This window comes from Diadema antillarum, unplaced genomic scaffold (assembly GCF_040938485.1).
Source record: "Diadema antillarum isolate AM-2024a unplaced genomic scaffold, OU_Dant_1.0 seq00000678_RagTag, whole genome shotgun sequence".
Classification (NCBI taxonomy): domain Eukaryota; kingdom Metazoa; phylum Echinodermata; class Echinoidea; order Diadematoida; family Diadematidae; genus Diadema; species Diadema antillarum.
The window spans coordinates 1-135,000 of NW_027271583.1; the positions used below are offsets into that span (position 1 = coordinate 1).

The 135,000-nt window shown below is 37.9% G+C and overlaps 2 protein-coding genes across 3 annotated transcripts in view; both read right to left on the bottom strand.

The window, feature by feature from the left end:
• Positions 1-26,151: 26,151 nt before the first annotated feature.
• On the bottom strand, positions 26,152-91,450 carry LOC139737051 (A-kinase anchor protein 13-like). Its single transcript, XM_071647729.1, has 6 exons — positions 90,814-91,450; positions 58,972-59,220; positions 57,506-57,543; positions 55,967-56,117; positions 29,629-29,759; positions 26,152-26,613 (listed from the first exon to the last, which is right to left on the bottom strand). The coding sequence occupies exons 1-6, from the start codon at positions 90,860-90,862 to the stop codon at positions 26,386-26,388; spliced, it is 846 nt and encodes a 281-aa protein (XP_071503830.1). The 5' UTR covers positions 90,863-91,450; the 3' UTR covers positions 26,152-26,385.
• A 27,807-nt stretch (positions 91,451-119,257) lies between these two features.
• The window catches only part of LOC139737052 (BLOC-1-related complex subunit 8-like), a 17,590-nt gene continuing 1,847 nt past the window's right edge, over positions 119,258-135,000 (bottom strand). Inside the window, exons 2-8 of one of the 2 annotated variants that reach the window (XM_071647730.1) lie at positions 134,658-134,770; positions 133,936-133,983; positions 132,626-132,738; positions 131,966-132,030; positions 131,221-131,328; positions 128,768-128,854; positions 119,275-119,341 (exon numbers count right to left, since the gene is read on the bottom strand). In XM_071647730.1, the coding sequence (XP_071503831.1) occupies positions 128,794-128,854; positions 131,221-131,328; positions 131,966-132,030; positions 132,626-132,738; positions 133,936-133,983; positions 134,658-134,739 (477 nt within the window). In that variant the 5' untranslated portion in view covers positions 134,740-134,770 and the 3' untranslated portion in view covers positions 119,275-119,341; positions 128,768-128,793. Of the gene's footprint in view, positions 119,342-128,767; positions 128,855-131,220; positions 131,329-131,965; positions 132,031-132,625; positions 132,739-133,935; positions 133,984-134,657; positions 134,771-135,000 lie in introns of both variants that reach the window. The other variant, XM_071647731.1, reaches the window with a different exon arrangement.

A 135,000-nucleotide genomic window follows, 5' to 3' on the forward strand; every position in this document is an offset into this window, starting at 1 on the left:
TATTTGCATCAATGAGACTACCCCCCCCCCCCCCCCCCGCCCCAGTCATCAAACTAAATAGGACAGTCAATTCATAGCACGTCTCATGAGTACACATGGAAGAAATATCCGGTAAAATGATACAAATCATACAGTGGCTATTACAGGATTAAAAATCAAAGAATCTGGGTCACACAAGACTCTTCCATTTTCTAGCCCCTCCCTGCTCTCCTGCCCCCCCCCCTCCCCTCTTGAAAACAATGCCTTCCCAGATTCAGTGAGCATCTTCCACAGGTCTCGGGTAACAATGTGCCAGTGCAGTGATGCTTTTAAGAAATTGACATCAGGATCGAGATGGAGTCACTTAATCCCATCACAACACCGCCAGGGGCGATGGGATCACTTTGTGAATTAAGTTCGGCCCGACTTTCCCCGGTTCACAGCCAATTGGCTCCCGCGCATCTCACGTCATGCACAGAATGCCATTATGACGGGAATCTCGGACCCACTCGGGCAAACACACAGCAACATTCAGAGTGGAAAATCATGCAACCTTGACAATATTCCTTCACGTATGTTCAGGTCAGCTGCTTACATGAATACCTCCTGCCCCATATTAGACACGCAGTCTATTCACATCACCTTTCATATCAAAAGCAGTCAATCAAACCACCAGCATACACAGCAGATTAAGAAGGCGGGAAAGCTTTTGAAATCTGAATTAACATTATATGTACTTGAATGTGTCTGGTCTCCTCATTCACAAATCCAAGACTACAGTTTTACATGTACATTGCACAGCATATTTTGCTGTGTTTTAATTTTGACAAATTTTTGTGAGCAGACCGATATTCGTGAAATAAAAGATTCACAAAAATATGCTCCCCCATATCCACCACAAATTCTCTGTATATCGTTGCCAAGATGGGAAATCCAGAATTTTCCTCCCATTATTATTGAAAGGGATAATACTTATTCTCATTCCATCATGGCACTTCCCAATCATGGACACAAACACACATGAAAATAGCCTAATAAGTCCAAATTCACATAATGTTATACTCAGATGATCTAACATATATGCAAGATACAATATTAATAGTTATGGATCAAACGATCAATACTTCCTGATCCCCTGCAAGATATCAACCCATTGACGACAAGTCCCGAGTATACTTGGGCAGGTGTCTATGGGAAATGCGTGTTGTAACAAAATCAGCCCATCCGCAACGGGTGAAGTGGGCGAAAAAAATGTTTGACTGCTATCTCAACGTTCTACATTTTAAGGACTGGACAGGGGTGGGGGATGCTGCCAACATGAAAGTACTCTTCAGGTGATACATTTTCTCTTCATCCATGGTAAGCATCCTCAATTCAACAGACTTTAAGCTCACGTTGTTATCATTTTCATGGATACACACGGACACACAGACACACACAAAAAAAAATCCCACTTCACGTCCTTTTCACAATTTACTCCTGAAAATTGTGTTGGCACAGCCCCGCAACGATACGGTCGTACTATCCTCCGGGATCTATTCACGTTTAAAGGTCAGGCGGGATTGACTGTTACTAAGCCAACACGAGCAGACAATGGGGGCGGTTTTAATGTTCACGACATCCAGAAGAGCCAATAAAGACCAACAAGTATATATGTGGATTCAGTCAGACGGGATGATTTTCTGAACTAACAAACTGCTGCCCTTTTTAGCTACAATTTCATGAGTCTATACTTGCAGAAAAAAAGAAAAATGTCAGATGTAAAGCATCACCTGCAGTTATGTACAGGCAGCACATCAATGATAGCATCCACAGAAGAAGAATAAATGGAATTATGAAGCCTACCTCACCAATATTCTGACTTTTCCACAAAACCTTGAACTCAATACTGTAAAAGTGGTTTCTTTCGCGGTGGTTTTATTTTCGCGCTTTTCGCGCTTTGAGGTTGAACCGTGAATTTAACATCACGCAAAAATGTTTTGAAAAGTCGCGCGAAATTAACCACGCAAAGAAATGTTTTGAACTCGCCATTTGTAACAACGCTATAGCGCACATGCACACACAGAGATTCCGTGCATTGAGTGTATTGATGGTCAACACTACAACTTTACAAGCATGTTGTAACGTACTCGAGAGACTTGATTTTAGGTAAGCCTGCATTAAATCTTAATTTCTATTTAAAAAATAAAAGAATAACTGGATTATAGTTCGGGTTTTCATGTGCAAAATAAAACAGTTTTTAACAACTGTGAATGCACAGATTTTGCCGACCGCGAATTTAAACACACGCGAAAAAGTTGACACCAATGGAAACCGCGAAAGTATCTGTAGGCGAAAGAAACCACTTTTACAGTATTTAGCCGAGAAGACAGAAAAGCAGAATCAAGACATAGCGGAACTGTCAGAGTACAAGTTCAAAGCTTACACTGAGATTCACACTGCAGATTTAACAGAAAACTGGTACAGGTAAATATTCCATTTGAGATGGATTCCTTGGAAAAAAAAAAGAATCTCATCCATTTGGTGGGGAAAAAAATAACTGGGGTGGACTTGTATGAAATAGCTTGCTGCATGAAATTTCAATATCAAATTAAAAAGCTGTTAACTTTTACACTGGACCTCATGATTCACACTTGATTAGTTCACTTCATTTGGTAAAAGTGGTCTTACACAACTTGTATGTATATATTCATTGACCCTCCTTAAATCACTTCACCATGTCGATGAGGTTAACTAGAAAAGTCACCCCTTGATGGATAGACAAACACGAAAACTGTCACGAACGTGATAATGAGATTTAGGATGGATGGAAGGACAGATATCTCCAACACAAACATGCCTCCAGCACCTTCACACTACAGACTGAGGCATAGAAACAACTCAGCATCCAATGCATATCAGAGGCTGCAAATCACCTGACAAAATTAATGCACATGCAAAAAAAAAAAAAAAAGAAAGAAAAAATCTGTCACAGCTCCCTTCAAAAAGTAACAAAAAAAAAAAGGAAAAGAAAAAATGCAGTGGAATAAATGCCAACAATATACTCGTAAAATGTAGTCTTGTAGCAATGTTCCTTTCACATGACATTTGTAATCTCAAGTTTTAAACTTCGATGATATTAGCTTGCAGTTTTAAACTATGACAAGCTTCCACATGACACATAATCTTAAAGATTGAATTTTCAAGGGAGAGTTCCACTCAATGATTAAACGACAGGACCGCAAAAAATACATACACGCAGAGCTAGTGACAAACTCTATAACATGCAATGACACGGTAGCGCACAATATACACTGACCCGGTCGGTACCTGAAGGGGAATAGGATTCGAGTAATGGTCACGCTACAAATGTAACTTTCAAGTTCACTGATAAACATGTCCACAAGATGCAAAACTACGATTGGGGACCCCCCTGCAGCTCATGGACAGAATATAAACCCTCAAATGTCTTGTGGTTCTCATCATCACCTAATCTTCAAGACTGCTAAGTTTCCAGCACATCTACATGAGACTAAACTACGAGCTTATCACTGAAGACTGAAACTTCAAGCTAATCTTTCAGTTTAGGAATAATGTGTGAACGTAACTAATGGTGACAATGATGTAATGCATCCTGGCAATCTTATGCCTCACTCCACACATAATCCTGACATGGGAAGCGAGTGACCGAGATTTGCCAGGAGTGACAAGGGTAGGCGATGGAGATTTACAGGGGATTTCTCAGGGACGTGTTGATTTGGGGGGGGGGGGGGGGGTGAAACCCTGCAGGCAAACCAAACCAAACTCTCTCCCGCTTCATCCTCCTCATGTAACTACAATGCTCTCATCCAGCCATATTCTGGGACGAAACTAATCCTTCCTGATGAGTGGGCATCCGAAGCACCCCATGATATCACAAAACCAAAAAGGTACAGGCAGGGATGAATGGCTGTGACTTTCACTCATGGGGTTTCTTCCCAGACTGATATCGCAACAAAAAAATATCACGGCAATGTCCACATTTTACCAGCATGTAAAACTTATTCTTAATCTCCAATCTCTTCAAAATCTTTGAAGTCATGGAGGACAGTATGAATGAGAACATCTACATCTTCGGGCAGAACATTTGAACCTCATAAAATTTTCATCACGCGCTTTACACGACAGCTAGTATACTCCAGGCACAACAGTTATATACCCAATGGCAGGAAACCTAGTCGATTTGATCGAAACCTTATCTTTCAAAGTGCTGCAGGCTGAGTAACACGCAATGTGTCTAAAATCTCACCATGCAAGCTTAAAGGGGATGGCTAGTAACCGATCAGTGGGAATCAGTGGGAATGCTGAGGGATGATTGTTCCAATCCTTGTGGGATTCATTCAAGAGTACATTATATATCTACTGTTGTGTGAAAATTATTTGCTTCAGAACGGTCTCATATTCAAGTAATGTGCAGATTAATGCCCCGTCACTGACCAGGGACGCTTACCTGGAAACATTAAACTGCACATTACTTGAATATGAGACCATTCTGAAGCAAATAATTTTCACACAACAGTAGATATATAATGTACTCTTAAGTGAATCCCACAAGGATTAGAACAATCATCCCTCAGCATTCCCACTGATTCCCACTGATCAGTTACTAGCCATCCCCTTTAAGATTTGGATAGAGAATAGGGGTATAGAACAAAGATGCTCACATACTTGTAACGTCATCATCACAATACAGTACTACACATGAGTGCAGAGCATTTTGTCTGATCCACAACCAAAGAGCATGTCCCATTCATTTTTGAAGTGTTTTGGAAGCATTTGCTGTACCCAAACCTGCAATTCTTGACAAGACACTGATCTTCAGAACAACAGATCTGCAATGATAATGTCGGTGTCTTATTAGAAATTTCACAACAAATATCTATCCTCTTGCTGAATAACTTGATTTATCACCATACCTTGATTATTATGGAATTGGCAATAATACAGAGAATTCATATTTGGAGCTTTAGAAGATGAGGTACACTAGATATTAAATAAATTCATATTGCTATGAATGCACAAAAATTCATGATAATATAACATGTAAAGGTAAAAGCATATTGGTAAAAGGAAATTATTGAAACAGGTGGCATCAGAAATGATAAGTGGTGTCAAATATGATTGGACTGTTCTGTTAATCATATTAAAGAGTATTCAAGGAGACAAATCAGATATATTCTCATTTTCCTGTTTCCTTTTCTTTTTTCAATTCTCAATTGGGTAAAATCAAGATGATGAGCATGAACCTCAGTATATCAAAGCAACCACCATATCCCACAGACATCTGCTTTCAGAGTGCTATCACTCTTTCACTGGCAACTTTTCTTCCCATTTACTGTATATTTTTTACATGAAATGATTCTGTAATTCGAGAGGTAAGATCTTTTACAGTACTTTCCTTTCATTATTCCTTCAAATTAGTTTGGAAATTCAAATCTTTCCTCTTTCTACTGCCTTCTTTAAACAATTCTTCAGACAAATCTTCAAATAAATTAATTGATGGTTGTTTCTTAAATTCTTGGTTGTATGAATTTGCTGCACTAAATTAGATGTACATATCAAAGCACAGAAGATTTGCAGCTGCTTGTGTATGGCAGTCCCTCGGCACATTCATGTACCTATTGATTATACAGCATCTACGCTACCCTTAGCTACGTGGTAGCAGTGTACTAGATGATGAAGTAGCAGTAGCTAGCATTCGAGTTGACACCATTGTCTACTGCTGTGCTATGCTGATAGAGGATACCACTCAATTGCAGAATCAGCAAGTGAAGATGCAGCTATGGGCTTCAGATAATTAAAAAGTGTCACATGCACAATTATGTCAATAGTTATTGTACAAGTGCACCTCTCACTACAGGCAAATGCTAAAGTAATGCTTTTTTGTACTGACATTTCTCAGGTGTCTCTGGAGGAGGGATTCAACAGGTGAAGTAAATGCTGGAGAAGCATGATATTGCAAAAATGCACTATTAAACCTTTTAGCCCTGTGGGCAAATACTTACATTGTAGATACATGTACAATGCTAATATAGATTTAGCTTGGTGGTGGTGGTGGTGAGAGAACTTTCTACAGGTAATACTATAGGTCCTCGCTTGAAAATACTTATGAGAATGTGTGTGTGTGTGTGTGTGTGTGTGTGTGTATATGTGTGTGTTGGTGTAGTCTCTGCTCCCACGGGCCTTTTCAGCTCACTAGTCACAGATGAAACACACAAAAAGTCAAAACTAGAGCAATTTGATCGCTGCACACAGTTGCCTGGGATGCCCCTGTTTTATGTAAGCACCCTGTTAAATTGTCGTATCTACATAAATGGCCCTTCACTAACATTTTGATGAAGCCTAATATCTTGATCACAGACCAAGGATCAACCTCTGACTGTCTCTTGGAATGAGTTTTCATTACTGCACCATACAGCATCATTTGGTGACCTTTGACCTTGACCTTTGACCTTTCATCTATCATTTCAAACTACTGATTGTTTATTCATTCTATCCTTGTCCATCAGTAACTTTTGATACAACTTGATATTCCAAGCTGAAGTTACAGCTGGAAAATGACATTTTTAAGTAAGTACAGTGACCTTTGCACTTGAATTTTACATATTCACTAAAATTTTGGCCAACATATTCTTCACAATAATTGTTGATTCTTATCTACCCTGTCAACCAGCTAAATTTGTAGCAATATCATTGAACATTTCTAGCTGATGGATGACCTTTGACCTTGATCTTTGGCCATTAACCATTCTCATGTAATAGTTTCACTTTTTCTTCCCACCTAATGATATCACAACTGGACAGCACTTATGCTCAACTTTACGGAACCATAATCAGCATTTTGAAATGAAATAAGTGCAAGACCCGGTTGCATCCTGACTCACTTTGATTGCATCCAGACTCCCTTTAATATAAAAAGTATTTCAAAATACTGTCAATTCAATATGCAATTCTATCAAATCAAGTTTGCAGGGGAAGCATAAATGCAAAACACATAAATAAAGATGTTTATACTGCCATTATCTCAACACCTTTCCAGTTCACATGGAATGACGCACACCCGTTTTTTTCTTATATCGCATTGATAAGGTCTTTGCGAGATGGACTGATGAAAGGACAGATGGGCAAGCCAAGAATATGCCACTTTGGGCCTGAGGCATAAGCTGTTTTTGTCTTCAACACAGCAAAATAAAACTGTAACGCTGATGACACGTTTTTCATGAATTAAATGGAAATTTCACTTGAAAAAGCCTTGTTCGACATAACCCATACTTATTTTTATCTTCTAACGATTTTTTTTTGAAGTTTGGCTTACCAAGTGGTTTGTCAAGCTTATGATAAAAGCATACAATCATACAAATATACTGTATACGCCATATATTTCGTGAGTCTAAATTTTCGTGAATAAGGAATTCCCGACAATTTCGCGAGTGGTTGAATTCGCAATGGTGGAGTCCTGTACTGAATGGAGAAGTGTACCTGCGTACGCCACATTCACATCGAGATCAGAGTCAATATTTTTGTGTGTCTTCAATTTCGCGAATAGCACCTGACTCGCGAAATTTGCGAAAATAAAAACCTCGCGAAATATTCGGCGTATACAGTAATTCAAAACTACCATATTGAGGCTTTTAAGATGATTGAATAAAGCACACATCCCTGCAGCCAACAGGTAGACCAGAGTTTAATGTTGGTAAAAGGTACAACAGTTATCATATCTAATCTCCAAACTTCACATATTTCACAAACTTAACTCAACTGGCCCAAAATGACATGCTCTAAACTACAATGTGGATAGCACTTCTTCGAACAATAAATTACCGTTTGCATAGTACATATCATGTAACATACCAGTATATAGCACACCACAAAATGCAATGAATGTGTGGCTGCACATGCAAAAAGATTTCTGTCTCTTACTTCCTACATATCAATAACTTAAAATGAGAAAAAAAATGATACATAGTATCATATACATTTCTGCTAATGTGCTACAGTTGTTGTTTTAGTTTGACATTGACTCCTGACCTTGTTCAGTAATGATACAGGGTAGGCATCATATACTGCCATATCCAGAGATAAGCCTTTGGGGAAGTGATACACAGCATACTTTTGCATACAAATTGCTGGTAAAGAATGCCACATATTAAAGGGATGGTACAGTATTGGTGGAGATGAGAATTGGGCTTTTAATTTTTTGCGAGATACCAAGAAAACACTTATGGTATAGTACAGAACATACCATTTAAGAGGAATTCAAAGTTTATTTGATGAAAATCGGGTTTGGAATGACTGAAACATCCAAAAACAAAGTAAAACTAAGCGATCGTAATAAAGTGTGAGTCCCACACTTTATTAGAATCGCTCTTTTTTGGATATCTCAGCCATTTCAAAACCAATTTTCGTCAAATAAATGTTGAATTCCTCATAGAATTACATGCTTTTTCATATTTCATAAGAGGTTTCTCATTATCTCACCAAAAAATGTTAGAAACCTGAAATTAGGTCTCAACCAAAACTATACGATCCCTTTAAACTGCAATCTTTAGTAGAAGTGTTTGGCATGCCTTCTATTAGGATCAGTACAACAAAGTTTTGGTTTTAAAACTAGATTGCAGATTGACAAATCCAAATAGCTTAGGTTAGACTTGGTTTGAGTCTTTAGAAACTTCCTTGACTAACTTGACTGCTGCACTGATACAGTTGGTAACTTTAACCTGTAATGAATGAAACAGTTTGCAACAAAACTCTTCATTCAAGGCTAAGCATGCTGGTATTTAAACAAAGTTGTGATAACACAACTCTACTTATAGCTGTTTCTACTAGCCTGCTAGTGCCAGTTTAAGACAGTAACAAATTTTGAGTAAAGAAGAAATAGTATCATATACATTTCTGCTAATGTGCTACAGTTGTTGTTTTAGTTTGACATTGACTCCTGACCTTGTTCAGTAATGATACAGGGTAGGCATCATATACTGCCATATCCAGAGATAAGCCTTTGGGGAAGTGATACACAGCATACTTTTGCATACAAATTGCTGGTAAAGAATGCCACATATTAAAGGGATGGTACAGTATTGGTGGAGATGAGAATTGGGCTTTTAATTTTTTGCGAGATACCAAGAAAACACTTATGGTATAGTACAGAACATACCATTTAAGAGGAATTCAAAGTTTATTTGATGAAAATCGGGTTTGGAATGACTGAAACATCCAAAAACAAAGTAAAACTAAGCGATCGTAATAAAGTGTGAGTCCCACACTTTATTAGAATCGCTCTTTTTTGGATATCTCAGCCATTTCAAAACCAATTTTCGTCAAATAAATGTTGAATTCCTCATAGAATTACATGCTTTTTCATATTTCATAAGAGGTTTCTCATTATCTCACCAAAAAATGTTAGAAACCTGAAATTAGGTCTCAACCAAAACTATACGATCCCTTTAAACTGCAATCTTTAGTAGAAGTGTTTGGCATGCCTTCTATTAGGATCAGTACAACAAAGTTTTGGTTTTAAAACTAGATTGCAGATTGACAAATCCAAATAGCTTAGGTTAGACTTGGTTTGAGTCTTTAGAAACTTCCTTGACTAACTTGACTGCTGCACTGATACAGTTGGTGACTTTAACCTGTAATGAATGAAACAGTTTGCAACAAAACTCTTCATTCAAGGCTAAGCATGCTGGTATTTAAACAAAGTTGTGATAACACAACTCTACTTATAGCTGTTTCTACTAGCCTGCTAGTGCCAGTTTAAGACAGTAACAAATTTTGAGTAAAGAAGAAAATAACTCTGAAATTTCACACAAGAAATATGATATACAGCCATAATCATTTTGTTGAAATAGCTTTAGAAACCCAGCAATACTGAGCGTACAATATGACCATTGCACTGCCGAGTGCATAGACTATAATGTTACATACGTCAGCCTCGCCGCGGTACAAATGATTTGAAATTGAATTACGATCCAAATCCAAATTCAATATTGGCCATGAATTTGTCTCTCGCTGGATTACATATGGAATTCCATCATATGTCATAATGTCACGTCTGACAAACCCTGCGCTTGCCACCCAGCATGCTCACATATCATTACAGGGACGACAGAAAATAAGGATAAAACTGCCACTCCGCACAGGTCTGTTTTTTCATTACAGTTACTCTCTGGGTGTGATTCTTCTTCTGCCATACCGGCCTAACACTTCCCCTTCTCTGATTGATCACCACGCGAAATCAACACACATTTGTCAGCTGCTTTACCAGCAAAGAAACTAGAGAGAAATATAACCAACAACAAGCTCCCCACAATCTGACAAAAATATCGATAAACTGGCGTGCTACTTACAAAGAGCTTGTCGCTGCAAAGACGCAAAGGACAACATAGAGATTTCAGAACTCCATAGCAACTGAAGCAAGCATGTGCATGTCACCGAGTCTTTTGATGACATAACACGATTAAAGGCATTATTTGCCGTTTGCAGATGAAACAAAAACCCAGCTTTAGTGCTTCAAAATAGTTCTGAAATGTGAGTTACATGTAGGGATAGAAACAACCAGTGTAAAAAATTTACTCAGTATAATGTTGAGTGTTGAAAAATATACAAAATGTGAATGATACAGTAGTTATAATAAAATTGTTTGTAGACTTAAACGTTTGCAGTTAAGGTTTAATGAGAAAAACAGTGATATCTCCATATATTTCAGGTTTTATTACAATATTTTTATATGGCAGGATGTTTTGTGATACAACTGACCTACACATATGCATCAAATGTGATAACTCAAACATTTTTTAAATCACTGCTCCCAAAGGTAAACAGTGCCTTTAACTGTTGCTGGAGGGTATCACTATCGGTACTCAAATTCTATGACAAACATGCCTTATTGTATTATAAAAACATTTAATTCCTTTCTCTATCTCTCTCTGTTTTTGTTTTGTACTTTGTTGCTTGTTTGGTTTTTGTTTGTTTTGTTTTGCATCTGGAATATTGCTGCATTTGTATCTCACCATACAGCCTTGACAAGGCATAACTTTCATCCCCCCAAAATGGAATCTGCATAGCAGTATTGGGGGCAAGTTGCTACTGTATATAGGGCAACTAACTTTAAATACAGTAGCCCCTATATAAGCTATAAAAATTTGGGTGTGTACTACAGGAAAGCTCTTTTTTGGCTTAGAATAATGAATTATGTCATAGACATATTATTACAATGGACTGATTTTATGTAATGTGGTAGAGGCCTATCAATAAAAATATCGACTTTTTTAATTTGGACAAAACAGTAAGATATATTTTGTGAATGGTTGACCTATGGCAGTGATAAGCATTAAATATAATTACAATGTAGAATGAACATTTTTTTTTCTTAAATTTTGCTTGCTTTATAAGAGTAAGGAGGTGATGTCAGGTCAACACATTTTTTGTTGCTGTAAATTTCAAATTTTGTCAAGAATACTCTCATCAGCAAAAATTACAAACAAAGTTCCCTTAAACTGATCCATTGAAAAACAATGACCACACAAAAGTTTCTGCTATTAGATAGTGTGTCATCAATTCTTCTTTGTGACATAGTATTGATTATGCATCACCTTCTTCAAGCAATCATTTTTTCCCTGTTTTATTTCATACATTTCTAGGACATCATATTTGACAGAAGTCAATATCACTGTGCATAGTTAAAATGTGTCTCATAGCATTATTGAGGAAATCATATTTTGGGTGATCTGGTATGCAATGCAAATGACCAATCTGAAAAAAAAAAAGAATAAAAGCACAGTCACTCAACCAAATCACTCAATCACTAAGTCAAAGATCATTGGGCACAATATTTGATGTGGAGCTAGACATTTTGACATTATAATCTTCAATTTTTTTTTTTTTTTACCATTAGCCCAATTTTACAAGGATTTTCAATGATTTTCCTCTGTATCATCACCTTTAACAAAAGAAGAGATAATCATAGAACCATGACAAGAAATGTACTAAATGAAAAATATCAAACTCATGGAGAACCACGATGTTCGAATCAGGCGGTTTTACTAGAAACTATTCAGCTTGATGTAATATCAGTAGCCCTTCTTTGTATCTAGTGGAGGTCAGGGCTAAGAGAGACACAAAACTGTATAAAACCATCAGATACAAACAAGTTGCTCTTCAAACAGCCAAAATGACATCGCAGCATAGTAACATTTATCACTGAAAACTAAACTTTTCACGTCTGATACATATCTGTACATGACAATAACAGTGGTACCCTTTCACACAAACACTCAAAATTTTTGTTTACATATTGATCTTTTTGTCATTCATTCAAAGCAAGATAGGAATAAGTTTTATCAAATCATCTTAATGTTTGGTACTGGTTAAGATATGAATAGGCTATATTCAATCACCTCATTGCTTAGTATTGGTTTGTTTGTTCTGTTTTGTTTTGTTTTGTTGTGGGGGTTTTTTGTGTGGGGGGGGGGGTAGTGCTCAGAACACTACTTGCCACTCATTCAAAGCAAGATATGTACCACGTCAAATCATCTTCAAGCTTTATTAGATAGCCTCAGCATAGTTCAATCACATCACACTGACAAGGTTCACTTGATCAACATACACACTGTGAGATATCTACCAAAGCTGTCACTTTTGCATTAATAACAGGACATCCTGTCTCTTCAAAATTCCCTTTGCACAAATCCTAAAAATTGTAAAGGTCTAACACTCAATTCACACATTGTATGTTTCTTGCAAGTGCTGATTTTGACAGAATGAGCTTACGATTCGACACTAGTTGCCATTAACAAACAAATTTGACAAAAACGTGAGACACATAACTGAATCCCCTTCCTCTATTAAAGGCATTATTTACCATTTGCAGATGAAACAAAAACCCAGCTTTAGTGCTTCAAAATAGTTCTAAAATGTGAGTTAGGGATATAAACAACCAATGAAAAAAAAATGAATCAGTAGATCATTGCTAAGTATTGTTAAATATACAAAATGTGACCAATAGTTATAATAAAAATGCCTGTAGACTAAACCATCTACAGTTATGGTTTATTGAGAAAAATAGTGGTACCTCCTTATATTTCAGGCTTTACTGCAAAAATTTTTATATGGTAGGATGTTTTGTGATACAACTGACTGACACATATGCATCAAATGTGATATCTCAGACATTTTTTTAAAATTACAGCTCCCAATGGTAAACAGTATCTTTAACATGTTGGGACATTCCCTTTAAATTTGCCACCATACCTCACAGCTGCTGTAAATATGGATTATTCCACTCCTGTCAGATCAGTAGCATACAAGCACAGTGCATATATCCAGAAGAGTTAGTATCCATGTGATATCCCTTGAGTGGAAACTATAGAGAGTATGTCAAGCAAGTCTGACTCTGTAGATCTCTTTGCACAATAGGAGAACAAAAAGTGAATGGATGATTCAATCAGCGGTTGCGCAATACAATGTTCTCTTTACTGTCCGTGAAATGACTTCCTCGTCCCCTGGCCAGATCAAACAAACACCCCTCCGAGTAACAATCAGCACATATGGGGGGCCATCAATGTTCCAGCCTCGTCCATCAAACTTGCACACATGTACAAAGAAAAAACACTGGCCAGTCGTCTAATCGAAGCCCAGCTGCATTGCAGCAGCATGCAAGCACAAGACTACACATAGCGGAGATATCTCCAGGCTGTATGTGCCGGCACGAATGGTTCCTCCAACAGTTCACAGTTGGGTGGTAGCCGCACCTCGCAGCACTTCTAAAGACCGGTCCCCAAATTCCTCCTTTTCCCTCACACAAAGCCGGTGTCCAATGCCATGGTGCTACATTCTTTTCAGCAATAACACCCAATAAAAGGGAATGACCGAACCCCAAACAAATGAAGAAGCCTCACCCCTCAGACCAAATGGCTGTAATCTGCTTTGGACAGATTGGGGGGGGGGGGTATGGCTATCAGTCAGTGGTCAGACAAACAAATGCTGCAGAATGTAACCAAGTAGAACCCTAGGCATTCACCTGTACACATGAACAATGTGATAACACGATAACCTCTTGGGAGCTGAGCTACAGCCAGATCATTATCCGCTAGAGACCCCACTGATTTGCACTCTCCACGTACTTGTAATCAATCCCGCTTACTCTGGTGTAGGTATGTACCAGGTGACTCGACTGCTGACACACACACAGATGCACACACCCACATATACGACTGCTGCTCTGTGTAATACTGAGATGGAGAAACTATTGCTCGGAAATGTGAATTGGAAATCTCTAGAAAATAAAGAATGAAAGCGTTTATCAATTATGCAACATATGAAATTTAGAGGTTATGCAGTAGGCTCTGATTTAGGGCTTTGATTTTTTTTTTCCTCTCCTTTTACAATCCCCCCTGACTGCAGCTTTATCTAATCTCATTTCTCTGTAAATCTGCAGTAACATCTGATTAGTACTGGACAAAGCATACTGAAGAATTACATTATACCATTGCATAGGGCCTATACACATATTCGTAGGACATGACATCCAACTACAGTACAAGATTAAACCCTGTTTCAAGACAGTAATCCAGCAAATACTAGGATATATGCAACATTTGGGCACACTGCTTGCTATGCATTTCCTTGTTGATGTGCCTAGCTGCGACCCAAAAGATGCAACTTCTCAAGAAGGCTAGATGATAAGAAGTTGTGACGTAGGCATGGCCAGCCACGAGAAGGAGTGCAGCGGAATACCAGGAAAATGGGTTTGGAATGTCTCGTCTTCCTGGTCTCAGGTTCTTTTAGTCCCGACTTTGTAAGATGTACATAGACAAATCCTTTGACAATTCTTACCACATTCTAGGAATTTATAAAAGAACATTAGACCAAAGTAACTGGCACACGCAGCTCTTCATAAATTCAGTTAGGAGTAAAATATGCAGACTTGAAGTAAAGTTGTCTTACATGCACACATTACAGATAACAATAATCAAGATATCACTAGTAATACAAAAACACTACGATGAACATTCGTTGATGAGGGTGATACTAATTATGAAGATGATGACAATGATGATGATGATGATCATGACAATAATGATGATAATAATAATAATAATAATAATAATAATAATAATAATAATAATAATAATAATAATGACAAGGATACTTAAATTCACACATCAAAATCTAGAAGGCTTTTATATTCTTTTGTCAGAACATGAAGTAGTACACTTTTTTGACAGCCTCTTGCTGATTCAGGGAGACATGGCGGGCCTCTTATCATTTCAATGATGTTTTATTTACCTAGAGTACCCTCTTCAGCACTAGCACTACTCCCTAAGCAGACCCTGCCACTGTAGTGCCCCAGCTTGCCAGCACCCTTTTGTCTAAAAACCGAGGTCAGAAGGAACATTGTGTGGAGTGAAACAACTTGTCTTAGAATGTATGTGTCAGGTGGGATTCAAACCTACAATCTCCAATCGGAAGGTCCAGAGCCTCAACCTCTGTGCTACAGCAATGCTGGCTTGCCTGAGAGCCAGCTCCCATTTTAATGATGTTTCTACTAGCCAGTTTTAGTCAAAGATCATAAATACATAAAATAGACAAATATATGAAAAATATACCAAAAGATAGATCAATTCTTGAAAATAGACAAATATATGAAGGATAAACGAGTAGATTCATTAATACTTAACAATGAATACATAAAAAAAGAAAACAAATAGCTCAGGAGCATCACTCTGAATATAGCCTGTCACACTTCCTGTTTTATATTTTCTTTCTTTCTTTCTTTCTTTTGTGGAGACTATGACATAATTAGCATGGCTCTTCCATCACAGGCACAAAGTACATGGACCCCTTTAAGTGCAGGTGTCTGATTTATCTATTGACAAGTTCCCTCATAAACTCCCACGCGCAGTACCCTGTGTAAGGATAGCATAGCTGGTGCTATTCAAGAAAGGAGACACAATAGCTCAAGACCAAATGGATCCACAGGCATTGCAACATATGACTGGAGGGGAGGAACTACACAGAATGCCCCACCTGACGAGTTAGAAATGCTTTTGAGGGACTTATTACTTCTCCGTGCTAGCGTTTCAGCTCTCCGAGGTTAGAACATTGTCTATGGTACCAACAGCAAAAGTCCTCATCTCTTATCATCGCGTAGGTTTTGAAAGTCACAGTCCTTTGGTAATACACAAAACCAATGTGATTTTCTGTGGAAGCCATTTCTTGTTGTATCACCATGAGTACAGCTCAGATTTGGCAAACATACACCTCATGCATGCAGTTTCAAATTTCACTGTGTGCTACTTCTTACACCTGTGCTGTATATTTCTTATGTGTCACTACAATTATCAATTGCTGTTTTCAGCATTGCAGAAAATGAAAATTACTATGACCATGGTACATTCCATTATTTTTTGTCCTTTTGCCATTTGTTTCTAAAAAAAAAAAAAATGTCTACCCCATGTGCCCCATGGTAGAATGATTACACAAATAGTATGTATAACATGATCATGTCTATCTTAATGCTAACATAACATATTTGACAATATGTTGACGGTCCATGGACTAACATTCTATACTGCATTTGACCCCATCAAATTTGAGTGTCTACTATATAGTACTCACATGATGCATGAAATATGATCAGTCAGCTGTTTTGAGATATGATTTCGATATTCCATGTCTAAGAAAATGTTATAACATCAAATACATTTATTGTTATTGATCTCATCCCATCAATGGGCAAGGTTGAACCTTAGTTCTGACTTACATCAGAGTAATCCACTCAGATCTTTTTAAAAAAGATCAAAATATTTCATATAATGATGTCAGCTATAACAGCTATTTTCAGACCATAACTTTTCCAGTATTGCAGATTGCCTCTCCATGAAAGTACATTTTCCTTTAATTATCAATTTAACAAAATCATGATGCAGCAATGGTGAACATTTCCAAATAATTACATTGAGTTGAATTTTACAAACTGTAATAAATCTCAAGTTCAGTATGTTGGCTTCTACTTAGCTAAATGACTAAAATCAATAACGATACTCGATTTCAGATCATTAGCAGACCATGAAAATGGATAGAACTAAAGACCTCATCAATCTAACACCTCATCAAGAGTGCGCTACTCATCCTGTCATGCTGGCACACTGCTGACGTCTTTTGATTGATCAACATGGGCCACAGCACGAGGACACCAGTCTACAATGCAGACGAGAGTCAAAATGCATTCGAGTGATCTGCAAATCTCACCTTGTGCATGCTACAAAATCTGCATATTTAAAGGGAAGATAAACCCTAAGAACAATGTGGATTGAGTAAAAGCAGCTACATTAGTAGAACACATCAGTGAAAGTTTGAAGAAAATCAGACAATTGATGCAGAAGTTATGAATTTTTAAAGTTTTGGTGTTGGAACCGCTGGAAGAGGAGACTACGAGTAGTTATGACGTATGAGTGGACAACAATACAAAGGAAATATAAAGAAAATTCTACAACAATCCATTTTTCATGAAAATTACAAATTCTGTCAACTTGATACTGACATATGTTAAGGGTAGCAATGATTCCCCCTGCTTCCTGAAAGCGGTTAGTCAAGTGATCTTTCATAATGCCAGAAAAATGAATTTTTGTTGAATTTCCTTTATATTCTCTTTGTATTGTTGTCCTCTCATACGTCATAACCTCTAGTAGTCTCCTCATCCAGCGGTTCCAACACCAAAACTTTAACAAGAGACCCGCGGGTCTAGCGCTCACCTGAGTATCGCAAGTTCACCTTTCACGCAATCACTAATCTAAATTATTCACAGCTCTACCAAAATTTGACCAGGCATTCTCAAGTAGAAGATGAAAATGTACAACAAGGGCCCAAATTTTTACAGATTCCTTAATTTGGGGGGATTGGAGCCCCCTGGGGCCCTCTGGGTGGGGCATGGTGCTCATTTTGATAAATTGAGATCCTGACCCCCTCGGGATGCTACCTGCCAAGTTTGATGAAAATCCGTCACGAGGTGTTCAGGAAGAGAAGATGAAAATGTACAATTCAGGCCCCCATTTGGACCTTCCCAACCACCCCCCCCCCCCACCCCTGCCCCCAAGAGGGGCACCCCTGGATCTCCTATGAACAAACTTGAAACTACAGTCATTAATGTACTCACTCGTAGTATTATCTTAGCTCTATAACTTCTGATTCTAGAGAAGATTTTTAAAGATTCCTTCATTTTGGGGGTGTGGGCCCCCCTGGGGCCCCCTGGGTGGGGCATGGTGCCCATTTTAACAAATTGAGATCCTAACCCCTTAGGGATGCTACCTGCCAAGTTTGGTGAAAATGGGTCATGGGGTTCTCAAGAAGAAGATAAAAATGTACAATTTAGGCCCCATTAGGACCCCTCCTCACCCCCCTCCCCTGGGTCCCAGGGGGGGGGGGGGCACCCCTGATTCTGCCATGAACAAACTTGAAACTACAGTCATTAATGTACTCACTCATAGTATTAACTTAGCTCTATCACTTCTGGTTCTAGAGAAGAAGATTTTTACAGATTCCTTAATTTTGGGGGGTTTGGGCCCCATGGGGGCCCCCTGGGTGGGGCATGGTGCCCATTTTAAGAAATTGAGTTCCTAACCCCCTACAGATGCTACCTGCCAAGTTTGGCGAAAATGGGTCATGGGGTTCTTAAGAAGAAGATGAAAATGTACAATTTAGGCCCCATTAGAACCCCTCCCCACCCCCCTCCCCTGGGTCCCAAGGGGGGCACCCCTGATTCTGCCATGAACAAACTTGAAACTACAGTCATCAATGTACTAACCCATAGTATTAACTTAGCTCTATCACTTCTGGTTCTAGAGAAGAAGATTTTTACAGATTCCTTAATTTTGGGGGTTTGGGCCCCATGGGGGCCCCCTGGGTGGGGCATGGCACCCATTTTAACAAATTGAGATCCTAACCCCTTAGGGATGCTACCTGCCAAGTTTGGTGAAAATGGGTCATGGGGTTCTCAAGAAGAAGATAAAAATGTACAATTTAGGCCCCATTAGGACCCCTCCTCACCCCCCTCCCCTGGGTCCCAGGGGGGGGGGGGGCACCCCTGATTCTGCCATGAACAAACTTGAAACTACAGTCATTAATGTACTCACTCATAGTATTAACTTAGCTCTATCACTTCTGGTTCTAGAGAAGAAGATTTTTACAGATTCCTTAATTTTGGGGGGTTTGGGCCCCATGGGGGCCCCCAGGGTGGGGCATGGTGCCCATTTTAAGAAATTGAGTTCCTAACCCCCTACAGATGCTACCTGCCAAGTTTGGTGAAAATGGGTCATGGGGTTCTTAAGAAGAAGATGAGAAAATGTACAATTTAGGCCCCATTAGAACCCCTCCCCACCCCCCTCCCCTGGGTCCCAAGGGGGGCACCCCTGATTCTGCCATGAACAAACTTGAAACTACAGTCATCAATGTACTAACCCATAGTATTAACTTAGCTCTATCACTTCTGGTTCTAGAGAAGAAGATTTTTACAGATTCCTTAATTTTGGGGGGTTTAGGCCCCCTGGGGGCCCCCTGGGTGGGGCATGGTGCCCATTTTAACAAATTGAGTTCCTAACCCCCTAGGGATGCTACCTGCCAAGTTTGATGAAAATCGGTCTTGGGGTTTTCAAGAAGAAGATGAAAATGTAAAAAGTTTACGCACGACGCACGACGGACGACGGACGACGGACGACGGACGACGGACGACGGACGACGGACGACGGACGACGCACGACGCACGACGCACGACGGACGCCGGATGAAGGGCGATCGCAATAGCTCACTTGAGCCTTTGGCTCAGGTGAGCTAAAAATTCATAACTTTTGCATCGATTGTCCGATTTTTCTCAAACTTTCACTGATGTTTTCTACTTATGTTGCTGGTTTTACTCAATCCACATTGCTCTTTGGGTTTACCTTCCCTTTAAGTGTCGGTATAACGTTGTAGTGGTAGGCAACATTTGCTGCACACTGGCACTGGTCTGACAGTCTAGGACCAGTAAAAAATCACTGTCGGACCAGTAAATAATGGAGAAACTGGGTACCTACTGGTCCAACAGACAGGTCAGACTGGTAGAAAAAAATGGTTAGTGTGCAGCCCTGTGGTAGGCCTACACTGTATAATCAGAAAAATGACTTAATAGATGAATATTTTCTAAAGCATATAAAACAAATAATGACTACGAAATCACTGAAAATTACCTTTTTGCAGGGAAAATGCACTATGACCCTTACAGGAATCCTTGATTCTAGATCCCCTTGACTCCTCATCCTGACCTTTTCTTAATATCTATAGATAATCAATTATATGTCCAGTCACACCACCACATCTGATTGTAATCTGCTTTAGGCTTTCTAGGCTGCCACATAAAGATTATAACATCTCAACTGACAAAAAAAGAAAAAGAAAAAAAGATGAAAACCTACAAACATAATGCCTCTGACAACCACTTCACTGCTCTGGTTTAAGCTTACTGCATGCTTCACGCATGATGTGACATGAACAATGCACAGACTTTGATATGTGACAAGAAAAGCTCCAAAGGACTATTAGTATTCATATTAACTCATCTACCTCATCTGACCATTTACTGCTTTTCCAATACATACCACTCTTGTAGTACATTTTAATGCTTTAAACAGTATCATTTCCTGCATGACAACATATCCTAATGGACCATGCTTGAGCGAATAGAGATATGCACTCAAAAGTAGATATAAATGCCTACTACAGTGAATATGCAAAGATAGCATAGATTTGCATCTAAAATCCGTTAATTTAAAAAAAAAACTGTTTAAATTTCAGTTTGCTTGCACTGGAGTAAATGATATCCCACACGTAATATTCTTATTGTTAGGTATTTTATAGGTTTTTTTCACCACACATTTAGAAGAGAATTTATATCAAATCACTCACTTCCTTATGAAGATGACACTGTATGACACCAATGTGTTGCCTAGCAACACTACTCCTGCGCGGATCCTGTCTAAACCCACATCCAGTTTGTCGCATCATCAGCACACTATATGCAGTAACATCAATCAATGCTAATCATCTTGGCGATTCCCGGAGAAACAAACTCAGCAGGTTGGAAGGACACAAATTTAGAGAGAGAAAAAAAATGATAAGTGGACGCGCATCCTCCCGACATCTCCAAGGACAAGTGATGCTATCATCCTTGTCGGAAGAGGGAAGGAGAGAGGTTGGGGGGGGGGGGGGGAGGGGATGTGAAGACCATCCTCCTACTGCCCCACTTTGGTCCGAGAAGGAAGCCAGGGACATCTGGTTGTTGCTCTTTACGAGCAAATCACAGACTCTTATACGAGCAAAGCACAACTGTGGGGCTGCCAACATTCACACATGAAAATCAAGGAGATTCTGAAGAGCAATCAGGCAGATACTAGTGTTAAGACATTTAATTCCATGCTCCTTTAAAGGGATGGTACAACTTTGGTTGAGATGCAAATTCAGATTTTAACTTTTGTGAAATAATTCAATACTACTTATATTCATGAAGTAAGAGCAAATAAGTCTAAGAGATATTAAAAGTTTATTTGATTAAGATTGGTTTTGAAATGGCTGAAATATACCAAAATGAAGTGGTCCTAATAAAAGATGGGCCGAACCTTTTATTAGGACCACTTTGTTTTACTTTCTTTGTTGATATCTCAGTCATTTCAAAGCTGATCTTCATCAAATAAACTTTTAATTTCTCTGAGAATTATATGCTATTTAATACTTCATACGAGCAGTAAATTTCCAATTATCTCCCAAAAACTTAAAATCTGAATCTCCATCTCAACAAAACTATACCATCCCTCATAGTCACATAGTAAGCAAATCAACAACGTTGGTGAAGGTGATGGACAAACTATCACTTCTGAGGCGATCTGGATGTAGCTATCTTTCTGAAGCGCAGCTGAGGAAAGATAGCGTACACATTCAGATCGCCGAGGAAGTGATAGTTTGTCTCATTGCCTGAAACTAAAAGTTGATAATTTGCTTTATATTCCACATCTAGGGGCCTAGATATTCCCATTTTATTCCACATCTGAAACCGTTTTAGCTGTCTTAGGGTATCCTCAGGGCTTAGGCTACGTAGTTACTTCATGACGTATGCGCGTAGATGACAAAACAAATAAAAATTTGTTCCGCGCCCCGCGGGTGGCACTGAAATAAAAGTGCGTTGCACTGTGGTCTATCACTTGACCCAGGTCAAATGATATACTAATGATGCACAGGATAGAGTGTGTTAGTGAAGGTGCGGCGCGCTCGAGAGTATTGACAATGGTGCGACATGCACGAGGCGCAGCCGAGTGCATGTTTGCAACCGTTGTCAATACTCGAGAGTGAGCCGCACCTTCACTAACGCCACGAAATAATCCTGTGCATCATTAGTTTTATAAAATGGGTCGAAAACTAACAGCATTATTCACGTACCTTTGTGGGTCAATACCAGTCAGCTACATGTAGCACTCGCTCAAAAGTCAAGATGTCCGAAGATGTTCGTCCCAAACATTTACGCACGTCGCACTCGAAATCCCGCACACTCACCTAGTACTGTACGTACGTATAAGAGTATACGTACGCCACGTACTGTTATGCACAAGAAAGGCCGCCGGCTGTTGTGGCAGCCCGCGGCCCGAACTAGAAGTTGTTTACAGGATTGACAGCGCGTATAGTAGCGCGTGACGCACTTGTAACAACTGATTGAGTGCGCACTGCTAGTGTAAAACATTGTGACGTACGTCAGGCCAGGGAGGTGGAAGAGAGACTCTTCTTGTGCTTACCTGAAGAAAATAATGCACGCACACGTGACTCATTTCAGCGCTTCCAATTGGCTACATTCTTGAACCCATTTTATAATAGACCATAGTGCAATGCACTTTAATTTCGCGCGTACTCAAAATCGTAAGTTATATCACGCGTTAGGACTGTGTGGACTAAGAGATCAGCGAAACAAAGTGACTATCATCATAGAGTGTAACGAACTTTTCTTCTCAGGTGATGTAATGGGCAAAACTACGCTTTATCACGTGATCAGCTCTTGGCCAATCCTATAGCAAGATTCTTAGTATGTGGAATATAATCTCTCATATTCTCTTCTGTAGACATAAAGATATATAATTTTTTGGAAGCCTCCTGAAAAATGAGGGAGTTTTGGCAGCTCTGCAAATGACACGATACATATCCTTTCACTTGCAAACTGACAGGATCCAAGTGCTTGTAAGTGCTCATATAGTGCTCATAAAAATGACTACTACCATTTCAAGGACCATTGTTGGTGGGTGGTAAGGGGGGGGGGGGGGGTAATCATGAGTAACAAGGCCAAACAAAATTGCAAAAACATATTTAAAAATAACAAACAAACAAACTGATAATTCAGTATATCTGGGATCCTTTCAGATTTACATTTACAGGAGATATTAAATAACAAATACTAGTAAGATATGAATGAATAAGATCACAATCATGCCTAATTTATGTAATGCATGACAATTTTAAGAGCAAAAACACACACACGCAAAAAACTGTAATTGTATTTGCACAACCTTTTACGGTTTCTATTTCGTGGTAATTTTCATGAACTGTCCACAGCAATTTATCTCCCCTCCATCTGGCTCAGAGGTCCATCAGCGAACGCTGCACTCCGTTTCATCTTTGCGACCTGGCAGAATTCATCTTTCTCAAAAATTTTCGCTGCAATGCAGACGGCTGCTTATCCTCGGTATCCACCAGTGGCATAATTATGCCCTCAGAAATCTGCCTCCACTACCAAGCACTACTCTAATGCATTTTGCCACTGGAAAGTACAGACCTAATGCATCTCATCATCCCTCAACTAGGGAGCGATGAAGATTATTTTGAGATTAGGGACCGGAGGATAATAACTTAAAAAGGGAGCCCCCCTCACTTTTCCCAAAATGGGTTGATTTCCTCACAATTTTCTCAACAGGCTGGTCTAATGCAACAGTTCACTGTGTGGCATTACACTGAACACTACAATCTCACAAGCATAGCTTTCAATATCGACATGTGTGTACATATATATAAATCTCAAGTATCAATATGGAAAAATGCAAATTTCATTCCCCTTCAAATAATGGCTTTAATACCGGCATTAAATGTTTTAATTTCAACTTAAGCTCCACAATTATCAGTGAAAATGAATACTCTAGTTTTAGGATCATATTTGAATCAGTGAAATCTACTCTTAGCTATGCCCTTTTCTACACCGGGAGAAAAAGCTTTTAGAACACACTTCTGATAAAGGACATGTAAGCAGAATTGAACCTATTGAGGACGAGTCCCGAGTATACTTGGGCAAATGTCTATTGGAAATGCATGTTGAAGCAAAATCAGTCCGTCTTCAATGGGAGAAAGCATAAATGTGGGTATATGTATGTGTGTGCGTGATCAAAAACCGTCACTAAAAGATTGCTCCAATCATATTCTTCCAATGAATCTCAGAACAATAAATCTCAGGTAAAAAAGAATCCAAGAAAACTAACTAATCATTCACCAACTGAGAATTGATATACATAAAATAATCAATGTTGGATTATTCATATTTTTAAGACACATAGGGCCTAAGTCACGAAGGTGGTACAAATGTAACCATGGTTTAAACCATGAACAAAAACCATGGAGTGCCAAGTGTCGCAAACGAAATAAGTAATTTCGTCGATGAAATGATTGTTATGTTGTAACGAAATGACAACATTTTGTAACTAAATGAAAAATTCATCCACGAAATAATAATCTCGTTAACGAAACGGTCATTTTGTCGACGAATGACCCATTTCATTACAAAATATTCCGTGCAAGGTACTTCATGGTTTTTGTCCATGGTTTAAACCATGGTTTCATTTGTACCACCTTCGTGAATTTGGGCCAGAATGACAGCATGAGCTGGTGCGGACATGGGCATCTTCTGTTCTCAATGAATGAGGATGATCTAGTATCAGTCTGATTACTTGAACATATCAACTTTATGCTTTGCTGACATGCAGATGCTAACCTAATACTCTGACAATATCATTACTTTCTACAAATCTACATTTTTTTTTCCACCATGCTATCATTTACTATCTAGAAGAGCTGAGTTATGAATGAAGAGTAAAATAGAAAAACTGAAAAACCTCTCAGATATAAGCCAAATGGAATCCTGTTCTATCCCTTGAAAATATGCATTTTGAGCTTTGAAATACGGCTTACAAGCACAGAACAGACAATTTAAATCACTGAATACTATGATACAGAAAGGCCTGATGTATGGATGGAGTTATCCCGAGTGGTTTTGGTCTTTCTAACTTTCTTCTACATGGCCTAAGTAAGGAATAGGAATTTTGCCGCCTTCTTTTCTGGCTATGGAAGCAGACAAATCAACCACCTGAAATTCAAATGTATGATGAATGCCAATTTGCACGATGATCCAGCAATATTTGCTTTTGGTAACCAGGCGTAGTCCCCACAGATCTCTCAATTAAGGCTGTCACTATTCACACTCGAGATGCGCGGTGATTGATTTCCAATACACGCATGGGGTAATCTTAGACACAACACATCTACTCTCGCCGCCGGTTGACAAAATGAAGATGTCCCGTGCCCCTAATGGAGGACGCTCGTGCGAGAGCTGCATGGCAGATGGCGGGTAATTGCCGGCGCGTCACGGTAGGCTGCACGTATCACCATCAATGCTCACTTAGGGAGCACGACATGTCGAGGTATGCAGACAGGAGAGGTGAATTGGGACCTCCCAACACATATCGTGTTGAGGTTATGGGATATCAGAAACATCATTTTTCTGCGAGATGGGGGCAACCCACAGCTAAACATACAGCACACGAGGGGAGAGATAGGCATGTCCTAAAAATATGCTATAGCCATGTCATTTGGACGCCATACCACACAAATATAAAAGAAAATGTGTCATTACAGAACCAGTAAAATTGCACATGACCACAAGATTACTGCACTCTCTTATCACAAGATTGTCAAATGAAATAATTCAATGTGGTTTGGTAGGAACTATTTAAAGAAAACTTAAAAGAAAAGAAGTGTCTGCAGATAATCATAAACCAAAATATCCACACATTACATGACTTTTATGTCTGATCATATTGTCAACAGCTGACTACACTTGAATGATGAATAATGGAAAGAAATCATATTTACTATACCCTCCAGTTTGAACAGGCCCACATGACTTTTTACACAGCCATGATGATAAGATGAAATCAGACACTCGAATCAAAGTCATAGGTTCGCCACTCATTTCTCACCCAATCGGATCGGCCTTTTAAAAATGGTGCTCAAAATTCCACTCCTCATTCACTAAGTGGGCAAATCGAGTGAGCCATCAATCAATTAGTCACTGCCACACACACACGCCCCCGCCATCCACCACTTACTCTGGTCAATTCGCGGCGACTCGGTCACGATCTTCCAGGAAGGGGGGCGCTCTATATGCTTGAATGCACACGTGAGGCGGTGGTCCAAGCTGGAGAGATCTTCCTCGCACAAGTTGAAATTCTCCCCCTTGATCCTGGCCGGGCTGTCGAGTGAGTCGGGGTCCCACACGCTACTGATTAGATACTGAAACCAGAGGGAGTAATCAATAAATTTGCATGATTACACTGGATATTGGATCACTTTGTGCAGGGTGGGGTGGGGATGGAAAAGAGGAAAAATGTTAAAGGTGACATGCAAATCCACAGGGAGCTTACATGGATTGAGGCGAGGTTCACAAAAGGTTTACAAATCTGTAGCATGTCCAATGTTCTCCAATTGATTTGTTATACTACAGAGAACAATCGAGTGCAAGTTCAATTCATCATAAGGATGCACCAATCCTGCTGCTGAGTATGTGCATTTCAGAGAGAGCAAATTTGAGATCATTCTTTGTGGCTGCATCTATTCTTCCTTGTTCCATCATTACACACAAGTTGACATCAATTATATGACTGAAGAAAGCAGGTGGAATGATAATACTTAAGATCAATTATGTGAGACCATTGGTCATTGAGCTTTTGCTCACTTTGCTTCAAGTGCAAGAAAAGTTTATTACATTGAACCAGGAAAGCACTTTGATAATACATTGTACCTTAGTAACATCTTTATTAGCACATAGCATCAAATTTCTAAGAGAGACAATAAAAAAAATCACTTCAGAGAATACAGATTGCATTTAATTCATCCTTCTGTTATGCTATGTTTATACTAAGTTCCCTTCAGCCATGGCAGTCACATTTGAACAAAATGTAGTGCGCCTTGGGATTTCAGCATTATTTTTTTTTCTGTATTCATATTTGTATGTCTCAGCTTTTTCAATGGTGTTGGCCTTCTCTCTTTGTATTGCAGATTGAGCAGAGTGATATTTAAAGGAAACAACAACCCAAAGAGAAATGTGGATTGAGTGAAAGCATCAACATAATAGTAGAACGCATCAGTGAAAGTTTGAGGAAAGTCGGACAATCGATGCAAAAGTTATGAATTTTTACAGTTTTGGTGTTGGAACCCCTGGATGAGGAGACTACTAAAGGTTATGATGTCATGTGTGGACAACAATATGTGACCCGCGACAACGGTTTCAGGCAAAAGTCGCAAGAGCAAATTTCCTCCTAGGCGGGGTACAAAGATCTTTACCATTATTTTTGTCGATTTGGGTTTTCTGCAGAAATCAAATCTTTGATATGTTTTCTACATCTACACTAAATTTCATAGCATAAGATTACGTTTTTCCTATCGAAAATGGAATTTTAAGCACCCTATGTTGGATCGCACTCGTCAGTTTCGAGCTTCTTTCGAACACCGCGCCAATATCCCCAGCGTTGCTACGGCGCAAGGTCTCGCATGCGATTGGCTGGTGCGTCGCACACATTTACATAATTCGGCTTTCGGAGACACCAGTTGCAGCGTTTGGGGAATGCTTTGTCCACGCGTGCATGATTACATGCTCCATTGTTCTTGCTATAGTGGTTTATACGCTGTAGTGCGTGCTCTTCGTTTGGCTTTCTATCCAAACTATTCTACCGCAATGTTCGACAACGGAAGTGAAACAAATATCATTTAGCACGACGTAATCGTGTGAAAAGAAAAAACAATAGTCTACTTGTACATGTAGTAAAAATTATGACAGCAGACTGACTCAAGGGAAGGTAGATGAGAGGAAAGGAGAAGTCACATGAAACCAGTTATATTCAAATACTACACATCAAGATCGCACGAAACTAACTAGTCGTGTTTGTTTGTTTGTTTTGATATAATTAACACCACCGAACAAGGCAACATATGCACGGCTTGTATAAGCAAAACAAACAGGAAGCGTGACCTTTGCCAGCACTGGCATTTTTCTGCCTACAAAAGGGTCGCCAATGATAAAGTCAAATCAACAACAATGAAAACGCGATTTGTAAATGTGTGGATTCGCCACCCGCTCCTGATACATGCACATGGTCATGGCGTGTGGATGCCATTGCGTAATGCGTGCACCCATACACATGTACACCATGTTCGTGCAATTATCGTATCCGCCATCTTGAAAGACGTAATGGTAAAACAAACCCGAGCGAAGCGCATTGTGTTTCGGCTTCATACGCTGAGCTCCTAGGAAGGGTGCCCGGGAAATTTGACTCTCTCAGTGAGCCAATCAGAAGGCGATGTGGTTGCTAGAGGCGGAGCTTAACATCGATTGGCACCATCGTACGGATGGGTGATTCTCACCTCCCATCGCCGCTCGGACATTGTCTTTGAGAAAGAGGTGAATCTTCAAAGCCCGTTTTCTCGCAATTTTGTCAGGCTACCAACTTTAAAAAGTGCATTTTATTTCGCTTTCCATGCCCACTTATGGTGCCAAAAAATGCAAGTGTTTTATATCAATGCAAAGCTTAGGAAATGGGCAATGTGATTCAGTGAAAAAATGAATTTTCATAATGCCCGACTTTTGCCTGAAACCGTTGTCGCCGGTCACATATATAGAAAATATAAAGGGAATTCAACAAAAATTCACTTTTCTGGCATAACGAAAGAGCACTTGACTTACTGCTTTCAGAAAGCAGGGGGAATAACTGCTACCCGTAACATGTCAGTATCTAGGTTGATGGAATGTGTAATTTTCAAGAAAAATGAATTTTTGTGGAATTCCCTTTATATTTTCTTTATATTGTTGTCCACACATAAGTCATTACCTCTAGCAGTCTCCTCATCCAGCCGTTCCAACACTAAAACTTTAAAAATTCATAATTTTTCCATCGATTGTCCAACTTTCCTCAAACTTTCACTGATGTGTTCTACTATTATATTGCTGCTTTCACTCAATCCACATTTCTCTTTGGGTTTTGGTTTCCTTTAAATGCTCAGACTTAAATGAAGCTCCCTGCCTGACACAGCGTCATTCCTTTCCAGACCGCATTAGCCACGCCAGACAGGAATAAAACGCAATGCGCCATAGCGTGCTGGGCCCATAAACCGTCACATACAGACACAACGTGATTGAACGTGAAGAAATGGCCACCATACTCCCCAGCCTGAAACGTGGCCTGAAAAGTGATTGCCATGGCCACTGGGAATAGAGTTTAAACATAGCATCAAAAACGCATGACCATACATTACCTTAGCAAGATAGAATGTACTGTCGGCTGTGAATAGAAAAGTTCCATCAAATAATGCTCTGAGCTGAGTAACGGTGCAATCGACAGGCAGTGTGCATACAGTTAGCGAGACCTCCTCAAACTCATCATGACCTGTAATAAAAATTAAATAAACAGTGATAAGACTCATCAGAAGTGGAACAGTATAAAATGTCAAGCAGACAATACAGTGCACTCCCATTATAACGAACACAGTTATAACAAAATTCCGGTTATAATGGAGTAAAAATTTGGGCCGTAACGTTATCCACTTTATGTATTTTTATTGTTTATTTGTTCGGTTATAACGAAATTTCGAAATAACGAAAGAAAGCTGGTGGTCCCCAAGAACGGGAGTCCACTGTATAGAATTACCACAAACACAAAATGCAGCTACATAATGTAGTTACATTATGAGAATTTCTACTCAGATTTGACTATGCGGTATTCACATGATCACTTCCGCTAGCACAACAAATAAAACACCATATACATGTACTCACTGAAAAACTAATACTTTCAGTAAAATTGCACAAAATGTCAGGTGTAGGGGTATCAGAGGACACTTTGCAAATGACTAGAACTCTGTTTAGCAGTCACATTTTGTACAAAGAGTAATGCCACATGCTATTTATTCCTTCATGGGTTTCTACAATGTATGGCCTCATCTGCAGCTAAAAATATGAAATGGATTTCTGAGAAGTTGACATATTGATTCCTCTTGATGAACTGGTCTCTTTGCAAAAGGATACTGTGTAGGTGGCATATCGCAAGGTGTGTTTATTTGTGCAAATATAGCAAGTCGACCGTTATTTTGAAAAAAAGAATGCCTCCTGTAACACAATGCATTGCATTCTCCGATGGTGGGAAGCAGCCAACTTTTCTCTCAAAAAGGGTTTGCCTTTCTTTCTCATTCCATCATTGCTGTTCCCTATCGTGTATTCCTCAACTTGCTACATTGTCTTACAAGTCCAAATTCACACAATATTATGACTGTAACATACATGGCAAATAGAGTGTACTCTACTTTCTCTGTGTAATTCGTATCTCTCAATCACACAGGAATATATTCGTTTGATGGTACGTTTGCTGAAACCATGCAACCTGTAAACCCCCGCTTCTCAACCTGTCGGCCGCGAAACTCTCTCAGGTGGGCCGCAATATCGGGCAAAAAAATTTAAAAAAATAACAGAGAGCACTTGTATTCTCTGTCACTGTGCCTCTAATACCCCTTTCAGGTAATCGTGGATGCGGATAATAGGAGCAATAAGTTGTAAAATTTTGATTACATGAACGGGAGAGGAGTAAAAAAGTGCGCATTATTTTGATGCTGCTATTATGCGCATTATTGCAGCATGAGGAGTTGATCAAGAATACATGAACGCGTTTTACGACTTATGCGCACTAACATTCCACAATTCGGTCAAAGGTCACTCGATTTCCCGCCACAACCGCTGATTGCTGAGCTTGAGCGAGAGTTGTGCATACACGTGAGTATATATCACCGGAAACATTACGTCATTATAGAGGCGTGCGCAGTTACCATGACAAATACTCCCGTCTTTCGCACCGTTATATGAACGGGCCCTCGTAAAAGTAGTGCGCACTTCATGGGATATATGAACGCGATTTTGATTACTTCATCCGCATTATTTGGATGCGGATAATTGAACTCCGATTACCTGAAAGGGGTATAAAAAACTTATTGGTGCCAAAGTAGGCCTCAGGTTAAAAAAGGGTTGAGAAGCATTGATGTAAACCACAACAAAGGTACGAGAACACATGAATAGTACCTGTACATGATGTAATGCTAAATTTTACAGGTTTTGCCTCAAATGAGTGATCCTACAGAATGATTTGACCTGTTGATGCTGAACAGATAATTAGAATGTACCGTTGTCTGATGTGATTTTAAAAAAAAAAATATGCTTTCAGGTATTTAAACTATTCAATGAAATACCCTTCTGCCAGCTGTATTAGGAAAAAGTCCAATCTAAAAGCAATATTTCTCTGATTTTGAGTGCCTTCTTCACCACTACACAGACACAAACAAGGCAGATGACATAAGACATTATGGATGTGAATCTGATTCCCTCAGCAGTTTAAGAACCCCATTTAACAAAGCATAAAAAGTCAGCTTTCCCTCTGAGCCCTTTTTTTCATTTTCTTTAATGATATTGGATTTTATAATATTTCACATAATGATTCACAAAGCACAGAAATAGTAAGAGGCTGAATCTTTAAAGGTGAATAAGTGACACTTTCATTTTACCAAAATGATACAGCATCATGAAAAACATCACTAATACTCTTGATATGCCTTGATACCACAAGAGGTTCTTTTAACACGTCATCCCAGTCACCTCACAACTAATGTGGAGAAAAAAAAAAACAAAGAGCGGTGAGCTTTGGCCCCAATTCATCACCATCCCTGGAGGAGGAGCACTTGTTACAAGGAGATAAGTCTTTCCATCTCTGTCAGTACTCGTTAGTGAAGAGGCGTGCAAACAGATGCCAACTTGAAGACATGTACCCTTGTTTGATGATTGGCATCACTCAATTGTTTTTGTGCCATCTTTATGGCCCATCCGTTCTGCCATTCAACCCACCGTAAAGACTGGTATTGATAACGCCTTCCTTAGCAACAGAAGATAATACTCCCTAGTAACAGCTTCTTTGAGGTTTCGTTGAAGGATATCTCCGGGCTAAGCGAGACTTCATCTTCTGCTTTACAAAACACATGCCAATGACACCTCTATAGCATGGCTATTATTTGTGTAAAGAGAGGGATTTAAAAAAACATTATAGAGATCTACTGTATGATAAAAGCAATATATAGCTCCATGTTGCATCCCCTGGATCAAGTAATGTATCTTTACAGAGCATCAACCCTGCAAAAGATAGCACAACTGTTGCCTTTTGGGGGAGTATGTACGATTTTTTTTAAAGATGAAAACAGTTGTGATATATGTTTATTAGTGGTGCATCTGTTATATAGTGTGGCAAAAACAAAGGTTTTGCCAAGCAGTACCCTTTAAAGGGCACCTAGAATTATCTTCATACATAATCTAAACACTTCTGATTATTCCCTAAAAAAGCAAATCCTCTGCAAGGGCTATCACTTATCACTTTTCTCTATAGTTCCATTTATCAAATTTTCTATTCAATCACACACCACAGTTTGAGCAAATTATAGCATTTGCTCGTAATATGTCATGTTTCAATACTGCCTCTCCCAAAGTCATACACTATGGCCCACCTGTACACTGTAGACACAGAGAAAATCAATCAAATAATTGTCCAGTGAAACCAACACAACCATGATTAGACATCCTGACATCTGATTGGTTGCTCCATTGTACTAAGGTCAGTGTCATTATGCTGCAATAATGTACAATTTGTACATTACCTACACATGTATGGAAGTCTATCATCCTCCATGGACAGTAATTCTGTTGAAGTTCTGGCTGCCAAAATGACAGTTGAACAAAAGTATAATGACCTTTGACCTTTTACCTATTATCATTACCCTGTTCATGCTAATGAACTGTGCTGAAATCCACCAGAAAGGTTTCTTTGCAAAAAGATTAAATGAAATCTGTTAATAAGAAATTTTAACATTTGATTTTTCTTTTTTTAGTCATTTTCTTCTTTAATGCTTCATGTGCCTGGAGATTTAACCATTAATGCGCCAAGCTTTTTCATTGCCATTCAGTTAATCTTTTCCAACTTGACATAATCATATTATTGGCTGTTTCACTCATGAACCAAATATTTTTTATGGGGGGGGGGGGGGGGGAGAAGGTTTGAGAAATTATTAGCAGAATCTCCAATATAGCACTTCTCTTCCAAGGATTTATTTTAAAGGTATTGTTTACCATTGGGAGCAGTGATTTAGGTATTGTTTACCATTGGGAGCAGTGATTTAAAAAATATTCGAGTTATCACATTTGCTGTATGTGTTGTCACTTGTATCACAAAACATGCTGCCATATAAAGATTTTGCAATAAAGCCTAAAATATGGACAGATAGCACTATTTTTCTCAATAAACCATAACTGTAAAAAAATCAATTCTAGAAACAATCTTATTATAACTATGGTTTATATTTTGTATATTTAGCAATACTTAACATTGACTATAATGATTAATATTTTTACACTGGTTGTTTCTATCCTATTACAACTCACAATTTAGAACTATTTCGAAGAACTAAAGCTGCGTTTTATGTCATCTGCAAATGGCAAATAATGCCTTTAGCTGAGCTGAAGGCTTGAGAAAGCTACTGCGCCTGCGTTTTGTACATTTTTAATCATTAGTCCTAAATGACCTTTTACATTTTCATCTTCATTCTGTATACATTAGTCAAAGAATAAACAAACCTAGTAAAATCATTGTTAGGGGTATAGGATTCAAAATTGCTAAACTGATACAATTTCCAAGGTGGCCTTAGAGCAGGGACGCAAACATAAAAATCGGTTGAGTTTCAAAGATTTTCTTCTTTCTAGAACTGTTCAGGTCAAGTTGCATTGCGTGTATATATATAGTTATGGATGAAGAATTATTTGATTTTGTGCTGTTTTATAGTGTTGTGATCCCATTCAGTCCCTAGGAAGGGCAACATTTTATATCTATTGATTAATTCTTATTAGGGGACTAGTCAATCAAATTGAAAGATTATACTACAGTTATATCATCTTTGAAATGCACTGATAGATTTTAATCAAATTAAGCAGGATACCATCCTTAGGGAATGTGAATCCAAAGTTGGTGAAGTGAGACATTTGGCCCCTAAATCTATTTTAAAAAAATGAAACAGATTACAAGAAAAAAAGGAAAAGAAAAAACAAAACAACAAAGATACTGATGTTAAGTTGGATACATCACAGTCAAAGTCTGATGGCTACAGCATGGAAGATGATTATTCTCTTGTCACCTTTAAATCAAAACTGAAAGATTTGACTTCAAATGGTTCCTTCTAAAATTTCCAATTTGTTAACTAAACAATGAAAGTGTAACTTAAATCACATCAGTTCAGCATCTTTAAAGTCAATCTATAACTACATCTGTCTTAATCTTGGTTAATGTTAATTACTAAATTTTCTAATGATTAATTAAACCATCAATTTTCATTTAAATTATAAATCAGTAGATATGCTAATAACAGAGCAGAGTGAGTTAGTAACAGCTGACCAGCAGCACCCTGATTTGCAAAGGGGATACCAGGGCACATGTAACAAGTACAACACACTGCTGCATTTTAAAATTCATCCTGGATCTTGTACAATCTACAAGTCTCCATTGTGAACAGAGACAAAGTGATCACTTTATTTGCAGATGATCTGACAGCAACCTTCCATCTTTCATGAGGCATAACAAACCAGGCAGAACAATGAGCTTTTGAGAATACACATGCAGATCACATAGGATGTACAGTTCAAAGTGGTAGTACCTCAACACAAAGGCAAGCTCCTGTACAGGGTGACAGTTCTTGCACTGCCCCAACACCAGGGCAAGTTCCTCTACATAGAGACAAGCCTTTCTCTGTCTCAACACCAACCCAGAGTTTTCTGCAAGGTGATAATCACTTACCTGCCCCATCACCAAAACAAACTCTTCTAACAGGCAATGGTTTACCTACTGCCTCATCACCAGGAGAAGCCCCTCAAAATGGTGACAGTCCCTTTACTGCCTCAGCACCACAGCAACCTGCTCTACAAGGTGATGGTTTATTCTCTGTCCCAATACCAAGGCAATCTCCTCTACAGCATAAGGTCAATTAATTTCTTCAACACCACGACAAAGATCTGCAACATAGTGGCAATCCCACTACTGTCTCAACACCAGAGTAAGAGCTCTCCTCTACAGAATGAAGCTCTGTTTTCTGCCTCAACACCAGAGCAACATCCTCTACAAGATAGTGTTTCATTCTCTGCCCATCACCAGGGACAAGCTCCCCTACAGGGTACACGTACAGTCAGTTCTCTAAACTCATCACCTCATGGGACACAGCAGTCACATTTCATGTCTTATATTCCCTTGCTCATTCCAATGAGCATCTGATGCCTTCACACACATTCTGGATCACAAAGATACAAGTGACACTAAAATGATGGACACAACGAGTGACATTTGCATTACAGGGACTATCCAAGGATGAGTATACTGTAACATTTCAATGGAAAATCCTTTGGATGCTGAAGAATCTTCATCTAAACAGAACTCCCAGTTATCTCCACGCAGTTTTCAAGTAGACGATGCCCTGGCCCTGGATGCTACAACCACAGCAAGACAGTGTAAAAGCACGGACTTTCTTGTCAAACAGAAAAGGAACGTAGGTGAAAGTTATGCATCTGAGAAATTCAACAAAGTAAAACCAGCAAGAAGATTGGCACCTTATCATGATGACTGTAAAATCTGAAAGATACAAATGCATGACTGCACTGGGTACACATATGTCAACATGAATGTGAATCAATCAGAAAGGCATACCATGAACTTGGGTCACTCCAGCGACAAAGGGGACTGGATAGATGGGTCATTCCATGGGGTTGGGTCTTCTCTAGATTTTCATGTTGTGCAGGGAATAAAAGTCATATTCTGAGAAATTTATCAAATAATTGTCTGTGGTTTGCAGTTATTCTTGAAGAGAAATGTGTGAAGAATTATTTGATGGAAAAAAAACAAGCCTGTGTACAAATGTATTTTGTCTATGACTGTTTCATTAATGATGTCCCATGGTTTTTTGTGGTTTATGTTGTGACATAAATATATGCCATTTTCATGGCAATGTAAAACAGGAATATACAACCTTTCAGCATTATGCCTATCATAATTAAGAGAGGCAAGGTGACTTCTACAAAGACTATAAGGCACATAAACATTTGTAACAAAATAAGAACACCAGAGCATCTTCAAGCAACCTCATACCTATGTTACAAACGATGTCCATGGCAATTTTTGTTGTAACATAGGTATAGCATGGTTTTACATACACTTCCAATCATAATATGATCAGAAACTTTATTTCTATAATGAGATTTATATTTCAGAAGTATTCTTATCCAAAAATTAGCCTCAAAATCCTCCAAATAAACGAGAAAATACGGAACATATCACTGTACTTCAGTGCGATGTCCGGCCTCTTCGTGTAACGTAGGTAAGGAAAGACACGTCTCGCGATAAAAAGAAGAGCTACTAACTTCAGCAATCGTATTCATGTCACTGGCAGTCCTCCCCCAATGGCAGAAAAACTACTCACAGCCAATATACACCTACCTGGACAGCGCAAGATCTGTTTTTCTGCCGTTGTCCATGTAACGTAGGTACAGGAGTTTTAATGTTTCTGATGTCAATTGGTAAGCTTTTACGCTATTTTACGAAAATAATAACATTTGTCATATTCTGTAACTCTATTAGAGAAAAAAAACGACATCTAAACCTCTGAACTGGCCAAAAATACTGTGGACGATGATACTGTAGTCCCACATACTGAGATATTTGTTACAGGTTCATGTTCATAATTTTGATCGCCAAATTTTCCGTCCATGCCGGTCTCTGCAAAAGGAGCATATAATTCCTCTCTTAGAAAACCATACAAAAGTATATCAGTGTATCTTCACTGCAATATAAATTTGTTTTACCTCCCGATTATTGTGAATTTTTGGACCCTTTTGTCATGGTATCTACCAAGGTAGACGTGCTAGAGTTAGTATTAATCACTATATACTAGTTGGAAAATGTAGATGTCCAGACTGCATCTGAACTAGAGAAATAGAGTTTGCCTTATTTTGCTGGTGATATTGAGGGAACTAGGAGCTGTGAAATTCTTTCTCTTTAACAGCTTTACTTCGAAAATGTAACTGTTTTCCTTCCAAGATTTCATTGACCTGTTAGATGCTCTGATGAAGTTGTTAACATTTCACAAGGATTCACCATTTCCATTCCATGTTCACCCACTGTGAAGTCTCAAAGCTAAAATGCCAGTGTCCTATTCAGTTTGGGTGGGTAGTGGGTAGGAAAGGCTTCAATAAGATTATGAACCCCAATCAAAATTGGACTATTATTGCTCTCACTATCATTCAAAAAGAGGGCGACAATTTCGATGGGGGATGAATATAAAATAGGGCCTAGTATTATTTTGGGAGTCTATTAAGGACCATAACCGTAATCGTAACCCTGACCCTAGCCCTAACCTTAGCTAGGACACTGGGAGCAGCGACCTGCCCTTCCTAGCTTACATCAAAACAAGTTTTTAGCATAGAGTATGAAAATGATATTTTCCTATGTTTTACATGCTATATTATTATTATTATTATTAATAATGTTTACATCATTTTAAGCATAACCCATTTTTTTTTCAAATTTTGGTGGGAGGTACACATGGAACTCTAGCTATTGGGTATGCCAAGAGGTAGAAATGTAAGCAAAATTGTTGAAATTATTTAATTCCAAAATCATAAACACACAGATACATCAACAGGAATATATAGTCAATCCTGACAAAAACTTTCTTTTAATTTTTTTTATTCTATTTCTCTTTACACCTTTTGTTCAGTTTATTGATGAATCTGCCATGGCTCCTCCTCTGCCACCGCTACATTTTAAACTACATGAAAGAGTGAAAAGGACACATCCACAGCACTCCACAAACAGAGAGGAAGCCGACAAAGCAACACCCAAGAAGAGCGAATGTAATAAACTAGACAAGAAGAAAACTGCACAGAGGGAAAATGGACAGAAGAAAAACAAAAATCGAGGGCTAAATGGACATTGGACAAAAGAGCAGAAATTAATTTCAAACAAAGAACATGGAGAAGACAAGAAGACTTGTCTGATTTCTCTTTATTAGTTTTCTTAGTTAGTTAACAACTAGTTGATGATGCTGTTAGTGTATATAAGGTCAAATTGTGTAAAGCTTCACTTTCTTCTTCTTCTTCTGATTAAGTCTGCCTTCTTTCATACCACAGTTACAAAGAATTGAAGTCTGTGTAACATAGGTATTGTTCCACAGGTGTGCAGTAGATATAATTCCAAAGAACTGTTACAATAGTGTTATTTGTGGGAACATACATAAAGTCTATATGTGTAGGTTTTAACATCTCACACCACAATAAAGGAAATCAGTTGATATGTCGTAGTGTACCTATGTTACAAAGACATACTGTCCGTGTAACATAGGTAGTACACTGTGGGCAAGGTTGTTGACTGAAAACCCCTGATTATAACAATAAAATCATGTTTTCACTTGAATACCCATACAAATCACTTGCTTCAATTGTGATGCTTTTAAGAATATTGCCATTGTGTCACTCTTGATGAAAAAGTTAAACCTTTGATTGAAATTGTTAATGGTTTGTAGGAAAAAAACATGTTAATAAAAGTGGCTTGCAGTTGACATCAGAACATACAATCTTACTAATAATGATCTCATGCGCCTCTTAAATAACATGTTGATGTGCTATGGACGAAAAAAAACGTGGATGTGTTCATTGTTATCATTTCAGAACACAAAATTATGAAGGATGTCAACAAATGAAGTCCATGTAACATAGGTATTTTGCCATACCTGTTTACCCATGCTGACTGAAAGTGTGCGAAGTAATAAACAGATTTCTAGTGGAATAAGTTGAAGAATGGGAGTAACAAATCAGGGGGAAAAAGGAAATTTCAATTTACCCAACTTGAATTTTCAACTTGTATGTCACAATTTCAGTCCCAACCCCATGGAATTACCCAGCACGTCATATCAATGTCAGCGCCACAGCTTAACAGAAGGAAGAACATGGAGTATACCATTCCCCATACGAGCAAAATATTTGCTACCTGGAATGTGTGCCATAATATGTTCATGAAAACTCATGGGATTTTTTAGAGGCAACTTGATGTGGTAGTTAACAAGATGTGACTTGATGATACCAATGAGTGAGACAAGAAGGGAGGCAGACAGAATTTGTGTCATCTAGAGATGAGAGAGCCAGGGAGTCAGTTCTTGACCATAAACTCCTTCCCTTGAATGGAGTCACATTCTCAAAGGAAAGATGGTAACTGTGAACACCTTAACATCTAACCCGAGTCCAACCATCGTGCATGACATGTATGAATTACAAAATGGTGAGCTTGCTTCCCCTTTACTCTATCATGAACTGCTACAAGAGAAGAATTTGAAGTTTCATCATTCCAAGAAGGACACATGTAGCCTCTGCCGGTCATACATGCAGGCATCTGGGGGGCATTTCATCAACAAGTTCGTCGGAGGTTTTCACCGACAAATTTGCTATCAGCCAATCTGACGCAAGGATTTACACTGACAACTGTTAAAAGCTAATGAAATCCTTGCGTCTGATTGGCTGATAGCAAATTTGTCGGTGAAAACCTCCGACGAACTCGTTGATGAAACGCCCCCCTAAAACCGACAGGGGGCATTTCATCAACGAGTTCGTCGGAGGTTTTCACCGACAAATTTGCTATCAGCCAATCAGACGCAAGGATTTCAGTAGCTTTTAACAGTTGTCAGGGTAAATCACTGACAAAAAATTTCATGAAACGGTCCCCTGATCAACACAAGTAAGGAAATCAGGACACCTGTGAGAGACATATCACATAGGGAAGGTAAAGGAAATGAAGAACATTGCAAGGAAGCATGCAATTCGAGATGAACTTTGTGCAGCTGCTGTGTGTGACCTGCTGCAGGGCTTTGCACATCACTGAAAGTAACCATTCAGAAATGTTCTATAAACGGAGGTTAGCAAACTATAACTTGATAGTTTATGAACTTGAAACCCATAATAGCACGCGGAATGTGGGTCCCGAGAAATTGCATCTCATCTCTTTCATTTCCTTCAGAAACAGGATTGTGAGGGGAAAGCATAATTATTAAATGAGCTCTTTTGTGAGAGTTGCCCTGTCGGCAAAACAAGAATTTAATTCGACTTGCAATGATTCTATAATTCTCGAGCAGCTCAGACACAGACACAGTTACGATACACTTCATTGAAGGGAACCATGGACAAGGTACAGGACATGCTTCATATAGTCTCACCGAGCTGAAGCTGAAAAAGGTAAAGTGATGTTGCCAGTGTAACTTGCTACTATTTGTGGGTGAGCACAAACACAAACACAGCAAAGGACTTTCCAGGTGCATTAAATGCAGTTAGATGAGATGTCAAAACTTGAAAATGGTTCAGTCAGAAACTTGGAATCCTCAGGGTGGTGAAGGTCTGAAAATGGGCAAACGGTGGGTTGGACAACATTCATGGAAGTACTGTTGAAGAAAGCTTTGAAAACCACGCATAATCCACTTCCAATATTCTCATCTGGAGGAACAGTTTGATATGGCATCCATTGCAACTGCAAGGCGAGGCAGAAGTAGGACGACCTGAGCCTGTGTATCTCTGTGGTCCACCAAAGCTTTCAAGTGGCAAGTTTACTGACTTAGAGGCACTGTGCTCAGGAACATTCCCAGTGATCTCTCCTGATGACAGGTGGTTCTACAACAACCTTTCGCATTTAGTCCAGGGGGGCATTTCATGAAGCATTTTTGTCCGACAACTTGTCGGACAAATTTGCTCTCAGCCAATCGGATGCAAGGATTTCAGTAGCTTTTAACATTTTGTCAGACGAAATATCTAACAAAATGCATCATGAAATGCCCCCCAGATGAAGGTGCCACAAACCATATATATCACAGTGTCCTCCCCTTTCTCCATCGCTGAAGGATAATGTATGTGTGAGACAAATTATGCGTGTATCTTGATGTTAGTACTGATTTATCCATCTATATCAACTGAATTTAAAAGAAGGCAAAATTACTTTGAATACTGTCTGTTTTGCCTTGTTTACAGAGTTAATGAAAACCTTTAAATGCCTAATTCATTCCTTGCCTATCATGATTAAGGATTTTTAGTATTTTTAAAGGTTTCATAGGTAAACGTCACTTATATTGTTATATTTATGTTAAACATGTTTTATTTGTATATATTTTCATGCTCAAAACAACTTAGACTATCAAAACATCAACTTTCACAATTCTAAGTGTGCGTAATTCATATTATTTTTTTCTTTTTAGATCAAAGATTACTTAATATCTAAATTGATATTTCTTTGTGTGTGTGTGTTACATTTCAAAAGCTACAGAATAGCATGATCCTCTTTTCAGGATGATCTACTGGACAGAAGTAAACATTCAGGGTATCAAACTATGCATCCAAAAATATTGATCAACTGATTTTCACTTTAAGCACTAGGGGTCCATTAAGATCTAAGATCAATTTAAGATTACTTTTCAAAGTGCCATACGTTGAATTTAATTTATTTACTAAATCTCATCTGAATATTAAATGACGGTATTATGCAAAATCAAGTTTAATAATGTACTTTTACATTCCCCCCCCCCAAAAAAAATTACATAAATTTCATTTGGAAAGCTCTTAACATATTCAATATCATTGAAAAGAAGACATTTCTTTTGATAATTAAAGATTTCGTGACTCCCATAAACGTGGTTTGTATTACCTATCATGAGATAAAGTATAATTCTTAACAATAAAAATGTGATAAATGAGACATAAAACTTCTTATGAAATGAGATAATTCTTGTTAAGTTAATACTACAATTGATTTATTGTGTAGTGATATTTGAGTGTAGTGATATCAAGAAATTAACACATGGATTATTTGTAGCATGTACAGGGTTCGACATTAGTGGTGGCACGGGGCCACTAAAAACTGATGTTGGGCCACCAAATTTCCTAATAGGCCATCTTTTGTTTGCCCAATAGGGCAGCTAGAATTCAAAATTAATGTCTGTATTTCCTTTTATTTCACAACATTTCTTTTTTAGGCCACAAAAATGTCAAATTCAAAGATTTTAGCAGCCCTAATGGGAGACCAGAGAAAAAAAAAATCAGCCCTGATGAAGAACCATGCAGCTCATATGTTTCAAACTAGAAACATTTCCTTTAAGACAGTTCCTTTAAGACTCTGAGGGTTCCTCTGCATACCACATCAGTGTAAAGTCAAGATGGATCATTTGCTATTACCATGGCAACTGCCCACTTGCAAGTGTCTTTTGTGGCTATTTTAAGAACTGCAATCTACGTAACTGAAGAGCATTCCAGTAGAGGTATTGTATCTTGATGATGAGTGATGAACTAAAAAATCATGTGAAATATGGCAGCTCAAAGCATTACAACATCATTCCATGATTGAAACTGTCAAGTAAAATTTTCTCACACAGAAAAAAAAAATAACATTCAATACATCCTGACAGTGCAGTACCATTATAGGAGATGCAGCATTATAATCACCTGTTCCTTGTACCACCTTCTTTGCTTTCATGTAACTTTTTGATAGGATATGAAAAAAAAATATCCATCTTTTTTTACTTACCAACTTAAATGTTTCAAGAATTAATTCTACTGTGTTACTATGATGCCATGAAGACATTGAGTTTTATTATGTTTATGTTGCATCTGTAAATCATAATTTCATAATGGTTTGGATTCACTATGCAAGTACACAATGTACTATTTCACAAATCCTACTTCCCCAGCCCCCCCCCCCCCCCCCCGAAAAAAAAAAGACACATAAGGCCTCACTAACATTACAATGTTACACGTATACATGTAAGGCTGTACCTAACTTACCATGAAAGTGACTTACCAAGGCCGACTAGACACATTTATACAGCTTCTATGTCCAGAGGATAGTATCAGTACATAGGAACCTACAGTGTTTCTTTTCCAGGGAGTGACAACGATGAGTTTATGAAGTCGTGTATGAACAACACCTCACTTTTTGGCACAGCAAATATGCACGTATACATTGTACAAGAGCATCAACAAGTCTCTTTATTTAAAAAGAAAAAAGAAAAAAAAGGATTTTATGGATTTTCATGGCATTGCATGTGCAGATGTTACTATTTTCAGTACACTGGTTGGCATTTTATTACACCAATTTAATGACCTCTAAAATTCCTCTCCGCGTTCATGTTGACTACACATACTGTATGCAGTGAACTCTTGAAAAAACAAGGGACAGAAGATTTTATCAAATTCTAGACACGTATGAGGTCTGTGCATTTTCATTCATAAAACACTAATCATATTCAGAGTGTTACCAAGTCACCTGCATTTGCATGGAGTGGATGCATCAATAGTTCACATGCACTGTGGTACAACGGTGCCCAGAGTACAATTGTCATTAATGCACTGCATGTCACAGAGACACACGTCATGCATACTAACAAATGTTTCCTAGGTCTTCCTGGGAGTTCTGTGTGACAGGAAGAGACAACCTACCAAATCTCAAACAATTCCTAAAATAAAAATGAATTTGCATTGAGCATGCATTCTAATGGTAGTTTATATGTCAGTTATACCAAAGGTCCACAGTAAAAACCGTTATGCCAAGTTCAGAAATCTCCATGTTTCTAAAGCCAAAAAAACCAACAACATTGCTTTCAGTTTTTTACAATTGGATTTAATACTCACATATATGTGTTATTTTCCTTCTTGAAATATTGCTTTTGTTCATTTTTATTCATATTTTGATATTTTACTTTGCACAATTTGGATACAGTTCCATAAGTTGATTGATTCTGGGTTTTTTTACTATGAGGATGCGGTTAAAGCAATTAAAAGTAAAATTAAACCTATAGAATTTATCCAAAAACAAGACAAGTTAGCCTGATGGGGAACATCACTATTTGAGACACTTTTTTAATATTTTCAGTATTTTTTTTATATATTCAATTGATGCAAAGTGCACATTTGCAAGGACTCAAATATCTGGTGATATAAATCTAATTGGAAATACTAAGTGCACAAACTGGCTTCTTCCTGTCTAATGATCCTGTATGCTGCTTCAGTTCCTTGAAATTGTCCCCTGGTATTGACCTGCAATTTGGAGCAAAGCACTGCTCAGTGGGAGCATATTTGATACTATTTGCTGATAATATGGGCCGTCTACTGAAACAATCAAATTGCGAAGAAACAATGGTATTTTCCTGTGGAAGGCAGGTCATGCCATTTTGCACTTTGTGATTGGCCAATTTTCGTTCAATTCCCTTCTACTTCAGCTGCTTTCACAAAGATGAGCTAAAATACAAGAATGCTTTCGAAACACGCTAAGGCACAATTCTAGGCAGAGACATTGCTTTGATGAGTATGCCCTCTGTTGTTTGTGGGCAGTTTGACAAGATCAGACTGCAAGAGTAAAAATAATAATAATAATAACAACAAACAAATTAAAAAAATGTTTTCAACAAACACCAACAATTTGACAGTCCCATCTCAACAAGACCTTTTCTGCAAGCTGCACGTTGTAGCTCAAGGTATTCACATTGAAACTGTCTTTACAAAGCCTCCTTTAGTACTTGGCCAATTTTGCTTTACCCTCCAAACATACCTTTCCTTGAACTTTTTCCATTGACAGGAAACTGACTTTTTTTTTCCTTTGAACAATTTGAATAGAGTGACTCCTACTCTACATACCACAAGAATCATTATTCTTGTTAAACATCATGGCTTTTCTGATCAATGCCATCAGAGTACGCTCAATACAGTCGAGTGATTTGAACTTGACAGGAAAGGAATGAATTATCCCTGTCATCTAGCAGGGCCCAAGCAAGCAAACACATACCAATGTCATGATAAATTGGACAATTCTGCATGTGGCAAGGCACAACAAATTACTTTTATAACCTCTGATTCAGAGTGGGGCCTGATTCAAGCAGGTACAGAAATAAAGTACTGCATGACTGCGAGAGAGAAGGACTATTGAAGAGAAAACGTGAACAAGCATTCCATAGCACAACAGGAGAACAGTCTTGCCAATCAGACTGCTATCGCTCTGCCTGCAAGTCAATAAATAATGGGCTCTCTAGATACCTTCTGCTCCATTTTGAAACCACCATAGATGAAGTTGCTACATTTAGATACTTAGACACATTCTGCTTTTATAGCAAAGAACGTCACAGGGTTTGAACTGTTATTCGAAGATGGTTAGGAAGAATCTTTGAAGACGATATCATGTGACTATGAACCAATCCAATTCCCCTGGGGCACTTTAAACCCTGCAGAACTCAAGCATTCCATTTTCTCCCTGGCAGTCAGCAGCTAATACAGTGTATAGTATACACTGATAACGCCAGAAGAAAATAAAAATCAAGGTGCCCACCATACAAAGAGTAGAAAACAAGCTAGTTGCCATTGACCAGCGTCTATACAGACATGAACATAGTATGTGGTAACGGAAATCCTGACACTTAATGGAAGTGACCACTAACTAATGGATAGCTATTGCTGTAGCTTCTTGTCATTGCTACTACTTAAATAGATGGGCAACACCAGAGAAACAAACTCTACCGGTGTTGTTCCCTACCTACAACGACCCAACCCCTCTGCAAAACCTCACCAATAGAACATCTCCAGAAAGCAGGGAAGCAGCCAGATTAATCCGAGTATTATAGTCCATCAAACAAAAACGAGACTGCTGTCCACTTTGTCACAAATGCTCATCCACACCAATCAACGAAGGAGCAGAAATGCAAGGAGATCGCGTTCTTTTGAGAACAGAATGTGAACTGCACCCCGGCGATAAACTTTTTTAGTACATCTCCGTATCTCGAGGCGGTGCAACGTCGATACATAACACGTAGCTGCCACGCACTGCATTCCCTGCAAGAGGGTTAGTAGCTTGGTATAGACATACGTAGGCAAGCCCAGCAAGGAGAGATAGAAACATGCCCTAATAAATCTTATTACGCACTTATCAGAAAACAAGCTATGTGCCGTCGATACAGATTGCAGCTACCTACCTCCCACTCTCCCTCTCTCTCTCCCCTCTCCATCCCTTTCATTCTCTCCTCTTCTAAGCAACAGTGTTTTCACTCGCATGTATTTCCCCCCACTAGAGATCAATAACTCGCGATATCAAGCTGAAGCTACTCAAAAACTTTACGAGTTGGTGCCGAGAGAAAAATAAGTAGTTGTTGCCATTGATAATTAATCTATACAGGTTGAAGATAATTCATCATATATTGCTTCAGACAGTATGCCTTATAAAATCTCTATGATGTAATATAGGCCTACCCCTTTATCACCCTTTCCCAACTCTTTCAGCCTCTACATATACACACATATAAATTCACTTGTCGCTCCATTAAAGTCATAAACAAGAAAGCATACTAAGGAAGTCAGATACATTGTAACAAACTCTTCCACTCTTCGTAACAAACAAACAATATCAATGTTTGCGATTATGTTACCACGGCTGCTTGTAGATTGGATGCCAGTCCTGACATTTCCACCATGACTAAGCCCTGTGGTAGGTTATCAGGCTATTAGCAGCCCCTAATGGGGGCTCAAGGAGAACAGCAACACCCCCTGGTCATGTTGTACAGCAACTATTCCAGTAGGCTCAGGAAAATCCAGGGGAATTCGACATCATCACATGAACTCCCGTTGGCTCTGGTCACAATAACATTTCTAACCCACACATTTTGCAGAATGCTGCAAGACCCTGGTTTTTCTTCTTTTCGATGCCAAATGTCTTTTCTGCCAATTGCTGTGTAGTACTAGCATATCAGTGTCACAAACGTTATCATATTAATGCAAAGAAATGCAGACTTTGAAATATGATCTCTGAACCCATATGTTCATGTTCCTATGACCTTGACAACAATGCTCTTTCTCTCTCCCTATCCACCTCTGAATCTATCTCCTTATTTAGCTGAATCTATCTGTCTAGACATCTATTTATATCAGTCTGTTGCATATCTATCTTAGATTCATCTGTCTTTCTGTCTGTCTGTCTGTCTGTTTATCTGTTTGTCTGTCTCTCTCAATCTTCTTTTCTTCTCATTCTTATTACACAAGCACTATGCTACAAGCCCTATGATTATTAGAATTAGCAAATGATTTTTTTTTTACCATTTTAAAATGTAGGATGCATTGGTTTCATCATGCACACTATTACTACAAAGCTTAGAAATTGGAAAGGGGGTGTTCTTACAATCTCCTTCTGTTTCACTGATATTTGTAGCACATTTCAGAAACATTTAAAGGAATGAATCTTTACCATTGATACCACAATATTCAGTGCTATGAATGGTTCAATAGAATCTCTGTACTGTAATACAAGACATATATCTTCTTTTAGATAAGCACCCATTATTATTAAAACATTCACAATTCCTACATATTATCAACATATAAATTCCTCTAAAAGAACAAAAAACAACCCCCCCCCCAAAAAAAAAAAAAAAAAAAAAAAAAAAAACACTACATAGTACGGCCACCTTCAACTAATACTAGTATCACTTACACATTCCAGAAACTGATCTGTGTGTATATTTTTTTTCTTCAAATACTGATATTAAATACAATTATATCAACATGGCTAACAATTTGTAAAACTCAGGCACAGCTAAACAAGTATTACCTTTAAGAGGTAATGTGTTTGGCTAAACAGGATGTTTCACAGCCAACATCCCAACCCTGTCAATGATTTCTTCCTCTTTCTTGTAACAGGTTCAACAAACTGACAATTACATCTCATTCAAAATGATATTCAGATCATGAAATTGTATACGGATGTGTTCTCTTCAGCTTGATTGATATACATGTAAGAATGCTGATGTAAATTTGCTCTTATCATGTACAATTTTGGAATTTCTTTAATGCTCTCATGACATGTCTGAACTGAAGACCTATATTTTCCAGCAACTTTGTGAATGATGTGTGACACATTGTGGGAGCCGGGCGCCTCTGAACGTTTCTACAGACAAATGGCGCTATATAAATGCTGTTTCATCATCATCATCATCATGACATCATGTGTCAGGTTTCTGGTGAAGTTGCTTTTGTAGTGACAGTCTACGCTGTAATTCCCTTATTCTCTAAAATCAAATGGATACATGTGCTTCATTCTCAAGGCAACCTTCATTTTATACATCACAACAAACTTAAATGATATACATGGCAGTGACCATTTGCCCAAGTTATCTATAATATCTTTGAGAAAAATCTGCCACAGACATAGAAACCATCAGCTGAACAAACTATTTCCCTTTGTTCTTTTACAGGACAGATACATGAAGAAAAAAAAAATACAAATCTGCTTGCGTTGTCCAACTACATAAACGCATAGATTGTGGTTCATGTCTAGGGTATCTATCTTGTGTGTGTGTGTGTGTGTGTGTGTGTGTGTATTTCAGACACCACAAATTGTAAGTCAATCCAGACATGAATATGGAAAGAGCATTTACTCACCCTTCAGGCATCAGCATTTACACTACAGCATGGAGACTGAAATTAAGAACCCCCTTTGCATGGTGCATAACCGACTTGTTGAACACGTCCTCACACCAAAGAAATCTAACATGGATGCAAAGCTCCAGAGCTTACCACACTGATCCCTATTTGTCTGGAACGTGGGATGAATGGGAAAAGCAATCCCCGGCTGTTTTTCGGCGGATTCTCGACTAATTCAAGCAAGCACAAAGAGCACAGTCGAGGAAGAGGAGAAAACAAAGTGTACATGCAGGACACACTCCAATAAACAATCAAATACTATGACTCATTACTCCAAACCTAAGCCATTGTTGCACACAGAGCTCACTAAAGTACGGGTATTCCAAGAAGTGACCCTCTGTGTGCATACAAGAATATCTCTACTCTGCTTGCCTGAGGTGTGAAATGTCTCACCATTTTTCTTGTTCGTGTTTATGAGGAGGTGGTAGCTCCGGCAGACTAACAAAGCTCAACAGGGAAAGTAGAAGAACAAAGTTTTATAATGTATCTTCCTCTTGATCTACAATTGGCAGAAATACAGATGTATGCACTCTTACTTTAAAGACTGTAAAGTACATTTGTCAGTTACATTATCCTTATACTCTAAAGTATAATCCAGTTTTAGTTCCATAGAAAAATAGGCCTACATGTATGAACATAACATGTCATATTCAGTAATATATACACTATTGTATTTAGCACCTAATCAAAGATTTCATTCATGGATACCCCTTCATACACAATCCCATCAAAATCATAATATATACCTCAACTGCACGTTGCAGGTCTCAATGATGATAATTTTATCTGAACCTTGGTTACTTGCTGGCAAATGCTATAATTAGCTTTCCACACTGATACTCCCATATGAGTGCAGATAATACCAAATGTACTCTTGTACTCTTGTATTGCACTTGTTTTGTTTGTTTGTCCATTATTTGATTATTCATCAAGTCTCTTGCAAATGCTGAATAAATAATGATAATGATAGTGATCAAAATAGGAAAAAAGATTGAACGCAGACTATCAATTAAATTGCCTGGTGATGACAACATTTTCAGTGTAGCCAAGGAGGCATACCTCCTTCGTATTGCCACCGTCAGTAGAGAATACATGTTTAAAATGCTTTGATATTTTTATTTATTGCCTCCAATAAAGAACAAACATTTCTGCATAACGGAACTGAAATTTACGATGCCGCTGAAGTTGCTGAATATTTTAATGAATATTTCGTCAGTATTTGATCAAACATATCCACTGATTATATGACTGATATGAACAATCAAAAACTTCTTATTCATATGAAGAAACCTGTTACTAATACTTTATTTTTTAAATCAGCCACAGCAGATGAAAATTTGGATATTAGAAAGGCATCAAAATCTCAAAAAGCAGTGGTTTTGATAATATTGATCCAAATCTCGTTAAACATGTTTTACCTTATATTGTTGAACCTTTGTTGTATATATGTAACTCTTCTTTAAGTACTGGTATTGTACAGTCTAAAATGAAGTATCAAAGTTGTACCAGCTTTTTTAAAAAAGATGATCGTAGAATATTTACAAATTACCGTCTGATATCTACTTTGCCTTGTTATTCAAAAACATTACAAAAAAAAGTTTTTACTTGTCTTTATGAATTTCTAATTTTATTGAAATTTTAAATCAACTAAAATATGATTTGTCAAGTTATATTTTGTTAGCTATTTATAATTCTTATATTTCATCTGTTTTATCTTACTGTAATTCTACCTGGGGAAATATGTATTCTTGCCAAACTCAGTCTTTTCTTACTTCAAAAGAAAGCAATTCAAATTTGTACAAAATCAGATAATAGAGCATCAACATCTCAACTGTTTAAATCATTACGTACCCTTATATTGCAAGATTTGAATAAAATGCAAATATGTTCTTTTATGCAATGTTATGATGCTAAAACTTTCTCACCTTATTTACAATATATGTTTTCTGCTAACTCTGATGTACATAATTACTATGATTGTCAAATTACTTTCATCGATGGCATTTTTCAACTGGTCCCATTTTTTGGAATACTTTAGATTTGAGCAAAATTTAATAATATCTTCAAAAGACAGTATAACAAAATGTTGATTAGTATAGTAAGTAATCATACTTTTTAACATGGACATATTGGTCTTCTTTTTATTTGTATTATGGTGTTCAAAGTATATTTTTGTCATGACTAATTTGGCATATATTATTTTTTGAATTATTATTTATAATGATTAACTGTGGGATATGTGCAACATAACAATCCTATTCTGACTTTCTATGTACATACCATTTTCTGATCAACTACGCACACAGTGATAATGAGCTTGTGTACCTATGTTATCTGTTATCCCCATGTTGTTGTTTTGTTGTTGTTTTTTTCATAATCTCGCCTTGTTTTGTCAATGTTTCACTTGGTTTATATCTACAATTTTGTACGATTTTCTCATATTCACGTGTATTTTTGTATTCATATATTGAATCGGAAATGAAGATTGTATTGATTAATTGATATTTTTGTTTTGAACGTCATTCCCTCTGATTAACAGGGATTAACTGTCACTTATATCTGGCCTCAGATTAATGAGACAAAAGAGTCTCAAGTAAACAAAGAACAAAACACAAAACACAAAACACAAAAACAAAATTGGTCATTGAGATTCATCGTTTTCAGAGACACGCAGCCTTTCTATGAAAGAGACACGTTGAGAGGAGCCAGGCAATGCCCTGACCATTTCCAAAGTCTAAAAGGAAAATCAAGAAACATTTTCCTTCCATATTTTCATAGACTCCATATAAACCAATATGTTTACAGAATTCAATTTATCTCAAAGATGATTGAACAGCAGTCTCCTCAAGCAACAAATTTCCACTGTTGTATGTAATATATCAATGTCTGCATTCTGTCCGCAAGGGTTCAATCTGCACTGCATTACAAAAAAAATAAATAAATAAATAAAACTCCTCACTCTTATTGGAAAGACAAGATGGAAACAACAAACACGTGGGGTGTTTCACCTCGCTTTCACACGTACCAAGAGTACTTAATTTGAAACACGATTGTCAAGAGTTATGACACATCACTAGAATCGTGTTTCAAAGGTGATTTCCAATCAAGTTTCGCCAGAATTACAGAGCAAAACAGTCGTGTGAACAGATTGACCTCCAAACATGTTTTTTGGGGTGGAGCATACTATGACCTTTTAACCACTTCCATAGAAAGACCGAGCTCCTCGAATGCTCACACTGCAGTTAAAGTTCTGAAACGCGTTCTGAAACTCAAAACCGCAGAATCCACGGAGCCTTTCTCGGTTGTGTGAATGAACGATTTGAATTGTTTGTAATTCAGCATTTATTACAATTATGTTTCTCGATAGGTGTGAAAACGACATAAGTCAGTTCAGTTTGTGTGTTATGGCAAGGAACACGCTGCACGGCCCTTTCAACTCCTCTCCCACTGGACTCGCAAATGTCCCAAAGGATAAGCTTGCCCCCTTTCCTGTACTCCGTGAATCAATTGTTCCGTAAATGTAGGCTAGCCCCACCAAGAAGAGAACGAGTGCTTCAAATTGTGTCAGAAACCCTTCTCCCCCGCAACACAGGGGGAAAGCAGAACTGAACATCTGGTCCAGATACAGAATAAGGCGCGCTCTAAACAACCTTGCTGCAAACATATTTTTACTACAGTCCACATCATTGTTCAGGGTTTAGAGACTTGGAAAGATCAGAGGTGATTTCTTTGCCTGAGCTTTAATAATACATGTAAATGAGACAACAGTAAAGGACTCACAAATGCAGGTGAGAGTTGGGGAAAGAAGATTAACTCCAGGCTAAGGTACAGTTTAGAACACACGGCAATATGATTGATGAGAAAAAGAGGTAGTGTATTACAGTGTGCCTAAGCACTCTGTGGACCAACTTATGTCAGTAGGGCAAGACTTGTCTTTAAATGCTTGGGACTGAGGTATGTAAAAGAAAATAACACTTACAGAAAATGAAAAGATTAAGAAAACAAAAACTAAAACATAGATGGGAAGAAGTATGTACTTCTCTTTCAATTTCTTTCTCCCATTCAGAAGAGTGAGACGCAGACTGTGTTCAATGTTCATCGTGCATGCAAGCGTATGAAAATTGCGCGCAAACATTGCCGGGTCCGTAAAGGTCAGAGTGTTAGAATATTTATGGTCCAACATTGTGCCTCATTACCCTCAGGCTCACTGGGTTTGTTTTCACCCATCTCATGAGCAAGTACCCTACAAACATATTTTGCGTCCTTCTTCTGTCCCCACCCCCCCCCCTTCTTTTTCTTTTGTCCGACAGTGTAAGGACAAAAAAATAACAACAGAATATTGTTAATGCTTGTTCTATTTCCTTTCCTCACACATGTACTGGACTACGAGGTTGTACAAAATGGTTGCCAAAATTTAAGGCCAAGCAACGCATGTATGCAAAGGTAATACACACATACATGTAGCTATCAGACCACTTCTACAACATTTTTTTTTTCTTTTTTTAAAACCAGTAACTTTCAGACCGTCAGTTTCGTGAGAAGTGACACATGCTAGGAAGCCTGTTGGCTTCAACCCCAGCTGTGTGTAAAAAACTGACCTTACGCTGCCATATCATTAAAGAGTAGGGGGTGGTTGTCCTTGACAGTCTCAAAGAAGCTGGTAAGAGTGGATACGCTTCAGGCACGGACACATGTGTCAAAATCTGCTAATGACCTCATTACATCCTCCTTGGAATCAGGCCAGTCTAATAACTACGCTATGGAGACTCAATCCACTTCATTCTTGACTATCTTAATGGTAGTTCTACGTACAAAACACGGAGGTGAAAGTAGAGCGATAATGGTACAAACAAGGCAAGAAGTTTTTTTTTCTTCCTTTTTTTTTTTAATGAAAAGGACCATTACATATAGCTACAGGAGTGATTACAGAAACTGACATGATTCTGGTGAAGCATTCTTTTATGGAAATCTATCATAAAGATACAAGATTTCGCATCTCCAAGTCAGGACAAAACTCTTAGCCCTGCCTCTCGGAGTCTGAGCATCAAGGGCACACAGGAGGTTGGAAATGAAATTATTTCATTGTGGAATATAATGAAAACTATTATTACAAAAATATATATACATATATATATATCGACAAAACTTCACAACTACATAGACGACCAAATCATGATCAAACATTTCAAGAAACGCCTTCAATAGTAATCGCTTAACAGCTGGACAGTGACCAAGGCATTTTAAACAAAGTACAGGAGAGTTCACAAATATATCCCGATTTCTTGATTGCACATCCTTATGACAATCTGAGTAGAAATGAAACATAACCTATTTTAGACAAATACTACAACGATTAAAATTCAAGACAAAGGGAGGATGTAATGTATTAAAGATGGATTTGATCTGTGCCTGTCCTGTGTGGCCTGCATCCTTTGCCCCCCCCCCCCCCTTCACTACACACACACACACACACACACATAAATACCAGTAAATACGCAAATAATGTCGGTCCCATTTCAGAGTCTCTGCAGGCAACTGACGAAAAAACAATATCAAACAGGCATGCTGTCCCAAACGAGAAAAAGAAAAACCTATAATTGTAAACTAAGGTTTACAGCTTGTGGTTAACGAAGGCTCCATAAAAGTACTGTCTGGCAATGCAGTTACAATAGAAAGTCTAACATGAGCATGTGCATTGCACATTATATTACATGCTCATGTGTAGCTACACAGTAAAATGCCACTACTACCTGCAATTTACAATCAAACATTGCCTATGAAAGGGCACTAATACCAGCAAACTTTGTCAGAACACTAAATTTCCTTGAGCTTCTCCTGGAAACAATGCTGTTGCATCGCTCTGTGGTGTGAAAGGACGAAAACAAGCTGTCTATTTTTAAGTACCATATAAAATGCACCATGAGCTGAAATGTCTTTTCTACAATCGATAATCTATTTGCAGCATTGGTATGTCCAGTGTATTTTGAGGATATTACTATGATGCTCATGCATTTACAGCTGTACTTCCGATGAGTTACAACAACATGAAACAAAGGGCTTTATTGTAATTAGGAACAAAATCCTTCTCATCAGATGTGGCGGAAATCTATTATATTTGTCTGGATCAGTTTTCTGCATTTAAAGGACAAGTTCACCTTCATAAACATAAGGATTGAGAAAATGCAACAATATTAGTAGAACACATCAGTGAAAGTTTGAGGAAAATCAGACAATCCGTTCAAAAGTTATGAATTTTTTAAATTTTTGTGTTGGAACCGCTGGATAAGGAGACTACTACAGCTTGTGAGTCATATGCGTACAACAGTATAAAGAAAATACAAAAGAAAATTCAACATATTTTCACTTTTTTCGCATAATAAAAGAGCAATTGACTTGCCTCTTTCTAAAGGCAGGGGGAATAATATTACCCATAACATTTATCGGTAACGAGTCAGGGGAATGTGTACTTTTTTCAAAAGATGGAATTTTGTGAAATTCTCTTTATATTTTCCTTATATTGTTGTATGCATGTGACATCTAAGTTATTCATACACTGCAGTAGTCTTCTCATCCAGCGGGTACTGCACAAAAACTTCAAAAATTCATAACTTTTGAACAGATTGTCTGATTTTCCTCAAACTTTCAATGATGTGTTCTACTAATATTGCTACATTCTCTCAATCCTTATGTTTATGAAGGTGAACTTGTCCTTTAAATGCTTACATATTGCCATCCACTAAACATTTCTCTCAATGAACAATGGCCTGGAAAAAGGAATCATTCAGAATCCTTCCTTGGCTAAATGGTGTCCCCTCACACTCAAAAATAATGATATAATGACAATCAAAGAGACTGTGTAAGTTTTCTTTTCGAAAGTAAAGCACAAAAACAAGCACATAATCAAGACATCATTGGGCACTAGTTGTAGAAATCTGTGCAAGTGCATATCACGCTGCTTTCTACTGAATGCACATGGTATAGACCGCACTTGCGTATTAAACTGACCTGGTATGATGGCGCTGTACGTCTGATAATCTGTCCGTTTGGCTGATGTCACATGACGCTTTCTGCTGCCTTCAAAGACGAGGAATACCTCAGATTCCTCCTCCGGAGGTTGGCTGAGAGGACCAAAATTGATCTTAATTTGGCCCCCTCCCTAGAGATGAGAAAGGACGATGTCTCATTATATATGACAATAATCAATTTATTTCATTACTAAAAAAGAATACAAAACACAACAAAAGTGCACACACTTATTTCTCCTGATTCAGATATTGGTAATGCTCCTCTTGATTAGTAGGCAATGATTCACAAGTCATAAATCAAAAGAGAAAGAGATTTTCTTAAAAGGTTGCTCACAATCTAACAGGTTATATAATCATATCTCTGCTAGTGCCAACCCCTCTTCACTGGAAACCAAATGAATTTCAAATTTTACTTAAACCTTTGTTGCCAACATACTTCTTGATTCTGCACTGCAATGTAACATCTCTATGCTGCAATGATATATCATCTGGGGAGATGTCCTTGACATTGAATGCTGGTTTGCTTGAAGTGCTAATGAGCATGCCCTCACAAGGAATGGACCATTAAAAACATAATTACACGATATATGATATGCAGGACTATTGACTTAAAATCTGCTTTCCTTTTGCAAATTTAAACTTTTAAATCCATTGAATCTTTCGGGAGCTAAATGTACACAAGCTTGCTCGGTCTTATTTTGTGTACTGACAGCTGACTGCACTTATAACAAAGTCTTTGGGACTGGCAGTTTTCTTTTGTTATGTCGAAATTTTGTTATAACCGAACAAATAAACAATGAAAAAATATAGAGGGGATAATATTTGGGCCTGAATTTTTACTTCATTGTAACCTTGTTAAAACTGTGTTCATTATAACAGGAATGCACTGTACATTGCTTTCTCTGTGTCTGTCTTGTTTAAAGGACAAGTCCACCTTCATATGGTATACATTACAAAGAATGAGAGAATGCAGCAATATCAGTAGAACACATAAGTGACATTTGAGGAAAATTGGACAATCTGTTCCAAAGTTATGAATTTTTGAAGTTTCAGTGCCACCATCGCTGGATGAAATGAAAAGACTACTACAGATTGTGATGTCACATGCATAGACAGATATTAAAAAAAAAAAGTAAAAAGAAAATTCACATATTTTCACTTTTCTTGCATAATAATAGAGCACTTGCCTTGCATCTTTCAGAAGGCAGGGGGAATAATATTACCCTTAACATATGTCAGCAGCAAGTCAAGGGAATATGTACTTCTTTACAAAAATGACATTTTGTCCAATTCTCTTAAACATTTTCCTTATATTGCACTACGCATGTGACATCATACACTGCAGTAGTCTTCTCATCCAGCCATGACATGACGTGAACATTGCCATTGTTTTGACAAAATGTTGCACTAATTAACATGACAAATATTTAAATTTGTGATTTTGTTATACAGGCTTGTCACCTGTGGCACAATGTGCTCACAAATGAAACAGAATTCGTGGCAAAAGGCAATAACTCACATAGAGAGGAGATTCCACTGGTGCAAAAGTCATTTCTCCTGCAAAACAGAAGCATATGAAAGCATAGAGATAAGTGTACCACATAAAGCCAATCACAAATATTCATGAGTAATTCCCTCAACGCACTCATAAACGTTTCACAACCCTTGTGATTCCGATGAAATGTCTCACAACCCTTGTGATTCTGATGAAATTCTATCTGCAGGGACCGCAGTCAGTGCTGTGATGGAATTTGATCTCAAGATGCCATTAGAGGTGTTAGTTCTGAAAATCCACTGGTAAATCCTCCAGTTGTGTGGTTACAAAATACACATCATTTTGATGTTGCTGCTCAAGTAGTTGATAATGTAATAGCTTTGGGCTCAAAATAAGCCAGCAATTTTATAAACGCAAAAGCACTTACAATGATAAAGAAAATACAAACCACTGATGAGTTTCATATGATTTCATCACTCTGCAAAAGCCATTTGATAGAATGCCTGATGAGATAGTCGAATTTTACATAAGATACAAGTCAGATAATCAAATGCATTTACAGAACAAAAAGTATTATCCAATTACTTAAAATACAAGATATACATTATCTTGTTTCATTCTAAGATAGTCTCATAATTTCAACAATATTGCCAACACACTCTCAATGATCCCTTTCATATGCAATTTCATCCAACATTTCATTTAAAGTTTGTTTGTACAAAGTTATCTCTCTTTTAAGCGAAACACAACAAATGAGAAAAAAGGGAATAACTGAGCTGTAATTCTTGCAACACTATGCATAATAAACAATGAAAGGGTAAGGTACATGTAGAGAATGGCAGATCTCTGGACCACCCTGTAAAATGGTCTGTTCAATGTTGGGTGTACATTGTGTATTGAGCAAAGTTTAATGCTTTCATAAGGAGAGATGAAACAACAACAGAGCCCATGACGTAAATAAGGGAATTTAACTGACCGCATATCAGGGGTCAAAGTTTCACCAAGCTCTGTATTTTGTCTGATACCTGTCTCATGCTCTCTACATGAGGGTTGGCATTTCTAATCAGACAAACCATCACCTCAATCAACTGTAAAGAGTCCCATTCTAATCTTAAGGGCCCAAATTCACTAAGGTGGTACAATCATTGTCCCTGGTTTAAACCATGGACAAAGACCGCAGTTTTGTTTGGGGTGCCAAGTGTCGCATGGAATATTTCGTTACAAAATCAGTCATTTTGTTACAAAATGATCATTTTGTAACAAAATGACATTTTGTTGACGAAATGAATATTTTGTCAATGAAATGGTCATTTCGTCGACGAAATGACTGATTTCGTAACAAAATAGGCCATGCAACACTTGGCGCCCCATACAAAACTATGGTCTTTGTCCATAGTTTAAACCATGGACAAAGACTGTACCAACTTCATGAATTCAGGCCAAGAGGTCCCCCGTCTTCCCAACTTGATCCTAACTGGGTATGGCCTTACCTCTGAGCGGAGGAGTTGTCATTTCTGGAAGAGAAGCTGCATTGACCCTGTTCTTGAGGGCCAGCCGCCTCAGACTGGGGTAGGCAGAGCTGGAAGGGAAGGGGCTGGGGCTCTTCTTACGCTGGACGCGGGGCGGCAGGCATTCCTTGGAGGACCGGTACGAATCGCTGGTGTCCTTCTCCGCGCCCTCTTCGCTCAGGACCGCGCTCCGTGTCTTCTCCCCTTTGCCAGCACTGTCGGTGTGAAAATCTGCATCCAAGACAACACATGAACAATGCGATTTATTATCATCAAAACACGGGACTGTTCTTTTTTAGTCAAAGCATCAACCCAAGTTTACAGCTGTTGGTTTTTTTTTCCCCACATAATGTGCCACTCAAGTACAAGAGTCTGTCAAACATCAAAGGGTCGCTGGATGTTGTAGGTCAGTAGATGACGATACTCCCATACAATGTACTGCTTGTTGGAGGAGAAAGAGAAGTACAATTTGTAGTCAAATGTGAGCATGCAGCATTTTTGTAGTGAATTTAGGGTGGGGCTTGTATTACCCTCTAGCTGTCTTGATGTACACTTTGTTGCTTATGTGTTGATATTTCTGCATTCCATGCAGTACAAGTATTGTTCAAGTTTAATGGATATAAACCATAAAAGCAAAGTTGAATACACTTCATCACAGTTACTGTGGCTGCTTCAGGACGTGAGACATATTTCTGGGGTTCTTTTTCACTGCCTTGCATTTTTTTTTATGTTCACTAGCACTTGCACAATTATTGTTTCCATATCAGCCATCAAATATCTCTCAAGCTCCTTCAAACTTGCTGGTTTTGTGTCCTTGCTTTTCTTCAAAACCACGCACTACACATGTGAAGCAGTGATATCACCTTTCTCTGAGCAATCACCGTATGCTGTATGCCATGTAGCCATAAAACCACCTGCTGTATCAAACATTCCAATTTCCATCAATAATAATATTGAAAATTTACATTGCGCTTATTAAAGAAGGAAGTGTTTCTAAGTGCTTTACAATCAACATAAGAGAAAATACATAACAACTAAGTGTACAAATTATCCACAATTACAAAATCATTATTTCTGTACCTGAAATAGTTGAGCTTTGAGTTTCTTTTTGAAAATGTCAATGGAGATAGAGAACTGAATATGAGTAGAGAGGTTGTTCCAGAGAAGGGGGGGGGGGGTGTACCAATGTCAAAAGCATGATCACCATAACATTGTGGATGTGATCTACATTGTAGAGCCAAGTTTAAGCTGAGCGGTAGATGACGTTTTCTCTTCCAATTGGTCTCAACCATGTTTTAACGACTTGCAATCAAAACCAGTGTGTGTATAAAGCCTATTAAAGCAGTAATGTGGCTCATATATCTAACATTTATGGGGAAACATTATACTTATGCAGTGTAAAAAGAGAGTATGAAAATCAGCTGAAATACTAATGGCGCTTCCTAAAAAACACATTAAATTCTTTACCTGCACCATATTGATTTTTTGCTTCAAATGGGGACAGATAATCAGTGCTTTTCACCGTATAAGTAGATCAAAACTGGTAGTCTAATGTCTTTTATTCACTTATTCTTAAATACCTTTATTGTTTATCAATTTGATCAATAACTTCCTATCAGTACAAGTCTACAAGGAACATGCAGATTATTGTCAGCAGCAAACACACATTCACTTCATGTACATGCATGTGTAATGATATCCCATTCTCTTTTTAATCATGATGTCACAAACTGCAGTCTCTGACACAAGAATGGGCCTCTAGAGATGTAAACAAATATACAGAAATTAACATCAACTACCAATGACAATGAAAACTTTATATCAAAATGTATCCTATAACATCAAGGATGCCAACCTCATAAACAGCACTGCAGCGTCCTGGGACATGTGTAGTAAGACTACTGGGAAGAACTGTATCTTCCATAAAACTTGCAGTATTTTGGCAAAAAAAAGTTCAAAGTACTGCAAAAAAAGTAACAATTGGCATCTATAATAACATTCAATACAGCCACATCATTCTGAGCCGATGATGCAGTATCATGCCCTGTGTACAGTGCAATTTCACGAAACAGCTTAATATAAATATACAACTGTATTATTGCAAAGTGCACACGGACAATGAATTAACGCTCTTCACTCTTACCATTGCTTTTGGTCCAATGAACTCCCATATTCTCCAAGTTTTAACTACCTTATCAATATTACTGCACCACTTCCAACAGTGGATGTGTATGGTATCGGCTTGCAGCCAGCACACAGAACAATCATCGTATATCCCATGGATTGTACAAGCTCCGACTCTTCTATCATCACGAATGATTCCAGGCACATTGAAATTTCCATTAAGAACATCCAGCAATCATTAACTGCATCTTCTTCTAAACACAGTGAGGGCAGGATCCTACAATACTGAAGGGTGCGTGAGAGAACGAAAAAAAAAAATTATCTCCACTGTTCCACAGCAAAATGTTGATGCACCACTTTCACCAAGCTTCCACCATTGCCAAACCTGCAAGTCAGAGACCTAGTTGTTTTGCAGCTTCCACCCTTGCTGGATAAGACATTACAGTTTACATTGTATGACTTCAGGCACTTCTCCTGCACTACCTGTTTATAGGTTGCCATGGCAACCTTCTGAAAAAGTCGGGGTTCATGACCTGCTGGTGAGGGCAGATATATATTTCCCACTAGTGACAATGCACCACAAATGTCAACAGCACACAAATTTCCATACCATCGGGGAACATGGTATGCAAAGTTGAGATTGGGACAGTTTTCTCAGATTTTCCCCTTCGCTGGACGGTAATTGAATTAGGTACCCCGTTAATGTAATTTATAGTTCTCCATAATTCAACACAGAAGGGAAATCAAACAATTTTAGGGATGTTGAAAGAGCAAAGCTTGCTTATCTAAAGACATATCTTAGATTTTCAACTGATACACATTGCCATTTAAACACAGATAACTGCCTCTTTTTTTTAAATTATTTCTAAACGCTATTGATTAAAATAATTGATCTGAGGTACCATAAATATTAATGTATGATTTGGTTTAGTCTTATTACTAGCCACTTACATTTCTCTGCAGCTATAAAATATGAAACAATATGACTATGGAGTCATTTACAACTTGAAATGCTCACTAACTTCCCAAAAGGATACCATTCTATGAGATCACACTGATCTCAAAGATATTTATTCCTCTCTTCACCTCCTGATGAGTAGACTATAAAGAATTTGTAACATATCATGGAATAAGTAATGCAACCATGACAATGTAGGCACAACATTGACTCTATCACTATCATTGTCATCATCATCATCATCATCACAATCATCAGAGGTGCTTTGACTTTCCTACAACTGCACAGTACTCAAAGTGCTTCAATTTGCTACTGATGGGTACCACTTTAATATCATACAAAAGTGTCTATTAAGCTTGAAACCCTGGACTTTTGATTGAAAGCCCAGCATGCAATCCAATGCACTGCTGGACCCCTACTTATTATGACTGTAACTATAATCATTTCTATGATTCTATACCACATCAACATCTATCAAATATCATATCGTAATACCTAACCATAAGTGTAATTACAGACTGTAGCCATCAAAATCTACCAACAACGTACTGCTTACTATTAATCAAATTTTCCTAATAAAATGTGGGATGGATGAACGGACGGACAGACAGCCAACAAACATGATGCCTCCAGCACCTATCTCAGAAAAGGCATAAAAACATCTGAACCTTGATATTCGACTTTTTTATTCTCATGCTTACACAACTTTGAAGACTACACAGTCAGGCACTGAAATCTAATGCCCACATTCTAGTGCTTTAACTCTGTCCCGGAACACTTGATTACAGCCAAGTTGAACAGAATCACAACTGGCAGACATTTTTTTTTTTTTTTTTTTTTTTTTTTTAAAGGACGCTATTCACTATACACACCACATATATTGTGAGTATGGTATTTTGCCAATTGAGACTTGTAAGACAATTTGACAAGTTGTTGAATTTGAAATCGAGAACCATAGTGACAAAAATGAGATTTAGTCTTTCCATAATTCCTTTTCAGGGGAAAATTTTGTAGATGAAACACAGTGTATACACTGTATGTTGTATAGGAGGTATGTAATTACATGTATGTAATGCTTTCCAAGTTGTTCATTTTGGGAATATCAGTTGACAGGTGATCTGCAAAAAATAAAAACACTGTGAAATATACTGCCTTACATGACCCAGTAATTCAAATCCCTTTAATAGTCATCTTAAATGCATGTCTCCTTTCCCTTCACACTAAAAAAAAATGATAAACTTCGTTAACACCGAGTGGAAAGATAGTGACCTTGACTAGTGTCGGTATTATACATAATATTGTCTTGGCATAGAGAAGGTCTACAATGAAATTACAATTACTTCTCCATGCTCTGAAGAAATACATGATTATTGTGTATTATGAGCTCCTGGTCTGTTAGTAGAGGATGTACTTCTGATATTTTATGCCGTCTCCCATTCACGGCAAATAGAATGCACAAAATGCAGCCCATAGTCAGACAAAAAGGCTGACACAGAATGCTCAGCATATCGCAATCCTTTGCGTTCCTCTTCATAATCAGCTGTCACGCTCACTGAGTGTTGCCCTGGGCTATGATTCACATATATTTCAAATTTGCGCTTAAAAGCTGGTGGGTGTTCCTTATTACCTGCATTGTACACAAATGCATTGGCCCCCGCGGCGAGGAAGAAATTGCTACATCCAGGGGAGAGAGTTAATTGGGTGCGAAACTCAAACGAGAGGATAACTGCCTCATCAAAGGAGTGCGAGTGGTGATGATGTTGGTGATAAATGTCTTCCTCCAGTCGACTCCTCCTGCTCTGCCGTCTATCTGCGCCGCCGCGGAGAGACCGGAGGAGACCCACCTTCTCCTCCTCGTCCTCCTCCTCCTCCAAGGAATCGCGCTCCTTCCAAGAAGCGTCGCCCTCTTTGTTCTGGAAGACCCGCGCAAGTTCAGCGAAGCACTGGCACATTGCGGTGGCAGCAGCATCGCTGCGCCATCAGATCACTTTACAAAACTTCTGGCACTAAACATTTGCATACTATCACTCAATAGGTTTACACTTCACCTAGCACATACCAAGTCATTAGACATTTTTTGGTACTGTTGCAAATAATGCGCCAATGTCCAGATATCTGTTGCCACCAAAACAAACAACCACGAAAGCTTGTACCGGTAAAAACCAAAGCACTGCTAAAGACTGATTGTATTGTATTCTACAGATTGTACATACATGTATAAACTGAAGCATTTTTGCCTGAGCAGCTCCCCCATCTGTGCAACAGTCAACTCCCTAATAATCAATAGATTCGACACTTGCTACATGGAACAACGCGTGAATATTTGAGGAGTGTAATCCACATCACACAGTAATGAGTGGATGACCTACATGTTTAGACTCAGCATACTTTCACACCCCATGATAGCATACTATGCAAGTGAGTCCATCATGCCCATTGCATATGGATATGAAAGATTGAAAATACTGAAAAATGTGAAATACATACACTTTGTATGATTACATTGGTCTTTAACTAGAACATTTTCTCTGCGTGTATAATTGTAATTGTGATCTACAGAAACATTCAAATCCAAACTTAAAAATGTATCTGTTGATCCTCTCACACTGAGGACTATAATTACAGTCTATAATGTTCGGAACAATTGTATTCTTTATTTGGTATGTGTTTGTTGTTTGCCATTTTCTTCTCTGTTGTCATGTTTAAACATGTGGTATATCTATCTTTTCATTTTTTGAAGCGCCGTGAGCACTAAAAAGTGGACCTGTGCGCTATACAAGCAGCCACTATTTTCATTATCATTATCATTGCTACTTCTACTACTACTACTACTATTACTAAAACTACTATTAATTCAACTCTGCAATACACAGCTTGCAAAACTCTTCTTTAACTCCTTTACATGTATCAGTGTGTTTGTATGTGAATATATGTGCTACTGTCATGCATTGTATCGTGTATGTGTGAATAATGCAGCTTTGTTTACCATGTTTTTTCCTTTCATCAATTTCACAGTTTTCACACAGAAGACATTCAAAATAACACAGTAACAGCAGATTTGTGACAGAAGAATTACACAATCTACTATGTATGCAGATTATCCTATTCTTGTTTTGATAGCAGAAATTCTAAAGAATTTGATAGGGTTGGAGTTTTAGGTGGTATGGAATTATCATATTGTTAAATTCTAAATATCAGAATGGCTAATCACTTTTGACTTCCATCTGAATCCCTCTGCACTGCTTGGCACACTCTTATTGCCACAAACTTGCATTAGACAAACATGAAAACATATGAGTGGGACTGTGAGGACAGCAGCAATTCTGCTTAACCCACCACCTAGCATAGGCTTCAGTTTCTATACCCGTTCACATGGGATAACCAAGATTTAAGAATTTTTAGCTGGCAGAAATGTATCAACACATTGCTTTGAAAGTGATCGCTAAACAGAATCAGAGCGTAAAATGTGGGTTTTGTCCTGGTAGCTCACATTACAGGATATTACCACTGGCAAGATCATTATCACATGGTAGTTGTTGAATTTATGTTCATGTAGTACAGCAAATGAACACAGAAATGTACACAGGCATGTTACATTCATGTTGGTATCGGAGTTGATATTTTTCACACGTTGTTAAATTTGCGAATAGTACCCAGATCGCGGAATTCGTGCAAATAACCCCAGGAAATATATGTATCTATGAGGTCTCATTAAAGGAGATTGTCTTTAATGAGTTTGAGGTGACAATTAATACCAGGTCCTCTACATGCTCATTACAGAGCATTTGTACAGTGTAATTTGTGTATATATGTGTGTGTATTATATATGTCATATGAGATGTTATGGTGTATTTATATGTTATAACATATGAGTTATAATATGTTGTGGTGTAAATCCTGTGTTAGGAATATGCTAATATTATTAAGGAATTTACAGCTCCTTTCACAATGTCAAGGACATAAGATCTGGAGATGATTTGAAATATTATTTGTAGCTTAAAATATATTAGACATAGAACATAATTTGCAGTTTTCAACTTAAAGTCACCATTAGCGTATATCAGCTATAATACATTTCAGTATAAACAAAAGTTTTTAAGTAACCCATGAAAATATCTATTTTAGTAAATGTTTAATCATTACAAAAAAAAAAATTGTGCTGCTCCTCGACTTGTGACCTTGAACTTGGCAACTTTTTGAAAAAAATCCAACTTTGAGGGTGCCCTACAAGAAAACAATGCATACTTTTGGTCAATTTCTGGTTGGTCTCTAGAGCAAGTGAGAGTCTTTAAATATGCATAAAAATGGGTTCTAAGCTAATTGAATTTTGAAGTTATCAGCTTCCAAACATTCATCCAAAAACATTAACTTTGACGCTCAACACCATTTCTGGTGACCTCTTGCGCAATAACGGATTGTCAGTTTTGTGCCATAACACATTGTGCATGTTAAGATCATAAAGTTCTTCCAATCTACAGAAAATGAGCAATGTAAGTCATCTAACTTGGCTGCAGCAGTCAATCAAAAAATAGCAAATTTTATTTAAACTTGATTGTTCGACTGCACATTAGTTGCTACGTGAAGGGAGTCCGTATCTTAGCAACCATTTGACCTTGGGGCAAAACAATTCAGAATCTTCCGTCAGACACTTGGGGGAACATTTGGCGCGAATTTAAAGAAAATTGAAGGGGGTCAGGTTAACAGCATTGGTTGATTTGACGTGGATTGACCCGTATGTATAAATGGCGTACATTCATGTGTACAGCAGTATGCTACTTGATTGAACCAGTCAATGGAGAAAGATCACACAATTGAACAATACTTGAAAGACATGCACATTTCAATGAATCATGCATGTTATTATAAACTCTGTAGAGGTATGCTGCCCTCTTAAGACGGAAGACATACAGTTGTAAAGAGCTTGCAAAACCATCAGCAATTTGAAGGGGGAAGTTTTTTTTTTGTGATAGAGCAATTTGGCTTGTTTCTTTTGCATGCATCATCATAAATTCCTCAAGTCTGAATAAAGTGAAACCAAGACCTTCAGATACATGTGTAGAATTGTGAGGTGCTGGGGGACCACCACTCAAGCAAACCACACGAGGGAGGCATACAGATAAATTGTAGCCAACTTATCAAAGCCTTGCACTTGAACATGGCAAGGCAATGGTCTGTGTATTATTAGCATCTATTCAGATCAGTTGCACTCGATACTGTGTAAACAAACACAAAAGCAGAGTATAAGTACAATTGTATTTTTTTATGCACATACAGTGTTCATCCACTCATACGCTACTAAATCTAAGATTTACACCAAGGCTGGAACAGTGCTAGCAGTGTACTAATACTATCCTTCCTGTGCATTCATGTTAAAGTGTACCAATACCCTGAAAATCAATTTTGTATACAGCTAGAACACACACACACACACACACACACACACACACACACACACACACACACACACACACACACACACACACACACAAAACCAAACAGCCATAATTCACTTGTGATACTCATAGCCCCTGAAAGTACATGTATACTTCAATAAATCAGATCATAGCTAGTGGCACTTGTGCTCTGCGCGTTTAAATTCTGCTCCACAAGTACCAGAAGTGATGTGTGCACATTCTAGCTACATGATGCATGTACCTTTTTACTAATAAACTCCTAATATCAAGATTCCATGTCCACTGGTTTAGTAGCTACAGGTTGTAATTGCACGGAAGGACGCACTTCACATCACTATTGTTTTGAGACGTATTTGGAAAAAAAGGTATCGATAGCATGACCATTTGATTGAAAGACTTGGGTGATCAACTCCGGATCCTCTATTTGGAATAATTTTTTTTTTTTGTATACATAATACTCAATAAAATCTACATTTAAAGCCCAATAAATAAAATCCCGAGACAACAAATTCTAGTATTTTGCAGAGGGCCTGTTTCACATATTTTCTACAAATAGCAAACATAATATTCTGGGTATTGGTACTTGTACACTTTACCTATACTCATCTGTAAGCCTTTACTTTATGTACATGATGTCGAGCTTGAACTCATTAAAGCTACAATACATTGAACAGATATTTCTTTGAAAAAAAGAGAGAAGATAATTAGGCCTATAAGTATACGAGAGCAGCTGTAACATTATCACCAGGTCGTGAATGTTGCCATGATACAAAAAGTGCCCTATTGTGGAAACCAACAATCAATTCTTTCTAGCAATAACTGTGTCACTGGAATTTCAAGGCCACTCAAGTGGCACACTACATGAGGCAGTTGGCATATGTTGAAGATGAATACTGTAGGCCTATGAGTAGACTTTGTGTAAACAAATGCTGTAAAAACACAGACACCATCTAAAGCTCTCTCTCTTTCTTGTTAAACCTCTTATTTCTGGAAACATTTTGCCAACAAGGGATAGCTACACATGCGCGTATTATGGTGTTGATTACAGCGGTTGTATTCCATCCACCAAACATACAACCCTGTCCACTTCCACTGAAGATTTCAGACAGCAGAAATCAGATACTGCCTGCAAAACTCGGTAGAGCTCCCTGAACATCAGGGGATGGGAAACTGTGCACAAGCTGGACTGTTTCCGAAGAATAATTGTATTCCACCACATGAAGTTCACAATGTGGTTCTTTACTTCAGACTCAGTTTGAGACAGATAAAACTGGAAAGCATCTTTAGCATTTAGAAGAAAAAAAATACACATGTACTACGTAGGTAATACTTTACGATAAAAACTCTATACTCTGCAGTGAGCATCAAAGAAAGAAATCATACTGGCTGCTTCAAATAATATATTTCCTAGAAGTATCACATGCATTACTCTTTTTGTCCACCCTATTATACATATTATATTTTCTTCGTACCAAACATTATACCATGGGCTATCTAACCCAATGAAGGCTGGTCCCGAGTATACTCGCACAGGTGTCTGATGGGGAACATGTGTTATAATAATATTAGCAAAATCAGCTCATTCTCAATGGGTTAAAAGATAAAGGCCTCAAAAAGGAAAAAGAGAACTGAAACTTCTCTAGCTTGAAGAACTTTCGGAATGATGACAACACGCCAAAATATATCATGAAGAGCAGTACAATGTCAGGGTGCTGTATAAGCACTTGCCCAATTGCCCGGGGCAAGTGAAAATCAAATTCGGGCAAGTGTTATTAAACAATGAGAACAAATTCTTGCCCAAATTGGGCAAGCAAAAAGTTTTGAAGCCACCTCTTTTTCAGTAATATTCCCCAAACACACCCACAAAGCCAACCATACAAATCCCCAAGACAATGGCTGTTTAGTGATTCAACACACTTACAATTGTAATATTTCATTTCAGCAACTTTCCAACAGTCATGTGAAGAAGCCCCAGTGCAATGCAATGGCAACATTTGATCAGACCAAATTTGTTACTCCATTGTGAGCGTGCGAATCACTGTGTGCGGTTTATTCAAATGGTAGTCTTTATCAAGCCCTTGACTAACACATGATTTTCTATATTATTTCCTTACATTTTGGACTTTCTTTTCGGGCAAGTAAAATTAATATTCGGGCAAGTGTTTTGCAGCAAATTTGAAAATCTGCTTGCCCAACCGGCAAGTGGCAAAATAAAGTTCTGTAGCACCCTGAATGTACCTTGGCAGTGCTGCTGGGTACAGAAATTCATTAATATTTTTGGGTGTCGGGCATAATGCAAGTTTCAGCTTAATTCTTTATTAACAATCTAACAGTTTCAGCTTAATTCTTTATTAACAATCTAACCTGTGATTTCTAATTTCTTTCCTCTTTCATTGCAACTTCAAACTGAATGTTTACTAGTCTGAACATGAAAAAGGAATAGCTAATCCCAACATTTGTGGTATTATTCTTAAGGTTCATTATCATAAAATAAAAGAAGTTTTGTGAATCCAAAGGTTCGTATATATCCAAAGAGGACATCAGGTTTGTCGTTCCAATGGTTTGTTAATCCAAAAATGAAATAAGGTTTCTTAATCCAAAAATAAAAAGAAGGTGCATATTAAAGGAACCTTCAGAATAACAAATTGTACCATAATGGCTTCCACTCAATTATTTTGCTACTTCATGAAAACTTGTGAAGAGCTTTACAATTTCATATATTTTCCATTTAATCTTAGATTTTGTTGAAACTGCCACCATTCTGTTCAATTTTTTTTAAATCCAGTTATTAACTGCTGCTCACAAGTAGTGGCATTTGAGCTAAAATATGACACGTGCTGTCTTGATGTAGAACTGGGTCTCAACAAAAATGTGAAGATTGAAGTGAATAATGCAGTGCATTGATTAAAAACAATTTTTCATTTTAAATTGAACTGCACTTGGGCATCTCTGTAAAATACTACCTCACTTCCCTCTTTTGCATAGAAAACAAAAATAATCACACACAATGTTTCCCACAATCAAATGAAATAGAAAACACTTTCGAATGTCACCAACTTAAATGTGTGCTAGAGATATATGGCTTCTTTTGCTGTTGATTTACTTTTTATGAGACAGTTATAATGACACTGTATATAAACTCAGTGTAAGATGACAAATGATGATTGTAGGCTTGTGTAGATTGGGATTGAAGATCCTCCACAAGGAGGAGCAATCTGTGCTGACGTTAAACTGTCTCATCCCAGCTTAAAGAGACTGAGCAAGCTTCAATGTCAGCACATTACACACTAGAAGCATCCGAGTGAAATTGCATCTCATGTGCACACTGGCTTTGGTAACATAAATGGATTGAAACTGACAAGCAAATGTCCAAAGTTTTGTTAGACTATGAGACTTCACATAAAATTCTCCATTCTATAAAACTATAGCATGTCTCTACAAAAAGACACGATCACAATCGTTACGCAAAAAGACAAGGCAACGATGTCATCATATTTTACCTGTCTCCCATTGCATCGTACAGTTACTTCATAGATAAATGGTATCGGTATGTCTTATAATTGTTAGTAATTCTTCAGCTACTGCAATGCTCTCTCTTTTAAAGTCATTGCTAAATCATTGTAACTCTAGAACAGTATGACATGAGGGATGTAATTTCATCTCCTTGAATCCATGTGGAAAGGAAATTATGATGACAACTTGCCCCTTGCATCCAAGCAAAAGTAAGGCTTACTACCTCATCTGACTTAGATCATACATGTGGCTGTGACTGCAATCACTGATTTGGGGAAAACATCAGAAATTTGTGAAAAAAAATCTAATTCTTTTATAATTTTGTCAAACTTCCAATACTATTTCACCTGTTCATTTATTTGCCTTTCATCTATCCATGAGAGCCAACGTCAATGACGAACGGCATTTCACTTAAAAAAAGATGCTCTACGCACAGACTTACAACGAAACATTATGTACTTTTCTTCTCTTGGCTTCTATGAACTCGAAGGGAATGTGTATGGGTTCAGTGAGTCTGGGGACAATATACAGGGATTTCAATTGATTAACTCCCACAAATCTCTGCTGTTGCATTCTTTCATACTCAATTCTTTTTCTCAAAGAGGCCAGGGTCCCATTTTATCAAAAGATACAATCGATTATAAATTTCCTTACCACACAGGCTGCCATAGACTTATGATAGAATCAACTATATAATCAATTTTCTCTCTTTGATAATGAAAAGTACATACAGTGTACATGTTTCTCCACTGACAGATTGTATCTTTCCCTGTTTCCTGAAAGAGGTATCAAACGCTAGAGTATTTTTTCATTTTGCTGAAAAATGAAAATATGTCGAAATCTCTTCATTTTTCTTCATATTGCTGTCCATGTGTGATGTCATGAAATGTTGTAGTCTTTTTTTCAGTCTCCAGCAAAGGCAGCACCAAAATGTTAAAAACTTGTAACTTTTGAACGGACTGTTTGAATTTCCTCAAACTTTTCATACAATGTAGTGAGTGTTGTTCTACTAATGTTGCTGCATTCACTCAATTCACTTATTATTTGAGTTTCAATCTCCTATTAACTTCAAGTATTTGCAAGTGATGGGAATTGTCCATGTTTCTCTTTACCCCTTACTGTGCTCCGTTCGCCAACTGGCTAGTACATTGGAGTTCCTTCTTTGCCCATGGGCACAGCTGTCTGGAAACTATTGGATAGATGTATGACCATCAATGCAATCCTCCTAATCCCCATTGTGTCCCCAAGGCCTTGCTGTTGGACTGGGGCACATTGCTACACCTGAGTGGGCAAATAGGTCAAGTATGGATGGTTTACTCAATGTTGATGAAAGGGCATGGCAGAATAACCTGTTGAGGACGTGTCCTCAGTATACTTGGGCAAGGAGCTTGACTCGGTTAAGTTGTCTATGGGAAATGTGTGTTGTACCAAAATCAGTCTGTCCTCAACAGGTTAAGATTTGTGCCAGGGCACATGTACACAGATAAAGGACAAAACTATAATATCTTTCACTGTAGGTCCTTTACAAATCACTTTCTCTAATATTTACCATATACATCTGTTCATTTTGGCACAAATTCATGAAAATTTGTTACCATAACATTGAGGAAAAAATGGACAACAAGGTGATGTGGCAGAAACAAAAACAAAACCATACAATACATTGTACTTGCTCAAAGAGGGAAAATATAAGCTCCAATGTACCTCTTGTGAAAGTGTGATATTTCTAGTGCGTTTTGAAATTGCTTATATAAACTTTTTTGTTAATGAATCAATTCTATATTCATTTTAATGGCAATTTCAATACTGCAGAAACATTGAATGCAGATGGCAATGTTAAAAATGCACATTAGTCACCTCTCTCTATTCCTTTACAATGTTATTGCACTCACTGCACAATCTTTCTTTCTGTTTTTAGTTTCTGTGTCTCATAAACTGTTTGCTGGCTGCTTTACAACCATGTCTGAAAACGTATTGTATACATGTGCCTCTGACACACAAATCCCATTCTAGCCCCTCCAGGGTATACTACAGTACCTACAAAACTTCTTCTACATGATTGTAACTCCCCTCAAAAAGACATGGAAACTACAACAAACTGTACATATTTAAAACAGTTAAACCAACAAAGCTAATGAAAATTGTAAGTGACACTCAAAATTATATTAAACATTCAGAATTGGGACCCCTTCTTCGCATTTCTTCACTTGGGCACAGTGCATATTTCTAAAGGAGTGGATTCACAGACAGGAAAATGTCATTACGCTACACTTGTGCAAACACTGAATTTGCATGCTTATACATCATATTTGCACAGACATGGTCTATTTTTTTACTGTTCCATTGCCTCTTACACTCCTTGGCGATATCATTCTCCTTTCAGATACAGGTATAGTATCTGTAGTCTCTTAAAAAAAAGAAGACTTCTGCTGACTGATTTCGATGCATTCGAGATCACTTACGCCAAGAATCTTTGGCAACAAGTACACAAGTCCCGAAAGGAATTTAGAAATACAGCCTGTAATACGGTTCATTCTGTAAATGGCAGGCACAAGATACAGCATGTACATGTACAGTGTACAATGTGCGTGTACATTGTACAAAAATGTAGCTCTAGTACGGTGTTCATCTGATAACCGAGAATAGCTTTTCAATAGCAACATACTGTAAAAGTAGATATGTTTGTGCAACTTATTTTCGCGCTCGACCGGGTAAGATTGATTTCACGGTTTTTAAATTCCATGGAATCAAGACATTGACTACTGGACCATATGGCAAGAAAAAGTATATGCAGTGATATAATGTGATAACACAGATTTTATGTGTGTCTTTTTCTTCACCACTTTTAAATCAGAACCATAATCAGTTTAGCTGGGATGGACACTTTAGGCCTACTTTGGCTACCACATTTCTATTGTAAAAATGATGAGTAAATCCCAAAATATAATCACAGGACTTCATTTCCTTAGAAAATGGGTTACAGAATGTGTATTTTCTAAGCAATCCCACAGAGATTCTGGCAATTGCATAGTCTAAATATTTGCCATTGGGCAGTTGGATATAGGCCTACATTGTACCCATGAAGGACCCTGTTGTGCATCTGCACATGCTTGTACATTGTAGTGTGTGTATGAGGGGACGTGTGCGTGTGACAGACGGCCAAAGGGGTGGATGAATGAGAAAAATGTGGTCAAAAATAGTAAAGTGTCACAGTGTGTATGTTGTTTACTTTGAATGGTATATTGAATAGAAACACATTCAAATTAATAGCAGTGCTGCCTCTTTTTTTTTTTTGCATTTGCAGGATCATAAGGCATCACAAATTTATACAGAACATGTTGTAACTTTGAAAAGGGTTATTTTGGGGATCATATGAATGAAGGTTTGTTCCAGTGATGAATAGATCTGCTCAAACTACGAGACTGCCATGTCCTTTTGAAACTGCTGTCTTGTTTCTGCATGTCATAGCATATGTGTACTTGTTGCCATAGATATCTATCGGTTTTAAACTCTGCATTGTTTAGTGTATAATACCCACATGCTGGTTTTCATGTCAGCTGGTTGCACAGCCCAGTACCAGCCACCACTTGTACAAGAGTCCCACATGAATAAGAGACTAGAGATTGTAATTTGTCATCACTGACAAATTAAGGTGATCCGATCTTTTTTTTAATCAATCATTCGAGTCCTGATACTGCAAAGTCTCAGCTACAACATATTAAAATCTGAGAGAAATTCACCGAAGCATAAGTAAGATAGTGCTCGATATAGAGAGTCATGTCAATTTTCACATCTAAAAAATTCCCTCCCATAGAGATAACACGTCATAGCAAAGATAGAAAAAGAAGTACATATGACCTTTGACCCCACTTTGCACAGACAAGATGGCATCTGAGCAAAAAGTGGTTATTTATGAAATGATCCCTGTAACATGGTCTTTACGTGTGCAAAATATGGGAAGGATAGGACATGTATTCACCAAGATACAGGATGAAACATCTATGACCTTTGACCCTAATTTACATACCCAAGATGGCGTCTGATCAAGTAGTTGTAATTTTATGAAATAATTTTCATGACATGAACTAAACATGTGCAAAATATGAAGGTGATAGGGGCTGTTTTTCTTGAGTTATTGCAAAGAAAGTTGCAAAAAGAAAGAAATATTTCAATACATCGAAGATAAACTTCAATTTCAACCACGTTTTTTCACGTGATCCCGACAGCGTATGAAAAAACGAAGGGCACACTTACGATAGCCGTACATCTCAGCTACAACATATTAAAATCTTAGAGAAATTCACCGAAGCATAAGTGAGCTAGTGCTCGATAAAGATAGTCATGTCAATTTTCATTTCCATAAAAATTGCACTCCCATAGAGATTACACGTAAGCTGGTCAAATTTGACAAGGTTACCTTCAATCCATTTTTTCGAGGTAATGTCGTCATCAAATCAAAATTGTTTAATTACATTTATGAAAGAGCATTTCATAAGCTACAACATATTGAAATTTGGGTGAAAATTGGCAAAGGATTAGTGAGATAAGCTCGAATGAACTTGAAATTTGATGACGTCATTTTGAAAATTTACTTTTTTTACTTTATTAAGAAATTTGATATCTTTTAATCATTTTGTCAGCATAGCCAACCCATGAAATAACATGTACAACTCATCAGCTTTCAGAATATGTCAAGAAAATGGGGGGTCACCGTCCATCCTGACGAGTAAAATCCGATTTAAAATTGGCGGTTGTTTGGCATAGTTGCACTGTGTATCCCCATTGACGCACGCGCGGAATTTTGAGTTTGACGGGCCCGTATGACGTCATATTGAGTCGGATCGACTTGAAACTTGGTAGAAATATTCCTTGACATTTTGGACATCCCATCCGTGTAAAAAAACTGAAAATTTCTATTGCATACTAGCTGTGCGTGCGAATATGTGCGCGCGCGTACGCGTCCGTCCAATTTTTTCAATTTTTCAAAAAATGCTCCAAATGATCTGAAATGTGTGCAAAAAAATTTTGAGCTCGATTTGAGCATACAAATATTTCAACGCGCGCGTGTTAAGATAAATATGAATTTTTGAGAAAATGAGTAGAACCCGCTTGACTTGAAATATATGTGACGTAATTTACATTAAAAAATTCCATTCCATTTATGAGATATGCATGAAAATGTGTTTTCATATAATGACGTCATAGTGACGTCACGGTCGACTGATCACTATGATTTTACTTGCGCTGTCGTCTTTGCGACATGATACATATATGGTATAAGTTTGACATTGATAGGCAATGCACTTTCTGAGCTAACTCTTGCACAACTTTTGCGGAGAAATAAAGAAATAAAGAAAGAAGAATAATGAATCAGTACAGATACAGAAGGTGATCCGAGAGGATACTCGGATCACCTAATAAACTTGTCTCCCAACCCCTCCCGATAAAGTAGCAACCACTGCAGTAATGTTTGCTCACTCCGTAAAGTACATACTGTGCACTGCACGACTGAGTGATTCAGAACAAGGTAGTTCAACTGACCTTTCAGCAGGCACCATGGTACAATTTGTACAACTGATGGAGGTTTAGATATCTTTCTTTCATTCTTTTTTCACATTTGATATAATTATACATGTGTACAGTACCATTCTCAAGAAAATCTTTATGGTGCATTAGGCACAAAAGAAATCTCCATCAAGTACACTAAAATGGCAGACTGGTGTCTGCAGTATTTCATAGACCCCATTTACAGTGCGGGGCTGGGCCGAGCCGCGGCCGAGTCCAGCCTAAATTGCTAGGCTGAGCCCCGTGATTTTGTCCGTTTACACTACCGGGCTCGGCCGCGCTTTTAATTCAAACCTTTCAATATCTTATTCAAATTCATGAATTTCTTCCGTCGAGATGTTTTCATTGCAACTGATTGACAAATTGCCCTACATCGACGTAAATAAGCACTGAATTGATCAGTGTTTTAGTAGTAGCCATGATAAAAAATCATGGGCGTACATACTCGAGCAGGATTCGAACCTACGACCTCCTGATCAGGAGGTCGTAGGTTCGAATCCTGCTCGAGTATGTACGCCCATGATTTTTTATCATGGCTACTACTAAAACACTGATCAATTCAGTGCTTATTTACGTCGATGTAGGGCAATTTGTCAATCAGTTGCAATGAAAACATCTCGACGGAAGAAATTCATGAATTTGAATAACAAAGCAGTACCCGCTGCATGCTATAAGGATTAGAACCAACACTTGCTTTCGGGCGAAAGCTCGGTGGTCTAGTGGAGATGACGCCTGTTCGGTGATCAGGAGGTCGTAGGTTCGAATCCTGCTCGAGTATGTACGCCCATGATTTTTTATCATGGCTACTACTAAAACACTGATCAATTCAGTGCTTATTTACGTCGATGTAGGGCAATTTGTCAATCAGTTGCAATTTCAATATCTTGTCGTAGTAGCGCTCTGCTTGTAAACAAATGCAATTTGGTAAAGTCTGGTTTTCAGACCCTTTGCCAACTGGATTCCGTGGCGACGAAGTCGCTGTTCGGGCAAAGGCCTTTGCCGAAGGAAAAATCCTTTGCAGGACAAAACCACCTTAAACTATATTAGCTTTCGATGTTGAGGGGGTTAATATCCTGAATAGCGAAATAGTACGGGCAGAGGGTTTGGAAGCCAGACTAAAATTGGCCGCGCATTTGGCCAAGTTTGCGTTTACACTAAGAAAAGGCCGGGCTCGGCCACGGCCGCGAGACCACCTCCAGAGCGAGGCCAAATGCGAGGCCAATTTTGGCCCCACATTTGGCCTTTTGCGCGTTTACACTGAAGCGGGGCTGGGCCGAGCCGTGGCCGAGCCGTGGCCGCGCCTCGCACTGTAAACGGGGTCATAGAGATGCTGTGTGCCTCAGTAGATTTCTGCTACATACTATGTGTATTGTTGTGGGACACAGTATAATAATGAGCACAGTAATGTCATTCTGAAAGTAAATATTCACAGCTTAACCCCCCTTCCCCTCTTTAGGTATGTGGCAGAATGCATGCATTCTCACCATGAGCAATACAAATTTCAATGTAAATTCCACAGATTGCATTCTCTAAGGATTTTTTGGGTGTGTACACTCACAAGTACTTGAACTTTGTTCCAAACAAAAAACACCACTTTGTGTGCAATATATACTGCCCAGAGCACTCATATTGTAGAACACAATCCAACTGAGTTTTTTTCCTGGAAGCCTATATAATACTATATTCCAGTTGATTTCCAGTGGATCACTTCATTCAAACTAATCGAGGATAGATTAGCAATTTGTAAAAGCATGATGAGCACTGCACTGAATGACGTTCACATACCAAAAGCTATATATTACAGTTTACACACAAAACAAACTTTGAATAATGCACAGTCTGTCACAATTTTACCAGGGGCTCTGTACAAATTGTAAATGTTCTTTGAATCGATATAATACAAGTACATTGTGTATTGTCCTAACATCTGAAACACAGCTCACAATTTTGAAATCTACAAAACTGGTCTGCTGTATTTTATTGTATTTTCATTAAAAGTGCTCACCCGCACAGAGAAAATGTACAGTGTATATTCCCTTGTTTCTTTACGTCTTCAAAAAAACCAAAATAACTATCTAATTACTTGTACACATCAAAACCATACAGCATCAAGAAAGTGGTAGCAAATACACTAGTCATTTGTTAGTGCGTTATTACCAGTACACTGTACAGTAGCATTGTAAATACTGCAGGCCTACATCGGACAACAGTGAAGTTTCAGACCTCTGTGTATATTACATGTACATAAAGGTTCTGTACATGTGTCACTTGAATAATCGGTACCCTGTGAAATCCTACACTCCGAGTCCATCAAGGATTCAACATTTCTGGAAAACAATACGGAAAAGGGGCTTGGTTTCATTGTGATACTTGGTACCTTTACAAATAGTCCGGGAGCCAGCGGGGGTCAGCCTAGCTGAAAAGGTTACCAATTTTTATGTGTATAGCAATTTAGTACATATGCCCCTGAGTATGGAAATGCACGTCTGGCTGGTCATCGGTGGTGGGTGTGGCCAGGAGAGCCACAAAAAGGACCCCCCAAAATTAGGCTAGCCTAGCTGGAAAAGTAACCCCATAAAAACAACTGGAACTTGTTCGTTACACTTACAGGATAAATGAATGACCATTGCCAGACGTTTTAAGTGGTGGGGGGTAGCCGCCAGACGCTCTTAAAGGCCCAACTCCAGCTAGGCTAGCCTAGCTGAAAAAGTAACCTCATGAAAACCACTGGAACTTGTTCGTTACACTTACAGGATAAATGAATGACCATTGCCAGACGTTTTAAGTGGTGGGGGGTAGCCGCCAGACGCCCTTAAAGACCCAAATTTTTCCAGCTAGGCTAGCCTAGCTGAAAAAGTAACCTCATGAAACCCACTGGAACTTGTTCGTTACACTTACAGGATAAATGAATGACCATTGCCAGACGTTTTAAGTGGTGGGGGGTAGCCGCCAGACGCCCTTAAAGACCCAAATTTTTCCAGCTAGGCTAGCCTAGCTGAAAAAGTAACCTAATGAAACCCACTGGAACTTGTTCGTTACACTTACAGGATAAATGAATGACCATTGCCAGACGTTTTAAGTGGTGGGGGTAGCCGCCAGACGCCCTTAAAGACCCAAATTTTTCCAGCTAGGCTAGCCTAGCTGAAAAAGTAACCTAATGTAACCCACTGGAACTTGTTCGTTACACTTACAGGATAAATGAATGACCATTGCCAGACGTTTTAAGTGGTGGGGGGGGGGGGGGTAGCCGCCAGACGCCCTTAAAGACCAAACTTTTTCCAGCTAGGCTTGCCTAGCTGAACAAGTAACCTAATGAAACCCACTGGAACTTGTTCTTTACACTTACAGGATATATGCATGACCGTTGCCAGACGTTTTAAATGGTGGTGGTGGGGGGGGGGGGGGGGGGGGGGTAGCCGCCAGGCGCCCTCAAAGACCCAATTTTACCAGCTAGACTAGCCTATATATAGCTGGAAAAATAACCTCCTGAAACCCACTGGAACTTGTTCTTGTGATACACTCAAAGGATAATTGAATGATTGTTGCCAGACAATAGCCGCCAGAGGCCCCAAAGACCAAACTCTTACCAGCTAGGCTAGCCTAGCTGAAAATTAGGAAAGTAACCCCATGAAACCCACTGGAACTTGTTCTTACACTTACAGAATAAATGCATGACCGTTGCCAGACGCTTTAAGTGGTGGGGCGTAGCCCCCAGACGCTCTCAAAGACCCAATTTTACCAGCTATAAGCTTCACATATTTCAGAAATGATAGCAGTGTAATTCCATAACAATACCGCTTGCTTGCGAGTTCACCTGTCTATAATCTATGCATGCCTTATTCTTTTGTTCTGCTTCCTTGAGCCCCAACTCATGCATTGTTATGGTGACTAGCTCTCCCATGTCATCATCCTTGTTCATTGCAATTTGTTCTATTTTTTGAAAATATTCTTATTCTTCATCCCAATTATCACAAATTCTGAAACTCTGTCCTCAGTATAACTAATTCATAGTTGTACAAATGTAAAAATCTGAGAATCACCCGGAGGTCTCCTTTAATGAGGGAGTTTCTTTAGCGCACAGGGAAACATGATTTGAAATATCAATAGGGCAAGTGTTGAAACGAAATACTGTAGAAATATGAGAATATACAGTGCTGTGGTTTTGGTAGAAGAAACAGGGTATCTGTATTTGTCCTCAGTGATAACCAAAAAACTTATTTGGGAAGAATAATAGACATCAAAAAAGAATTGCCCAATCAAACATGTCAGGATTTTTCTCAAACATCAGTGTTCTCATTTTCTTTGCAGTGTAAAACAAAAATAAAAAACAAAATAAAACCAAAAAAAAAAAAAAAAACAGGGCCGGGTACAGTATCCTGATGGAAATTGGTGGGATGGGCGTAAACCCGCGGGTATTATAACATACTGACGTGAAAAAAAAAAACAAGACCAAAAACTACTTTCTTTCTGTGCCCTGGGGAGAAATATTCATCAATTGCATTTTGCAAATGTTGAAAATCACAACTTTTGATAAAATTGTGTCCTACAGTATCTCTTCTTATATGAAGGCTTTTTTTATAATTAAGTTTCTTTCCTCTATGACCATGATAAAACAAACCCCTGATGATTAAAACAAAAGACAATCAAAACTTGGCAAATGAACTCTTTGGACATTAGCAAAAGGGAATACATTAACAGTTTTTGCAAACACTTTATACAATTGTCTAATACTCCATCAAGCTCATAAAAAATACAATTCTACTGCAACAAGAAATCCATTCAGTAAGACTCGTCCTCGGTGTACAAAGCTTAAAATGCCAACTTTTTAAAAATAATGCCCCAGCTCTTAAATTTACTTTAAAAAGGGGAAGTAAAGCTCAACACCTTTGGCCTATGACTTTTTAGGTACCGTATCACCTTACGGTTGAGGAGATGGGTAAAGAAAAAGTATTAACGAAATAAAACTTATAGGAACATGCTTCACATGACCTCACCGTTTTCTTCTCTTAAGAAAGAAACGAAATCTGAAAATTGTTCAAGAGTGTTTTTGAACATAGTACATTGCAAAAGCAGAAAAAATCAGTGTTTTTAAGAAACATAACACACAACAACAAGGAATTCCTGTCGTGTCTAGTATTGCACGTTTTTGGTTTGGAGGGTTTTGGATGCTAATATTTCAAGACAAGTTTATGCTCCGGCACTTCAATGAACTTAAATGTAAAGTAATGATCAACCTCTCTTGCCAATAAACTCAACATTTGCTGTTCTGCAGTAAAACATATGACAGAAACATATGAGAAACATGTCTACAATTCATATGAATAAGCTCACAGCAACAACAAAAATATTATGTTATCTATAAACTAATACTGCATGTACTTAGTTTCGAGGGATTAAGATGCAAAATGTTTAAGCCCCTACGTGGCTACCAGCAATTAAACATCCTTCAAATTCTTTAGCAAATGAGCTCATGTGTATCATCTTCTTGTTGAGAAGACGAAGATGAGTAATGATAAAATAACCAAACTATCAACTTTCCTTAACATGTTTTACATGAAATCATTATTGCCTTCTCGTAACGAAATTGAAAAAACCAGAACATCTGAAATTGTTCAAAATCGCTTCTTGACAACGATGAAAGCAAAGGAAACTTAGTGTTTGTAACCACTATGACACGTGTCTACACATCTGTCATGCTCATAAGAAACGTAACTCACAGGAATATAATTTTATACAGTGATAAGTACTTGGTTTGGAGGACATTTAGATGCCAACTTTTCAAGAATAATACACCAGCACTGACACTAACTGATGAAAAAAAAAGGAATGCTCAGCTTCTTTATCCAATTAGCTCATAGGTAAATCCTTGTAGTTGAAAAAAAAAACCGAGTACACATAAAAATATAGACTTCCCGTAACATGTATCACAGGTCATGATCTCCACATTTGCTCCTCTTAACTTAAAAGAAATAAATATATATTTAAATTTATTTTAAATGACCTTTAAACAATATGAAGAAAAAAATTCTGTGTCTGCAAAGGCTTGACACGTGTCTAATACTGGGTCACGCTCATATTAAACGTAGCTCACAGGAACAAGGAATTCACGTGTGTATAAAATAATACTGCAGAGAGGGTGCAAAGTTGAACCCTTTATTGAGGGTGCGAAAATGTTCCCTTGGGTACATCTTTCCACCCACACTAAGTTGTGCTAGATTGCACCTCTTCTTGAGGGTGCATCTTTCCACCCACACTAAGTGGTGCTAAGTTGCACCTTTCTTGAGGGTGCGATCTTGCACCCTTTACCTTTCGGCGCACCTTTGCACCCCGTGTAGCCTTTACATCTTGGTGCAACTTTACATACTTTCGTGAGGGTGCAAAGAAACACCCAAAGTTCCAAGATTGTGCCTTGTTTTGAGGGTGCAATCTTGGAACTTTGGGTGCTACTTTGTGCCCGCAAAAAAGGGTGAAAGTTACACCCTCGGGAGCAACTTTGCCCCCTTGAAAAAGGCGCAACCTCGTACCTTTAGGTGCAACTTTATGCCCGAAGGATGCAAGAATGTACCCTCTCTTGAGGGTGCAATCTTGTGCCTTATTGGTATGACTATGATGTTGCACCTATGTGGTGCTTATTTGCTCCATGACTGCTGCAAAATTGCTCCTTTAAAGGAGCAAGTCAGTGTCACTGCCCGCTCCTATATAAGGGCAATATTGCCCATCATCTCAAGGTGCAACTTAGCATCACATAATCGGGTACGATTTAGTTCCTTAACTACTCTAAACCTTGAATAGTGCGAACTGATGTAAGCCTATTTGCTCAGTATATAACTAATATGTTGTTGTTGCACTCTGCAAAGTAAATAGGATTAGTGTAACTTGGATCTTGTGAATCATGAAATGTGTGTGCGTGTGGAATTTGTGAGTTGTGAAAATGTTGATGTAAAAGTTAACTTATTTGTGTTTGAATAATATACTGAAACCAAAAATTTACCCAATTACCTTTTCAATAAGGTGAGCACTATATCTATCAAACAGTTAACCTTCTCGGCAAGAGTATACATCTGCATGAAGGAAGAGGTGAAAATATGATATGCAGTTGTCTGGATACGTTTTATTCAAAACGTTCTTGAATGCGTACTCATTCACATAATCTCTAAAAATAACATACTTCTTACCAGTACTCAAAGCCTCTAAAACAAGAGCATGCTTCTTGCACTTCTAAAGTATACACCATATCTTAAAAACAAAATGTAAGAGGATTTAAGAAGCTGTTTGTATGCATTCAAACGAATCCATATTTCTATCTAAAATCTAAAACGTGTCTTGTAAAAGGGGAATTCGTTTTATAATGACGATGCCAATTGTCTTAAAGTCCTTATCACGACATGTCTTGGAGTTCACGCTTATTAAAAACATGAGATTCTTGGCACGTATCACTATGGTTTAAAGAGTTAACTGAGATACGCATACCGTATACGGGCATTTCGATGAAAACATTTAAATACAAGGTGCTGTAAATAATATGAAAATCAAACTTGATACCAGCCCTTATCGGCAACCAATAGAGACTATGGAGGACTGCAGTTATAATTGTGTTCAGATATTGTTTTGGGTGATACACGCATGCCGACTGATTTGGGATCAATTCGAGTCCATCGAGCTGAGATTCCGGAACTGCAATGAGCAAACCATCATTATGCATAACAAAGTGACTGAAAATAATGCATGCACCAGTTTCTGTTTCGTTGTTCTATACACAGAAAGTTGTTTCGTTTTCCAATCCTGTGCAGGCACACAGAGATTTACAGAATTCAATCATCTTTGGCTATAACGCCATGGTCGCGTGCAAAATGAATGCAGCTTATCTAACTTAACCTGTAGTTACTGAATAGGGGACTATTGTATATTCAATTTATACATTATTAATCGGATGATAGAACCTGTCAAAGAGTAAATTGCGGATATCATATACCATTGTCAAATTCACTTTCTGTTCTATACATAGTATCAATGGAATGTTATGAACCACTTCAGCATTACCAATCATTATCATAATTATTTCCCTGAAACGGCTGCATTTGTATGAGCGGGAAGAGTTTGGCATCATACATAGCAAGAGTCGTGACTTCAAAACTAAATACATGTATTATACAAGGTTTTAGGACACTTTGAATCATGCCCCCCCCCAAAAAAAAAAAAAAAAACAAAACAAAACAAAACAAAACAACAACAACAACAACCAACAACTTAGTGAAATGTTGTACAATGTATGCCCTACTTCCATTAACCTACGATCTTTGACCTTTGAATACATGGCCCGCATTTTTTCAGCGAATAGGCATTTGGATGCAACTTAGGTATTATATAAAAGAAAAAATGTTTTAGGAAAATACATTTAACCACTTCAGAAATAATTATGGAACAAATAGCAAAATATTGACACGTTCACTTCTTCCGTAATGACATGACAGAAAACTTTCCTCACCGAATCGTTCTGCCGTAATTCATGAGCAAGTCATGGATATATACTTAGTTCGATTAAAAGTATACATTGAGTCATTGCAAAAGCATCTAATGAAAAGTATGCTCCAGAACTACATCATTGTCATTTATTCTATAGCACTAATAATATAGAGCTATTGGTCCGCCATATTGCGTAACAGGTCGTTGTCCTCCTATCACTATACCACGTTTGTTTAGCAAATAAGGCACAGAATTTAATTTTGCACTTGTTGCCAAAGACTCTAATCTTCTTTACCGCTATTCTCAGACATGTATGCTGGTGCTGTATGAATTAGAAACGGAAGCTTACAAATATTCACCATCTAACAAGGCAAAAGCGAAGTGATGTCTCGTCCACGTATCGACTTTGTGATTACAGAGATTTTCAAATGGCATATGCCTAGTTCATTGACTTTTTGACTGTTGACGTAGTCCGACTTCACCAATATTAACACTTGACAGCAATCATTAGGTGATCTGAGGAGTGAATTTGGTGGTCATATAGCTCAAAAGTGTGGAAAGTTATCGAAAGAACACCAGAATACTATGTCGACAGTGTTTATCAGGTGAGATACAAACATAGAACAAGTTCCAGTGGGTTTCAGGAGGTTACTTTTCCAGCCAGGGCTATAGTCTAGCTGGTAAAATTGGGCCTTTGAGGGCATCTGGCGGCTATACCCCCCCCCCCCCCCCCCCCCACTTCTTAAAACGTCTGGCAACGCGACCATGCATATATCCTGTAAGTGTAAATAACAAGTTCAAGTGGGTTTCATTAGGTTATATTTTCAACTAGGCTAGCCTAGCTGGAAAAAGTTGGGTCTTTAAGGGCGTCTGGCGGCTACCCCCCACCACTTAAAACGTCTGGCAATGGTCATTCATTTATCCTGTCAGTGTAACGAACAAGTTCCAGTGGGTTTCATTAGGTTACTTTTTCAGCTAGGCTAGCCTAGCTGGAAAAATTTGGGTCTTTAAGGGCGTCTGGCGGCTACCCCCCACCACTTAAAACGTCTGGCAATGGTCATTCATTTATCCTGTAAGTGTAACGAACAAGTTCCAGTGGGTTTCATGAGGTTACTTTTTCAGCTAGGCTAGCCTAGCTGGAAAAATTTGGGTCTTTAAGGGCGTCTGGCGGCTACCCCCCACCACTTAAAACGTCTGGCAATGGTCATTCATTTATCCTGTAAGTGTAACGAACAAGTTCCAGTGGTTTTCATGAGGTTACTTTTTCAGCTAGGCTAGCCTAGCTGGAGTTGGGCCTTTAAGAGCGTCTGGCGGCTACCCCCCACCACTTAAAACGTCTGGCAATGGTCATTCATTTATCCTGTAAGTGTAACGAACAAGTTCCAGTTGTTTTTATGGGGTTACTTTTCCAGCTAGGCTAGCCTAATTTTGAGGGGTCCTTTTTTTGGCCCTCCTGGCCACACCCACCACCGATGACCAGCCAGACGTGCATTTCCATACTTAGGGGCATATGTACTAAATTGCTATATACATAAAAATTGGTAACCTTTTCAGCTAGGCTGACCCTCGCTGGCTCCCGGACTAAAAGTCTATTGAGATATTAAAGGCAAGCCAAGTTGGCTTGTGAGCAAAATGCATGGGGTGGCTCACCTACAAAAAACGGTTTTATAAAAAGGCTATAAATAGATACACTTTAAAAAACAATCAAATTTCAAATTCAAGTATCAAAGTGTACATTGTACATATTTTTTTTATTATTATTTCTTTACTGCTTGTCCTTTAAGGAGTCCTAAATGCATCTATACACTTTGTACATAAAAGAATGCACACTTGATGACTGGCACATTATGAAATTGTCATCTAAAATCTGATCACGGACCTGTGCCATTATAGAGTTTATGTAAATTGTAAAATGCAATGAGACAGGTATGTATGTAACTGTTATATGTGCCATGGTGTAAACCCCACGTGTGCCACATTATTCAGAGAGAGCAACGTAGTCATGCTTTGGGAAAATATTCTCTTTCTCAAATGTGTAACTTTATATAATGTAGATTTTTGTTACCCTGGTCTTGTAATGAGCAAAGTTGTACAGAAAATGCGAAGCTTTGCTTTGATGTGAATTGTATGACAAATCTGTATGATTTTTTTTTCCCTTTCAAATAACTGGTAGCAACATTATTGTAGAGGCATGACTTTGCACATAAAACAGTGAAAAAAAAAAAAGATTTACTCACAAACCTGGTAGGGAACACCGCTTGATAGTCAATCACTATCTCATGTAAAATGCAAGCTACAGTATGTGTACATGTGGCAGGAATGGAATCGCGAGAAACTCGTTCATTGTACTGTGGCTTTTGGCAATTTATCGACCGGTTTGGGTGGGTATGTGTGTTTGGGCAAAATATGTGAACTTGGCACGCCATCAGCTGAGCGGGGCGTGCGATCGTGGCACATAAAGAGTTAAGGAAGTTGTACATTTTAGAGTCTGACTTTTTGTCTGTTTATTCACAAGCTTTCACTTTCTGCGTTTTCCAAAAGTAACTTTTGGTTGTGAGTTATTTCACTACACTGCAGTGGGTAATTTTAAGTTCAGCGCTAGTGATAAAACCAAACTTGAAATCAGATGGTGTTGGGGGCTTGACTTTGAAATTATGACATACTTCCATTTATAGTTGGTGCTAGGCCCCAGTGTTGAATGCTATCCTGCTATTTAAACCAAGCTCCACCATTCATGTTGGCAATTTACATGCTTCTTTTCCCATTGGCCAACACTTGAAACAAGGGATTATCATTTTTGTCATTTCAAGTTTGGTGCTGGTGTTAGCGTTCCTGTGCAAGACCCACATTCACGTCCATAAGTTGTAGCTGCACATTGTACAGCGAGCAAAGGCTACATGCTCATAAAATAGTTTCCCACATAAAGCACACAAACACTCTCGACATGGCTACATAAATCTGAGCCTGGGAGCAAAATTAAGATGGTTGTTTAATAGAGAAGGGATGAAATTTGTGGCATTTTAATCCGTCTTCCTCATTATGTGTCTAAAACTAAGCAGTCATGACTATATCTTTTAATATTTGACATCAACTATGCGCCATCACTTTTGTCGTTGCGCAAGTCCTGTGAACTTTGTGGTGGTTAGATGCCAACACCGAGCATTAGGATTGATAATTTTGAGCAGTGTCGGTGTTGGAGTTGAGGCAGCTGTTCGGGAGATACACTGTAGCATTCCATGAAGCACTAGCACCGAATTTGAAATCACCCATTGTATCATAGCACATTACGCACAAAGGTATGGCAAATATAAAGAATAGGTATACAGTATAGTACAGATTTGTTATCTCATTGAGGATGGGCTGATTTTGCTACAACAGTGTACAAGTATTTCCCATAGACACCTGCCCAGGTGTACTCAGAAATCATCTTCAACAGGTTAAATATGACTTCAAAAATGTTTTTTTGGACAACTGTGTTCTTGATAAACTGTCCCTCTTCCATCGCTTTCATAGTGGCAATTCTTTTTTTTTTTACACTATAATATTTGCTTCTTTTTTTTTCCAAACACAAAAGTAGATAGTTTTGTGCATAAGGACACATCTGTTGCAATCAATCATAATCATACTGGGTTGAGATACACTGTAGGCCTACATACTGTAGGTCTGAAATAAATTTTGTGAATGAAGAAGAAGAAGAAAAAAAAGGTTTGCAAACAAGAGCTAAAGGCCTTGAAACAATGGACCCATTCATGCATGAAATGTGTAGTCTACATGGCAAATAGGCAGGCATCAATCAAACAATAGGCAAGATTACAATGACATCAGATCTACATTGTATTTGACCACTTGAGCTCATGCAAATTTGCACAAACATGGGTCATCCTGCCACTTGCACGCGAGTACATACAATGTACACATGACTCTTAAAGGCAGGTTATGGGTAGGCTCAAGATTGTATTTCTGAAGCACTCTCAGACCTCTTACGCTCCATTCTTCAATTCAAGAACAATTCTGATGAGGAGATGAGCACTTTGATTAAAAATCAGAAGGGGAATGGCAAAATCTCAATAAAAAGTGAAGAAAGTCTTTTAAAATGTTACAAGCGATGATGAACACTTTGAATGACGAAGCAAATCATATAAAATGTTGTACATGGATGTATAGTGTGTCATACATTGTAGATGGTACTTGTAAATAACTGTTGCACATATAGACTATGGTATCACTTGAGGGAAATGCATATTTGTGTTGTATAAAATTTACATTATAAAATGAAATGCCGGAATGTGCCCTGAACATTCTTAGAAGTGGTGTAATGGCATTTAAACACCTAACTCACTTTGCATCTACAGTAATGTTGATGTTCTTGCTCTGTCGAGATACCAATCTATTAATTTGATATTACACTGCAATCCCATTATAACAAACATGGTTATAACAACATTTTGTTACAACAAAGTAAAAATTCAGGTTAAAAAAAAATGTTATCGCTTGTATCTTTATATACTTTGAGTGTTAAAGCTTTAACTAAATTTCGACGTAATGAAAGAAAACTGCCAGTCCTGAGGACTTCATTAAATGAAAAGTTGTCTGTAATTGTACCATACATGTACCACTATGATTCATACATTGTATCAACCAGACTACTTTCTTTGAACTACAGCATCCCCAAGGGAAATAGGAAATATTATTAATGATTTACTAGATACTGTTGATTGGTGAATGGTTAAAGCTGCAATGTGTGAAAATGGTTTAACAATATGAGATTATAGGTACACGGTTATAACGAAATTCCGGTTACAACGAAGTGAAAATTCAGGCCACAAAATGATCCGTTCTTCGTTTTTTATTGTTTATTTGTTCAGTTATAATGAAATTTTTATATAATGAACGAAACTGCCAGTCCCAAGGACTTTGTTATAAAGGGAGTCCACTGTATATGATGCAAATTGAATATTTCATGACTGGCGTGAAAATGATTGACCATGAAAGTATGATTTCGTAACACTACTGTGTAACACAGTAGTGTATACTGTATGCTCTGCTGAGTATGATACAAATATTACAATGCAACATAATATCGTAACATTTAAAGTTCACTCATTTATGATGTTGAGTACACAGTAGTTGTAAACATTTTCTACCAGCAAGTTATATAGTCTGTAGTTTCCAAGATGTATGCGAACAGTTTTGCCATAGAATAGAATACAGATTACACAGAGAAACTGTATCAGAACTTTGAGCAATACAATGGGCGTGAGAGCTTGGTTTTCTTGATCTTGAGATGATTAGAGGACCAAAAAGAAAAAAAATAGTGGAAATTCAAAGTATTCCAAAAGTGATCAAAGTCATCTGACACTCATCCTAGATGATGTATTGTGAATATCTCGAAGGAAGCTTTGGGATGCCACATTATGTACGTTGTATGTATCACACTGTAGACGAGATAATCAACTTGCATTGAAACACTATAGTGTGATGCTATCTACATCCTAACGATCTATCCAAGATTATGTTTCTAAATGCTATGTCATGTACCATGCTACGTCATGTACCATGCTACATGTACTACATTCGTGTAATAAAAATTTTAAAAATGATAACAAATACTTCCTTGAATAAATTTTCCTTACAGCACAACTTAACCTGTTGAGGACGAGTCCCGAGTATACTCGGGCAAGTGTCTATGGGAAATGCGTGTTGTAGCAAAATCTGCCTGTCCTGAACAGGTTAAAATAGAAATTACGACTGCACCTCCCACTGTCCCTGCACACAGCTTAGACTCACCTTGGGGAAACATGTTGACAGATTTTGCGGATGGGCTGAACAGAGTCATTTAGAAAGGTAATCCTAGGGATAATCCACATGTTTGAGGAGATCAAAGAGGTGCAGCTGGTAATCCTCTCCAAAGAACATTATTCCAACTGAGATGAAATCATGTGAAACGGGTGGAGGGTACTTCCACACAGAAGAACGTATTGCACCAGTTCACAATGAAGATGTTTTTAGACACTCAACCTAATGTTTCACATCTGCACCCTAAATACTTTTTATGTACAACTCACAGACTCCCACATGAGAACGCCATTCAACAGTCTGAAATATTAAAGTATCATGTCATTAAAAAAAAAGAGAAAAAAAAAATTGCTGCACGAGGAAGAACTGTGGAGCACTCTACACATGTAATATCATAACCACATTTTCCACCACACGCAATTCCATATTGATCCGCAACGTGCACAAGCCGGTAATGTTCTTGCCTTTCCTATTGGTTCACAAATGCATCGGAGATCTACCGTCTTCCAACACCACTTCAGTGAACGGAGAGGAAACAATCCCCATGACAGATTTCCTGTCGTTGGGAAGGTTATTCCATTTGCAGCCCTCTGCACAACTGCTTGCATGTGGCAAAATTTCTCCAAAAAAAAAAGAAGGAAAAAAGAGGTCTACTGCAAAGTGAATTCAAATACCAAAAGCATATCACCTTGGCTGCAATAATTTTCTTTGGACACACGGCATGAGCTGTATGAAGTGTTAGAATGTCACTGGTATCATACTCTGTATTTCATTTAAGAATGCCGACACGACCAAGCCAAAACAAAACACTCCTGCAGAAAGTCAACATTGGGCAAGTTTTGCCAGAGATGGTCAACATCTTAAATAGCCGAGCATATTTGGTCAGATGAGCTGGCCGAAGCAGCAACAAAAGCAATTTGGGGCTGTCACTTGAAAATCCCCGCCAATGCTGGGGATACACAGGAAGCAATATCTCCAACAGTACAGGATTACAACACAGTGTGTCCACACAAACAGCATTGTATTTGGTCTGGCCACACAATGCAGATAGTCACTTAGAGAGCCCAGTTCAAGATCAATATAATCCAGCGCAAAGAATTTTTAGTGGTCCTTCCTTTCCTTTGCTATTATTCATGTTTGCTCTCTAGTTGGTTGATGGGACTGGTCAGTGGTAACACTCTCTGCACTGTGTCTTCTATGGAAGTGGACCACTGTGTGTTCTTACGGTTCAATTAGCAGTAATCGCAGAAGAGAAAAATGTAAAGTTAATGGTACTGTACATGTGGTTCTTCTATCAAGGGGTGTGTGTATGTGTGTGTGTGTCTGTTCATGTGAGTACGTGGAATGGAAATACCCTCAGCCTAAGGATCACACAGACTTGAATATTGGGTTACATGACGTCATGCTTACAACTGGCTGTAAGAAATGACACTGGACACTACTTTTTTTTTCTTGACGTAAAAAATTTTTTCTTTGTTTCTTTCAGATCTACAAATTGTATGGCCAGGATATAATTTTACTTTAACACAATTCTCCAGCCGAAAAAAAAAAAAAAATAATAATAATAATAATAAATATATATATATATATATTTATATATATATATATATATATATAAATATATATATATATATATATATATATATAAATATATATATATATATATATATATATATATATATATATATATATAAATATATATATATATAAATATATATATATATATATATATATATATATATATAAATATATATATATATATATATATATATATATATATAAATATATATATATATATATATATATATATATATATATATATATATATATATATATATATATATATATATATATATATCAAGCATCTTGTGAAATACATGCTGCTTTGTTATGTCCGGTAGGAGATAGGTATGATATAGAGTACTTACACTTTCTCTTTTCAATGATATTTGCACTGTATGTAATCACCATATTGATGAGCTGTGAACATCACTGAAAATTGCAAAATGCATGTTTGTTTAGTATACTGTTTTAAATTAAATTGAAGCTATGCAGTACATTGTGTATGTTGCGGTGTTTTTATTTTTGTGGGTCTGATGTACACTTGCAAAATACTGCCTACTGTGACCTCAAATCCACTGTATAAGAGTCTCAAAGGTATTCTAAGGTATAAATCCCTTACTTTTCTCGTTAAAAGGGTTGACACTTGTATTTCTCCTTCTGCCACTGAGGTTTTGATTGTGAATTAAACCATTCAACAACTGTCTTTATGAGTCCCAATCAAATAAATATATGGCATTCATGGTTATGCCAAATGCAGTTTTCTGGATGACAATTATGATATCATACAGTGAGAATTATGCTGGACCCAAATGGCCTTTGTGTCTCACACTCCTGATGAAATTGCATAATAAAGGTATTTTTAAGCCCTTTTACACTTGTGTTTCTTAACCCCGGACTTTTGAGGCCCCCCCCCCCCCCCCCTTAGCCCCACCGTTGGTACGGGACTAAGCAAAAATTTACAAGTGTAAAAAGCCCTTTAAAGGCCTGGTAGCATGGGGATTCATGGGTGGCCGGATTGAATTGATCTCCATTTGCTGCCCACTGGGGTACATTTGAAGACGATGAATAGCACCCATGGGCGAATATGTGCATTGAAGCGTATGCTCATCGGTAACAGTAGGCTCCAGTTGAGATTCTTTGGCCGTGTATGTCCTTACACAGAGATAAGTGATAAAACTGTACACATTTCGTTAATGAGGATTCCCAAATACAATCATAGGACCTATAAAATGTATATGTGCGAGTCAGGCCAGCCTTCCTACCCCCAGGCTATCCGGTCTTTACTGTATATATATGCCATATATTTAGCGTGTCTAAATTTTCGCAAATCAGGACTTCCCAACGATTTTGCGAGTGGTTAAATTCGCAAACATGGAGTCCTGTACTGAACGGAGAATTGTATACGCATACATTATATTCATATTGGGATCAGGGTCAATATTTTCGCTTGTCTGTAATTTTGCAAATAGCAGGACTCGCGACATTTGCGAAAATAAAAACCTTGCGAAATGTTCGGCGAATACAGTATATTGAGGATTTACCCGAACATCTACCAAATGTGTAACTGGCAAGAGAGCAAACGTGGACATATTAACTAACATTCTGTATCAAAATAATTAGGACAATCTGGGACATACAAGTATACTGTAAAATGGAGCCTCAACAATCCCTTCATCAATTTATAGCTCTAATGGGTGCATTGGTGGATACTCAGTAAATGTCACCCTCATTCTTCCTTAATCTCTCCCAGAGGCACCAACATGTGCCAATTGATGTTTAGGAAACCTCCCCCTCTTTAAATGCATTACACAAGTTTGTACAGGCTCTGTTCAAATATTGTTATATGGTACTACAACATATATATTGTCTAAATTCATTCCATAATTTACACATCCTATAGATCTATGTCACAAGTGACACTACTACAAAATATACACATTCAATTTAAAAAAAAAGCCTACTTCTTTTTTTTTAATGGATACATGTGAGATAAACACATACAAGTATTGATCATATATCATCAGGCTTTGTACTAGCACTTGTATACTGTAGTTGAGTTACAACGTAATGTACCTTGATATTGTCAGAGAAACATGTTCAGATGAACACTGTTTGCTATAAAACAGTAGTTGCTCTGTCCTAAGTTTATTGATCAGTGTTAAAGGCATACAATTCACTACAAAAAGAATTGTGGTACAATTCTTCTTTTTTTAACCCATTGAGGATGGACTGATTTTGCTATAACACGCATTTCTCATAGACACCCGACACCAAGTATTCTCGGGACTCGTCTTCAACAGGTTAATCATTTCGTGGCCTTTATTATACTAACATTACATGTAGCTTGGTGAAATGATTTCCTTCAGCAGAAAAGATTTGGCTATGTACTGGCTCTACATCAACTAGACAGGGTGTGTCACCAGTTAAGAGGAGTGTGATATAGATGACAGATATTATGTGTCCTGAATTTTTCAACAGCTTTAAGGGCAATCATGCGGTGATCTCCAAACGATCAGAAATCTTAAGACTACTTCACACTACACGACTTTGCCATGATTTACATGTGAATATTGGAAACATAAATAATATTTAATATAAAAATGATTTATAGTGGATAAGTGTCATGTCATCAGCCTTGCAAATTTTCCAGTCTTGCATCTCTGTTTCATGCCAATCATAGACTATTTGACAAGTCAAATCAGGGGCGTCACCAGCTTTTTTTCAAAGGGGGTGCGTTTTGACACTAAATGTTTACGAGATTTTTTGGACAGACATTTGGAATATAGGAAGCTCTCAATCCCTAGACTTTTACTGTTTTTTAGGGAAACCAAGCGGGGAAAGGGCACCGGCGTAGCTAGGATTTCATCTTGGGGGTGGGTGGGGGTGGGGTTAGTATGCGAGGGAGCGAGCAAGGGTGTGGAAGTGCCGGAGGGGGTTGTACCCCCTATAAATGGATTATGGAATGACGGTGTGAAACGACAAATTACTATCAGGAGAATGGCATAACGACTACATGCGAACGATGGAGCGAGCGAGCTTGAAAATTTTGACATTTTACAGTCCGAAAACTGCCGTTTGTAGCCATATTTTTTTGCTTTGTAAATTAAGGGGGGGGGGCGCACCGGGCGCAACTGCTGGCAATTACTGGCAGCAACATCAGGAGGATTGCCTAACAATTAAATGCGAGCGAGCGAGCGAGCTTGAAAATTTTGACATTTTACAGTCCCCAAACTGCCGTTGTAGCCATATTTTTTTGCTTTGGAAATTAAGGGGGGCGCACTGAGCGCAACTGCTGGCAATTACTGGCAGCAACATCAGGTGAATGGCATAACAATTAAATGCGAGCGAGCGAAGAGAGCGAGCTTGAAAATTTTGACATTTTACAGTCCAAAAACTGCCATTTGGAGCCATATTTTTTCGCTTTGCGAATAAAGGAGGGGTGGGGGTGCAACGGGCGCAACTGCCGGTAATTACTGGCAGCAACATCAGGAGAATTGCACAACAATTAAATGCGAGCGAGCGAGCAAGCGAGCTTGAAAATTTTTACATTTTACAGTCCAAAAACTGCCGTTTGTAGCCATATTTTTTTTTGTTTGGAAATTAAGGGGGCGCACCGGGCGCAACTGCTGGCAATATTATTACTAACAGCAACATCAGGTGAATGGCATAACAATTAAATGCGAGCGAGCGAAGAGAGCGAGCTTGAAAATATTGACATTTTACAGTCCAAAAACTGCCGTTTGTAGCCATATTTTTTTTTTGTTTGGAAATTAAGGGGGGCGCACCGGGTGCAACTGCTGGCAATTACTGGCAGCAACATCAGGAGAATTGCACAACGATTAAATGCGAGCGAGCGAGCAAGCGAGCTTGAAAATTTTTACATTTTACAGTCCAAAAACTGCCGTTTGTAGCCATATTTTTATTTTTTTTTTTTGGAAATTAAGGGGGGGGGGGCGCACCGGGCGCAACTGCTGGCAATTACTAGCAGCAACATCAGGTGAATGGCATAACAATTAAATGCGAGCGAGCGAAGAGAGCGAGCTTGAAAATTTGGACATTTTACAGTCCAAAAACTGCCATTTGCGGCCATATCTTTTCGCTTTGGAAATAAAGGAGGGGGGGGGGCACCGGGCGCAACTGCCAGCAATTACTGGCAGCAACATCAGGAGAATTGCGTAGCAATTAAATGCGAGCGAGCGAGCGCGGAGCTTGAAAATATTGACATTTTACAGTAAAAAAACAAACTGCCGTTTGTAGCTATGTTTCTTCGCTTTAGAATTTAAGATGGCGCATCGGGCGCAACTGCGGGCAAATACTGGCAGCAATATCAGGAGAGCATAATGATTACATTCGAGCGAGCGGAACGAGCGAGCTTGAAAATGTTACATTTTACAGTCCAAAAACTGCTGTTCTTACCCATATTTTTTCGCTTTGGAAATTAAGGGGGGGGGGAGGGGCACCGGGCGGAACTGCTGGCAATTACTGGCAACAACATCAGGTGAATTGCATAACGATTAAATGCGAGCGAGCGAAGAGAGCGAGCTTGAAAATTTTACATTTTACAGTCCAAAAACTGCCGTTCTTAGCCATATTTTTTCGCTTTGGAAATTAAGGGGGGGGGAGGGGCACCGGGCGGAACTGCTGGCAATTACTGGCAGCAACATCAGGTGAATTGCATAACGATTAAATGCGAGCGAGCGAGCGAAGAGAGCGAGCTTGAAAATTTTACATTTTACAATCCCAAAACTGCCGTTCTTAGCCATATTTTTTCGCTTTGGCAATTAAGGGGGGGGGGGGGGGCGCACCGGGCGCAACTGCAGGCATTTACTGGCAGCAACATCAGAAGAATGGCATAAAGATTAAATGCAAGGGAACGGAGCAAGCGAGCTTGAAAATTTTGACATTTTACTAGTCCCCAAACTGCCGTTTGTAGCTATATTTTTTCGCTTTGGAAATTAAGGGGGGGGGCACACCAGGCGCATCTGCCGGCAATTACTGGCAGCAACTTCAGGAAAATGGCATTACGACTAAATGCGAGCGAGAGGAGCGAGCGATCTTGAAAATTTTGACATTTTACTGTCCCAAAACTGCCGTTTGAAGCTATATTATTTTTTTTTTCCGCTTTGGAAATTAAGGGGAGGGGGGCGCCCGGTGCGCCCCTCCCCCTGGATCCGCCACTGGTAGTCAAGAGTGTGGGTTTATGTTCATGACTGGGGGAGGTATGACAGCGAGGTGGCGTCGAAGTGACCAAGCGGGGAAAGGATGTCCAAAATCTGCACTTTAGAGTATCCCCTAAACTAATTGTGCGTGTTTGTTTATGTGTGTATATTATATACATGGAAAAGTTAGGAATTAGCCCAGGTCAAGTCTTTTTGAACAATGTTACACACTATTTACCTATTTAATTATGGTTAAAAGAAATCATAGAAAAATATCTTATTTCTTGATCGCCCTTTCATTCAAAAGCAGTTTACTAACACTTGAACTATTTCGGTTTGGACAGATTTCTTGAATTCTAACAAAAAAGCAAGAAAATCTTTTCATCGCGGGAATTATGATTATGTGGGGTGGGGTAAATGGTGCGATTGCCCTCCAATATTTTAATGGGGGCAACATTTTTGTTTTCTTTCAAAAGCAAGAAAATCTTCTCATTTCGGGAATCATTAATTATGGGGGGGGGGCAAAATTAAAATATGCTTGCCCCTCCAATATTTTTATGGTGGTAACTTTTTGTTTTTCTATCAAAAAAAAGATAAGACAATCTTCTCGTCTCTGGAATTATGGAGGGGGGGGGGGTGGGCAAAATGATATGCTTGCCCCTCGATTTTTTTTTTTCATTTCTTTTTTTTAATGAGGCTAAGGCTCGCTCTTGGGCTGGCAATATGGATTGGTCAGAAGTAACGTACATAGTCCCTACATACTTGTAAGTAGCACACGTACATGCAAACGTGTATAAGTGCTCCGTATCGTACGGATGTACAGTACGGTCGATAAATAGTAAACACTGTAGAATACTAATAGATATGTATAAAATCAGTGCTGCCAGAACCAGGGGTGCGAATTGTTTTTGCCGACGATTTGTGTGTGTGTGTGTGTGTGTGTGTGTGTGTTCCTGGTGCAAAATATTAAAAAAAAATAGAAAAAAATAATTATTTAGCGTCCGGCGTTGAGGTCGCTCGCAGACTGATTTTTTTTTTATTTTTTATTTTTTAAGGATTTGAAGGGGGGTGCGTTCGCACCCAACGCACCCCCCCTGGTGACGCCCATGCAAATTTTCACAACCAGTCTTGGCTTTTCAGCTAATCACCCTGCAGTATTATGTGCTGAAGCCAGTACGGTCGCAAGCCCTGCTGAGTAGTCTGATCGCATAATGTGCGGCTTGAAGTCGTGCCGACTGGTCTGATCGTATAGTGTGCAGTGGGTTTCAGGTACAGTATTCATTTCAACTCTCTACGCAATACTGTGAGTAGTACTATACCCGTACACACATTTAGTTTTGCATTTCATCAGAAAGTGGGAAGAGGATGCTTTTAAGATTTGCATATAAATGTTAAGACGGATTTTAAGGTGCAGTTCTAAGTTGTTGTTTTTTTGTTTTGTTTTGTTTTTTTGCAGAGAATAGTAGCATCCATGAAATAAATAAATAAATAAAATTAGATCAAATAAACAAATAAATAAAATTAGATCAAATAAACAAATAAATAAGCATACTCTGAGATGGGTCAGTTGTGCAAAACTTTGTAGTATATGTACATCACAACTCTGACTTGGGTGATATTGTGCCAGCCTAGTTTTTGTGACAGATACCAAATTAGCCAGCAGTAATTATGATCAATTAATGGTCAAGTACTTACTACATTGTACAACTGTACTATCAAGTGATCTGTAATGTTAGTACCAAGGTACCCAGTAGATCTATGTGATTTCAACCATTAAAAAGTGTAAAATGACAAGCAGGAGTGTACCGGTACTACGGAAATTTAAGCACACATAAATTTACATTTGTAGGTAGGATATATCTTTAATAATTGGCACCTTAAAAACTGGCATTATCATGGTTCTTGTCACCACTCCACAAACCAACATTGAGTCATTCATTTCGTCAGCATGCAGTGAACATGGTGACGTCTGCATTTCCACAAGGTAGGCCTATTGTAGAGACACCCACTGAATGAGAACTAGTGACAATGCACGATTTACATGTACGCTAAATGGTTTGATTCTAGTTCCAGACTAGTGTGAGTGATGTACTCCATGGTAAATTTATAGATTGGTAACTGAAACAAATATATGAACTTCAAATGCAGTTTCGTGAGCAGCGCATCAAATGACCTTTTGAACCACTGACCAAAATTTTAATGTCCAGTCTACTGACAGTATTGGTACATGTATTAAACACTAGAATCTAAATTAGTTATTATTGTAGTTTGACCCGCGTATCCACTAGTCAATGCTCTTGCTACTTTGCTAGTCACTCTCATTCCACTCGCAGGCACACACAGGCAAGGTGTACCAAATACCCCAAGCACTCACACAGATAAAAAAATAAAATAAATGTCAAAAACAAAACAGAAAAACAATCACAAGCAAAACTGAGAAATGCATAGCCATAGAACCCCCCAACAGCAACACATATACTATAGACCTATGTAACGTTAGATGAGCTCTTTCAATTTTGATTTTAGCAAAAGCCTGCAAAAGCTTTGCTGTGAGCCCTTCATCTCATTCATTATCTCCAACTTTAACGTTAATGCTTTAAATTGATATCAAAACTGGCTAGACTAGTTTAACGTTAGTGGGGTGGGATAGTTGTGCTTGTGGCTTGGCACAACGGATGTACACGGTCTGTGCGAAGAACCCCCATGGCCCCACTTGTGGTGTGGTGGTATCGCTATACCACTGAGCCAACCAACAGAGTGATGGTGGTACTGTACGTTCCCAATATTTTGGAGGGGGTTCGGTGGTTGGATAAAGACATCGCACTGAAGTTGTCATCCACACCAGTGATGCGAAGAGTAGATGAAAGCTACTTACCAGAATTCCACGCCAATGATTACAGGCTACTTTCCAAGTCATGAAGATAACTAACTAGATATTTACGACGCTACTACGCATTGCCGTCCGACTTCATTATCTTGGCGACAGGAATTTCTTAAAGTGGCACCCGGTAGGTACCTTCTGGATGAAAACACGTAGGAACTGATTCCAAAAACTTCATCTCCACAGTCGACTGCGCGTATGCTTTCAATGGAGTAATCGCTCTTTGGAAAATCGGCCAAAGCAACTCGGCTCTCGAGTTTGCACAACTTTGTTAACGCTCAGAACGGTGAAAAAGAAAGAAACACAACAAAAATTGTCACGACACTGAATTTGCGTCTTTCACGCGTGCCTTTGTTTTATCGTTCCAATTGCTTAAAGTCGACATTGCTCCAAACATCCTACATTGTAGGATCTTTGATTTCATTACCTACCTGATACAATGTAGGGCTTGAAATCTCTCGATACGGTCATATCCATGAGCACGGCGAAACAGGCAAGTAGTTCTTGGCCAAGAAAACACATCCTTGTTAACATAGTTCTTTCGAGTTTCGATCTAATTCTATATCTGATTACATTTATTAGTTTATCGCGAAATTTTATCAAATATTCGCTTATTAAAAAATCTACTTTGACTATGTAGTCAGGGGCGTTGATGGGGGGGGGGCAGTTGTCCCCCCCCCCCCCCCCATGTATGTTGGGGGTAGGATTATGAAAAACTCCCTTGCCCCCCCCCCCCCCATATTTCCCGAGATGTGATTTTTTTTTTCAAATGGCCAAATACTTCACCCAAAGTGTGCACCAGATCGTAAAATTTAAACTCTGAAAATGCAAAATCTCCCTCGTGTGGGATGGGGAAACCCCCTCCTAGCTCCCACACCCGGTTGTTGGTCCCCTTTCCAAAGATTACCATTTCGTAGGATTATAGGGTTTTACGCTTTGGAGATCGGCGAATTTTCGAACATTTCATCAAATATGTGCACCAAATTTGCCACTGGTTCAAATCCAAAAATGAAAAAAAAGTTCGCTCATGACTGGGGTGATAGGCTATTCCCTTCCAATCCCTCGACCCTCCTCCGGAAAAAAAAAAAAAAAAAAAAAAGCTCTCCGGCGTGTGGAAGGGGATATGATTGTACCCCTCCCTCATCCTTGGCTCTGCTTGCTCCCTATCCCCCCCCCCCCCCCACACACACACACACTCACACACAGACTTACTACACTTCTCTGACTGACAAATTTCCAGATATTGCACCCAAGAAAAAGTATGCGCCAGGTCGTTGAATTTCAATTCTAAAAATGCAGAAGCTCTCGAATGGGAGTGGGTATACCTCCTCCCACACACTCTCCTTGCTCGGTCCCCCTCCATATTATAGATTTAGTACACTTTTGGGAGTTACAATTTTCGGAATTTGTCCACAAAAAACGGGAATCAAAACGTTTCCGTCGTGTGGGAGGGGTATTCCCCTCCCACACTCCCTCCACCTTCATAGCCGTCCATCCCACAGCGAAAGATGAAATACCGCGATTTAGCTTTTCATTTTTTTGCTGTGAGCATTTTATTTTCTTATTTTTTAATATAAAAAAAACCCAAAAATATGTCTCTCAAAATGTGCACCAGGTTGCTGAAATTTAGGTCTGAAAAAGCTAAATCTCCCTCATACCCCCTCCCACCGCTCGGTCGCTCAGCTCCTTCGCACATTATCCTCCAAGTTTTGCCCCCCCCCCCCCACCCCCCGCCATCATGAAAACGGACGACGCCCCTGCTAATATTACAATCTCTGCTTGATTTATCAGTACATGATTGTGCGTGTATTGCGTGCTCATTGTGTGCAATGTAAGTGTGATGTAAATTATAGCGTTATGTTGTCCTTCTTCCTTTTCGACGAAGTCACTGAATATTCTGAATATTATGCCATTATGATTGTCGATTTCTGTTTGATCAGGAAGATGGTTACTCTGAATAGTATTCACCTCCATCGCCCGCTCGCCTTTTCTAAATGTGAAGATCTTCCAGCTTCATCATCTCAAATGTAATTAGATTTACCTCACGAAAGGAGCACTATGGAGTGAGTTTTATTTTAAAATACTTATCATAATTAGCCTGCTTTGGAGAATGGAGGCTCCACGCTGATATCTCCGTTCCTGCAAGACCCTCAAAAGAAGTCCACACGAGGACTACGAATTTTCCTGAGAAATATATATATATTTTTTCACACAATTCACACAATTCACTGTCACAAGTGCGGGGATCATAATGATGATGATTGATGGTACTTTCGGTCCTGTACTGTACACGATTGCGAATTTAACCACTTGCGGAATTATCGGGGAGTCCCAATTCGCGAAAGATTGGACTCACTAAATATAAGCACCTTGCAGAATGCAACATCCTTCATCATCACGATCCATTCTCAATTCCAGTAAATTATTTGACTTTAATTTAAGTCAGATTAAATTCCGATCCCGACTTATTGTATATCAATGGGATCCATATCAATACTCTCCGCGAAAGAGCCTTCCTGCGTATAATGTAATGTTTGTTTCAGTTTAAAGAAAGTTATAGTTTTATACAATGATCGTTGTGCATACGTTTATAGAATGTTTCAAATGTTTCAAAAGTACAATATAAGTTGACTGTTAAGTTTGTGTTGTTCTGAACGATTTGGAGATTACCATGAATAATAGTATTACTTGTTTCTCCCTCCGTTAATTGCTTCTATGCCAGTCGAACGTTGGTCATTTTTGTATTTCATATATTATAGATGGTATCAAAAAGTTTAGCGTCTCATGGAATTCAGCTCTTCAATGACATCAGAGTTGCGTGTCATGATGGGACCGTCAAAATGATAGCGATTAGAATAGTGTTCTTTTGTTTATAATGAAATTCAGCATGGGGGCACAATGGGAGAAGGTATACACATATTCAAAGGCACACAGATGTTCATGTCCATGCTCATGTTCATGTTCATAAATATGTTCCTCCTCATGCATTTCATGTTCATTTCTGCTTTCTGCGAGGACTATGTATAACAAAAAACGTGTCTGTTTGATTCTTCGTTCGGAGACCATGCATCAGACTTCCACCAAATTTCTATCTGAAAAGGCAGTTTGTATAAAGGACGTTTATTCATGAACATTGATAAAGAATTGGCGGTGATATATATATATATATATATGTATATATATATATATATATATATATATATATATATATATATATATATATTTATATATATATATATACATGAATGATATAAGAAGCAGTCGCATGTCTTGGAGCCAATGCATCTCCCGGCCTCCGAGAGCGTAATATTTATGATGCCGTCATGATTCATTACAGCATGCAGGGAGAGTCTCATTTCTAGACATTGGATCATCTGCACCTGGATTAACGAGTATTGACTTCTTGACGGCCTGGTCAAACGGGGTCAGCCAACGAGACCGATACCCACGAGTCATAATATGGTCCACGAACACAGATCAAATTATTTTGTGTCAAATTAATGAAGCTAAGTTGACATTTCATTTTATAGAAACATTATTGTTGCTTTAGAACACTAAATGAATGCAAAATGTAATGAAAGTTTTGTTGATTTTTTTAATCGACAAAATGAAGTCATCAACTATCAAATTCTCACCAAGTCAAAAAATTCAGCTTAACTTCTTAACTTGCCATGAGCGTGGATTAATCTTATCCGTAATATTCTTAATCATATTCTATACACAGTCGACATGATATGCAAGCGCTCAAAAAGAAAGAAAGAAAGAAAGAAGCTCTATTCCAATACCTGAATGGGAGTATATATATATTTTTTTCGTTTGTAAAAATATGACTGAAAGGGGAATAAAAATTGATAAAAAATTATCAAATACACGACGAAATTGAAAAGAGGAGCAGGTGAACACAAACTGCAAGGAGACTGTAATAATCAAGCTGCAATTGACAGGAAACTGCATGCATAAATAACGGATAAGGGAAACGGGTGTGAGGAAAAAAGAGGCATTCACTATGATATGGTGCATCCTGGGAGGAGGAATTTAGACTGTATTGTATATATTGATGATGAGTGAACTGTAGAAAGGTAGCGGATAAAGGTTTCATCACGTCAGTCCTGTTCTAGAGGAACGTTTATACCTATATCATAAAGTAAATGTAGATCTCCAAAGAGAAGAACCAACATTTCGGTTGATATCAAGTTCTTCTTTGAACGAGAGGAGGTTATGTTTGGCAAAGATAATCTAATATAAAAACCCCAAACTCAACTGCAATGATTTAAGATATTATTTGCTACTATATATTCTGTTTGTTGACGAAAAAAAAATATGCTAAGCATTGAGAGGGATGATTTCTCTTAACAACAACAAAATTAGATTTCGGAATACAAGTGAAAAGCCATTTCATCCATGCTCAACTTGACTCTTAAAATCAAACAGAGTAAAATGAAAAACTAACTAACAAAACTTTTCATAAAATTCCGGCAAAACATTAAAAGAAATATCTTAATATCATAAAATGTCACTTTTTACGTTAAAAAAAATATATATTGGTCACCTAGGAATGCTCCTGTAGGATTACTCAAAATCTGAATGTTACATTGTACAACCTCCTATCCGAATAATAGAAAGAAAATCATCATTGCAAAATCATTTCATTTTGATCAACAATAATTGGCTAAGTCTTGTGCGCAGGTCATTGAAAGAATTATGGAATTATATAGCCTTATTTCGTGAAAACATATACATTCACAACTTCTCTTTTTTTTCAATCGAACATTCAATTTTGATATGATGTCTGAAACGGTTTGATTTTACTTTATCTACATACGAGTCAACTTCAATCATTCTAATTGACGGGGATGTCACTTTAAAATCACATTATCTTCGGTGAATTTAACTTACCCTTTCATCCGTTGTCAGGTCATTGCCTACAGACGTCAGAACTATATATGCTTACGAGTATGCTTTCACAATTACTTCTGGATTTTTTTTCCTCATTGAAAATGGAAAAATTATATGGAGGTAGTGAAAAATATACAATATTGTTGTTTTCAATTGATGTAATGCATATTTTCATATGGTAATTAAGTGGTCGATTTTTTTTTTGTATAAAATGTACAACTTTCCATTTTTCCGAAATATATCATATCATTTGTCGACAAAAAAACTAATATTTGCAAAAGTATGTTGTTTGTTTTGTTTTATTCTGTTTTTATTTTGGTGTTGTTGCTTTTTTGGCTCTTCTCCATTGAGCCTTTTGCAAAAGCATAAACTTTATGGATTTGGGAACAGGATCTACACAAGGTAGTCTCATTGCCGACAGTATGTTGTCACATCACAGTATAATAAATAGTGTTATTTTGTATATTCATGGTTTTAGTGCAAAGATTTAAACTACCACATTGTAACTACAGCTAGCTACAATGAACTAACTCGCCATGAAAACAGCACCAGAATTCAGCGGTATAAAAAGAAAATATTCGCCTATCCACGGACTCTGCATCACCCGCTATTGATCAGCTATTATGCGGACTGGTTGTTCCTTCAATGGTAAAGCTATACATGTATATCTGCAGTAATGAAATATTAATAACCATTTCTTAAATTTGATCCCATTATTCGTAAGTCTATTCAAGGCAATATGCACTAAAACGCTGTAAAGTAATACGTAATAATAGTCTAAGATAAGAAGGGTGATGATTGTCATTTCGACGGTCCGTTACTCCGAAACACACAAATTCCCTACACTTATTATGTTCGTTAATCCGAACTTTTATGGCGTTATTGCGAAGGTTCGTTAGTCCGAGTATGAAAAAAAAAAAAATGTTGCGTACTCACGAATTTTTGGAATTACGTCCCTTATTTTGTATAACACGCCTTCGAAATAACGAAAATTTATTCATTTTTTTTAAAAGAAACGAACCTTCAAAATTTCGAACCTTTCATTGTCGCAATTACGACTCTTCGTAATAAAGAAGTGTAATCAGATAAGAAGATGATTAAAGAGGATATGGAAAATATGTTATACATTACAAGGCCGGTGACGGAAAAGAAGACAAGAACATTGATTTTGATATTTTATTTAATTTTCTGAATGCAATATTGTGAAATAAAAACCGATCTCGACCAGGCCTACATTTCTTTTTTTTTTATTTGCATTATTTTCAGTGATGAATTTCTATTCTGATATCGTTTATCCCCGTGATCAAAATGTCCAAAATAAAGTTTGCGTGTAATCAGTCAGATTTTAAAACACGAAATAGCAGCAAAAACACTTCGAAGTAATGTAATATTCAAAGCCCTTAATCTCCGAATATTCTTATTGAATTTTCTTTTGTTAAACTTTGTGTTTTGTTGTTTTACATTATATCATGTATCAAAATATTATATTTTAACGCGAATGGAGTTTAGGCCACGGGAAGAATATTGTCTTAATTTCTTTCAGCAAAATGCCAAGAGTTAACGTGAAGAAAATGAGATTTATTTACTTATACTTTGCTTGATCTAATAACCCAATTAAGTACGGCCTACTGACGAGGACAGCAACAAAAAACAACAGGCTAGGCATGATAGTAACCAACACCTCTCCTATCAAGAACATATTCTATAGATATTTTTAATACATATATAAATATAATTATATGTACTAATCTTCAAAGTAATCTTCAGTGTTGTTTACGTAAAATGCAAGTATCAATCTTTTATAACTCGGCCTACCAGTGTTGATCAATTTATGTCAATTGTCAATTTATGTTTAATTACAACTGCAATCATCTACCCAAAATATTTTATTCTTTATTTCACCGTAACAGCCACGTACATAATTATCCCACTAGACAATCTTAAGAATTTCATCTTCCCTTAGTTAGAACTGTACACACTCAAAATACATTTGTTTATACCGGACCCAGATTTTGGAATAGCTTAGATAATGATCTAAAAGAATCTGTGAAGTTAATTACATTTAAGTATAAACTCAAAAAATATTTGTTTTCTAAATATATCAGTTAATTCTGTTCAATGAAAACACTCGTCATGTTTCACTTTTCCTTGAGATTTTGTAGTGTGTCCACAGACCTTTTCCATCCCTCTCCTTTTCCTTCTCTATTCTTCCCTGCTCCTTTTTCCTCGTTCTTCGTTGTCCAGTATCTGTCTGAGTGCATTTCCTCAAATTTTGTTATTTCTGTGTATTGTGTTATTGTTGTTGTTGTTGTTGTTGTCGTCGTTATGTTTTTTGTGGCCGATTGCATATCTTCCTTTCCGTTCAATTTTCCTGGCACACCTGGCCCCATAGTGTCTGTGCCACAAATGTGATATGTTATATAGTTTATGCGTTTGCATCCTAAAATCCTAGTAAGTATTGTTCATAGTATCAACATCATTATATCAATTAGTAAAATGTACAATAGTATATAGAAGAATTTAAATGAATATGTCTTATTGGTACAGTGTATAACAAATTGGTGCTGTTGTTGTTTTGTTCCAGTGTTCCACGTTTTACAAGCGTGGCTTTTTTAGTGGAACACTGTTTTCCATCATTGTGATTATTTACTATTTTTGTTGCCATGACAAAGTGCATTGTTTCTTTTTTACGACATCATTCGTGTATAATATACTTTATATTGTATTGAAAAAAATCCTTTATCGGACGAGTGTAAGAGAAATGAAAAAAAAAAACTGTATCACTTTGGATTATGTCAACTTTTTCTTTTCTTTTCCTTGTGATGATGGAAATAAATAAACTATTGAATTGAATTGAATTGTTGAGTCGCCAAAATTTCACATAATGTATTCACATTCCTGCAATAAAAATAGAATATGTTTACATGTTTACATTATCAATAGGCCTATTTTGAATGAAAATAATGGCACGCTAAAAGGGCTACACTGTCTTTGAATGTCAAACAGGACATCCAATTGTCTCATCATGTCAAAATTGACTCACCACCAATCATACTTGGCTAACAATATCCTGACAATATTATTCCCAAGTATCTTGTATTCGTGCATCGCAAGTATTGTATGGTATACAAACAACGGCGAGCCTGGTATACGCTCGCATTGATGGAGATGGTGAATAATCAATCTGTATAGAGACAACAAGACAAACGAGCGGAGTACGTCGAAAGCGACAGTGAGATGGGGGTGCGGGGGGGGGGGGGGGTGATAGACACGGGCGCATCGCCGCAGCTTTCCTCGTGCTCGTGAAATACGTTGTAAATCGCTTTCGCGTTTTTTTTTTCGATGGAAGAGAGATTTTGGTGTAGCTTTTATCCGGATGATTCAAACGGTTAGATCCTGAGTTTATTGCTCGCGGTATACTGTCATTGCGGGAGGACATTTTCATATCAATTCATTTTCAATTCAATCAAATTATTTCGGCAATGTGGCAATTTATAGAAAGTCACTGTTAACCTATAAGCTGTGCCCTAAACCTACAATCGGACCATAATATGAGCGTTAACAAAATCTAGGTACCTACTTACCCACGCACACACACACACACACACACACACACACACAGGTGCATTTTTGCAAGCACTGATGATATATAATAGATAAAAGTGATTTCATGCATTCGGTTTAGCCGTTCTAAAAGTCGGAATAAATGACATGTATAAATAATATAAGACAGACCACTACAACAAGGTTGTTTCTTGCAACGAGCTTGTTTCCAGGATTCTCAGAAGACACTCATATCTATATATCTATATATCTATATATCTATAATAGGGCCTACTCAACACACTGTATATTCGGTGAGAAATCGCCATTCCGAAGGTTCGTTAATCTGAAAATGAACAGTATGTAATTCGTTATTTCGAAGGTTAGAATGATTCAAAAATGGGGGGGGGGGGGGGGGGGGAGTAAATGGGGGAGGAAAGAGAAGTTCGTCATTCCGAAGGCTCATTGGTAAGCACCATCTTTTCATTTTTGGAGTAAGGCACCCTCTGTATAACGAATCTTATTTCATTTTCGCATTAACGGACCTTCGGAATAGTTATCGGAATACGGCCGCCGCAAAATATGTTCGAGTAAACGAAATCTATTCAATTTTCGGATCGACAAATATCTGCATAGGGAATTTGCGTGTTTCGGAATATCGAACCTTGGGAATATTAACAAACATCACCCGAAGGTTCAGTGACAGTCTAATCTCATTCTAAAAAAAAAAATTCACAATGAACAGAACAAATGCATAACTTATGGTTTTCTGTTGGTAATGAGAAACTTACAAAACATAATCGTGCACGCAACGAATTTGTTTATTAAAGTAAAGGAGTCTATGTACGTACAGTATATTTCTTCACTGCGCATCAATTATAGAACGCTGTTCTGATTGATATGAATTTTGTATGTCTGTCTGTGATTGTAAGTTATTCAAAGATCGAAACAATACATTTGTTATTTCCCCTCCGATCTGTGAGGGAAGTCCCATCTGGCCTGATAAAGGTAAAGTCCATAACGACGAGTCTGGGCGGAAGTGCAAACACCATCATTATGCGGTGTGCAGATAATGGCCTCGTGTAAACAGTCTCCATATCCTGTTTAGGAACTGTAAAAGAAAGTGATTCCTTGCTGTCGTTTCTTTGATTTCTGACTCCAAGCAATAGATCACCCATCATCTTTCATCAAGGGCACCCCCCCCCCCCCAATAAAATCTTTGGGGGCAAAACGAGTTTTTGCCCGCCCCCCGACAAATAATTAATCAATTATTTAAAGAAAAAATGAACAATAAAAACACTTTCTTGCCTAAAAGTTGTCAATTTCTTAACTGAAAACGCGAAAATTATGATACACTAACAATATACATTATTATACATCTATAGACTTATGATTAGGCCTACTTATGAGTAAATTTAGTGCATCGATGGTAGCCTCGCGTCCTCCAGTGTGCCCCCTGAAACATACCTTTAGTAAATCTTTCATTTTTCCTTTTCTTCTATATGCTCTCTGGCAATATAAGAATAATTTTCATTGCTCTATATACAATACGATCACGTTTAAGCCTTTAATGAATACATTTCAGTCGAATTACAAAGTGAAAGTGACGCGCTTGCTCTGCCCGTATATACATAGTAACATGAATAGTTTTCATAAGTTATGATCATATGGTCCTTCGCAGTGATATTTTTTTTTTTAATTCCCGAGAAATTTGATTTAAAATGCTCTATAAACGCGACCTTTTTTACTCTGTTTTTACAAAAAGTCCCTACCGTGGGAGGGGGATATCCCCCCTCCAACACACTCCCCCGCTCGGTCGCTTCGCTCCCTCGCCGAGGATCTCAATACGTCACCCCGTATGTTAAAATTATATGGTCCTCCGCAGTGCATTTTTTTTTTACTGTGTTTAATTTCCTAGAAATTTGATTTAAAATGTTTTATGAACGCGACTGTAATACGTTGTTGTTTTTTCACAAAAAAAAAAAAATCCCTACCGTGGGAGGGGTTATCCCACACCCTCCCTCGCCTCGGATCTCACCGTCACATAAATATACCCCGGTGTGTTATAATCATATAGTCCTTCGCACTGATTTTTTTTCCCGCTATGCTTAATTCTCTAGAAATTTGCCTTTAAATGCTCTATAAACGCGACTTTTGCACTCTAATTTTACAAAAAGTCCCCACCGTATAAAGTAGGCCTATCACCTCACGCACGACTTGCGTTTTCAGTGCATACACATTAAGTTCGTCTTGTTTGGATTTGCACTCATATTATCAGAAGACAGGTTTTGCGATGTTTTCTACCCTATCTCTCTGTCCCCTCACCCTCCCCCTTCTTTATTTATCTTTTCTTCTTCTTTTTTTTAGTGGGGGGGGGGGGGGGATTTGCGTACAGGTTCGATGTTGTTTTAGATGTAAACATAGGAGTGAAATAAAGGTGATGTTTGTTATGCCAAAGGTTCGTTAATCCGAACATTTTGTTGCATATATTAATTATCTGCAGATGTTCGTTAAATCGGGAATAGAATAAAAGGTGCGTACTACCAATCTGATTAGGGCTACAGATCTTTCTTTTTCGGACTAACGAACCTTCAGAATAACGAAACTTTTTAGTTTGCTTGTTTGTTTGTTTTTTATTAACTAACCTTGGGAATAAAGAACCTTGTTTTATTTTCGGATTCTTCCAAATAACAAAGCTTACTTAATTTTTGGAATTACTAACCTTGGGAATAACGTATACCTTCGATAAATAACGAAATGTAACCAAACGAAAGATGCAATGTAAAGTTATTCAAGTACTTGATGTACAAATTTTAATTAAGTTATTAGTAGTGCCAAACTGTGTACGTTTGTATATATCAATGGCCAAATGGACAAAATGCTATAAAGAGAGAGAGAGAGAGAGAGAGAGAATTGGGTCATGACATATACCATGATGTGGCACCGCAAAAGGGGCTATTTCTTTTTCATTTCGTTAATAGAAATAAAACATTTAAATGTATTAAATAACTAGTTTACAAGGCTGAACTAATCTAAAATGTTATGATCAAAGGAACGGTAGTTTTGGTTAATACGGGAATTCAGATATTTACTTTTTGTCAGATAATTAGAAACCCCCTATTTGAAATAAATTGAAAAGTGCACAATTCTAAGAGGAATGAAAAGTTTACTTGATGAAAATGAGTTTAGAAATGAGTGAGAAATACAAAACCAATGACGTCTTAAAGGGATGGTACAATATTGGTGGAGATGAGATTTGGGCTTTTAACTTTTTGCGAGATACCAAGAAATCACTTATGAAATAGTATACTACAGAGCATACTATTCTAAGAGGAATTCAAAGTTCATTTGATGAAAATCGGTTTTGGAATTGCTGAGACATCCAAAAAGAAAAAAAAAAGCGATCGTTATAAAAGGTGGGTCCCACGTTTTATTATGACTGCTCTTTTTCGGATATTTCAGCCATTTCAAAACCAATTTTCATCAAATAAACATTGAATTCCTTTTGGAATGACATGGTCTTTCACATTTTATAAGAGGTTTCTCATTATCTCACCGAAAAAAAAAAAATGTTAGAAACCTGAAGTTAGGTCTCAAGCAAAACTAAACGATTACCTTTTATATAGGTGGGGACCCACCTTTTCTTAGGACCTCTTCGTTTTACTTTGTTTTTGAATATGCTCTGCTATTTCAAAACCAATTTTCATCAAAATTAATAAACTTTCAATTCCCATTAGAATTGTACCTAAATGCTTTGTATGTTTCATTAAGTGGTTTCTAATTATCTTGCAAAAAGTTAAAACCGCAATCTTCATCTCATCCAAAACTACATGTATACCCTAATGGAAATGTATATAATTGATAATGGCATTTACTTCACAAAATAAAGAATCTAAACAGATATCTCTGTTCATTCTCCAATGACATTTTACCTTTAAAACGGGCTTATTAGGTGGATGAATTAAAGGCTTATATATCATGATCACAAAATGGGCTACTACCATGGCAACAAAATAAATGCAACTTCTTTGTCATTGGTTTAGCTGTGTTTGCAGTTGCAATTACAAAATGTATACGTTTATTCTGCTAAAAATATGCACAATGCCTATCAGTGGAATAACAGGAATGACGAGTATCTTTTAGGTTTAGACCTTTGATTATGATAATTACACCATGTATACTTTTTCTATACTATCATATCTATGAAAAAACAGTGCATATTGTGAATGTGTATAGGAGATACCGGTGATACAGGATTATTATACAGTATGTCCCCCCCCCCAAAAAAAAAAAAAAAAAAAAAAATATGATCGACCTGTCTTAGTGCTACTTCAGGGTCATAAAATATAACATCTTAGCTCTATTGTGCAGAAAACCCCATTCAATTTGGTTAAGCGGTCACAGAGAAATGTGGATTGTTGTAAAGCATGTCATGAGTCTGGTTCTTCCAATTTTAGCAATTCAATGCTCTTTGTGTGTGAATAATAGACAGAATTTGGATGGAAGAGATTCCCGACATCCTCTACAAAATTCTTCATTTCTCTCTAACCACTGAAGCAAATCGAATGGGCTTTTCTGTAACATGTGGGCAATGAGTTATAGTTTCATACCCTGAATTTGTATTTAGATTGATTCACCATTTTTAAAGATATCATTGCGGAGGGCCCCGTTGTAATTTTTATTTTTTTTTTTGACATATGGTACATATCCCTTATACCATCCTTCATAATGATTCTTAATGATGTGCCGGTATGTGGTAATCGTCCTGTAGCATGATGTAACAAACATTGTACATATTGGGATAAAGGGGTGCAGACAGTGATGCTTGACAAATGAGGTAGCAATGTTCTTGTGTGTTCTTCTACATGCCATGATAGAGTGGAGGCGATGATTCTCAGTATAGTATACTAAGTAAAGCTATTCATTGAAGACTTTATCTCACAGAAGATGAACAAAAAATGTGTACAATGTTACACATGTACAACTTTATATATTAAAAAAAAAAAATGCCCATTGCAGATTTACATCACCAAGTTGATAAAGAACACATTTCACTGTTTGACATCTGACACTTCAATGAATGAAATACAATATAAGGAAGAGGGAATTTATTTGTGACATCTTTTAATGGATGTTTATCTTTATTGAAGAATAGCCATATATATTCATATGTATCATACATATATACATAGACATACATGTAATAACATACAACATAATTCTTTATGTTGGGTCTAATCCATGAAATGAAAAGGTAGGATCATACAATATATTGTCCCTAGTATGGAATCTATGTAACTTGCTATCCGGTCATATTCACAAAGATGAACACATTGGATTATACAGAAGCATAAAACATGATACATGTACCAAAGTTCTGCCATCAAAACACCTGTCGGGCTTATGGTTAAAAAATAAACTTTCTTTGTGATAAAAGATTGAATTTCACTTGGTTGTAAAAATTAAAATTTCATTGGGTCATCTTTGCCTGTTTCTTTTCATTACCTGTACAGCAGAAAACTGCATTTACGAATTGCTTCTACAAGTCTAACATAAAAAAAATGTTTGTATGTTATATAATCAATAATGCTTTTAGCACCGTTTTTGGTGGGGGCCTAATTAACTTTAATTTTCCTCAGTCAAATGGTGTTCAACAGAGTTAGACCCAGAAATTGCACAGACTGCCTAAGACAATCAATCACCTCTGCAATCAATACCAAGTAACAATTATAACAAGCAAGTCTGCTTTTAAGTGATGCATTCTCATACCATGGCTGTAAAGGACTAATAAAAAAATGAACAAACAACACTTTTTAGAACAGTGGATATACTCTACTTTGATATCTTTATTCATACTATTTCAGACTGTAATTAATGACATAAGAGTAGCTGAATGTGGCTAGAGTGAAAATGAACATATACTTTGAAAGTTACAACCAACTTAAGAAGGTAAGCCATCCCACAGTGTCTTATACATGTATATCTAGGATCTACTGTGTACACTGTACAAATGTACATGTACAAGGTGTATTTCATATTCAACAGTTTCAAGCATAAAAATTCTGAGCTGTGTGGTCCTACACATTTTTCATCTCACTGCTTTTACCAAAAAAAAAAAAAAAATTGCCAAATTTCACTAGTATGCCATGGTAGCTCTGAGAGAAGTTTGCTCTGACAGATTTTGCAACAGACTGATCAAATTGCAGATAAACCTGTTACATGAACTTTGCTACCCTGCTAAACTCAGAACTATATAAGCAGAGTATACTGCGAAAATAATCAATCACTGCATATGGCTATTGCCAGAAAACAGGCAAGTGTACTATGAAAATCAGAATATATCTTGATATCTTTACTACTTTCTGTTCAAATCCAAAGGACAATGCATTTTGATGTCTTATACAGGCTTATCACAAGAGGAAAAGTTCCAGTTTGACACACAACTGCACAGACAGCATGGGAATAATGCATGCTGAAAGAGCAGATCTAGATGGCACTCTGCAGATGTTCTGAGGGTGGTATGTTATGTAACTGAGAAAAAAAAATTGGATGCAGTATTTTCTAGCTAATGGTGTATTTTTAATCTATTTTGATATTTTTGTCTGGAACCAACCATCACGGACATCAATAATATAGCCATCCTATGTGCTACAATAGAGAGTATATGTCATCCACAAAATTATCCCCTCACCAAAACTGCCTCACCCCTTTTAACTTTGAAGCTGATATCCATATTTTACTGCTTACTGCTTTTCTTATAATTTCTTAGGTGGGTTTGCATGTGTGTGTGTGTGTGTGTGTGTGTGTGTTTGTGCTCTAAATGAATGAGACAAATTCCATTTCACTGGAAAGCTTAGAGCCTGGAGACTGTAAATACAGTGTACACATATACACCACCCACCCACCCACACACACACACACACAACCAAAATTAATGTTTGCGGCTTTATCCATCGGCTATGGTACCAAGTTGCACATGAGTTCAATTCATCAGTCGGCTCTTTAAAGGCATAATTTACCTTTTGCAGATGAAACAAAAATCCAGCATTAGTGCTTTAAAATAAGTCTAAAATGTGAGTCAGGGATGGAAACAACCACTGTAAAAATTTGAATCCATATAATCGATGTTAAGTGTTGTTAAATACACAAAATGTAAACAATAGTTATAATAAGAATGTTTCCTGACTAAACCGTCTACAGTTACGGATTATGGCGAAAAATACTGATATCTCTTTATATTTTAGGCTTTACTGCAAAAATTTTATATGGTAGTAGGATGTTTTATGACACAACAGACCTAAATATATGCATCAAATGTGATATCTTGAACATTTTTGAAATCACTGCTCCCAAAGGTAAACTGTGCCTTTAATGACCGTCTACCCTCATTCCTGAAGTACTTAACCTACAACATGACATATAACTCACAACAAACCCATATTTTGTGGTCCATACGATACCCATGCAACACTAGAAGGCACAAATCTCCACAGAGGACTCTTATCAAATGAACTGATACGTACTGTACATATGGGTGTACCCTGTGATTGTACAACCACAGGGTGTCCTCATATGTACACAGTACATGGGGCAAAATGTGCATGTAGGCTGGCTGGATGTCTAGGCAGTCGAGACCGAGCGCTAGCGATCCCTACCGTGGGATCAAGTTTCACGCTCTACAGCAGAGTAGTTTCCGAGTAGCCACAGAGACCTGCTGGTCCAGTACCAGGATGTGGTCAGTGAGGATGACTTCTTGCCATCTCGGGTCGTTGAGACTTGGTCAGTGTCCAAGCTACATGTATCAAGTGATGCACTATTCAAGGCCATACTTTGTTTGAAAATTGAACACAATGGGGTGTCGCAATAAGCCAGTTCATAATTAGCTCATGTACACATTGGTAGGCCTACTAATGACCTTCCTTTTTTCTCAGTTGGTTAGGCACTTCACTCGTTTTCAAAGCGGCATAATGCATAAGTTTGCCCGACGTAACAATTTATGGAATTCATGTTCAAACAAAGAATGAACTCGCATTTACATTGTAGATCTGGTGATCAGAATACTCCATCAGTTGACAATTTAGCAGCAGGCATACATTTCATTGTTTTGTATTGAATGCAATAACAGCCTATTTCCTTTTATACTGCAAAATACATGTACCATTTTTGCTGTCAGGTGGATGTCTGGCAAGCACCATTTAGATGAGGATCACATGAATAATCATCGCATCACAGATGCTCATCTCCGTGAATTTACAAACCAAAATGCCTGTTGGTACAAATGACCTTTTTCTGCTCATACGCAAAGGGGAATCACGAACTGGTCTATTATTCATTATGATTAGCACTATCATGATAACTTTTTTTATGATACAAAGGGGAGGATGAAACTTGACAGCAGATCGCTGGCTGATAGCATGGCAAAGATGGCAAGAAAATGAATTTTTTCAGACTGATTAAGATATTCTTTCAGACTGATTAAGATAAGAAATATACTTTCCCTGTCCAACAAGTTACATTGTATATATCACCACAGATGATACTACCTCAAACAATGATATCTTTCTCATTCATTATACATGTACAGACGAAAATAAAAGCAACAAAGAAGCAAGTTTGTTACCTGAAAAAGAAAGTGTTACATAGCTTTGCTGTACATACAATAAACTTCCTGTGGTTACAAAAGATGTGTACCATCATGTGATATAGACATGAATGGTCACATCATCATCATCTATCTACATTCCATTTGCTTCCAATATACAATTGTACTTCTCTGGTATAAACAATGAATGGTGTCAATATCCCACAAACTCAGTATTACTGTGATGTGATCATCGGCTTGGGGAGAGAGGGTTGGGCATTCGCAATACTTATGTAACACATTCACAATTGTTAAATATGGATTCAACAAAAATGCTGTGGTTCTAACAAAGCTCTGACATAGCGATTTTGACTTCCGCAAGTGGAATACATAATGAAATGCAACTTAAGACCTTACTTTGATATTCTATTAATCCCAAGGCATTTGGCACCTTTGAGAGGATACCAATCAACTTTGCTGACGTCATCTGATGACCATATTTTTTTTCATTTACTTATTCATAGTAGGATTCAAGGAATTCAATTTCCTTGGAGACAGTCGACTCATTACTGACAGTTCTTAGTAATCATGCACACTGTATTATCAACTTTATCATGTATTGATGTAGTCCAATTGTCTTGCATCTTTATTTTTCTTTTCTGGGAATTTATCACGGGAGGACCTTTTGTCATTGAATGGAGGGAGCCTTTGCTCACCTGGCCAATTGGGCCAAGTTACGGACACGATCTATACATTGTATTTGTGCACTGTACATCAAACATCTAATGTACACAGCTCATGGGTCATACACATAAGCCATTGTGTATACTCCAATGGTATACGTACTGCAACATAGACTAATGTAAAACATGTTATTTTCGCGGCAAGTAAATTTTTGTGGATTGGAGCCGATGGCCTTTTTTGTGGCATGAAATTTTCATGAATTGCCACTGGAGTTCAATGCATATAGTGTAGACAAGAACTTTCGCGTGCATCTTAATTTTGTGAATCTTGGCGCTCGCGAAATTTGCGAAATTAAAATGCACGCGAGCATTCCTCGTTTTACAGCATTCTCTCAAAGACAACTTATTTAACAATACTCACAAATCAGTAGATAATTTTTTGGATCTATATAATCTATCATAATTTATTTGTAGATAAATTTGGGCCTTGTTCATTGACCACAGGAGTATGAGCTCTAGTATGGTACTCTTGGGAGGTGTAACATGAAGATTATAAGTCGATCTTAACCCGTTGAGGACGAGTCCTGAGTATACTTGGGCAGGTGTCTATGGGAAATGCGTGTTGTAGCAAAATCAAACTGTCCTCAACGGGTTAAAAGTTAAGATCGACTTAAAATTATGGTATGCCCTTGGTTTTCCTTTTCAGTCTTATCTAATGTCTTAGTCCCATTCAAATTGTCATTAAAATCTACAGAATAAAATTCTTCATCCCTTATTTTACTTCGTTTATTTATTAATGCCTGTATGAAAAAGTCTCAAAATTGTCATGCCTACTTGGAAGTTTGAATATCATAGAAGACACACACAGTCTACCATAATTTTAAGTTAATCTCAAAATTTAAGATCGACTTAAAATCTGTGTGAAACACCCCCCCCCCCCCCAACCATATTATTGGCACATTGAACCGCTTCACAGCCGAGCTTGCCCTCTTCCAAGCTCACCAAAATTGCACTTTTTTTGGAGAGAAAGGTGACGCTTCCTGCCCGTCCACACAATAAATACATTTTTCACGATCCCACACCAATCTGTGGGAGCAGAACAGCTGGAAAGAAAGTGACCTGGAGCAGTCTTTGACGTCTATACTGCCATCATCTTGCACGATCACCTGCCACAGAGTTTCCTCAGTTGACCTGGTAGTAACCATACTCCAACCTGCAAAAGCACAGTAGGAAGCAAAAAAAAAAGTCCATCAATTTTTGAAGCCTTAATATCTGATGTCTCTACATTTGCATCAGGGAACACATTGCGTTGTTAGTCTACGAGATTTTTTACAAAAAGTACTTAACAAACTTCTACAAAGAATGTATAGCATGTTTTATGCTGTGTATCAAAACAAGTATATGTTTGAGGAAAGTTGAACAAAAAGTTATCAGTATTTGATATGCCAGTCAAACAAATAGTCTTTAAGGGAGGTTTTGAGTGAGCACCTCAAAATGGCTGGTTATTTTATTGCAGCAATGGCAACCTTCATAATCTATGTTGCTAAAGTCACTTATATGAAAATATATTTGTATTCTTTTACATGTCTCCGGTTAACCCTTTAGCAACTGAAAATTCTGTACATGATGGCCTATTGTTCCGTGGAAGGTGCAGCAATATTACTCTCCTTTCGACAACCTAAATTATGCAAAATAGATCACTGCATGTTCATTTTTTGTCTATTATAAATTATGCCTATTTGAAAGCCTATTAAGACCTTACACAGAGACTTGTGTGTCACAGAAATAATTCTGACATGTACGTTTGATGAACTTTGACCTCTTTCAAATTGCATAATTATATATTCTATATGAAAACATTCAAAATAGCTAAGCATAAAACTATAAAGAGCAGATGGGTGGTTTTGGGCAGTTTAGGGAGTAATCTGATGGGCGGTTTTGGGTGGTTCAGTTACTAATGGGTTAAGGTATGCATGGGAAACTACAATCATTTCTTTACATCCTTGACGACAGCCAAGTGTCGCCTTTCCACGAAAATGTACAATGTGTGAATGAGAAATTACACAGTTTGCAGAGTTTTTATTTGCAAGACAAACAAACAGTGGCACTACGAGCACTAAGAGCCTCTACGAAGCCATAATATGTGATCACTGGCACTTGACTGGATACATAACTATGTCCCATCGATTGGTCCGGGGTCATCCCATGAGACCGACACCCACAAGTCATATAGCCCACGAGTTCAACATTTAAAAAAAGGTCCATGAGTCATACAGCTCATGAGTTCAACACTAGGCAAATAAGGCCCATGAGTTTGACACTAGGTAAAAACAGTCCACGAGTTCAACATTACAATGCGGGGCTTAATGTGTCAGTCTTGTGGGCCTTGTTTGGTTAGTGTCAAACTCATGGGCTGTATGACTCGTGGGCTGTATGACTCATCGATGTCGAACTCATGACATGCAACCCATTGGTGCTACTCTACTCACATCTTATCTAATCTCTTACTTTAAGTTTGCTGCTCTATTTGGATAGCTTATGACTTTCTAATGATGGAAAATGCAATGGAAAAGAGTTTAATTCATTAAAAGGTACAGTCGAGGAATTTTAAGAATGAAAAAAAAAAATATGCATGCACTGGACTTGTGGGAGAGGAAAGGGAATATTATGCCTACAGTATGTGATACACTATATGCTTTACTTTGTTTCAATTCAGAAGTACAAACAAAAATTCTTCGGAAAGGTCAATTGGTATTTTGCTTTTGAAGTTTTCGGATGTTTACATGTTAATTATTCATTAATGCAGATAACAAGTACTTCAGCATGGTGAGATTAGAAGTTACATTGTGTCTTATCCAAACATGAAGTCGACTGTAAACTTGCATCTACGTGAACAAATAATATTAGGATCACATTCAAACAAGCAATTATCTGCATGCATGCATACATACGTATTCTGCACATTCTATAATCAACACAAGGGCACATACACACGCAACAGATATAGCTACACATGCAAAATCACTACAGGTGTCCGAGGCGTATTTTCTTAAATATTCGTTACCACTGAAACATAACTTGGAACACATACAGATTTCAAAAACAGAACATACATAAATAAAACATGCATATTGGCTCAACATGGCATCATATGCTTGCTCTGTTGATTGCCAAATACATGACAACAAATAGTGAATATCAGATCCCACTGGTATAGGAGGGTAAAGAAGAAGAAGAAGAAGAAGAAAATGAGTTTGCATTACAATACATAAGATTATCTGAGATCAATCCATAATCTGTAAGGCGCTGTTGCATAAAAGTTAAGATGAAAAATAAATCAGAAAATCAAACATAAGTCTTTAACTACTCAATTTTGATTGGCTGCTACATGACTTATGTTTAATTTTCTGACTTTAGATTGATCACATCCTTCTATACAACAGGGCTCTGTGATTATAGAGAATGAGTGATTAACTACTTTTGTTAGTTTGGCTGGACAAGACACCATGTCGCACAGTCGGTACACATGTTGCTGCTTCTATGAAGCACGTGGTGCATTTTGTGTGGTAACACGGAAGAAATCCTATCACTACACAGACGTTAACACATGTTGGACCATGACACGTTACACCAGGCATAGTGTAGATGGCTGCTTACAATGTACAGACTGCCAATGAATGAATGCAGTATTGCATGACTGTCACACCTAACATGATGCTGCTGAATGTGAACACTCCCTGGCAGCCAGTGGAGTTGATTTGCCATCCCATGTTAACAGCCTCAAAGAACATGAAAAGAACATATGAAAAGTAGTTCAATGTATATCTGCTCTCACAAGGGATTTCTTTTTTTAAGGTAACTACTCTCAAGTTTTAAAGGACAAGTTTACCTTCATAGACATGTGGGTTGAGTGAATGCAGCAATATTAGTAGAACACATCAGTGAGAGTTTGAGCAAAATTGGACAATACGTTGAAAAGTTATGAATTTTTGAAGTTTCTGCTCAGTCACGGCTGGATGAAAAGACTACTATAGCTAGTGATGTCACATGAGTACAACGATATAAAGAAAGAATAAAGAAAATTCAACATATTTCCATTTATCTCGCATAACAAAAGAACATTTGACTTCTCTCTTTCAGAAGGCAGGGGGAATAATATAACCCTTAACATACGTCAGTAGCAAGTCAAAGAAATGTGCACTTTATTCAAAAAGTAAAGTTTTGTGAAATTCTCTTTTTAGTTTCCTTATATAGTTGTACCCATGTGACATCATACACTGTAGTAGTCTTCTCTTCCAGTAGTGACTGCGCAGATACTTAAAATATTCGTAACTTTTGAACGGATTGTCCAATTTTCCTCAAACTTTCACTGATGTGTTCTACTAATATTGACTGCATTCTCTCAATCCGTATGTACATATGAAGGTGGACTTGTCCTTTAAGACAATAGGTCATATCTCAGATGTCTAAGACTGATAGGAGCAATTGCTCCTGTAAGTGCATAAAATCACGTGGTCACTCATCACTACATGACTAACTAATGACTAAACTGATGACCAACTGACTGATGACTATTAACTGCTTCACTCATGAAATGGTGGGTGTCTGACAAGATGATGCACCACTATCATGATCTACAGGATACCAGTGAAAATGAGCATAGTCTCTACATCTGATTGGCTTTCGAACTACATCTGTAAATGATAAAACTATAAAGAGATAAACCATGTTTTCTAAATCAGCATCAATCACATTTGTTCATCCATGGGTACATTCAAGCTCTCTCCTAAAGCATAGAGTACTGAACCCACGCCAGAGGAGTGCTCGAATGCTCCCAAAGCGTACCCTACTGTACCAAACCGAGCTAAAAGTGGACCACTTCTCGATGTAATCCAAAAGTGAACTGTATAGTAACATGCCATGACAGAGAGAGCTTGAACATAAAGTGGTCCAAAAGCGTACTGTACCAGCTGTTCACATGAGAAGAATGCACGTAACACACACTAGGCGTTTTCACATCAGCCCGATGTTTCGAAATAGCGCGCTATTTTCTGACTTGGGAAATTAACCCGATCACAAAATAGCACGCTATTTGATAATGTGAACACAAAATAGCGCGCTAATTGTATCGCTCTGATCGAGAAAATTTCTCGAGTCCAACTCGGGAAATTTCTGAAATAGCGGGATAGTAGCGCGCTATTTGATAATGTGAAAACGACTTGAGAAATTAGCATAATGCATCCCATCATGCCTATCGTGTGTGACCCTATCGATCGAGGCAAACTGCACACAAATCATGAGAAATTTTTGACAGGGCACACACATTACTGATGCTGTTTGCACATACTCAGCTGACGAATTAGCTCGAAAAAAATTCGGGCTAATTCTCTTTGGGCTGATGTGAATAAGAAATGAAATAGCGCTCTAATTCGCAATGGCGAAATATATCTCGAGCTTGGACTTTTATCGGGCTGATGTGAAAACGCCTACTATGTCATAATACAAAGAGTTGATTCTCTTTGTTAGGGACACCTGTATGTAGCATTTAAAATCTGCGACTCCAGACCAAAAATAGCTCATGAGGTATGCTATCTCCACAGAGCGCTAGAACACTCCCAATCTAGCATGGTATGGTACAGTACTGTACAGTTCAGTTTGGTTCGGTTTGCTTTTGAATGCTCAAACGCAGCCCATGAGCACAGGTATTGGCAACCACACAATCAAATATGACAGTTCTCTTATTTTTCTATTTTTTTTTAAAATAAGCTCCAGTTCTATGGAATCTGCCTCATCACGTCTTCTTTGATCACTTCATATCTTACATTGCTGTGCGTAACATGAATTTGACGCTTTTGATTCTTTTCATGGACAAATGATGTGAAGTAATTCAGCTTTAGCACGGCCAAATGGTTGCAAGGCTACAAACAAAACACACACATCACACGATAAGTTGTATTTTCACTGCAACCGTAGGAATTATGCAATGTTGTGCACAGCATATTTCCAGAGGAGCAAAGACAACTGATATTATCATACAAGATACCATCTCTACTGGAAGAAGTCAATAAAAACAAATCAATTCCTCTTTTTAATGGCAGGCAGCTATGTTCATAACCTATTCTCCTGCTTGTCCAGTAACCGCGCTATGGTCACTCTCGTTTTCATGGTAGAAGGCTATAGTACGAATGGTGTTTCACTTTCTCAAAACAAAGAATTTTATCGCTTGCACTGAAAATATGATCCAACAACTGTGTGACATTATTCTGTGGCCTGCTGTATTCTTCGCTGCAGAAACAGGCCATGAAAAGTTCACTTTAATTGGGAGATTTAATTGCAAGAGGTTTGCGGAAATCTAGCCATGAATTGACAATTGTTACCATTCACTTCTGATCATTTTTTAATAGGAAGTGCTGATTTGACATGGATTACTCAGGATGACTTGACATTCTAATACACAAAGTTTGAAAGCTCAGGACCCAAAAATGTTGCCGTACTGAAAATGCACTTCATTTTCAGTAGTGGTAACTCTTTACAGTTTCATATAACTTCACATCTTCTTATCTGAGCCTTCTCTGTGACCATCAGTACAATGTATATTGCACAAACACTAATTAATGGCAGATGATGTGTATCCAGTGGAGATGTCAGTCCAATTTGATGCTTCCATTTCACAAATGAAAAAAAAAAAATCACTTACGAAAACAAGTCCTGCAAAACTGTTCATTATCACCACAAAAATTGCATTCACGGCTCACACAGCATTATATAGCTTTCTCCTGCTTGGGTGGCAAAATCAGCTAGTGAGCTGTAGATTAAAGGATTGATCAGACAGTTCATATGTGTTGCATTTGTGATGCTTGGATTGAATTTCACCAAAAACTTTTGAACTAGCATCTTCTCATGAGAAAGAAGTACAAAAGATGAGCAGCTGATAAACACATGAAATGGTCAGTGGTACAGGTGGCAAAAATAGTGTCATACCAACGGTTTGCAGTTTCATATGAATGAAATCCCAAGGCTGAGATGTTTTATTGCAACTGATTGAGAAGTTGCCCTATATTGATGTGAATTAGTACTGAATTAATCAGTGTTGTAGAAGGAGCAATCCAAAAAAAAAACCAGAAAACAAAAAACTAGAAATGTCGCTACGGCGACTGGTTTGCCTCCGCCATAATGCATGGTTCTCCTAATAGGTCTATAGTACAATGTCTTGACAATGTGTGATGACAGTTTCACACAACTGGCAAAATATCAAAATGACAGGTTTGCCACAAATGTGCTGAATGTTCACTTTCCTAGAACTAGGTTCAATTGGATGAATGATTAAAACGTCAGAGTGCAGTTATTTGGGGGAACTGATGATTTTAACTTGACTTTTGACCCTTTTATAAGTTTATGCATTGAGTAATTTTCAAGGTATTGAGAAAAAGTATAATTTCAGTATCAAATGGTAAAATAGTATTATCTAAACCTGGCCTTTGACCTTTGACCTCACAGTTCCACAGAGAATCACTGTTAGGTAGAACATGCATAAATATCTAAGTTTCATGATAATACCTTGAGTTACTTTTGAGATATGGAGGAAAAAGTGCAATTTAGCACTTTCACTTGACCTTACTTGACCTTTTGACCTTTGACCTTTTGGCAAGAAACTTCCCACAGAATATATATAGGGTAATACATGCATACATCAAGTTTAAAAAAAATCCTTCAGGCATTGCATAAATATAAGGAAAGAAGTGATATTTTGAGGAGTTGATCTTGACCTTTGACCCCCTGACCTTTGACCCATGACCCCCAACTTCCCTAGATAATCACTGCCCATCGGTACATGCATACATACTAAGTTCCATGAAGATACCTTGAACAATTTGCGAGATATGGAGAAAAACATAAAATTTCAACCTTTTTTCACAAAATAACCTGTGATCTTTGACCTTGGACCCCGTGACCCTAAAATCCAAACAAAGTATTATCCCCCCAGGATATACCCTCATACCAAGTTTGATGTGAAACCACCTCATGGTTCTTGAGATATCGACAAAAACAAAACGGGACGGACGTACGGACGGACGTACGGACGGACGTACGGACGGACGACCCGAAAACATAATGCCTCCGGCCACTCCGTTGGCGGAGGCATAAAAAAACCATCATGGGCATACATGCTACAGCTGGATTCAACGCAAATGATATCCTGATTACCGGACAGGCATCTTACTCACAAGTATCCACTGCATGCTACAAGGATTAGAACCAGCACTGGCTGTCGGGCAGAGGCTTGGTGGTCTGGTGGATAAGATGCCTGTCCAGTGATCAGGAGGTTGTTGGTTTGAATCCACCCCGAGCGTGTATGCCCCTTTTTATTTTATCACGGCGACTAGAAAAACACTGATCAATTCAGTGCTAACTTACATTGATGTACGGCAATTTGTTAACCAGTTGTAAGTATTATACGCGGCTTTCTTGGATAAACACTATGGATTCTTCACCTGTTGAGGATGAGCCCCAAGTATCACATACTCGGGCAGGTGTCAATGGGAAATACATGTTGTAGCAAATCAGTCCGTCCTTAACGGGTCTAAGAAAACATTCGTCACAAAAGGTTTCTCCATTTTAACAAAGTCAGGTCCAATTTGCATAATATCATTGTGACACCTGCCACTGGCTTTGTGTAAACACTTTTAGCTTTCTTAATTTTGGTCCAATTTTCTTAATGAAACCTTTACAGTTCTGTCTGACTTCACTATTTTTTTTCTCTGCTGATAATGTGGACACAGAATCTGCTCTCATTTCCACCTAACAAGATGGCTGGATAGCACATATTCAGCTGCATTAGCTGGTCTTCCATGGGGTCCAATCATGTGGACTACTTCACTTGCTAAGGCAACCTGCTCTTTGCTATTAAAGAATGAGTGAAATGGGATCTCTTATGCGCATTTGTTGTGACTTTTTCATAAATGAGAGCTCCATTTTATGATATATCTGGGGGACAGAGTGAAAATTATGTGCTTAGAAACACCAGTATAAAGCGCCATATAAATGCAATTATTATCATTGTTACGATAATTATTAAATTCCTTCAATGATGCCACAAGTCGATATCATACTAAGCTCAACTGATGACACTTTGTCACTTTAGAGTCTTGGCTAAGATATAAATTGATGAATAATGGAGTCGACAAACAATTTCCAAACTGTCACCATTCACTGACTGTCAAACTTGGTGCCAAATGCACTATTGTGATGTCAGCTGCTCTGCAGACTCATCACTTTCTGTTGTGCATGGATTGCACGCTCTGCAGGGAACTTCGTGTCTGCGGCTGCGAAATGCTGGAAAGAATGCGAATATGAAAACAATGCTGCCCATAATAGCCCAGTCCAGCTGAAATTGATATAAACCCACACAAAGATAAAATAGAAAGCCAATTGCATTTATGTGATGAAAAGGCAGTTCCTTTGCACGAAGACTACTCAAAATGACTGCTTTGTTAATCTATGATTACTAATACAGACAGATCAAGCCAGATGTACTGCCACTAGCTGCCAGTTCATGAAATAAATATCTGATAATTATTTATCATCAGTAAAATATTGGTTACTACATTCTCCAAAACAGAAACACAAATGTTTTAATATACTGTTTCCCATGATATAACTGCATGAAAGGAAATTATGATAGATAAATTTGAGGGTAGTTAATCATACCATCCGCCAATGTACGTGTACCCCAGGTGGTAAAAATCCGGAACAGGTTAAGCAAAAGTTTTGCTCACTATATACTGTACATGTACATCATGAAGTAGGCATCTTGAAATAGTATGGTCATATAACGTACCCAAAGGGTAAAGACACCTGGGGGCATTTTATGAAGCGTTTTTGTCAGATATTTTTTTCTGACAAACTGTATTAAGCTACTGACATCCTTGCACCTGTGAGCAAAGTTGTCCGATAGATTTGTCAGACGAAACGCTTCATGAAATGCCCCCCTTCCCCACATTAGACCAGATTGTGGTTCCTCTTTGATATAGGACAGATTAAAAAGATAATCAATGTTTACATATCAAAAGTCATGACATGGCATTGTATCATTAAAGATTGATTAATCCATATTTGTCCTATACATATAATAAAAGGTATATGTACAGGTACAAGGAATCAAGTCTGTAATACAGAGAAAATTTTGAGAAATAAGAAAAAAAAAGCAGTGTCTAATGATTATGCACATCAATATTTTCCACATCAATGAATACATACAGGCACATATACCAAAAGAAATTGTAGGTTGACATGACTTTTCATGAATCGCGCAATCATCTCACAACTCCAATATGTGAAAGAGTTTTGCAAATAAAATTAAAAAAATGGCAGACACTGCATACTGTATACTTTATGCTAGATGCAAAGTTTAATGGGAGGTTAGGGGAATGGGGACTATATAGACAATCAGGGTTTCACATCAGCACATTAATTACAGGAAGAAGAAAAGAAAATGGAGGGGGGGGGGGGGAGAGGATACAATGCTGTAGCAGAAATCAGAAGATCAGCCATGCAGTAATGCATCCATGAAAGACTACATTGGGAGTTTGAGGGTTAACAAACAGACTACACCGTGAAACAATGTCGAGGGAAATAAAACCTTGGATCGACAGCAAACGCTGTGGGCTATTCCCTCGATGCCGTTGAGCTGCGTGGGGTGCCTGCATTCGCCTCCAATACCTCCCATCTGGAGACATTACATATCGTGTAAAAGAATTCAAAAGAATGTCCCAGCCCCTAATATCAATATTAGCTGAGCACAGTTAAACCTGTCCAGAGTAGCTACTATTAAACAAAAACAGCACAAGTGACCAATATAAACTGTCATCATTATAGATAACGTGGTAGCCATATATCTAATATGTTTGCTCTTATCAGGGTCCATGTGTAGCATTTAAAAATATATGCAGGTACTACTATGAATAATGATGTAATATTAGTACAAAGTATCTCATGAAAAAAAAAATGGCACTGACTTGCTTTGGAATAAAAGAAATCATCTCATCTGAATTTGTCACCCTTTAGTGATGACATCACATAAAATTAGGAGCCACTACAAGCAGCAAGACATTGAAGTACGAAAAATATTATGAAAGGATGGCTGGCCACCCACTTCTCTCTGTGGTGCAATTTCTATTGAGCACTACAGTGCACTCCCGTTATAACGAAATGCTCGGGACCGGCAGTTTTCTTTCGTTATAACGAAATTTCGTTATAACCGAACAAATACAATATATAACGAAAACAAGGAAACCACGTATATATATCATATTCTGCTTGCTGAATACTCATCATACACTGGAAAGCTATGTGAAATGTGATGGGATAACTGTATTACAATAATAAATGCAAGTTCCCCTCAGAAAGTGTGCGTGACACAAGGAGCGAACACACAGTGGTGAGAAGCGTTCACCCATGCAGAGACGCTATATAATGCTTGTTCCGCTACGTATTTTCGAAAGCAATTCGCATTTCGTTATAACGGAGCACATTTCTTTTGTTTTTCCTTGTCTGTGGTGCTCGAAAAAGACTTCGTTATAACGGAAATTTCGCTATAACCGTGTTCGTTATAAGCAAATTTTGTACCATAGACTTTAATGGTGATAATTTTGGGACCAGAAGATGTACTTCGTTATTACCGTGTTCGTTGTAACGGGAGTGCACTGTATAAATGCAGGTTTAGCTGTACCTATAGTGTACATCAAGCTATATGTCATACGAACTTAAAAAGGGTCATCCTACGGACAAGGTGGTGACTTCAGATGCTAGAAACTTTCAACAAAATTACGCTAGTAGCAATTTAGTGACAGATTCAGTGAAACGGCAATGTCGCAAACACCTTGATTTTGTCACCTGCCACTCGGAGCACAATGTGGGGGAAATGCCACGCACTGCACAAAAATTTGTCGGTGTAACAAATTACCTCTATCAACAGTCCTCACAGGGCTTGCTACAAGTACAGTCCACTCCCTTTTACACACCTGCCACTACTCCAGAAATACCTATGGAGTGTGATCTTTTACCATCTGGGGGGTGTTTCATCAACGCTTGTCGGCGCTGACAACTTGAATCACCATAGTAACAGTCAGTGACCAGAGCATCTCAGCCAATCAAAACCAAGGATTTTGCTGAAATTGGTCAGCGCCGACAACTCGACAAGCGTTGATGAAACACCCCCTCCCCCCCCCCCCCCCCCCCCCCCCCAGTTCTCATATGTGTGATACTTAAATCATTGTTTACAAGTACAAAAAACTCTACGCATATGGAGCACGGAAGAATTTTGTGCTGTCATTACCAGTTACTACTTGCTTATCAAAGATCTGCCCAGCGATAATCGTATGGTAGTCCATCTCCACAATATGGAGGCAAGCCTCAGTTCAGAACAGGATTTAGGAATCAGACATCTACAATACTACAATAGAAAAACTTTGTTTCCATAAAAGTAATTAAACAACAACACCTGATCAAAGGTATTATGTCTTAGTCTTTTAATAGTGATCTGGAACACAAATGACAGGAAAGATACATGTAGTTCTATCAAAATGTGGCCTCTTCAATAAACAGATTTCCCTATATGAATATGAGAATCCAGCTGTTTTGGTCATGTGACTATTTGGAAAATCAATACTGAAGTTGTATGTTCTATCTGCTTTATATCAACAAAAAGATGACAAATACAAGTACAGTATACAGAAATGTTAATATCTATCTTTTTTTTTCATTAAGCTCCTGTGTTTTTGTGATAATGTCATATCATGGAAAAGGTACACATTTTAAGGGTCATCATCAAAAATGCTTCTTTATGGAATTTGTGAAAGTACTAATAAGCAACAGACAGTACCATGTTTTAACAGCAGAGTAATGGAGATATGTATCTTACAAAAGAAGGGGGGAGTACAATTGATTTGTTGATGTCAATCACATGAGGGACATTACGCTAATTACAGCAGTCATATGAGAAATAATATTACACAACTTGCTCACATTCACATAATCTTGTATTCATAAATATCAAACGCATTTCACTCTAAGTTTTCGAGCTCTCTTACTCACCTGTCTGAAGCTTGATGGTTCAAGTGTTGCTTGTTGACGATGGCACTCTTCAGAAGGGTGTTTATAGAGTTGAAAGGTCGTACACTGGCTGACATACCTTCAACAGCTCTATTTAGTAGGATAAACGAGTTATAGAGACAGACAGAAAAGAAGGCGGCATTACTGTATACGGTCTCTTGGTAGCAGATTTCATGTCTGTAAACCTTATCTTTTCACCCTTCATCTTTCTCCATTTCCAGGAACAAACATGTTGGTGTCATTCCGTGCATGTCTGTGCACTTATTACCTGGTAGCTCAAATTGTTCCATGCATGTCTCTGCACTTATTAGTTCAAATTGTATACAACGAAACTGACTTTAAGCTGTTTACACCGAATAGTGTATCTACTTGTCTGAATACAAAATGACTGCAGACCTGAAATTCACATTCATTCTTCTAACTCCAAAGGGGCAATGGCTTGGCAATCAATGAATTCTTTACCACTTTATGATGTGTACACTGTATCTATAAACCCAGTCTTTATGCATGAATGTACACTGCAGTAATTGCAGGTGTCATGGGAATAATTCAGTGCTATCATCTCATTTGGGGTTGTTTATATGGCCAGTAAGGCCCAGAATATTATGTTGGTTTTATAGGATATACCGTAGATCAATCTTTATGTCTGGAGTTTTCGGTGTACTGCTTTTCTTTGAAGAATCACACAAGGAAGGTACAACAGCAACATCCACTTAATATGTATCACCTCTTTGCATAGTCCACATCATGGCACTTTCCTTGTACTTCTTGCTGTAGACTGGCTAATTCCATCTGCACATAAAGAAGTAATGCATAGTAAACACATATTCTTGTGTTACAAATACTACACGAGAAGATTTCAGCTTGTTTCTTGAGAACTTATAAAACCTACATGTACATCAGATATTACACCAACATTGATCAAATCCTGAAATGAATTTGAGTGTCTTCTGCTCCTGTGACTCCTGATTAACAGAAACCTAAATAGAGTATTTTTTTTAGATGTCAGTGCTTTTGTTACTGTCAAATTTTCTTGTCCATTCATAAGTGGTAATATAGAAAAAAAAATGACTGCATTTAATTTTAGCATGGAAACCTTCACTACTGAGTATGTAAAATATTTCCATAATAACAGGGTATCTGCAAATAACTTAATATCAATGAAAGGGGAAAACTTTGTCAGCTAATGATAACAGTTATCTAAGTCTGTACACACTAGGGGATTCTACAGCATATGGACTGTGGTTACAAGTCATAAAGTTAACAAGAGGCTGAGAAGCATAACTTTACAATACTCATATTCCCTTCGAAAATGTCGATCTTTCTCCAACTGCTTGACAAAAGAAGAGGTCGGCTAGAGTCGTGAATTTGTAGCACCTGTAGTTACCTTGCACTGAGAAAGCTGTGGCATGGATCGTCGTACATGCTCCTGGAGTCTGTACAGAGCCAAGGAAGGTTCGTTGACCACGATATGCAAGCATTCTGATAGCCTATCCGTCACTGCAGGCAGACAATTTCATCGTTAAGAAAGAAACAAAGCAAGCATATGGGATTTAAAAACATGACACCAAGACTTTTCAGGGAACACACCAAAAGAAGGAAGGATACAATAATGAAGTTATCATAAGACCTAAAAGAAACTACTGCTAGGTAACTGCTGTGTGCAGATCACAGTGATGCCCCCACCTATCATGCAATCACTACACCTGTCATAAGAACATGGTCCTTCATTTGATGAAATTTAATTGATATTAACCTCTTACATCCTCTCTGAACAAAGGAAGGCAATTTCATTTCATTTCTATCCCTTATAATTGGACATAATTATAACTGTTGCCATTCATAGTCAAAAGATCAATTTTCTGCACAATTTAGTAACCTTTAACCTTGTCCCTTGACCTGTCATCCCCATGCACTGGCACTGATCTGATATTCAGGCACCTGTACAGACAACCTGAAAACATTACACCTCTGGCACCCTTCGGAACGAGACATCAAATTTCTGTATGATATCAATATGATCTATAATCTAAACTGAATTATAATATAAATAAATATGGCATAGAACATCAATATACTGTGATGAAGATACATCAATCATGGGTTCAGGTAGGTATTTATCACCGAGCAAAAATACCCATACATTGACCAAATGCTGCTTGCCCTAGTAAACCATCTAACCAATCTTGTTCAACAATAACAACATCAACAGCGACAACAACAACAACAAAAGCTTTGAACAAAGAACTTGGTCTTCATGTGCAATGCAAAAAGGAAGATCTTCTCACTTGAAAGTTAACTGATTTCATCTTTAATCTTGATTAAAATGAAAACAAATTTGCAATACCAATGCAGTCTGTGCTTCTGAATATTGCAGCAGACAAGCCACCACAAGTGAATTCTTCCTTTTTTAAGAAACTACATTTCAATCTTGCATGTATACTTTATCCACGTAAATGAACTACAACTTCATCAAATAATGTAATGGAAAACCTAAAAAATGAATACTATTACATTAAAATTCATTGTATATACTTAAAAGGTGCTGCTCTGTTGACCAACAAGAAATCAAATCTTGTTTGCTCATCAACTGATCATTGCTGTGTGCTCTTTCAACAGTTCACACACATTTCAATGTTTCCCCGAATGAAGTCATACAACCTAATGCCAGAGGAATATAAATGAGATCATACTCACCTTTTTTGACCTTGTAATCAACTTCCAGGTCCATTCCTTGTCCATCTCCTACAAGAATAATTTTGCAAAGATATGTCAGTCATACTTTTTTTTTTTCCCCCAGATGCCATGGATGTCCAGTGGGCCAGTATATACAACTACTGGTACTTGATGTAATTCCAAAACAAGAAATCAGAACAGAGATTACTTGCTGAAAACATGTACGCATTTCTCTCTTTTCTCCCCGTTTCACTGAAAGATATTTTTGTAGAACGTGTTGTGAAACCAAACCCATTATCAAACAAATATAAAAGATTCACAAATAATCAAACTGTCTCTGATAAGACTGCATATCAATGATCTGAAATTAACATTCCACTTTTTGAGACATTTCTCTTATTAAGTGCGCTAAACCTGTGTGAATCTAAATTGTAGCGCAGGAAGTCGTATGATTTATGCATGTATACAACAGCATGTAATTATAAATCACTTGTTATATTGACATATTGTATTGAAAACATGAAATTGATCCATTAATCTATGACCATAAAGCACCTGTGCAGTGTAATTCTTTGTCTGGGGAAAAACACTGTACATTCATCCTCCTATATTCTACAATGCAACCAATCAAGATCTTGTGCAGCAAAGTCTTGCATAAGAACAAAGACAAAGAAAATATTAAAAATGTTTCATGAAAAAAAAGAGAAATCATCATTTTTCTCAAAGCACGAGTGTCATCATACCTCTATGCAAAATCTGTGGGTGCTGCATTGATGCAATTCTACCAGCCGAATATGCCTGAATGGAGGTCCCTTCTATATCCATGGATGTAAATGTACCAGCTATCTGCCCATCACTGGAAAATAATATAATAGGATGGATGGATGAACATGCTGAAAATCAGATCAAGACAATCACAGTTCTTACGGGCTTTACACAGTGAGCGTCATTGACACAGGTTCAATTTGCTATCCACTACTGCCGACTCTACATGCAGAGCTTCAGAGTGATTTTACAAAGCAGCCTTCGATATAAAAGGACCCCCAGGGCCCCTGGGCCTCTAGTGTAGATAACATTTAAGTTTAG

Bases quoted from the DNA above. Each gene is read 5' to 3' on its own strand.
- LOC139737051 (XM_071647729.1), bottom strand. From the start codon at position 90,862: ATGACTCTGTTCAGCCCATCCGCAAAATCTGTCAACATGTTTCCCCAA. The intron at 57,544-58,971 runs GTAAGGCCATAC...TCTGTTTTGCAG, and splicing joins GACAACTCCTCCGCTCAGAG to GAGAAATGACTTTTGCACCA. The intron at 29,760-55,966 runs GTCAGTTTAATA...TTTTTATTACAG, and splicing joins GTACAGCGCCATCATACCAG to GTCATGATGAGTTTGAGGAG.